The sequence below is a fragment of the Artemia sp. Qi Xiang Cuo genome, chromosome 7 (assembly GCF_049724085.1).
Source record: "Artemia sp. Qi Xiang Cuo chromosome 7, ASM4972408v1, whole genome shotgun sequence".
Taxonomy (NCBI): domain Eukaryota; kingdom Metazoa; phylum Arthropoda; class Branchiopoda; order Anostraca; family Artemiidae; genus Artemia; species Artemia sp. Qi Xiang Cuo.
The window spans coordinates 66403309-66545808 of NC_142800.1; the positions used below are offsets into that span (position 1 = coordinate 66403309).

Below are 142500 nucleotides of genomic sequence, written 5' to 3' on the forward strand. Positions count from 1 at the left end.
CATAATTTGATGTTGACATCCATGAAAAACATCAAATAAATCGATAAACACACATAACCGTCCATGAAAACAGACATAAATGTGAGAAAATTCCTGTTTTTCCAAGTGAGAAAATTCCTTTTTTTTCATTCTCACTGAGAAAACCATAAACCACGTGGTAATGTCAGTATTATACTAAATTGTAGATGGCAGCAGGGGTGGGCAATGGGACCTCCTGATAGGGTTCTACTAGCAACATCAAAATTTCAAAGAACAGAAATGATTCCCAATAACAGGGGTGTTGTCCACTCCTCAATACCCCGCTCTATACGCTAAAGTGTTGACCTTTTGTCCCATTTCTTAAGAATGACTCTTGAAACACAAGGTTCCTTTAATTAGAATCAGAACCTTTCATAAAAGTACTAGTAAACTTTTGCGTGAAGAGAGGGGTATTGAGGAGGGGGAAGCCCCCCTCAAAAACAGAATGACTTCCGTTCGTCTTAAGTTTTAATGCCAATCCTTAGATTCAGCAGAAAGGACTTATTGTATTTAATTAAAACTTAACGCGAATATATATTATCCTAAACTCGAAAGGGGTGTCATTTCTTTAAAGTCCCCACTAAACACGCTAAAGTTAAAGTTATATTTCTACTCAAGGCATGGTCAAGAACCATAATACACCCAAACTCTTGCATAAAGAGAGATGGAATAATGAAAAGTTGGCAGTCTTCTTCATATATAAGGTAATTTGTTCCCTTCAATTTTTAACGTTGCTCTTTACTTTAATTTGAAAAGAGTTCTTTCGTATTTAATATAATTTGTGTACTTGTAATGTTGTGCCTCATAATATCCTAAATATGGGGAGGGTGGCTGTCACTCTCCCTCCCTTTTCATTAAACTAAATTTTAAATTTTCATAATAGTGTTTTAAGTGATAATCATTCCTGAAAAAAAGTGCAGGCTTTCAAATATTTGTCTATGGTAAACTCTTGGTCAAAATATTTTCAAAAAAAATGAAGGGATGTTAGAAAGTATATTGTTCCTCCCCCCCCCCCAACCCTCCCTCCATACTAATCTGAAGGAACTTCCAGTGAAAGTTAGAGAATGTTGAGCCTTGAAATATACTTTTTAAGGCTTGAGATACCTCATAAAAAATATCCACTCACTTCCCCTTAATTGTGAGCGTTTAGTTATACGATGCCGTGTAACCGTTAATATTACTAATAATATGTTTTATAATAATCATTAATTTTGTTTTGACTGTGTACATGCTTGGGGACGAGTGCGTCACCGCACCGTAGGGTGGCCTCTGAAACTAGGAAGCTATGTAAATAATTTTTTGACAGTTCAAAACATATTAGATAACTGAGCATTTTTGTTTGATGAAATTATGGACCTAGATGGGCCAAAATTTTTTTTTTGCGGCACAAAATGACAGAAGTCGTCAATTCTATATGGCAAGAATGTTTTATTGCTTAAATAGGACATTAGGACTTCGAATTATTGCTCTAATGATTCCTTTTCTGATGGTCTAGAATTACTGGTTCGGTACAATCACCCTTCATAGAAAAAAAAGGAATAAACACCCATCGGTGACCAACCTTCTCAGAAACATGTAAAATTTCGTATCTTCGGATATAAATGCTTAGAATCTCAGATGTAGGGTTCTCGGACATGTTAATTTGATCGATGAATTTTCATACGGGAGAAGGAGGGACTCTCTCCTCTTTGCCTTGTAATTGTTCACAAATTGTATGAAGATGGCATTTGATAGTCCGTTAGTTGATAGTAAATATCTTGTTAAATATCGTGTAAATATTGGAGACAACAGGAGGCCGTCTTACTGATTCTCAAGACATATCTGAATTTCTGTATGGTTATTTTGCAAATGAAGGAAAAAGACTTTGCGATCAAGCGTGGGCTAAACTACGCACATCTGCGAGTTTTGGATCTGTCGTTGAAAGGTAGCCTGCAAGTCAGAATTCCTTTGGGTTTGCAAGATATTCAGGAAGTGACACGATTTCTTGCTACGATGAAGTCAAGCTCTAGCGGGATGGATGAGTTTTCACTGAAACTCATAAAAGCCGCAAAAACGAGTGTCTTACCTGTCTTGACGCCCCTCATCAACCTTTGTCTAGATCTTGGAGTCTTCCCGGAAGCACTAAAGATTGCAAAAGTGGTTCCTCTTCATAAGGGAGGGAAAAAAGATTACCCATCGAATCGAAGACCTATATCTATTCTCCTATTTTTCTCTAAGTTGTATGAGAAAGTGGTAAATGCCCAGTTAAGTTATTATATTGAAAAGAATAAAATTCTAATGGAAAATCAATTTGGGTTCAGAAAAGGGCTATCTACGGATATAGCAGTTCTGAAATTGGTTGATTGGATTAGTGATGCATTTGAAGCAAGTCTCATACCCGCAGCTGTGTTTTTGGATATGAAAAAAGTGTTCGATACGGTGGACCACTCAGAGCTTATTCAAGCTCTTGACTCGATTTGTGCGAAGGGTTCAAGCCTGGAGTTGTTTTCATTATATCTACGCAATCTGAATCAGGTATTTCAGAATGGGTCATTTTTATGTTCAAAACAGGAAATAGAGTGCGGGGTCCCGCAGGGGTTAATCCTGGGACCTCTACTTTTCACAATTTTCATTGATCGAGTGATACATTACCTGTCAGAGGCTGGTGTCATCCTGTTTGCAGATGACACTTTGCTCTTTCTGTCAGCGTCTTCACTTGATGTTTTATATAATAAAATTCATAATGCAGTTTCTTAATTTCTAACTTTTTCTCAGCAAAATATGTTAACCCTAAACTTTTCTAAAACTTTTTTCATGATAATTTTAGACTTTCGTCTAGTCCTGGAAATGACCATATCCCGGTTCAAGAAAATGTGATAAAGAGAGCAGCAACAACAAAGTATTTGGGGTATTTAATTGATGAAAACCTGGCGTGGAAAAACCATTCAAGTACAATAGCTGAAAAATTAAGCAAAGGCCTTGGGGTGATGCGAAGAATTAAAAATCTAGTCCCAAAAAAGATCCTGAAAACTATTAATTTTTCTATATTTTACCCATATATTAGCTACGGATGCTCTATATGGGCAAGTAATTTTATAACATGTTTCAAAATAGTACAAAAACTTCAGAATAGAGCCGTAAAATTATTATCTGAATTTGATGATTCTGACGAGGCTCCTGCTCATGAGCATTTTAAAAAGAATAAGTTAATGGATGTATTCCAAATTCGAGATTACCAAGTCGCGATTTTCTCGTATAAATATTTGAATCAGCTGCTCACCCCTGCTTTTGAAAATCTTTTTACTTTTAGTAGATGATCATAAAACAAGAAAAGCTGATAACTTAACTCATGAGTTTAGGAGCTCCACTCGGGCATCTTTTGTGACTCGCCATTATGGTCCCCATGTTTGGAAAATATTCCCCGAGCGTGTGAAAAATGCGCCTAGTCTTCTGGCTTTCAAGTCACGGACAAAGAAGTTTCTTTTATCTCGTGAGTGAATTTGTTGTCAAGCCCACTTCAGGTTGTCATTCTAATTAAGGTATTTCCCCGATTTACTTTGCTGTTATTTTTTTTCTATCTACTTCTTGTCTTTTCCTCTTTCTCTCTTTTTTTCCTTTATTTCTTCATCAGATGAGTTTCTTGTGTGTTGAGTAGCAAGGTATGAATGTTGTTTTAATTAGCTGAGAGTGATAACCTCGCTTGTCCTTTCAACCTTATTGCCTTTCTTGGCAGGCGAAAGGCGAATAGTGTTGTTTTCTGTTTTAATAAATGTATATCTCATATCTCATATATCTCATCTCATCTCATTATCACAATGAAAAGTGGATTCTTTTAATTTACAGTTAATTTACTACCCCCTCAGTCGTTAATACTTATAATGTTATATATTTCAGATTGCTTGCATTATATATGCATATATACGTTATATATGAAAAAAAAGAATGTGGCGTTTCTGCATAAAGGTAATTTGTAATATTTTTTTTATTTTTTGTTGCGTTTCGTGTGCACTTTTCATGCTTCCTTGCTCCTCATTTCTTGTTCTGAGCAAAAAACAGTCCATAGTAACAAACAGTGAGTAGGGAGCGACTCGGGCCAATAGTAACTAAAACTAAAAAGAAATGGATAAACATTATTGCATAAAAAGAATAAGGTATTTATGTTGATTCCAAATATATTGATTAGATTCATCATATCAGAGAACCCTACAGTAGAGGTTTTAAGCTTCTATCTACAAAAGCGTGGAATTTTGCTTCTTCTTTTTCAGAAGAAAAATCCCAGATGCGTGTCTATTTGTTTTCTGTTTCCCAGGGGTGGTCGTACCGAATTAATTGTTTTGGGAGATTGGGAGAGGGCTTATTAGAACGAAAATTCAAAGTTCTTGTCCTTTTTTGGTGACCAAAAAGGTTTTGCTACGGAAAAGTGGTGTTTTCTGTCATTTTGTGTCATCAAATTACAATTTTGCTTCAAAGAAATCCAAGTTACTATCGATTAAAAATTCTGAACCAGCCGTTCAAAAGTATTAAACAACTATATATTGAGCTTCCCAGTCGCAGAGAAAGTAAAACCGCATGGTAGCACATTCGCTCCAGAAAATTCACGTATTTCATACAAGATAAATGGTTAATATGGACTATCTTTATGCTTGATTTAAATTTGATTCACAACACATTTCATGAAATTATGTTCAGGGATGTATAATTGCGTATCAGCGATTATGAAGGACGGGCAGTTGGTTATTGTATGGGTGGTTGGGAGGAAAAGCAGATGCTCAAAAAACAAATTTCAATGTCCAAGTGGTCTAACTCCCATTGATCCGTTAGATAAAAAAAAATCATCAATGCTGCCCCTTACTTTTAGTTGAAAGGATTGTGTTCATCCCTGGAATTTTCCTTCCCTCGTGTAAGATTTTTCGTGGAAAAATGCCCATTTCCCGTAAAAAATCTCACTGCAGAAAAACCCATCCGAAAAATATCCATATATTTCTCAATAACCAATATTATATGTAAACAATGGATTAATTACATAACTTACAGCCCTTTCCACATGAGCTGCTGAAGTTCACGTCATCCCCAGAGGAACATTTATCAGACTTTTCAACAGGGGCAGATCCAAGATTTTTTTTAGGGGGGGGGGGTGCAAAATAGGTTGATCTGAAAAAAAATTAGGGGGAGCGCAAAATAGGTTGATCCGATAAACTTGCGTTAGGAGCAAGTTTAATTACCGCAAATATTTGAGTTAATTAAGTAAATTACACTACTTTAGACTACGCTAGGGGGGGGGGGGCCCTCGCTCACCTGGATCCGACACTGATTTTCAATTATGCTGAGCTAAATGACTATCTCAAAATTTTGATCGGATGTTTTTGAGGAGAAAAGAGTGAAGGGAGGTGAATAGTTACCCTCCAATCTTTTACAAAATCTTTTACTCCAAGCTTTACAAACATCTTTGATACGCCCTTGAACACCATGTAGTTATTTTGTTTAGAAAAAGGGTGCTTCAACTTCATTGCCTATTGAACCCTTTAAAATTGTTTCAGAAGTACAGGACCTTTAAGGGCTGAGCACAAGTAGAATTTTTCAAGCTATAAATGGCTTGCAGGTAAGGGAGTATTTGTATTGGATCAGAAATATCGTTTGAAAACCCTAAAATTCTTTTGACCCAAAAACCTAAAGATCCTTAGTTTAACATTGTGTAACAATGTAAATGGTCTCTATTCTTTTGTATTTTGTTTTCTTTTTTTCTTCTGGCTACCTAGAAATTTTGATACGATATTATCCTTGGCTGTGATGGGCCACAGGCCTGAAAAGGGCTCAAAACTTGGCCTAGTTATCCTCTGATTACTTTAGGATGTAAAAAAGAGTACTACAACGCAGAATTTCCATCCGAACGAGACCTGTCCCTAAATTCTAACAACCGCTGTTCTGAAACAATAATAAAAAAAAAAAAACCTAAAAACAAACAAACAATAACTCACCCGTGATGCTACAAATACGAAGTTGCGCATTTTGCATTCATAAACTTGATAATACCTGGCATATCAGGGCTTCTTTTGTATCCAAAATTTGGAGGTGCAATTCTCATCAGGATTTGATGACTTTTGGAGGTCGTTTTCTAAAAACGACACAAATATACTTATGCTAACAACTTTTGATGTATAAGTTGAAACTTAAGGATTTTTGCATATTTGAAATCACCTTAAACGGAAGTTCTTTCATTGTATATACTATAGGCCCAATACCCCCACGCCCCTCCTCCTCATCTGTTTTCTGAAAATTGTCATTGTTCACTGAAATGTTCGTTTTACTACAACTATAAAATTCTAGGACTAATATGCGAAATAAAAAATTACTGCTAAAATAAATTACTTAATTATTACTATAATTACTATAATTATTATACTTTTACTATAACTATTTTACTATATTATTACTATAATTACTATAAGTAATCGTAATTACTATAATTAGTTAAAATATTTTATAATTCAGTCTTTCAGAATCAAAAATGCCAGAAACAGAACTTTATAAAGTTGACAGAATCTAAAAGTGTTTTCTGAACATGCTGTGCTAAACACACAAATTGAAATACTTGTCACAGGCTTGTTAACAAAACTTGTCAGTAAATTCATATGATTTTATTGATTATGAAATATTTCATCACTGTCTAAGAGAAAAAAACGGGTTGATTTAAAGAATTCATTAACGGAGACACTAAATTAACTCGGTTAAATAACGGAGATACTTCTCCTCACAAAGCAAAACCTATCAAAATTCAGAATGTATTCATTTAATTTAGGTCCTAAGAGATTATTCCGTATATGAAAGGGGCTGTCAAGTTCAATCATTTTATGATTAACATATTATAGGAGGGGGTGTTATTATATAACATCCCCTCCTCAACGCCTCGCTCTGTACGCTAAAGTTTGACTCTCACACAACTTTATTTTTTAAAACAATAAAAAAATTTAGCGTAAAGAGCGAGGCGTTGAGGAGGGGACAGCCCCTTTCATATATAGAATAATTTCTGTTCGTTTTAAGTCTTAATGTCGCTCCTTACTTTCAGTTAAAAAAACTTGTTTTTTTTATTTAATTTCTGAAAGTTTTTGAATTAATACAGATTTTATGTTTGCTCGCCGAAAACGAATAATTACAATCAAATTTCCATATTAATTTTATCATTTTGGCTAAATGGCTTTCTCGAAATCTTATTATGGCGTAACTTACGGATTAACTTACGTAACGACTTTTTATATTTGTATGTTTTTATATTAGGAAATTTTACCCCTTGTTAATGCTACACTCCTTACACTAAAGCTCGAATTTTGTTCGGGTCACAAACCCCTGGGTCACAAAGGCTAGTTAATTATAAGGGCGATAGCTTTTTTGATTACTAAAAAAAACTTTATCGTAAACACTAAGCTAACAACTAGGGAGTAAATCCCCTCACGTACAACGTCATCTCTGTTCGTTTTATGTTTAAATACTGCTCATTACTTTATGTTGAACTTCCCATTACTACCCATTACTTCCCATTTACAAATAATGGGATGAACTTCCCATTACCCATTACTTCCCATTTACAAATACTATGTGTAAACAATGGGCAAAGTTCATAACTTGCAGCCTTTCCCCCGGGAACTGTGGGGGATTAAGTCATCCTCAAAGACATATTTATTAGATTTTCGACTATGCTGAACAAAATGGCTTTCTCAAAATTTCAGTTGGGTGAATTCGGAAAAAAAATGAGCGTGGGAGGGGGCTAAGTTACCCTCCAATTTTTTTGGCCACTTAAAAAAGGGCAATAGAACTTTTAATTTTCGTTCAGATGAGCCCTCTTACGATATTCTAGGACTACTGGATCGCTACGATCACCCCTTGGGAAATAAAAAAAAAAGAAAAAACAAACAAACAAAACACCTATCCATGATCTTTCTTCTGGCAAAAAAAAAATACAAAATTCCACATTTTTGCAGATAGGAGCTTGAAACTTCTATAGTAGGGTTATCTAATACACTGAATCAGATGCTGTGATTTTCATTAAAGTTCTGTGACTTTTTTCCCCCTTTTTTCGAAAATAAGGCAGATTTTCTCAGGCGCGTAACTTTTGATGGATAAGACTAAACTCAAAATTACGGTTTTTAGAGTTTTTGTTACTATCGAGTCGGGTCGCTCCTTACGAACTGTTTGATTTGGCTTCTCTCAGAGTCTAGGTTTATTGTTGAAGCTTTTACAGGACACGAAAACGTGTACGAATTGAAATGAAAACTGGATAAAACTAAGGGAAATAAACGCTTTTAGGAATTTTTCAGGCTGGTGAGGAGTTTTCTAGGGGCAAACTAATTTCCCTATCCTAGCTTACACACATGAAAATATGATCTGCTTTTTTAGACAAACCTTGTTCAAGTTTGAAGTGCCCTTTCGACTCAGAACAGAGGAGTGGCGGTGTTCCTTTCTCTCCACTTTCCACTTTTGTAGACATGTTCATGAATAATCCAAAGTTATATACCCATAAATCGGAGTAGACAAAAAAAGAATAATAGTATTTAGTCCTTTTGGTGACGCTGAACAGGAATATGGTCAATTAAAGAAGAATTTTGCTTTATGCTACTACCCAAAATTTTAGATGGCGTTGATTTTTTTTTTTTTTGCAACCACCGTTTGAATGATTGATAATCTTATAATCATTTTTGCCTATTTGTTTGTTGCTGTTTTTATTGGTGGGGGGGGGACAACAGATTATTTAAATTAACCTCAAATAACAATCAGGTGCAAGTGTGTACTTTTGGGCGAAGGGATTAAAACTTAGTCAAATCATAGATAAATATAAGTGTAGAAAATACTATCTAAGCTGATTTTGTGGATTCTTTGTGACATTTCTTCAAATTCTAGGCCAGTTCCTGCGTTCTTGGCTCCATTTTTGTAATTTTCCGCACAAATTTTTTGATGTGTAAGAATTTATATTACTAAAGACTCGGCTACTTTCCATGCAATCCCGGTTCCGTTTTCTGCATTCTAAATGACATTCCTTGAAATTCTTGGGAAAATCCTGAAATCTCGGCTCCAAGTTATGCAATCCAGGGCACAAAATTTCTGGCCTGAAAAAAAATTTGGTATATCTAGGAAAACTGTTATTATGAGAACCTTGTTCTGGGTGCTTCAAGTCCGCTCTAAACAGTGAAGTCCAGAGTCCGCGAAGAAAAAACCCTGATGACAAAAGCAGTAATTTTGGTTACGTTATATGCTATCTCTGTGACATTTTATTAATTCTGGGCCCTTTTTGTCCAGTTTTAACCCTAAAGGAATGCCACGTATCTACAATGCAGGGAAAAACTAGGATAACTTTCTTACACTTGTTATTTCAGTTTCATAAGAAGATCTATTCACCAACGGCTTACTTACTTTTGCTTATCAAAGGAAGAAATATTTTCCAAATAATATTATCTTGGCGTAATTTTAATTACTTCTACCACAGTATTCAATCTTCAACTAAGATATATTTTATTTATTTGCAAAGGCACATGTTAATAAACAAAGAATTATGGCATAAATAGCGAGAATACTAAGCAAATATTCACTTAATGTAAGGTTCTTCAAAAATTACATTTCAAACAACCCCATGTTGTGCAATAGATTGGAAACTTGTATATGGCGTTATGCAAATGCAAAATAATTGCAAATCAGGAAATTTTGAACAGAAAATATTTCATTTCAAGCCATGAACAACAGAAAGAAATACGCATAATACCTAATTGCATGATATTTACATCCTTTTCCACTAAGATCACAAGATCACACAGATCCTTTTCCAACAAGATCACAGATCATTTTCCACCAAGTTTAGCATATTCACTTTGAATAATATTTTAAAGGTGAAAAGAAAAATGAAATTAAATTTAAGTACCAAACGCTTTAAGCTTAAAATAAACCTAAGCTTATTAAACAAGACTGGATGTTTCTTATGACCAAAATTTGACCCTTGAAATAAAATAAAGCTTGCTCAATTTTTTGTATATTGGGTTAAAAGCCCTGCTTTCATTTTTTTCTCAAGCAATGAAATACGTTCCAATGTAATCATCCTTTAACTTTAATTTACCCAGTAAAGGTAATTTACGAGAAATAAAGAAAGAAATAAAGTAGAAATAAAGAAAAGTATTGGAAATATACAGTAAACTAAAAAATCGCACGAAAAATATAGTGAAATATTCTCCACAACAGCATGTGCACAAATATTAACGTCAATCCTACGTCAACAAAACGTTCAAAGAAACACAAAAGTTTAATTTGATGTGAGATAATATGCAGTTCAGCAGAAGTGTTCGGGAATCTCACAATTCGTCAGCTTTGTTGCTGATTCAACGTTTCGAACAGGAAGAGTATCCATTGCCTGGAAAATAATTAAATTATGAGAAATAAATAGCCTATACAGAATAAGTAAATGAAATAGATACATAAGAAAAAAATAGAAAAGTTTCAGTTTTCGTATAAGTTTAATCTTGAAAAATAATATTAACAAAAATATTTTAAACACACTTCTGACAGTAGGCGCTTTTCTGAAAAAGAAGCTCATTTATTCTGGCAAAAACTTGTGGGATTTGCTCAACATGAGTCTGAAGGTACGGCTAAGCTAGGGTCCAGCTAGTGTAAGCTAGGGTTCACAGTGAGACTATTGACTTAGACCTAAATTCAGTTAACTAATTTTGGGAATAAACATATTCTAAAGAAATTCATAATTAAGTAATTGGAACTGTGTTCCACCCAAGCTTAATTTGCTGGAAAATTTGCAGTGGCTCCCCCAATTAGAAGGCTTCATTGCAAACCTTAATTGAACAAAAAAAGAACAAATTTGAAAAGAAAAATTATGACAGACGTGAATGAAAAATCAATTTAATGCTGGGAAGAACTTTTGAAGCTCAGAAGGGTCAAAGGTATATGATTAAGTACATCCTTGAATAAGATTACTGAGAACTTGAGCTTCGACATTTCATTTTGAAAATTGTTATCGTAACATATCGAATCTTTCTATTCGCCATCATTCTACGAAGTTTGATTAGCAATAGGGCTCAAAATTATAATACAAAAATACAGTATTCACTTTTTGTAATATTCTAGTTTTTTTTTTTAACCGTTAAATCCGATCAAAAGTTATAGATAAATCGATTTTAGCAGTATCTGGATCATGGAATAAATAAATTCTTATTGGAAATTACTCTTTAGCTATTTCTAAGAAACCAACTATTATCCACCCATTTGAAACAATTATAAGTAAATCTCTGCCAGTTTATATGGCGAGAGTAAGTCGTCACAACTTTCTGCAAGTCGACCTATTTCTATAAAACGCACTCAAAGTGGGAATATTTAAATTCATCCAACATTAATTTTCAACATCGCAAAACGATACAAAGCTAAACTCCTTCAAAGGGCATGCAACTATTTTGTTGGAAGAAACTACAAATTTCAATGAAAACTGATATATCACCAAATAGCTGGCTGGGGCGTGAATCCTGACTTCAAAAAACCAAAAAAACAATCCTAGTGGGATTTATTAAAGCGGTTCATCAGGAATGGACAAGGAAAGCAACAGGTTAATAACAGGAAGAAAAAACTACAAACAGAAAGACAAAAAATGTATTGTTAAATACTCAAAAATCCCCTTTTGGCAAAAGATGAATTCAAAAACGGAAAGAACTTCTTCATTTATTGCTACCAAAAGTCAACATAATACCGTCAAAACAGTCAAGGATAGGAAAGATCAGTATAGTGGCCAAGACAAAGATTAGTATTACTAAAACAAGTTTCAAACCCTTGTTTAGATGGTATAGATGGCACTGTCTTAACAACAGGATTTTAATAAAACCATTTAGGACAAGCAAAGCTTGCCAGTCAGTGTTTGCTTTTGTCAACCTAGTATACAGTTTAATAAGATCTATTGAATGTGTTATTTGAATACAAAAGCAATTCAATTATTATTTGAAAAATTGTCAGCTATTTGAGAAAAAACCGTTTATGAGGATGCTCATAAACATCAAGCACTGATTAGTGTTTCTTAGGAATAGAAGGGCATCATAATCAAATATACATAATGTTTTATTAGAAATTAGATCTTAACAGAAGAATTTAGCATCTTGGTTAAAAGGCATAATACACAAACATAATAAGACCTATTTACTTTTCTCTGATTAAAAAAAGGATTAATTGATTTACCCTACGAAGAAGTGTCAGCTGTTTGAAAACAAATTGTTTCGTCGGTATCTCGAGAGAATCAAAACCAGAGAATAGCATGTCTAATGAGCAGAAGGGCCCTAAACATTAATTTCAATAGTATGTTTTTTAACTATTAAATCTTTAAATTTTAACATTCAATCTTTACAGAAATATTTAGGACTAACATAGCAAGTATCTCAGACGCTGTTCGTGACCAATTTAGTGTGCAGCGAAGTACGACTTATTTAATTTCTTTAACTCAAAAAACGAAAGTAATTCAATTACCTTATGGGTCATTTGAGAGCAAGCTGTTTATAGGACGACTCGCAGGGATCAACGATACGAGTTACGATTGATAATCAGCAGAAGGGCATCAAGCCCATTTTAAGATGGCAATGAGTTAGCAAATAGATATTAATCCAAATGTTCTAGACCCGCAAAACTAGCATCTCTGATTTTCTCTTTGGTAAATTTAGTTGACGGTTGAGTTACGGGTGATAATGACTATAAGGCTACCCTGCCCTTGTTAAGATGGCGTTGTATTAGCAATTAGATACTGATTACCGATAGACATACTGATTGATTAGAACCCAATACTAATGTACAATCACTCCTCCTTAGAAGGATACACTACAAAATCCTGAAAACAACTTTATGAAGTTGTAAAACACTTACTTACATCATTCCTAAAAGCACTTTACTTAACCCCATCTCCCCTCATTGTGCAAACATATACCACAAATTATTTATTCTCCGTGTATTTTTCCGTTTCTTGATTTTGTCGACATCGCTTCCTTGCCTTTAATTCTATTTTAAGAAAAGAGTGACGGATGAAAAAATGTATGGAAAATATATAATTTGGGCTATATATTTGCACATTAGGGGTGGTGGTGGGGAGTAAAGTGAGGCGCTTTTAGGAATGACATAAGTATATTACGGCTTTTAAAGTTGTTTTCAGAATTTTATAGTGTTTCCTCTTGAGAAGGATTGCACACTAGAACCCCTAAACCAAAAGCCTAGGACTCGTAACACTAGTATCTCAGCCGTTGTTTTTGGTCCATTGAATAGGCAGGAAAACACGGTGTATTTAATTAATTTAGTTTGAAGAACAAAATTAATTGAATTAACATTTCATGAACTGCGAATGATTTGAAAGCAAATGGTTTGTATGGCAGCTCAGAAAGGCCCAAAGATAAGGATAATCGTTACGAAAAATAGAAAAACATCAAACCCTTTTTATATGGCAATGCATTAGTAATTAGATCTTAACCAAAGAGCTTAGGGCATTGAAAACTGGTATCTCAGTCGTTGTTTTGATCAATCTTGTGTGCAACAATAGGCGGAATATTTAATTTCTTTCACTCCCGAATCAAAACTAATTCTATTACCCTTTGTAGAGCTGTGAGCCATTTAAGAGCTACTTCTTTGTACGGTGGCTCACAAGCACTGAACCTGGTCTCAAGCAAGTAACCATCATCAAAAGTGATTGTCATGGAGCTTGTACCTATAAACAGACAAATACAAATTAATCGAGTAGATTAAGAACATTTTCCTGGAAAACAGCAGCACATTCCTTATTTAGAAGCTTGTTTATTTCCCGTTCCCTCCTAAAATAAAAAAAAGTATTATTTTCAAAATTGTATTTTCAAGATTGATTTCTGTCCCTTTTCACCCTTTTTTTAGGTTAAAAAATCCTTCACGACACTTAATGGGACGTACGTAGAGGTGAAAAGAGGGGGAACAGTTGCCCTCTTCTATTCTGTATTTCCTGAAAATTTTTGCGATATATTTTTATACACCTCTATAGATATTTTCTTTTTTTATAGAATGCAGTGGTTTTGTGTTCAAGCTTTCTTTAATATTTTAAAGTAAGTAGCCATACCATGCGAACGAAATTTTTCGGGATTAGCTCAAATATCAATTTAAAATATTCCTCAAACTTTTATTCACTTTGCATAACCACTTTCTTTAAAACATTTAAGAAGTTGTATCTATATAGCAACTATTTACCATACTGCATAAGTACTTTGCAGTAAGACATGCATAATAAGCCTTAAATAACCTTAAATTTATGTCCCACAGTACCTCAGTAGCATAAGTATGCAGCATTCCATTTTTAGTAATGTGTCTCGGGTGTCCGGCTTTAATTCAACATTTAGCAGCATGTGCACAGCATAAATATTATACAGTATGGAAAGTTCCTATACTCTCCATTAAAGATTTTTGGGACGAATCAGTCACATACTTTTTGTTATGACTCTACCTTCCCGTGTGCGCATTGACAAATTTTTAGCGCCTTGCGATGGGAATATAGGACACCTGTTGAAGCTACTGTTGTGACACTTTGGGAAACTTCCCAAACCAGACACAGTGACGTGTCCCATTTCTAAACCAAGTTTTCCATACTGTATAATATTTTTTTTCGTTTTTTTTTTTAATTATATAATATTCAGTCTGTGAAAACAGTTTGTCTCATTAAATATCTCACTTTTGACTTGACATCCCTATCTTCTGTTACTTTCTCAGGAAATAAGTTGTTTTTGTTTGTTTTTTCTTAACAAAAAGCTCAATCTACTTTAGCTCAACATCAACGAAAAAGTAGACTCAATTAGACTACAAGAAAAAACTCAACATAACAGCACTAGAAGCTACGTATTCGGTTCAATTTTGTTACTCTGGAGATGTTTGAGGAGCACTAATCCATCAACGTGCAAATCAGAATCCACCAACTAATCCGTCAAGATGCAAACATCTACTACATTTATCTGCTACTTCACCAATAATTTTAGATAGGAATTCTTTTTAATATTCATATCGAAAACACTCTCGCACAGAGCTCCTTCATAAGAAATAAAAGACCCCTTTTGACTTATTCGCAGTTTTCCTCTTTTCATTTTCTCCAATCACAGAACCGTGAAATCAAAGGTCTCGGTGAATTCTGTTCCATTTCCTAGCAAGGAACCCAGTTAGGATTATTTTTTTAAATTTTTTTTCTACAACAGTTCTGTGACAATCAAAATAGGTTTGTTACTAACGCAAAAGCGTGTCAAAATAATGGTTCAATATACAAAGCCTTGAAATCTTATTAGCTAAAACTTTGCCAAACTTTGCAAACTAATCACGTATAAAATTGACTGATTTATCATAATCTGACAAATCTATTCATTCTTGTATATATTAATAAATGGGTTATGAATAAGTTAACTTATTAATAAACTATATACTTTATACGACAAATGAATTTGTTTGAAAATTGAATTTAGTATTGTAGCTCTACTACGGCTCATTTTTCATACCTTTTCCTGTAATTTACTGATTTCAAGTACTTTATGCTTACCAAATTTAAGAAGACACTAATCTATTTAAAATTTAAGAGAACTCAATCTATTTCATAAAAGTTCATTTTGTGCTGAGAATCTGTAAAAATACAACAAAAAAGAGAAACTAACTGTTTTTTTTATGCCTTTTACACTCCTCATATTTGCTGAATTCAAGCAATTTAATGTTTACCAAATTTAAGAGAAGGTATGAAATTCAATCTAGTTTGTGAAACTTTATCTTGTGTTGAGAAATACAAATTTGGGAATGCATGAAGTTGACTAACAATTTCCTTCGAGACTCGACTAAAGGCAATGCAAGCTGTTAAAGAGTCCACAAATCAACTCTATTCAACTTGAAAATTTGATCAGGTCTGAAAATCAACCGAGATTTAAGCTCATTGGTTTAAACTAAAATACTAAACCAACCGGGATTTAAACTAAAACACTTAACGTATAAGATGTTAAAGGTAAAAAAAAAAATGTGCCTGGTGTTTGTTTCCTATGTATTCCCCAACTAAAAGACCAACTAAAGGACCAACTAAAGGGCTGAAACAGTTTCGTATAGCCTTCTCTAGGATAAGAAGTTCAAGAGGGGTGAGGGGAATATTTTTGTGAAGGGAGAGGAGCAGATTAATTATTTGTTTTTGATTATTCATTACTGAGTAAAAGAGGTTAACCTAAAAAACATTTAAAAGTTAATAACAAAATAAGAGGTGCATTATGAATGATATAATAGTTTCCACAAGTTATTTTATCGTTAGCTCACAGTATCTTCTCGGATTATTTTAATACTGGCTTGTTTGTTAATGGGTTAATTATAAAAAAAACTGCAAACAAAGAACGATCTGGGCCAATAGTTGTCGAAAATCTGAAGAACCGACGTTAAACAAATTTATATATATATATATATATATATATATATATATATATATATATATATATATATATATATATATATATATATATATATATATATATATATATATATATATATATATATATATATATATATATATATATATATATATATATATATTATATATTATATTTCAAACATGATTTTTACAGTGATTCCAACAACATAAAATCTATTGTATTTTAATTTGCCCATAAAATGATACAACCAAGAGAATTACATAATTTTTGAAAGAGAGTATACATATTCCTTAAAAGAGGATATGGTCGTGATAAAAACTGTACTGCTATAATCAGCAAGTCCAAAACTCTACCAATGAATTTAAAACTCCTATATGAAAAAATATGAAATTTTGTATTTTCCCAAGAAATCTGCTACTAAAACAACTATTTGCTACTAAATCAGAAATTTGCAACTAATCAAAAATTTGCCATTAAATGAGAATTATAGCCTACTAAATGGCAATACTGTTAAAAATAAGTTTTTAAACCGTCCAATGGCAACTAAAGCTCTATATAAGCCATATGTTTTTCCTCTGTATTTATTTTTCAAAGCGCAATTTGATACAACGAGTCTAACGTTGAGGATGATATCTTAAAGGAGATTGAAACCAGTGTTTCTACTCGGCGAAAAAAAATCACTTGGTTCTAATGATTTTTTGGTAGATTTAATGATTTTCTTATTCCCAAGATGCGCGTTTTTCGTTTGCTTGGTTATTCCCAGGGGTAATCACATCGATAATGTGGTTATAGAGTATTGTGAGATGGGTGTTTCGGAAATAACTTTAGAACTTTACTGCTCTTTTTAAGTAGCAATAGACCGTGACTCAGGAAAGTGCCTATTTCTGTCATGTTAGTCGGCATTCAGACACTGGGTTCTGTCTCAGACTCTGTCCAAGTTTCCCGCTCAGAATGGTTGAAAGCTGAAAATAGGAACTATCGCGCCATATTTTTAGAACTGAAAACACCTATTTAGGTGACAATTATGATTGTGAATTTCCTATTTCTGAAAACACCTTGGACTTTCAACCATTCTGAGCAGAAAACTTGGACAGAGTCTGAGACAGAATCCAGCGTCTGGACGCCTACTAATGCCAAAAACAAAAGCTTATGCCCTCAGAGGGATGAAATACTATCGATAGAACATTTTTAATTAACAATAAATTGTATATATATATATATATATATATATATATATATATATATATATATATATATATATATATATATATATATATATATATATATATATATATATATATATATATATATATATATATATATATATATATATTATATATATATATATATATATATATATATATATATATATATATATATATATATATATATATATATATATATATATATATATATATATATATATATATATATATATATATATATATATATATATGTAAGACCTGTTTCAGGTCTTGCAACAGAAAATTATAACTGCCTACCATTTATAGAGTGGAGATTTTGAGATTGTTTATAGCAAATACGCAAGAATAAGTCGTTCCATTCTTGAGGCATTATGAAAAATACTTTTTATTCCATTCCCACTGAACATGTGATGGAGATTTCCTTCTAGAAGTATGGGGGAAAATTCAAACTTAAGTGTAAAGAGCAGGGGTTTAAAGGTAGAGCCCCCTTATATACAGTTAAGGTTCGCCTTAAGTTTAAATATCACTTTTTTACTTTCATTGAAAACGAAAACCTTTTTTTCACTTTTATTTTCAGTTTACTGTCAGTAACCTATTCAATTTTTTTTAATATGATGGGGGAGGGGCATGTTTCAGTAAATTTATCCCCGCTCTTTTTCAGTAAATTTAAATTTTTATTTAACAATTCTTTGAAAGAAAGGGTTCGTTTAGTGTATTTTCTTTTTAAAATAAAATGGAACTAATAAATAAACAATTGTTTCTACAATAAGAAGGAAACTTTCATCCTTTAACTCACATACTGCACATTTCATCCCATATTTCATGTACTCATCTATAGGGAGAGGTTGAACCTATATTCCTATATTCATCTAAAGCCCCTCACACAGAAAGTTTGAAAATATGACTCTATATCGTGAGTTTTAAATATTCCCCTTTCGCATAAAATAATCTGCTGACCATCCTGATAACCTGTAAGGTAACTTCATAGAACTCAATAACTGCTATTTACATTTGATTAATCAAAAAACTTTTCCAAAAAAAGTTTTTCAAAAAAAAGTAAAGAACTCGATTAAACCAAAAATGAACAAAAATTGAATCAAATAATCTACCAACCATGCAACTTCCGCAAATCAGTATCAATAAATAAATGAAACCCAAAAAAAACATAAATTAAAATAAATAACAGAGCCAAACTTAAAATGAGCAGAAATTAATATGAGTAGGGTTCTAAACCCTTATGTTTTCTAAAAGCCAGAATATAATTTGTACTTTACTGAAAAAAAATCTCTTAAGTGTTTTCATTTTCATAACTTTAAGAAATAAAAAATTAATTAGGATTTTAATAAATAAACATCAGCATATGTATATTAAACTGACAATGCACATTTTTTTTCAGTAAATTCATTTGATTTTTTTTCAGCCTTATATGGTCTAATATGGTCTTTGCCTTGACAAAATATTATACGGCTGGTTAAAGATTCAAAAAGTAAGCACAAAGGCCAAACGTGTAAAATTTTTATAGGGAACTTATCTAGGTAACGTGCTAACGGGTATCAAAGGGTGGGGAACGTCCATTAGTATGTCATGTAGTTCTTTTTTGTTTTGCCTTATATGGTCTAATGTATAGTTTTGCATAATCTTTTAACGGGGAGGTGAAACAAAATATTATAGGGCTGGTTAGAGATTCAAAAAGTAGGGACAAAGGCCGAACGTGAAAATTTTTTCTATGGAACTTATCTAGGTTAACGAACTAATGGGCACCAAAGGGTGGGGAACGTCCATTTATTCCATTCCGTTTTTGTTTATGTCATTTAGTTCTTATTCCCTTATGTGGTCTAATATATAGTTTTGTATAATCTTTTGACGGGGAGGTGAAACAAAATATTATAGGACTGGTTAGAGATTCAAAAAGTAGACACAAAGGCCGAACGTGTAAAATGTTTCTAGGAAATTTATCTAGGTTAACGTGCTAACGGGTACCAAAGGGTGGGGAACGTCCATTAATTCCATTCCATTTTTATTTATGTCATGTAGTTCATGATTTATGTCATGTAGTTCTTTTTTGTTTTGCCGTATATGGTCTAATGCATAGTTTTGTATAATCTTTTAACGGGGAGGTGAAACAAAATATTATAGGGCTAGTTAAAGATTCAAAAAGTAGGCACAAAGGCCGAACGTGAAAAATTTTTCTAGGGAATTTATCTAAGTTAACGTGCTAACGGGTACCAAAGGGAGAAAACGTCCATTAATTCCATTCCATTTTTATTTATGTCATGTAGTTCATGATTTATGTCATGTAGTTCTTTTTTGTTTTGCCTTATATGTTCTAATGTATAGTTTTGTATAATGTTTTAACGGGGAAGTGAAACAAAATATTATAGGGATGGTTAAAGATTCAAAAAGTAGGCACAAAGGCCGAACGTGTAAAATTTTTCTAGGGAATTTATCTAGGTTAACGTGCTAACGGGTACCAAAGGGTGAGGAACGTCCATTAATTCCATTCCATTTTTATTTATGTCATGTAGTTCATGATTTATGTCATGTAGCTCTTTTTTGTTTTGCCTTATATGGTCTAACGTATAGTTTTGTATAATCTTTTAACGGGGAGGTGAAACAAAATATTAAAGGGGTGGTTAAAGATTCAAAAAGTAGGCACAAAGGCCGAACGTGTAAAATTTTTCTTGGGAACTTATCTAGGCTAACGTGCTAACGGGCACCAAAGGGTGGGGAACGTCCATTAATTCCTTTCCATTTTTACCATGTTTTATTTCCTGACAGTTTTCTCTTTTTTTCATTTGATTAATCTGGTAATCATTCCAACACAAGGTGCTAGGCGTATCCTCCCGTGAAAACTTTCCACGTGAAACCTCCCACCTGGAAAATTACCCATGCAAATTTAAAAGCCAAAAAGAAAGTATGACACACAAAAATAATGAAGAAAAGAAGGAATTTCGGAATATTCTTTTTAGATTCCAAAATATAGTTAGAATGTATGGTTTAGAATATCCTATAGTATTTATTTTATATTTTTCATTAATGTTAATTTTCGTGTTATGGGGGGGTTGAGTTATCATAGCTGATTATTGTAAATATTAAAGAAAATAATTTGAAAATATGAAATTAGTTGCAACTGTAGAAGATTTGCATTATGATAAAAGTACACAGGGGTAACATGCTGGGACTAAGAAGAACGAGTGATTACTTCCCGTGGAATCGGTCTGGTGCCAACCAGAGGCGTCACTAGCCGAAATGTTTGGGGAGAAAGGGAGGAGATCTTATGGATACTTTTCTCTTTTTCTGACTGATTCTGGTAATATTACTATTAAAATTACTTTATAAAAAAAACAAATAAGCATGCATCCGCGATTTTTTTTTTCTGGATAAAAAACAAAATTCCACATTTTGTGGATATGAACTTTTAACGTTTGCGTTTTTTTTTATTAAGTAATTTTCATAGTAATGTTACCAGAATCAATTAGAAAAATGAGCAGCTTTTCCGTAAGAGGCACTATCTCCCTTCCCCAAATTAAAAACAACAGAAATTATTACGTATATAAAGGGGGTTGCTCCCTCCTCATCACCTCGCTCTTTACGCTAAAGTTTGAATTTTGTCCCTCCTGAAACACAAAGGCCGTTTAATTAGAACAATAAGCCGCTTTTTCAAAATTACAAAAACTTTAGCGTAAAGAGCGAGGTGTTGGTGGAGGGGGCAGCCCCTTTAATATAAGTAATTTCTGTTCGTTTTAAGTTTTAATGTTGTTACTTACTTCCAGTTGAAAAAACTTTTTTTTTTTATACATTAGTGATTTGTGATATGTACAAGAATAACACTGCTGAGATTCAGGTAGGAAATGAGATTAGCAGCTGGTTTCGCATTAAATCAGGAATTCTTGTGTTAAGCAGTTGTTGTGTTCTATCCCCCTTTTATATGGATCGTTTTGATGGATTTCGTCTTAAGAAGCACGGGAAAGGCAATGGGAGACCACGGAATCAAATGAGGAGGAAAAACTTTACTGGAGTTAGATTATGTTGATGATTTAAGCATCCTAGATGAAAGTGTGAGCAAAATGAATGAACTTTTAGAGGTTTTGCAAGTTCAGGGTGCTAGAATAGGTTTGAAAATAAATGTTAAGAAGATTAAGTCACTAAGGCTAGGAATAAGTGAAGATAAAAAGGTGATGCTGGGTAACGAAAAGACTGATCAAGTGCATAGCTTCACTTACCTTGGTAGTATTATTAGTAAAGACTGTGGGAACAGTGAAAATGTTAAAAGTAGAATAGCCAAGGCTCAGGGTGTTTTTCACATTTAAACAAAGTTTGGAAGAATACAAAGATAAGTCAACTAAGATTAGAATATTAGGAGCTACAATTATGACAGTGGTCAAATATGGCCTGAAGCTTGGGCGCTCCGAAAAGCGGATGAAGATTTGCTAGATGTTTTCCAGAAAAATTACCTATGGATTGTACGGGGGCACCCGGCTGACTGACTGTATTTCAAACAATAGGCTGTACGGAAAGCGTGGTTTACTTCCGTTTTCTAGGGCTATAATGAGAGAAAGGTTGAGATGGCTAGGGCCCGTTCGGCGGAAGAAGGTTGACATATTATTAAAGATTGTCTTTTGCGGACAACCACCTGGAGTTAAACAGAAAGCTGGTCGCCCACGGTGGGGGTGAAGAATGTCATAAGCAAATATTCAGAGGAAATGGGAACTTCCTGGGAGGGGGTAAAGAGGGAGGCTTTGAATAAATTGGGCTGGAGGAGGAGCGAGCGTAACTGTGTTGGCCTCAGGGGGCTTTGTGATGCGGTGAGTTGTTAGTAGTAGTAGTAGTATTTAGCTTTTTTGCCAATATTTGAGTCGGGAAAGGCCTGTTGTAATTAATTCGATCCTGGGTACCACCGTTTTAGTTTGGTTTTTAGTAACGAGTTTTAGTAACGAATGGGCAACTACGAGGCATTATGGCCTCCAGAGCTGGCTAGCTGAATAAACAGCTTTTCAATTATTGTAAACGGATTGATAATTCAGAATTCTTAGTAAATAGTATTTCGTTCCTCTTTTGGCCAGACTGGTTTGCATCCCAAAATGACCGAAAACGCAACTTTGATGTTGCGCAATAACTTTTGCATGAAAAGAGCACAAGAACTTTCACGTCGGTCTAAATAAGCCCTCTCCTAATATTTTAGGACAAGTGGTCACACATCCGTGGCCATCCTTCTTGAAAACAAATTAAAATTTGCCATTTTTTGGACAAGGGCATAGAACTCAGCTATTGCACTTCTTAGATATGTTTAATTTGATGGCGTAATTTCCAAAAAGATCGCTTACAACCCTTTTCCTAAAATTATGGATTTTTTTCAGAATCGTAATTTATGATAGGCAGCATTGAAGCTGATCAAATCTTCACATTTGGAACCACTATGAAAATTCAAGGCATTGGAGGAATATATTTAGAAGTGTCCGCTACTACTCGTCCTTACTGTCCGTCCGTACGTGGCACTCTTAGTATAAAATAACCAAATCTTAATAAACTGCCATAAAAAAAATAATCATTAAAGCGAACCAAAAGCAGTGGCAAACATCGCTGTCTATTTTTAATTATTTTTTTTTCTTTGAGATTAATGTGACATTAAGTGTTTCAAGTAAATTCTAAAATATAAGATGTGCAAACAAATGTCAACATACCTGTAAAAGAGTCTCGCACCTGTCCTTCTGTCCAATAAGACTTGATAGCGCTTAATGGTATTTCTGTGAAGTGATAATCGCAAGATCCAGAAGAAATCATTAGAACCCTGTAAATAAAACATGTGTCCTCATACCTCATAAAAGCTTATTTTTTTCGATTTTTTTTTTCTAAATTGAATTAGCGAATATTTAAAAATTTTCCAAAAAAAATATTTTTGGCTTGTTTTGATCAGCAAAATAAAACTATTTCATAATTTTCTTTTCTTAAGATGTTATATTTTGAATCTCAATGTTTTTATTTGTGCCAGTTATCTATATCTATTCCGTTTTTTTTATAGATTATATTATATGTATATCTATTTTATAGACAATACAAGTTATTTGTTACTAGACAGGTTAGAAAATTAGTTATTGTTAGGTACATCCTGTTAAGGAGAATTGCTACTTCTAAATATAAATGTAGTATCGATCCGTCGATACAACTTAATTAAAAGAACGCAAGTAAAGAGCGACATTAAGACTTGAAACGAACAGAAATTACTCCTTGCATGAGGGGGGGGGGGGGTGGCTCTCCTCGATTCAAACCTTTTTACGCATAAGTTTTAAAATGTTTCGGAATACTTCTTGGCCTACTAAAGCGGAACTTGTGTTTAAACAGTCGTTCTTAGAAATTGGGACAAAAAAACTAATTTTAGTGTCAACAATTGGGAATTGAGGAGCGGTAAACCTCCTCATATGTGGAATAATTTTTGTTCGTTTTAAATTTTAATATTCTTTTGAGATAAGATGAGATAACTTTTAGGCACTTACCACATTTGTTAAATAACATGATCAACAAACGTAGAAATGGTAAGAACTATGACGTTTTATTAAGCCACTATTGTGGCTTGAGCAGCGTCACACAATCTTTCATCATAAACCAAACTCATTCCCTATTCCTACTCATTTCATACCATTCAATACAATTTAACTCTCCCGAATAAAAAAAAAAAATAAAAAATAACAAACAACAATCAAAAATATTTAATTCCCACCCAACAAAAACTTTTTTAATCTAATTTTAAACTGAAACTGGTTTTCTGACTCCCTAATGCTCTTCGGGAAACCATTCCACAAATTAACTGTATAATTTCTAATTGCAAAACTAGATCGACTCGTACTCCTTACTTCTGAGACTAAGCTTCCACGACCTCTAATAAATTCCTCTTTCTTTCATTTGAAAAAAACTTATTTTTATTTAATTTCTTTGTTTTGATACCATAGCCAGGGCTACCCTTAATGCAAGAAGAGCTACAGCCCCCTCAAACCCGAATATTCAAGTCAAAGTTTAACTTTTGCGCTACAATGCTTAATTACAAGCATAATTATCCAAGGTAATCTATTATCTCTGAAATAATAGGGGTGCTTTCGCCCCTTCAGCACTCGTACTGCATGCTTCATTCTATACTGTTTCCTATATCACGTCTCTACCTATTCTAGCGGTAAGCATATTAATCTAATCGTTTATATTACATAGAAAAAGAATATTTGCAAATAAAAGCAATGACCCCATAGCACCCATAGCCTACTAATATTTTTAGCCTACTAATATATTTAGTTCCAAAAATATTCCCTGGAGTGAAGGGAGGCTGGACATTAATTTCTACTCCCGCCCCCAAACCTCCTATGCCAGCTATTCCCCTCGACTACCTCTTTTCACCAAATACATCTGATTAAACTTGTAATATAGCCATTTTGTCCTGGAGGATACACTTCTTATTTCAGATCTAATTTCTGGTATTACAGATTCTACTTAATAGACTCTATATAGGCCTCGTTTATGGTCCAAATAAGCATACTACTCGGGTTCTTACCATTGAACATGCCACATCAGGTTTCCGCACTAGCTATGCCAAACTGGCTGCACTGAAGTACAGTTATAGTAATAGTGTAGCCTACTGGCCAAATTATATAGTGCCCGACTTCTGCCTCCCGTGAAGTATATTTTGCCACTTTGGGATTCGCTGTCTAAAACTGAGCAGTTAAAAGTTCGATTGGCACTCTGTCGTTATATAAAAGTTTTATTAAGATTCCCGCTGTATTACAGGAATAGTATTATTTTGCAAATATATTGTGTTCCTGGGCCTTTAGATGTATTGGATTCATTTGAGTGCGATATGTTTAAGAGAAGTTAAAACCGTTTACTTTAATTTCTGCCATTTAGCATTATTTACAAATGTTGTTTGGATTAATTTTGTATTATCTGATTTCCTTGTTTAGAAATTGATTGATTTTTCTTAAATTTTTTTTCTGCTTCTTTTTTGTATGTTTTGAGCGGGCAAATATAGGCTACTTATATGACGGGAACCCTTGCTTTTTATGCTAAAGTTTAACTGGTAATTAATTGAAGCATTTTATAGCACAAAAAGTTTACCCAGTTGCTAATTGCATGTATTTCGGTTCATCTATCATAATATCGTCAACTAATTGCTTGTAGCACGAACCTTCCTTCAGATTATTTTAGATAAAGCTTATCAAATATTCGTATTAATAGCTTAGTTTTGAATTTCCAGCTATCGATCCGGCTATCAAAACCCTTATAAAACATGTTAAGCTCACCACCGAGTGTCATCCAAGTAGCAGACTGCTGAGACTGGATTGCTAGGTGTACGTCTTGATTCTGCAGTGTTTGGTCTGTTTAGCTGCCAGACATTCACATGAGCACCACCTCTCAAAATCTACAACAGAGTAACCAGCATTAAAAGCTGTTCCTGCTTAAGGATGATTAATTTACCAAGATGGCGTTGAAATAATTCTTAATGCATCTTTAGGATTAGTGTTTCTGAAACGTTCCCTGGGGAGCAAGACATTTGAAATATTTCGGGCTTGCCAAGAAGCCCCTCCCAAAAAAGATACCAGGGCCCTGGGAAATTTTCTGATTAATTTTCTGAGCTTTCTGTTGTAAATGAGCTTAAGTTTACTAAGGTCCCATCCAAATTCTAAATTTTTGATAATTGTTGACAATATACAAACTTGAATTTGATTGGATACAAATAACAGTGAATGCAAATATTAATTGGATAGATACCGTTTTTTGTAGGCTACCTTGCATCGAGCGTTGAGTTTGGCTTTCAATTCAATTTAATTCAATTTTAAATTTATTAAATACTACAATAATTACATAAAAACACTTAGGCGCTAAAGGTCTCATGAAGCATAGCTTGTGGAGGACCTCGTATCAGTCAGAAAATCCACACAAAACAAATCAGAGAAGTAAAAAAAAAAAAAATACAACAATTAAATAAAACCACAATACAACAAAAATCAACAATATTAAAAAAAAAAAAAAAACTACTGCTACACAATATCCTTACTTAATTTTCTCCAAACTGAAAATTTCCTTGTAATTTATTTAAATTCCAAACCGTTAATAAAAATATTAAACAACGGGGTTTTAATCTGATCTAATATAATAAGAAAATAAAAAAGAAAAGAAGAAAACTAGATAAAGTAAAGCGGAAAAAAATAGATAAAGCTAAGTAAATCAACAAATAAAGAAGCGAAAATACTTCAAGCCTTAGAGAATATTTTTCTGCAAAGGGAAGAAGAGTTTTTAATAAGAGAAAGAACACTGGGAATAGAGTTCCAAGCGCTAAGAATATAAGCATGTTCCAGCTTCAACAAAAAGTCAATAATATTTAATAAAAATGTAATTTTTCTTCCAGGTGCGAACAAATTAACAGCTGGAACGATCGAAAGTTAACTTTTTATTAAATTTTTTAATTAATTTTTGTAAATACAGTTAACTAGCATCTTCAGTACATTAACTTCTGCAGAGTAATCATCAAATTGGTAAAAACAGAATCATAATTCTGATTCTGATTCAGATTCTGATTCAGTACATTAACTTCTGCAGAGTAATCACCAAATTGGTAAAAACTGGGGTAAATGACCGATTTTATGAGAATTAGTCAGCACTAGGCATTAACACTCATACTTTTCGTATCTTAAATAACTACTCATTAAAATTGTTCATATTTTATTAGTCATTATAATGTTTATTAAGGCATTATTTATTAAATCGTTCCAGGTTCGTAGTTAATCCCTATTAAGTATTAAGTAAATACGCTTTAAAGTAAAATTTTCACCTGGAACGTACCCTATCTAGCAGGGCTTATCGGATAAGTAATCTTGGTATAGTCAATCAAGCTAGGAATAGACAAAACGCTTTGTTTCCCAAAAAATTTTTTCCAAAAAAATCGCAAAATTGTTTCCCAATTTCTCACACTTTGGGATGATCCTACTTATGTGTGAACACTATGTTTTGACATATAAATTCCGAGTTACTCATTTGGCAAGGCATATAGTAACTGCTGGATTATTATGGGATAGTTAACTAAGATAACATAACATTTTAATTTTTTTCTACAAAGCTATAAGATCCTTTAATACACAAGACGATTCTAATTTATTTTTACTTACCCTTATATCTCTTTCAAAGAAATCACGTTCGTTCCTAGCAGTTACAGCACATTTTCTGCAATTTCTGACAGGGTCCACAAAACCCATCCTGGGGATTGAATAATAATAGCTGGAGCATCTGTCGCAAAAAATTCTTCCACATCTTCTGCAGTGATGCTATAATTTAATTGAATAATTTATAGCATGATATATAAATGACATACAATATAGCGGCGTCAATTCGCTAAGGTGTGGGGGGAGGGCAAAATTCGGTTTCAAGATCTATTGGCAAGAAATTTTGTTATATCCTGTTATTTTCAATTTTTTCCATGAAAATACTAAATAAAAAGGTATTTTTAATGAAGGTACCAAAAAAATTTATTTTTAAAAAATAAAAAGGGCCAAAATCACCACTGCCCCTCCCAATAGACACTGCTAACATGACATCAAACTGTTCCTGCTAATTATGGTTGCAGCGAAAGTTGCAACCTAGCAATGGGCGAATTACGGCCAATAGTAACCAAAACTTTAAAATTGTGCTTTGAAAAAAAGTAAGAAACTGTTAAGTTAGAAAAAACTGTGATTTGTAGCTGATTCAAGAATGGTAACTATTATTTTGATTAATCTTAATCGTAAAATATTAACTTCAAAAAAAAATTACCCAAATTTCAAAAAAAGAGCCTGAAACCCCTCAAAACGGCTTTGGATAAAAAAAGAAAATACGACATAGAAATCACCATTGTGAAAACCCCAGTCAGGAAAGGCACAGAGTCCCCCCTTGAACAACAAGGAAATTCAAATTTTTACCTGGAAACACAGTGTCCCTTTTTTCTTATCATAGGCCTAAGTAAAGAACGATGTTGGTACAATGTATAATTTTTTTTTTTTTTTTGGTTCTTGGTCTTAGACCAGGGCACTTCGTTGCGAAGGAGTTGTCGTAGAGACTTCGAAAAGGGTTCATTCGATTGGAAATTGGAGTGGCTTGTGCCCTTTTTAATAGTTGAAAGTGATAGGAAGGCAGCTAACACCCCTTCCACACGCACCATTTCCAAAAAAAAACAGATCCAATTAAAATTTTGAGATAGCCAATTTGTTCAGCGTAGTTGATTTCGAAATTGAAATTATGTTTTTCAGGAGGACACTCCCGCACGGCCGTCAGGGCAAGGGTTGTAAGTTATGCCCTGGGGGCATATAAGATTTTTATAGAAAGTGTTGTCTTAGAAACTTCAAAACAGGCTCGTTCGATGGGAAATTGAACAGGGCTAGTGCCCTTTTTATTAGTCGAAAGTGATTGAAGGGCAACTATCCCCCTCTAACGCTCACCTTTTCCCCAAAACATCCAATCTAAATTTTGAAATAGCCATTTTGTTCAACGTAGTTTAAAGTTCTGGAAATTAGATCTTTGATGATGACTCAGGGCAAGGGTGGTAATTTATGCCTTGGGGGCATATAAGGTTTTTTCTAGGAAGCGTTATCGTAGAAAATTCAAAAAAGGACTCATTTGATGGGAAATTGAAATGGCTAGTGCCCTTTTTAATAGTCGAAAGTGATTGGAAGGCAACTAACACCCCTTCCACGCCCATAATTTTTCCAAACACATTCAATCAAAATCTTGAGATAGCCATTTTATTTAAAGTAGTTGAAAGGTCCGGAAGTTATATTTGAGGATGACACTCCCCCACATCCCTCAGGGTAAGGGTTGTAAGCTATGCCCTGGGGGGCATATAAGATTTTTATTGAAGGCTTTGTCATAGAAACTTGAAAAAGGGCTCATTCGATGGGAATTCAAAGGACTAGTGCCCTTATTAATGGTCGAAAGGGCAACTAACCCCCCTCTCAGCCCACCTTTTCCTCCAACACATCCAATCAAAATATTAAGATAGCCATTTTGTTCAACGTATTTAAAAGTTTTTGAAATTAGGTCTTTGAGGATGATAACCCCCCTTAGAACCGTGGCAAGGGTTGTAAGTTATGCCCTGGGGGCATATAAGCTTTTTATAGATAGTGAGGTTGTAGAAACTTAAAAAAAGGCTAATTCGATTGGAAATTAGAAGGGCTTGTGCCCTTCTAATTGTGTTAAAAAGTCTGGAAATTATGTCTTTGAGGATGACACTCCCCCCAGAGCCCTCAGGGCAAGGGTGGTAAGTTATGCCCTGGGGGCATAGAAGGTTTTTGTTATAGAATGTGTTGTCATAGAAACTTCAAAAAGGAATCATTCAATTGGAAATTGAAACGGCTAGTGCCCTTTTTGATAGTCGAAAGTGATTGGATGGCAATTAACCCCCCCCCCCCCTCAAGCCCATTATTTCCCCAAACATATCCAGTCAAAAGTTTAAAATAGCCATTTTGTCCGGAAATTATGTCTTTAAGGATGACAACCCCCTCATAGCTCTCAGTTCAAGGGTTGTAAATTATGCCCTTGGGCATATAAGGTTTTTTATAGAAAGCGTTTTCGTAGAAACTTCAAAAAAGGCTAATTTATTTGCAAACTGAAATGGCTATTGCCCTTTTTAATAGTCGGAAGTGATTGGAGGGCAACTAACCCTCCTCTCATGCCCACCTTTTCCCCAAACACATCCAATCAAAATTTTGATATAGCAATTTTCTTCAACGTAGTTAAAAGTTCTGTAAATTAGGTCTTTGAGGGTGACAACCCCTCCCCCTGAGCCCTCAGAGCAAGGGTTGTAAATTATGCCCTGGGGGCATATAAGGTTTTTATTGAAAGTGTTTTCGTAGAAAACTTCAAAGGGCTCATTCGAATGGAAATTAAAAGGGCTAGTGCCTTTTTTAATAGTTCAAAGTGATTGGAGAGCAACTAACGCCCCTCACGCACACCATTTCCCCAAGCACATCCTATCAAAATGTTTAGATAGCCGTTTTGTTCAACATAGTTGAAAGTTCTGGAAATTATGTATTTGAGGATGCCAACCCCCTTACAGCCCTCAGGGCAAGGGTTGTAATTTATACCCTTGGGGCATATAAGGTTCTTATAGAAAGGGTTGTCGTAGAATCTCAAAAAGGGCTCAATCGATTGGAAATTGAAAGGCCTAGTGCCCTTTTTAATAGTCGAAAGTTATTGCAAGGCTTTACATTTTTATAGTAACATCGATGTGGGTAAAATTTTTTTTTTTTTTTTTTTTTTTTTTTTTTTGTTTAGAACAGGGCACTTCGTATCGAAATAGTTGTCTTAGGAACTTCGAAAAGGGCTCATTTGATTGAAAATAGCAAAGGCTAAAAATGGGCTAATAGTCGAAAGTGATTGGAGGGCAACTAGTCTCCCTCCCACGCCCACTCCTCCCATTTGCCTATTATGTGGAAAAACTAAATGTTGCCTTAATATTAAATCAAAATGCACTGTATCAATGCTAATTCTCAATAAGGCATCTCAGCAGTATCCCAAGAACGACTGAGGGTATTATGTTCAAACTTTCGGGGCTACTTCTGCACTTAAAATGTAAGCAAATCAAAATAGCGTAAGTGTATCCAAGCTATCAAAGAAATTAAACAGATTTTTTTTTGCAAGCGGTATCAAGTTTTCTATTTAATGTGAACTAGAGGAGGTACGAAACTAAATTAAACACTACTATTTGTGTACAAATTTTTAAAAGGGTGTATGTTGTTAAAAATTGCTGAAAATTTTTTTACAGCATATAAATAGCAGTCCAAACTATAAAGTCTTAAAAAAACAAAAAGATTTAAAGGATTATTTTCTTTTTCCCTGAAAAGACTATGTCAATACAAAACGAAACAAAATTAATTAAAAAGCCTTCTTCCACAAAATAAGTTTTCCAAGTAAAGTAAAGAACCCCATTTAACAAAAAATGAGAAAAATAAAATGAAAAAGTCTACCAAGCGTGAAACTACCACAAATCAGCATCGATAAATAAATGAAACCCAAAACGAAACTCAGAGAAGAGAGAAAGTAACGAAATGAAAAATAAAATCAAAAAGGGTGAAAAAACGAGGATTTTGTCAGCCAGCGAACCATGAAGAAGACAAAATATAAGCAAATATTTCGACAAGGACCTCCGCCAAGTCGTCCTCAGTGCGAAACAAAAACAAAAAAGAGAAGAAAAAAAAACACGAGAATCGAACCTTTTGAAGTTTCCTGTACAAAGACAGAATAGACACTGAATAAAAAACCAGGCAGGAATCAATGAAAATGAAATTTACCAAGATGATTGTGTAAGGATCTTTCGTCTTGCATTAATTTTGGCTGGTCTACAATTTTGGTTTTCATTAGATATGCAAATAGGTTCTTTTAAGTTTTTTCGGGTGAAAATATTGATTGAGTCCTTCAAGATTAAACTGTCGTAAATTGGGCTTAATGAAATATCTCCAGTATCTCTATTTATTGCTAAATTTTGGTTCATATATTTTTTTATCTCAATTACCTACTTAAAAGTTTGTGGTAAGCCATTAACAGTTGATATTAAGGTTGCCTCGTCAAACAGAACTAGATGGTTCGGGTTTACGAAAATATGAGAAGACAATGCCGAATCAAAGTTGTCATTGTTATTTTTTAATCTCAGGGACTTGTCTATTGAAATTTTGTGCTCATGCAAACGTTCACCTAGTTGTTGATGGGTTCTACCAATGTAAAATTTTCCACAAGAACACGGGATTCTGTAGACACTACTACCCAGTACAGGGTCTGTTTTATCCTTTCCTGAGTTAAAAAAATGTTCAACCTTTTGTTCGGTTCTGAAAGAAACAGAGAGATTATGTTTATTTAAAATTTTTCTAAGTCTATCGCCAAGTTTTGGGATATATGGTAAAACGATGAAAGTTTTTTTCTCAATTGCCGGTGTAACTGAATCAATGGGAACAAGCTCCCTATTTTGTTCTTTTATCTTTTTTAATCGTCTATCTATTATATTTTCAATGAGTTTGATTGGGTAACCATTGCAAAAAAGAATATCCTTGACATAATTTAGTTCAGAATTTATAAGATTACGGGAACAAATTTTTAAAACTCTGTCGAATAAAGAGATTATTACCCCTCTTTTTACAGAAGGAGGGTGATGGGAAGAGAAATGTAGATATCGATCATTATGAGTCGGCTTTCTATATATAGAAAATTCAAGACCAGGATTAGTTTTTATAATCAGAACATCTAAGAAAGGCAGCTTACCTGAATCTTCGAGCTCCATTGTGAACTGGAGATTCGAATCAAAAGAATTCAAATGTGCCAACAAATCTCTTAGAGAGTCTTGTCCATGTTCCCAAATAGAAACGATATCATCAACAAAACGAAACCAGATGGAGTGTTTAAAGTGGAAACTATTCAAAGCAAACCGTTCTATGAAATCCAAGTAAAAATTTATCAAAAGAGGAGAAAAGATAGTTCCAATGGATAGGCCAATTATAAGAAGATAAAATTTATTTCGGAATTTAAAATACCATGAATGCTTGTTGAAAAGATGAAAAAGGGTCATTATAGTATCAATTTCCAGAATTTTGTAATCTGACCAAGCTGAATTTTCCTCTAATTTCATTTTTTCAATTTCATTTTCATTGATTCCTGCCTGTTTTTTTATTCAGTGTCTATTCTGTCTTTGTACAGGAAACTTCGAAAGGTTAGATTCTCGTTTTTTTTTCTTCTCTTTTTTGTTTTTGTTTAGCACTGAGGACGACTTGGTGGAGGTCCTTGTCGAAATATTTGCTTATATTTTGTCTTCTTCATGGTTCCCCGGCTGACAAAATCCTCGTTTTTTCACCCTTTTTTATTTTATTTTTCATTTTATTACTTTCTCTCCTCTCTGAGTTTCGTTTGTCATGTATAGCCAGTGTGGTCTAAGAATGTATTTGAAACCCAAAACGAACAGAAATTACAATAAATAACCGAGTCAAACTCAAAACGAGCATAAATTAACATGAGTAGGGCTCAAAATCCCTATGCCATCTCAAGGCCAGAACATGATTTGCACTTTACTGAAGAAATACAAATGAATGTGCATTGTCAGTTTGATATACATATACCGATATTTAGTAATCAGAATGCTAATATTATTTGATTTATTAAAGCTATAAAAGTAAAAACATTTATATTTTTTCAGTATATACTAATTTTAGTACGAAACTAATTTTAAATTAATTTATTCCAATACATATATGAAAATCGGTAATAAGTAGTGCAATGTTATTATTAGATGTTTTTAGGAATTACAAGTAGATTTCGAAGTCTCGAGTTGGTTTCAAAGGCATTTCGAGAAAGTTTTTTCTGCCAAAATAGGTGTTCCAGGCAGTGTTACCAACGCCTCAAAACGAAATATACCACAAAGTGCATGAAAAATGTACAAAAGAAAAAAAAATATACCATATCCCAAATTTTTTTCCGCGTGTTACGCTTCGCGTAACATCGTCGGTGACGTAAAGTAATATCTATGAAAAGTTTGCTTAAGACATTTTCATTCACTTTCTTTCTCTATTGCTTTCTTTTTCTTTCTCTTCTAATACAGTACATTACTCCTGACAGTACTTTAAGAAATTGTTCGGACTAACATATATTACAACAGAAACATTTTATTACAGGCCAAAAAAAGTCGTTTTTTTTTAGGCCATTTACGACCATTTATAAACTTGGCAAACTTTAGCAAATTTTTCAAACTCAAAACAAGCAGAAATTTACAGAGTAGGGCTCAAAAACCCTATGTCTTCCCAAGGCCGGAACATAAATTGCACTCTACTGAAAAAATATTGATGTTTTTACTTTCATAACTTTAATAAATCAAATAATATTAACATTTTGATTACTAAAAATCAGTATATGTATATTAAACTGACAATGCACTTTTATTTGTATTTTTTTCAGTATTAATTTAAAAAACTTTTTCCACAAAATAAGTTTTTCAAAGAAAAGTAAAGAACTACATTAAACAAAAAATTAACAAAAATAAAATCAAATAATCTACAAAGTGTGAAACTACCACAAATCAGCATCGATAAATAAATGAAACCCAAAACGAACAGAAATTACAATAATTAACCGACTCAAACTCAAAACGAGCAGAAATTAACATAAGTTAGGTGCAAATCCCCTATGCCTTCCAGAGGCCAGAACAAAATTTACACTTTACTGGAAAAATATAAATGTTTTTACTTTTATATCTTTAATAAATCAAATAATATAAACATATTGATTACTAAATATCAGTAAATGTATATTAAACTGACAATGCACATTCATTTGTATTTTTTCAGTAAAGTGAAATATAAAATCGATTTTGAATTTCAAATCGAATGAGCCCTTTTTCAAGTTTCTACGACAAATATTTCAATGAAAATCTTATATGCCTCCAGGGCATAACTTATAATCCTTTCTCTGAGGGTTGTGGGCGAGTGTCCTCGTCAAAAACATATTTTCTATCTGGAAATCAACTACGCTGAACAAAATGGCAATATAAGAATTTTTATTAGATGTGTTTGGGGGAATAATGATCGTGGGGGGGGGCTAGTTGCCCTCCAATCACTTATGACTATTAAAAAGGGTACTAGCCCTTCGAATTTCCAATCGGATGAGCCTGTTTTGAAGTTTCTACGACAACACCTTCTATTAAACCTTATATGTCCCCAGGGCATAACTTAAAATCCTAGTTGCCCTCCAATCACTTTCGACGATTAAAAAGGGCACTAGAACTCTCAATTTCCAATCGAATGAGCACATTTTGAAGTCTCTACAACGACCCCTTCCATATGAAGTGCCCTGCTCTAAAGGAAAAAAATAATAAAGAATACATTGTGCCAACATTGTTCTTATATGCCCTCAGGGCATAACTTAAAACCCTTGCCCCGAGGGTTTTGGGGGAGTGTCCTCTTCAAAAAGATATTTTCTATCTGGAAAATCAACTACGCTGAACAAAATGGCTATCTCAAAATTTTGATTGGATGTGTTTGGGGAAATGATGGGGGGGGGAGGCTAGTTGCCCTCCAATCACTTTCGACTAAAAAGGGCACTTGCCACTCCAATTTCCAATCGAAAGAGCCCTTTTCGAGGTTTCTACGACAACTCCTTCGATGCGAAGTGCCCTGGTATGGAGAAAAAAAAACACATTGTGGCCACATCGTTCTTTGCTTAGGCAGCGCGGGCGCTGCCTATGAAAGTGTAAATTATGTTCTGGCCTTGGGAAGACATAGGGGTTTCGAGCCCTACTTATGTTAATTTCTGCTTTTTTTGTGTTTGACTCGGTTATTTATTGTAATTTCTGTTCGTTTTGGGTTTCATTTATTTATGGATGCTGATTTGTGGTAGTTTCACGCTTGGTAGACTTTTTCATTTTATTTTTGCTCATTTTTAGTTTAATGGGGTTCTTTACTTTTCTTTGAAAAACTTATTTTGGAGAAACAGTTTTTTTAATTAACTTCTGTTCGTTTTATATTGACAAAGTCTTTTCAAGGAAAAAGAAAATAACAGTTTAAATCTTTTTTTTTAAGACTTTATAGTTTGGCCTGCTATTTGTATGCCGAAGAAAAATTTTTAACAATTTTTAACAGCATATACCCTTTTAAAAATCTGGACACAAATAGTAGTGTTTAATTTAGTTTCATACCTCCTCTAGTTGACCTGAAATAGAAAACTTGATACTATTCGCAAAAAAAGCTGTTTACTTTGTTTGATAGCTTGGATACACTTACAATATTTTGATTTGGTTAAATTTTAAGAGCACGAGTAGTCCCGAAAGTTAGGACATAATACCCTCGGTCGTTCTTGGGATACTGCTGACATACCTTACTGGGAATTAGCATTACACAGTTCATTTTGATTTAATCTACAGGCAAAATTTAGTTTTTAAACATAATGGGCAAATGAGAGGGGGGCGTGGGAAGGGGATTAGTTTCCCTCCAACCACTTTCCACTATTAAAAAGCCCATTAGCCATTCCAATTTCTAATCAAAAGAGCCCTTTTCCAAGTTCGACAACTCCTTCGATAAGAAGTGCCCTGGTCCAAAGAAAAAAAAAAATAATAATACATTGCCCCAACACCGTTCTTTACTTAGGCAGCGCGATTGCGCTGTCTATGATAATTTCTGTTCCTTTTAAGTTTTAATGTTGCTCCTTATTTTCAGTTGAAAAAACTTGTTTTTTTTTTTATTTCATCACTGATACAGGTACAGCCCAGTTTTTACATGAGTCTGCAATTTGCAGACTCATGTTGTCATTTCAGATTCTGCAACTGAAATAGGACTCCTTTCCTGTTGCAGAATCTGAGTAATCAAATTCAGACTAAAACCATATGTCATCTCATTCAGAAGAGAAGAGGCACTCAAGGTCACAGCATTCGCCTAACACGGTGGTCAGCAGCCATTTTAGTTAAGAGACTCAAATATAAACAATGGGACGATTATTTAATCTCTGACAACAATATGTGTCAGTTCTACCCAGGGATGAAAGGATGATAAATTATCTATCTACAAGTAAAATGAATCATTTTGTGCAATTCTGAAAAAAAACAACTTTCACTGCTATATATATATTATATATATATATAATATATATATAATATATATATATATATATATATATATATATATATATATATATATATATATATATATATATATATATATATATATATATATATATATATATATATATATATATATATATATATATATATATATATATATATATATATATATATATATATATATATATATATATATATATATATATATATCATAATCTTTTATAATCTATTATAATAGATTGGGAATCTATTGGAATCAAAACAAAAGCCAACCATCCAAGGTGATTAGGTGAATCTCCTCAGTTTGAAAATTTTTATTGAGACAAAGGAGCATGCTGAGAGAAATTAAAAGTAAGTAGAAATGTAACATTATATACATATATATATATATATATATATATATATATATATATATATATATATATATATATATATATATATATATATATATATATATATATATATATATATATATATATATATATATATATATATATATATATATATATATATATATATATATATATATATATATATATATATATATATATTTATATATATATATATATATTTATATATATATATATATATATATATATATATATATATATATATATATATATATATATATATATATATATATATATATATATATATATATATATATATATATATATATATATATATATATATATATATATATATATATATATATATATATATATATATATACATATATATATATATATATATATATATATATATATATATATATATATATATATATATATATATATATATATATATATATATATATATATATATATATATATATATATATATATATATATATATATATATATATATATATATATATATATATATATATATATATATATATATATATATATATATATATATATATATATATATATATATATATATATATATATATATATATATATATATATATATATATATATATATATATATATATCATAATCTATTATAATCTATTATAATAGATTGGGAATCTATTGGAATCAAAACAAAAGCCAACCATCCAAGGTGATTAGGTGAATCTCCTCAGTTTGAAAATTTTTATTGAGACAAAAGGAGCATGCTGAGAGAAATTAAAAGTAAGTAGAAATGTAACATTATATATATATATATATATATATATATATATATATATATATATATATATATATATATATATATATATATATATATATATATATATCATAATCTATTATAATCTATTATAATAGATTGGGAATCTATTGGAATCAAAACAAAAGCCAACCATCCAAGGTGATTAGGTGAATCTCCTCAGTTTGAAAATTTTTATTGAGACAAAAGGAGCATGCTGAGAGAAATTAAAAGTAAGTAGAACTGTAACATTATATATATATATATATATATATATATATATATATATATATATATATATATATATATATATATATATATATATATATATATCATAATCTATTATAATCTATTATAATAGATTGGGAATCTATTGGAATCAAAACAAAAGCCAACCATCCAAGGTGATTAGGTGAATCTCCTCAGTTTGAAAATTTTTATTGAGACAAAAGGAGCATGCTGAGAGAAATTAAAAGTAAGTAGAAATGTAACATTATATATATATATATATATATATATATATATATATATATATATATATATATATATATATATATATATATATATATATATATATATATATATATATATATATATCCGAAAAAAGGACTTTTGAACTCGTAGGTTTCCGGAATTTTCAATCATACTATGAAAACGAAAGGAAAAGAGAAAAAAAAGAAGAAAAAAGGAAAAAGATTGTGAAAATCGTATTTATTATCCTCCTATAGTAAAAATCGATGCTTGATGGTGCGCGTGTGGCGTAGCCATTGACAGGGGCAACAGGGGCAGGGAACAGGGACAGGGGCGTAACCCTGTTCCAGGGCAATTGGACCACTGATGGCAGATCAAACGAGAGGAGTTGTTTGTACGCGATAATGAAAGAGTATGTGGGAGGAGCTGTTTGTTCGCACCGGGAATAAAGATACAGTGGTTTTGAGTTTGATTAGAGTATCAATTTTATTTTGGGTACATTCCAAGTTCATTATTGGTTTTATTTTTTCATTAAGTCTAAGATCCGTTTCTTTTAACTGTTTTATCTCTAATACTGTTTTAATTTTCTTATATTAACTGTTTTAAAAAAATTATAATTGAGCAATAAGACAGAGGTCTCCATCGTTCGAGTATTTAGTATTTTTTTACTCTGCTGAAGACATATTTTAGCTCTTTACTTCTGTTAAGAAAAACTAACTTTTCTAATACGGCTATATCTAATTTCATATTTATTTAATATCTGTTTGTTTTGATTCACTTTGATAAAAAAGAGAAAACCCAAAAAATAATAATAATAATTGAAACTTAAATGAAATAAATTGAAACTTATAATGCATTAACGAAAACCGTTGTTTAAATTGTCCTAGAATTTTAAATTAGTTCCTTGATCCGACTTTTTATATCAACAACAAAAAGATCAGAAAAAACTTTGAAAGACAACTCTTTCACACCTAATGAAAAATCATTTTGCTCTGTGATAAAACTTTAATTATTGATCCACAATGAAGGGCGTAAAGGGAGGGGGGGGGGGTGATTCCCCCTCCAAATACTTTTTAATATTAAAAAGGACAATAGCCTTCTCAATCACCGATCGAATGAACCCTTTTTGAAGTTTTTACGACAACACTTCCTATAAGAACCTTATATGCCCCCAGGGCATAACTTACAACCTTAGCAATGATGGCTGTGGGGGGTTATCGTACTCAGACATAATTTCAACTACCTTCAAAAAAATGTAATCCGGACCCTTCAACTACCTTCAAAAAAATGGCTATATAGAAATGTTTTGATCAGAAGTGTTTGGGGAAATGATGGGCCTGTGGGGGGCATTCGCCCTCCGATCGCTTTTGACTATTAGTAAGGGCACTAGCCCTCTCAATATCGAATCGAATGAGCCCTTTTTGAAGTTTCTACCACAACGCTTTCTATAAGAACTTTATATGCCCTCAGAGCATAACTTACAACCCTTGACCTGAGGGTTGTGGGGGGTTTGTCATCGTCAGACCTAATTTCCAGAACTTTCAACTACGTTGAACAAAATGACTATCTCGAAATTTTGATTGGATGCGTTTGGGGAAATGGTGGGCATGACAGGGGAGTTAGTTACCCTCCAATCACTTTCGACTATCAAAATGGCACTAGCCCTTTCAACTTCCAATCGAATAAGCCCTTTCTGAAGTTTCTACGATAACGCTTTCTGTAAAAAACCTTATATGCCCCAGGGAATAATTACAACCCTTGCCCTGAGGGCTGTGGGGGAGTGTCATCCTCAAAGACATAATTTCTGGACCTTTCAACTACATTGAATAAAATGCTATCTAAAAATTTTGATTGGATGTATTTGGGGAAATGGCGGGCGTGATAGAGGGGTTAGTTGACAGTAGTAAGGCATCTATATATTAAAAATATACATGCACTTTCACAAGCCTGAGGCATGGATATGTGTGTGTATTTTCAAGTAATTGGGTTACCAGGGCCAGATAGCTATTACTTGAAAATATACATGCACTTTCACAAGCCTGAGGCATGAATAACTCATTTTTTGGAGGTCAAACTCATGGATACATGTTTATTTTTTATTTTTTTTTAAACTGGTATTTTTTCAATGAAGCCCATAACACTTTGCAGAAACCCGTGAATGTAGGACTGAAAATCCGTTCGTAGTACATCTGAACCCAATTACTAATCGAGTTAGTGTGACCGCCATTTTTTGATCTGGTTAGGTGGGTATAATCTGGTTTGGATCGTTATTGCGAGATGGTTACTCAATTTACATCTTAGTGTTAACTGGGCGATGACTTAGTCTAATTGCGTAGGTACTAAAGGAACATTTGAAGGTGGAGAAAAAAAGGGGTAATTAGTGATTGGATAATTTTAACAAGAAATGACTGAAAAGTGTTTTGAAGGAGACGGAATGAATGTGTACTATATAATACACAAGTGATGATTTGCACAGTGTTGTCAATTTTAAATAGTTTAGAAATAAAAAAAATTAACAAGAAATGGCTGAAAAGTGTTTTGAGGGAGTTGAGTTGCACGAGGGTTGACTTGCATGTGGGTTCAGTTACTTGCGGATTCAGTTACACGGGGATTAGTTAAATGGGGTCGAGTTGCACGAGGATTCAGTAGCACGGAGGTTCAGTTGTACGGGGTTTCGGTTATACAGGGGTTCAGTTACACGGGGGGTTCAGTTATTTTTTCAGATTTTGTGGGTTTTCGCAAGAAAATAACTGATCTTTCAGCAAACTTAGCCATAGCTACTTGAAACTCTGCATAAATATCTTCATTTTTAATCTAATTGCGTAGGTACTAAAGGAACATTGGACATTTTTTCTGATTTTGTGTGACCACCCGGCGCCCCAAAGACTCCTGAGCCTCCATTATAATACTTTTTAAGGCTTTATTATATCTTTTCAGAACAAATTATTATTTTAGGGAATTATTTCGGTGAAACAGTTAGAGACATTTTGAATGATGATTTTAGAAGAGGATGTGAGGATGAAACTCTGTGATCGTTATAATACACAAGTTCCATTTGAAAAGTGTTGTGAGGTCCCTTACCACAACCCCAAAGGGCTCCGATCCCCCTACCCCAACCCCGAAGGAAGCCCCCGATCCACAAAGGTTCTCTGGGCTCCCAAAGGGCCCCCGGCGCCCCAATGGCTCCTGAGTCCTCCATTATAATACTTTTTAAGGCTTTATTACATCTTTTCAGAACAGATTATTATTTTAGGGAATTATTTCGGTGAAACAGTTAGAGACATTTTGAAAGATGATTTTAGAAGAGGATTTGAGGATGAAACTGTGGTCGTTATAATACACAAGTTCCATTTGAACAGTGTTGTGAGGTCCCCTACCACAACCCCAAAGGGCTCCGATCCCCCCCCCCCCACCCCGCACGAAGCCCCCCGGCCTCAAACGTTGGCTGGGCACCCCTAGGGCCCCCGGCGCCCCAAAGACTCCTGAGCCCCCATTATAATACTTTTTAAGCTTTATTATATCTTTTCAGAACAAATTATTATTTTAGGGAATTATTTCGGTGAAACTGTGAGTCATTTTGAAAGATGATTTTAGAAGAGGACTTGAGGGTGAAACTCTTTGATCGTTATAATACATAAGTTCCACTTGAACAGTGTTGTGAGGTCCCCTACCACAGCCCCAAAGGGCTCCGATCCCCCCACCACAACCCCAAAGGAAACTCCCGGTTCTCAAAGGTTCTCTGGGACTCCCAAAGGGCCCCCGGCGCCCCAATGGCTCCTGAGTTCCCCATTATAATACTTTTTAAGGCTTTATTATATCTTTTCAGAACAAATTATTATTTTAGGGAATTATTTCGGTGAAACAGTTAGACATTTTAAAAGATGACTTAAAAGATGATTTTAGAAGAGGATTTGAGGGTGAAACTCTGTGCTCGTTATAATACACAAGTTCCATTTGAACAGTGTTGTGAGGTCCCTTACCACAACCCCAAAGGGCTCCGATCCCCCCCCCCCCACCCCCAACGAAACCCCCCCTCCACAAACGGTCTCTGGGCTCCCAAAGGGCCCCCGGCGCCCCAATGGCTCCTGAGTCCCCCATTATAATACTTTTTAAGGCTTTATTATATCTTTTCAGAACAAATTATTATTTTAGGGAATTATTTCGGTGAAACAGTTAGACATTTTAAAAAATGATTTAATAGATGATTTTAGAAGAGGATTTGAGGGTGAAACTCGGTGGTCGTTATACTACACAAGTTCCATTTGAACAGTGTTGTGAGGTCCCCTACCACAACCCCAAAGGGCTCTAATCCCCCCCTCCCAACCCCGAAGGAAGCCCCCCGGTCCTCAAAGGTTCTCTGGGCTCCCAAAGGGCCCCCGGCGCCCCAATGGCTCCTGAGCCCCCCCATTATAATACTTTTTAAGGCTTTATTATATCTTTTCAGAACAAATTATTATTTTAGGGAATTATTTTGGTGAATCAGTTAGAGACATTTTAATAGATGATTTTAGAAGAGGATTTGAGGGTGAAACTCGGTGGTCGTTATAATACACAACTTCCATTTGAACAGTGTTGAGAGGTCCCCTACCACAACCCCAAAGGCCTCCGATCCCCCCACGCCAACCCATGTATTAGTGAAGTTACTCTGTGGTCGTTATAATACAAAAGTTACACTTGAACAGTGTTTTGAGGTCCCCTACCACAACCCCAAATGCCTCCGATCCCCCCACCCCAAACCCGCACGCAGCCCCCCGACCTCCAAGGGTATCTGGGCTCCCAAAGGGCCCCCCGCGCCCCCAAGGCTCCTGAGTCCCCCCATTATAATACTTTTTAAGGGTTTATTATATCTTTTCAGAACAAATTATTATTTTAGGGAAGTATTTCGGTGAAACAGTTAGAGACATTTTAAAAGATGATTTAAAAGATGATTTTAGAAGTGGATTTGAGGGTGAAACTCTGTGGTCGTTATAATACACAAGTTCCATTTGAAGTGTTGTGAGGTCCCTTACCACAACCCTAAAGGGCTCCGATCCCCCCACCCCAACCCCCAACGCAACCCCCGGGACTCAAAAGTTATCTGGGCTCCCAAAGGGGCCCCCGCGCCCCCCAAGGCTCCCGAGTCCCCCATTATAATACTTTTTAAGGCTTTATTTTATCTTTTCAGAACAAATTATTATTTTAGGGAATTATTTCGGTGAAACAGTTAGAGACATTTTAAAAGATGATTTAATAGATGACTTTAGAAGAGGATTTGAAATCTGAACTAATAATTCAATATTTTTTTTCATAAAAACCAACTATTTTTTTTTAAACTTCGAAATTTTTCAACTTTATTTATTTTTTCTTTTTGTATCTATCTTAAAATGTCAAAGCATGCTTACGGTTCTAACAATTGTGCTCTCTGATTGGTCAGAGACACGATGTGGTTTTCCCACTGGTATTCTATGACCACTTATCGTCATTAGCTAGTCTACTGCATGTATTAAATCATTATTTTTTACACAGTGGAACGATAGACACATAAGTCATATCTTTAAAAAAAGAAAGTGAGGATGGAATATTTTAATAGAGGGTGTTCACATAACAATGCTATTGTAGCATTGAATGCCAACAAGGAGAAGTATTTAAACTATGAAACAAGTACAAGTGGTAGCAATATTGGAAATGTATGAATGCATTGTCATGACAGTAAGGAATTAAATTTCTTTGGGATACCGAAAAAATTCAACTATTATGATGGTGGTTATGCGAGATTGAGATCTCCAGAGATGATTGCACTCAAAGAGAATGCTAACATAAAAATAATTGTCGACGATAGAGGACAACTCCTTGCTACTGCTGCAGGTAACACATTACCTACGGATAAATCCAATCATCAGCTTTCGGGTATTAGCATTCAACGGATGGCTAATAAAAGAAAGGCCTACTCTGCTACTAATATCGTAAACCATATCTTGTTTACGTGCCGAAACTTGTACCTGTGTAAAAATAATGTGTTAATAGACAGTGAAATTGCAAGAAACATAAAAATGGCATTGTCAAAAAATATCACTACTGAATATAAAGATGAAACGATGAAGAACAAAGCACCAGCAAACATTACTGACATTGATCAAATAGACAATGAATCAAATAATAGCAAAGACGAAAAGCATATTGAGCGTGTTCATGAGACACCAGTAAAAATTGTGTATGATTCAAAATGGAATAATGATTATTCTACTGATTACGAACTAAGAGAAGACAATAACTACAATATCAAGAGAGAACATGGTGAACTATTTTATGGAACAGATTCAAAATGTCCAAAGTTAATCGTTGATATTAATAATGTATCATAATATATTTTTGTATTAATATTCTACATAGCATTATTTCATTAAAAATATTACATTGTTACGTGTTCATTATTTTTTAGAGTAAGCTAGCATATCAAGCATTTAGAATGCATATTAAAACATCGGAGATGTAAGAAAAGGAATGTGCGTACATCTATTGTCAGACGCACTATTACTGTAAAATCTGAGCTATTAAGGGTTTTTGACCGTAAACTATAGTTTTTTTGTAAGAAAATTATGAAAATACAATTCTCTGATTCAAATTTGCAACTTAAGTCTATTTTTGGATCGAAAAATAAAACTATTTCCGTAAACAATATTTTCCCGGAAAAGAAAAGTTCAACTTCGATTCTGAATTTTCTCAATGAAAATGAAATAAGTTATTGATCAATTCTATTTACATAAAATAATATAAAATTTTCCACTACAATTCAGATTTTTCTCAAAGAGATGACAAAATTTAAAATATTGTTCCAAATTTTTCGTAGAAGATAGAAAAAGTTATACTTTGATATAATTCTAAATTTTCTTAAATTCAATTCCGACCTTTCTCAAAGAGATGAAAAAATTTAAAGGTTCTGTTCCAAATATTTTCCCGGAAAAGAAAAGTTCAACTTCGATTCTGAATTTTCTCAATGAAAATGAAATAAGTTATTGATCATTTCTATTTCCCTAAAATAATATAAAATTTTCCACTTCAATTCAGATTTTTCTCAAAGAGATGAAAAAATTTAAAGTTCTGTTCCAAATATTGTCCCGGAAGAAGAAAAGTTCAACTTCGATTCTGAATTTTCTTAATGAAAATGAAATAAGTTATTGATCAATTCGATTTTCCCAAAAATAATATCAAAATTTTCCACTTCAGTTCAGATTTTTCTCCGAGATGAAAAAATTTAAAATACTTCCAAATTTTTCATAGAAGATAGAAAAGTTCAAGTTCTCTTCTGAATTTTACCAACGAACACAATTCAATTCTAATTTCTCAGGAGAAAATAAAAAGCTTCCACTTCAGTTTTAAGTTCACCATGACATAAAAAATTTAAAGTTCAGTTCTAAATTTTTACATAGAAGATAGGAAAATTTATACTATGATTTTGATTATTTCCTATGAAGATTAAAAGTTTCACTTCAATTTTTAATTTTTCTCAAAGAAGTGAAGAAAAGTTCAACTTCGATTCTGAATTTTCTCAATGAAAATGAAATAAGTTATTGATCATTTCTATTTTCCCAAAATAGTATAAAAATTTTCCACTTCAGTTCAGACAAAAGTTATACTATGATTGTGATTATTTTCCATGAAGATAAAAAGTTTAATTTTAATTCTAAATTTTCTTAAATTTCAAGTTCTCTTCTGAATTTTACCAACGAACACAATTCAATTCTAATTTCTCAAGAGAAAATAAAAAGCTTCCACTTCAGTTTTAAGTTCACCATGACATAAAAAATTTAAAGTTCAGTTCTAAATTTTTGCTTAGAAGATAGGAAAAGTTACACTATGATTTTGATTATTTCCTATGAAGATTAAAAGTTTCACTTCAATTTTTAATTTTTCTCAAAGAAGTGAAGAAATGTTCAATTTCGATTCTGGATTTTCTCACTGAAAATGAAATAAGTTATTGATCATTTCTATTTTCCCAAACTAATATAAAAGTTTTCCACTTCAGTTCAGACAAAAGATATACTATGATTGTGATTATTTTCCATGAATATAAAAAGTTTAATTTTAATTCTAAATTTTCTTAAATTCAATTCTGACCTTTCTCGCTTGGCCCCTTTCCAAATGAACAGGGAGTCCCCCACCGCTTTCTACACATTGCAAAAAAGTGGGCAGTACGAAAACTCCACGTTTTCAACCAGACTGGTTTATTAGCTAAATCTTTGGAAACAGCCCAGCCTCTATTTCTGACCGTTTAAGTTTTGATGTTAGTGTTGTCAGTCAAAAGCTATGACCTTGAGAAAAGAGCTTGAGAAAATTGCCTGATTATCGAAAAATGGTGGAAACATCCTCCAAAAGTCGACAGGAATGCCCCCCCCCCTCCAGTGCTTTCTCGGTTATGTGTAATAAAATATGCAAAGTCGACATAGCTTTATTTCATTTTTTTAAGGTTAATTTAGAGGATTTTTTAGCTAAATCTTTGGAAACAACCCAGCCTCTATTTCTGACCGTTTAAGTTTTGATGTTAGTGTTGTCGGTCAAAAGCTATGACATTGAGAAAAGAGCTTGAGAAAATTGTCTGATTATCGAAAAATGGGAGAAACATCCTCCAAAAGTAGACAGGAATGCCCCCTCTCCAGCGCTTTCTCGGTTATGATGAATAAAATATGCAAAGTCGACATAGCTTTATTTCATTTTTTTAAGGTTAATTTCATTTTTTTAAGGTTTCATTGAGAAAATTCAGAATCGAAGTTGAACTTTTCTTTTCCGGGAAAATATTGTTTACGGAAATAGTTTTATTTTTCGATCCAAAAATAGACTTAAGTTCCACATTTGAACCAGAGAATTGTATATCCTTAACTTTCTTACAAAAAAACTAGAGTTTACGGTCAAAAACCTTTAATAGCTCAGATTTTACAGAAATAGTGTGTCTGACAATAGATGTACGCAAATTCCTTTTCCTACATCTCCGATGTTTTAATATACATTCTAAATGCTTGATACGCTAGCTTACTCTAAAAAATAATGAACACCTAACAATGTAATATTTTTAATGAAATAATGCTATGTAGAATATTAATACAAAAATATATTATGATACATTATTAATATCAACGATTAACTTTGGACATTTTGAATCTGTTCCATAAAATAGTTTACCAAGTTCTCTCTTGATATTGTAGCTATTGTCTTCTCTTAGTTCGTAATCAGTAGAATAATCATTATTCCATTTTGAATCATACACAATTTTTACTGGTGTCTCATGAACAGGCTCAATATGCTTTTCGTCAATGCTATTATTTGATTCATTGTCTGTTTGATCAATGCCAGTAATGTTTGCTGGTGCTTTGTTCTTCATCGTTTCATCTTTATATTCAGTAGTGATATTTTTTGACAATGCCATTTTTATTTTTCTTGCAATTTCATTGTCTATTAATACATTATTTTTACACAGGTAGCAGTTTCGGCACGTAAACAAGATATGGTTTACGATATTAGTAGCAGAGTAGGCCTTTCTTTTATTAGCCTTCCGTTGAATGCTAATACCCGAAAGCTGATGATTGGATGTATCCGTAGGTTATGTGTTACCTTCAGCAGTAGCAAGGAGTTGTCCTCTATCATCAACAATTATTTTTATGTTAGCATTCTCTTTGAGTGCAATCATCTCTGGAGATCTCAATCTTGCATAACCACCATCATAAGAGTTGAATTTTTTCGGTATCCCAAAGAAATTGAATTCCTTACTGTCATGACAATGCATGCATATATTTCCAATAGTGCTACCACTTGTACTTGTTTCATAGTTTAAATACTTCTCCTTGTTGGCATTCAATGCTACAATAACCTTGTTATGTGAACAAACTCTATTAAAATGTTCCATCTTCACTTTCTTTTTTAAAAGATATGACTTATGTGTTTATCGTTCTACTGTGTAAAAAATACTGATTTAATACATGCAGTAGACTAGGTAGTGACGATAAGCGGTCATAGAATACCAGTGGGAAAGCCACATCGTGTCTCTGACCAATCATTGAGCACAATTGTTAGAACCGTAAGTATACTTTGACATTTTAAGATAGATACAAAAAGAAAAAAATAAATAAAGTTGAAAAATTTCGAAGTTTAAAAAAAAAAATAGTTTGTTTTTATGAAAAAAAATATTGAATTATTAGTTCAGATTTCAAATCCTCTTCTAAAGTCATCTATTAAATCATCTTTTAAAATTTCTCTAACTGTTTCACCGAAATAATTCCCTAAAATAATAATTTGTTCTGAAAAGATAAAATAAAGCCTTAAAAAGTATTATATGGGGGGACGCAGGAGCCATGGGGGGCGCGGGGGGCCCTTTGGGCGCCAAGAGACCCTTGGAGGCCGGGGGTCTTCGTTGGGGTTGGGGGGGGGGGGATCGGAGCCCTTTGGGGTTGTGGTAAGGGACCTCACAACACTCTTCAAATGGAACTTGTGTATTATAATGACCACAGAGTTTCACCCTCAAATCCACTTCTAAAATCATCTTTTAAATCATCTTTTAAAATGTCTCTAACTGTTTCACCGAAATAATTCCCTAAAATAATAATTTGTTCTGAAAAGATATAATAAACCCTTAAAAAGTATTATAATGGGGGGACTCAGGAGCCTTTGGGGCGCGGGGGGCCCTTGGGGAGCCCAGAGACCCTTTGCGGTCGGGGGGCTTCCTGCGGTGTTGGGGTGGGGGGATCGGAGCCCTTTGGGGTTGTGGTAAGGGACCTCACAACACTGTTCAAATGGAACTTGTGTATTATAACGACCACAGAGTAACTTCACTAATACCTGGGTTGGGGTGGGGGGATCGGAGCCCTTTGGGGTTGTGGTAAGGGACCTCACAACACTGTTCAAATGGAAGTTGTGTATTATAACGACCACCGAGTTTCACCCTCAAATCCTCTTCTAAAATCATCTTTTAAATCATCTTTTAAAATGTCTCTAACTGATTCACCGAAATAATTCCCTAAAATAATAATTTGTTCTGAAAAGATATAATAAAGCCTTAAAAAGTATTATAATAAGGGGGCTCAGGAGCCATTGGAGCGCCGGGGGCCCTTTGGGAGTCCAGAGAACCTTTGAGGACCGGGGGGCTTCCTTCGGGGTTGGGGTGGGGGGATCGGAGCCGTTTGGGGTTGTGGTAGGGGACCTCACAACACTGTTCAAATGGAATTTGTGTATTATAACGACCACCGAGTTTCACTCTCAAATCCTCTTCTAAAATCATCTATTAAATCATCTTTTAAAATGTCTCTAACTGTTTCACCGAAATAATTCCCTAAAATAATAATTTGTTATGAAAAGATATACTAAAGCCTTAAAAAGTCTTATAAGGGGGGACTCAGGAGCCATTGGGGCGCCGGGGGCCCTTGGGGAGCCCAGAGAACCTTTGTGGCCCGGGGGTTTCCTTCGGGGTGGGGGTGGGGGGATCGGAGCCCTTTGGGGTTGTGGTAAGGGACCTCACAACACTGTTCAAATGGAACTTGTGTATTATAACGAGCACAGTTTCACCCTCAAATCCTCTTCTAAAATCATCATTTAAGTCATCTTTTAAAATGTCTCTAACTGTTTCACCGAAATAATTCCCTAAAATAATAATTTGTTCTGATAAGATATAATAAAGCCTTAAAAAGTATTATAATGGGGGACTCAGGAGCCATTGGGGCGCCGGGGGCCCTTTGGGAGTCCCAGGTAACCTTTGAGGACCGGGGGTTTCCTTCGGGGTTGGGGTGGGGGGATCGGAGTCCTTTGGGGTTGTGGTAAGGGACCTCACAACACTATTCAAATGGAACTTGTGTATTATAACGAACACAGAGTTTCACCCTCAAATCCTCTTCTAAAATCATCTTTTAAAATGTCTCTAACTGTTTCACCGAAATAATTCCCTAAAATAATAATTTGTTCTGAAAAGATATAATAAAGCCTTAAAAGGTATTATAAAGGGGGACTCAGGAGCCATTGGGGCGCCGAGGGCCCTTTGGGAGCCCAGAGAACCTTTGAGGACCGAGGGCTTCCTTCGGGGTTGGGATGGGGGGGTCGGAGCCCTTTGGGGTTGTGGTAAGGGACCTCACAACACTGTTCAAATGAAACTTGTGTATTATAACGACCACAGAGTTTCACCCTCAAATCCTTTTCTAAAATCATCTTTCAAAATGTCTCTAACTGTTTCACCGAAATAATTCCCTAAAATAATAATTTGTTCTGAAAAGATATAATAAAGCCTTAAAAAGTATTATAATGGAGGCTCAGGAGTCTTTGGGGCGCCGGGGGCCCTTTGGGAGCCCAGAGTAACTTTGAGGACCGGGGGCTTCCTTCGGGGTTGGGCTGGGGGGATCGGAGCCCTTTGGGGTTGTGGTAGGGGACCTCACAACACTGTTCAAATGGAAGTTGTGTATTATAACGACCACAGAGTTTCACCCTCAAATCCTCTTCTGAAATCATCATTCAAAATGTCTCTAACTGTTTCACCGAAATAATTCCCTAAAATAATAATTTGTTCTGAAAAGATATAATAAAGCCTTAAAAAGTATTATAATGGAGGCTCAGGAGTCTTTGGGGCGCCGGGTGGTCACACAAAATCAGAAAAAATGTTCAATGTTCCTTTAGCACCTACGCAATTAGATTAAAAATGAAGATATTTATGCAGAGTTTCAAGTAGCTATGGCTAAGTTTGCTAAAAGACCAGTTATTTTCTTGCGAAAACACACAAAATCAGAAAAAATAACTGAACCCCCCATGTAACTGAACCCCTGTATAACCGAAACCCCGTACAACTGAACCTCCGTGCTACTGAATCCTCGTGCAACTCGACCCCATTTAACTAATCCCCGTGTAACTGAATCCGCATGTAACTGAACCCACGTGCAAGTCAACCCTCGTGCAACTCAACTCCCTCAAAACACTTTTCAGCCATTTCTTGTTAATTTTTTTTATTTCTAAACTATTTAAAATTGACAACACTGTGCAAATCATCACTTGTGTATTATACAGTACACATTCATTCCATCTCCTTCAAAACACTTTTCAGTCATTTCTTGTTAAAATTATCCAATCACTAATTACCCCTTTTTTTCTCCACCTTCAAATGTTCCTTTAGTACCTACGCAATTAGACTAAGTCATCGCCCAGTTAACACTAAGATGTAAATTGAGTAACCATCTCGCAATAACGATCCAAACCAGATTATACCCACCTAACCAGATCAAAAAATGGCGGTCACACTAACTTGATTAGTAATTGGATTCAGATATACTACGAACGGACTTTCAGTCCTACATTCACGGGTTTCTGCAAAGTGTTATGGGCTTCATTGAAAAAATACCAGTTTAAAAAAAATAAAAAATAAACATGTATCCATGAGTTTGACCTCCAAAAAATGAGTTATTCATGCCTCAGGCTTGTGAAAGTGCATGTATATTTTCAAGTAATAGCTATCTGGCCCTGGTAACCCAATTACTTGAAAATACACACACATATCCACGCCTCAGGCTTGTGAAAGTGCATGTATATTTTTAATATATAGATGCCTTACTACTGTTGACCTCCAATTACTTTTGACTATCAGAAAGGGAACTAGCCCTTTTATGTTTCCAATCGGATGAGGTCTCTTTGAAGTTTCTGCGACAACACTTTCTATAAAATGTTTTATGCCCCCAGGGCATAACTTACAACCCTTGCCATGAGGGCTATGGAGGTGTGTCATCCTCAAATGCGAAATTTCCGGACCTTTCAACTACGTTGAACAAAATGGTTATTTTAAAATTTTGAATGGATGTGTTAGGGGAAACAGTGGGCGTGAGAGGGGGGATAGTTGCCCTCCAATTACTTTCGACAATTAAAAAGGGCATTGGCCCTTTCAATTTTCAATCGAATGAGCCCTTTTTGAAGTTTTTACCTCCACGCTTTCTACAGAAACCTTAAACACCCCCAGGGCATAGCTTACAATCCAGCCCAGACGGCTGTGGGTGGAGTTTTATCCTCAAAGGCATAATTTTCTTACCTTTCACTACGTTGAACAAAACGGCTAACTCAAAATTTTGATTGGATGTGTTTGGGGAAATGGTGAGCATGGAAGGGGTGTTAGTTTCCTTCCCATCACTTTCGGCTGTTACAATGGGCACAAGCCCTTCTAATTTCCAATCGAATGAGTTCTTTTCGAAGTTTCGAAGTGCCCTGGTCTAAAAGAAAAAAATACATTGTGCCCACATCGCTCTTTACTTAGGCAGCACTATTGCACTGCTTATGCACAGCAAGCACTTATTGTGGGGAATCACCCAGGGAAATCGTCTATTGTTTTCCTCCCAATGATCGATCTCCCAGCTAGTGCCGACACCTGTATTTACTCCACTTTGCTTTTTATTGTAGACCAGGCCATGAGACGTGGATTTACTCCCGTCGTAACCTTTGACCAGCCCTTGTGGTGGAAAGCCATAAAAATGGTCGAAGCGACTTCACCAGGAAGTGCACTTTCAAAAGTCGTCCCGGAACTTGGCGGATTCCATACCATGATGAGTTTTCTTGGAGCAGTGGGTTACATCATGGATGGGTGAGGACTCAGAGAGGTTCTTGAACACGTGTATGCGCCCAATACTGTTCCCCACCTTCTCAGCGGAAAAGCGATCGCTAGAGCAGTACGTGGACATTTACTTATTGACGCTGCGCTACACGCCATTCTGCTTTCTGAGATTTTTGCCGACAACCAAGCTAGTGTTGATGAGCCAAGACTACAATCCGAAGAAATTGCGGAACTCAGAAACCTATACGAGAAACTGATGAATAAGGAAGTAGTTGCTGAGGTTGCAGAAGGCAATCCTTCCTTAGAAAAAATACAGGAATTCATCAGCAGCAAGAGAAAAGAACTGCTCCAGTGTCGAACATCAAAGCTTTGGTTCCAGTATTTGGACATGGTTGCAATTCGACGAAACTTTTTAAAAGGAGAACGAACTGGGTCATGGGAGCTCCATTTGAAGTCTACATCAGATATGTTACCTTACCTGGCGGCAGCAGGACACAACCACTATACGAAATCATGCCATCTTTACCTCCAGCGAATGGACAAGCTCCAAGATACCCATCCTACAGTCTACCAGGCTTTCCAGAGTGGCATGCATGTATTAAGACGTTCAGATAGATTCTGGGCTGGACTCTCCACAGATCTTGTCATTGAACAGGAGCTTATGCGCTCTCTTAAAACCTCTGGTGGCCTTACCAACGGCAGCGGCATGACAGAGCCTCAGAGGTCCTTATGGGTTTTGTCGCGACCAGTCTGCTCTACAGTAAACCTTCTGATGGAACGTATCTCACAAATTCTGTACGTTAGAAGCGATCAGCACAAGGAGATGTCAGAGCCGATGCAACTGAGAGACTGCAAAGATACGCAGACGATTATCGAGTTTCTGGAAAGGGGTTCACTATTTGAGGGAGATGTTCAGTTAAGAATTATAGCAAATGGTCTAACTGCCTATCCGTCTGCCAAAATTGATTCTGCCAAAGATGTTGGCCTAAAAGTCATTGACGCCATGTCTGGACAGCTGGTCTCTGACTTTGTGTTTCGACTAAAAAAACTGGAAATCAAGATGACCACCAAGCAAAGGCCAAGCGGAGACTGCAAACGACTAGACCCGACTCTTCTTTTTCAGAGGTTTATCATGATCGCGAAAAGGATCAATCTTACGGAAACTGAGTACTTTCAACACGAACTGTGTTCCTACCCAGCGTCACTTTTTGACAGCTCCTGCATGCTCCGGACTGCGAACAAACCAGAACTTGCGAAGGCCATAGCCCAGGCGTGCAACCTTGAGAAGCATTCATTTCCCCTCCCCGAAAGCACTCGATATATCCTAGACGGAGGAGCTCTGCTGCACAGGATACCATGGACAAAAAATGAAAGATACCTGGAGATTCTAGACCATTATGCAACTTACGTGACAGGAAAGTACCCTTTTGTCACTATCGTTTTTGACAGCTACGATGGTGGGGCTTCCATAAAAGATATGGCTCACTCGCAGAGGAGTCGTACAGTTGGCCGTGAGATCTTCTTCACAGCAGATATGCAGCTCAAGGTGAAGAAAGAAGAGTTTTTATCTTGCAAGAAAAACAAAGCCACCTTTATCTGCGCTTTGGCTGATCATCTCCGCGCAAAGGGTGTCTCTGTCTCCCAGGCATCACGTGACGTAGATGTCCCGATTGTGGAAGCTGTTGTTGCCTCTTCACGGTATCACGACACTGCCGTAGTTGGGAACGATACCGATCTATTGGTTCTCTTATGCTACCACTGTGACTTTTCAAGCAAGAAACTATTCTTCGCACCTGAGCCAAAGTCGAATAAAGCTTCCTGAATACGGGGCATACACACCCTGAAAGAGACGCTGGGAGAAGATACTTGTCATCTGATCCTGTTTGCTCACGCCCTGTTCGGCTGTGACTCTCCTTCGCGAATCCACGGTGTGGGAAAAGGTCTTGCACTGAAGAGGCTGATAGAAGACAATGATTTCCGAACATCAGCTGCAGTGTTTATGCAGAAGTCCACTTTGAAGGAGGAATTCAAGACCGCTGGTGAAGACACCCTGCTGATCATATACGGTTCGTCGAAAGGAGGGAACTTGAACAAACTCCGCAGATAAGTTTTTGAAAAGAAAGTGACAACGGGAAACTCTTTTGTTCACCCACAACATCTGCCACCAACTTCTGATGCAGCCAAGTTTCATAGCTATAGAGTTTTTTATCAAGTTCAGGTATGGACTGGGGAGCCTGATCCGGAACTGAAAGTCGAGAATTGGGGATGGAAGAATAAAGGTGACTTCTTGTACCGATTAACAACTGACCTCCCACCAGCCCCGCGTATGCTCCTAAAGATCGTGAACTGCTCCTGTCGTGTACAGTGTAGTTCAGCGAGGTGTAGCTGCTTTAAAAACGGCTTAGTTTGTACTTCAGCATGCAGAACCTGCAAGGGAACAATGTGTTCCAACTCCCCAAAAATTTACAGCAACAATGATGAAGAGAACCTAGAACCCTAGTCGTTAATCCATTCCAAATGAAGAAGTTGTGAAACTAGTCGGAATCTGATTCTCTATTTTGTATTTTTTTATAAGATTGATTCTATTTAATAGACTGTGAAGATTAGACACTATGGGTTGACCCTAAATAGTATACAAACAGTGTTTTAAGTGTGATTTACGATACTGATCACTGAAAACCAGTTCGATTTGTAATTCACTTTCTCTAATTATTTTCTAAAAAAAATGTAGATCATTCATTAAGGATTTCAATTTTTTTTTTCTGGTTCAGTGAACAACCTATTTGATTCTATTTTCGGTCTCAGCTCGTGATTCTACTTCAGAACCACACTTTCATTCAAGAAAATCGGGCTAAAACGAAAATTGTATTTTTTAGGCGAAAAAAGTCGAAAAAATTGAGTTACTTTTTGCATGGTGCTTCTTACGCTGAGTCCGACTTCGTTTTCAGTCTCGCCATGTTATTTTGGGTTAGAATTATACTTCAGTTCAAGAAAAACCGATGTCCACGAAAATTACGATTTTTATTCGAATAACGGAAAAAATAGCATTAAAAGACAAAAAACGGTTACTTTGCGTCGACTCAGAATATGCAAAAAAGGATATGTTGTTCAGTTTTTTTTTCTCTACAAGATGGTGTAAAAATCATTTCTGGTGCAATTTGTTTCGGGTTGACCTCTTTTTGGAGCTCATTTTCCTGTACTATATTCTTTTTTTCGTGCAGGGTTTGCATTTGAAGTATGTCTATTAGTCGCTTTGTGGATACTTTTTAATACTGAAGGTAGTGACGCTCCTTGATGAATCAGGACCTGGTCTTGGATGTCTCCTAAATCAACTATTTCTAATCGGTTTTGTGCTGATAGTGTTGTTCTCTGATGGTAATACTTCTTGTAAGGATGTTCTTCTCTGGAGTGCGAAACCGTCTCAATCACCGGGACTAAACTCAGTGTGTTACAAGGAAAGTTGATTAAATTGAATTAGCAGCAAAAAAGAAAGACGTGGGTATCTTCATCAAGCATCACCGAGATCTTATGGAAGATAAAACTCCTATATTGGGACCTGTCCTATCCCTGGAGGGGACACTTGTCTCTGATGAGGACACTTGTCTTGAGAGGTGGAAGAACCACTTCTGGTCGCTCTTAAATAATACTAGCCCGTCTGTCTCTCGAAATAATAGTCCCAGCCATTCTAGCAGCCAAAGGCCTGAAGCATATGTTCCTCCATATAAGCCTTTCAGCCCCTCAGACATTGGAAACGCAGTTGAGAGGCCCAAGAATAACAAAGCTGCTGGTGTCTGTGGCTTAAGCACTGAACTGCTGATATATGATGGCCCTACAATGCCTCTGTTTCTCCACACTCCGTTTTCCACAACCTGGCAAACTGAGATAATTCCTGAAGATTGCCGGAAAGGTGTCATCATCTCCTTATGAAAAGGAAAGGCTCTGGAAAGGACTGTTCAAATTACCGTGGAATAATTTTGCTTTTAGTCTCAAGAAAACTTTTCTCAATGGTTCTGCTGGTTTGTTGTCGGAATATAGTTCGTGGTATTCGGTGACCTAAAAAAGCTGGTTTTATGTCGGACCGTTCCACCATCGAGCAGATTTTCACGATTAGACACATAATAGAAAATTCACCGAGTTCTGCCTGAACGGCTTTTTTTTCCTTCGTTGACTTCCGTGCTGCGTTCGACTCAGTGGACCGAGAGGCACTTTGGAAGATTTTAGCATTGACTGGCCTCCCCGAGAAATACTGCAGACTCTTCAAAGCTTTACACCATGACACAGAGAGCTGTGTTCAAGTCAATGACCGGCACAGTCCATTCTTCCAAATCACGACAGGGGTGCGTCAAGGATTTGCAGTGGTCCCAGAGCTCTTCAATGTCATCATAAACTACGTTATGACAAAGACGAGTTCACGTCACAACTTTGGACTCAAGTTTGAAGGTCATGTCATCTGAGATGCTGATTTTGCTGACGACCTGGCCATCCTAGCGGACTCCATGGATCAGTTACTCGAAGCGCTTCAAATCCCAAGAGAAAAGGCCGCAATTGTGGGACTGCAGATAAACTGGAAAACGAAAATTATGCCCTTAAGCCTGTCTTCTCCTGCTGTCATTTCTCCAGTCAGCCTGGACGCAACAACTAGCATAGAAGTTGTCCAAAAGTTTTCCTACTTGGGATCCACGATTTCTTCAGATGCCTCCATCCCCCCGAGCTGCAAGTAAGGCTATCCAAGGCTTCTTCTGCCATGGCCGGGTTGAACCGCCACCGTTGGCGAAAACCGAATATCAGTCGTTCAACCAAACTTCGAATTTTCAACGCCCTCGTCAGTTCTGTGATGCTTTAAGGAGCTGAGACTTGGAAAGCATCAGCCGCAACCCTAATGGCTATCGATAGATTCTAGTCGAATAGTCTGAGAAGGATAGAAGGTCTACAGTGGGTCAACTTCGCGACTGACGAGAAGCTGATGCATTTCACGAACCAGTCCTGTTTTTCTACCCAAGCAGCCGAGCGTACCTAACGGTGGTTTGGACATCTACTTCAAATACCACCGCACTTACCTCCAAAGATTAATCTTGGACTTTGACCCTGTCAAAGCCGGTTGGGAGTGACCTCGTGGCCGCCCAAAGAAGCGAGGGTCCGACAGCGTATCCGAGTTTCTAGCGATGGCAAATATCAGACCAAGTGAAGTGCAAACCCTTGCAATGGATCGAAGTGGATGGAGGAAGCAGACGTCACTCTCTACGCCGAGTAACACCTGGCATGAGACCTAAGTCAAGTAAGTCAAGGAATGTACAAGGTCCAGTATCAGAGTCACAGAATACTGTGACTCTGAGCCACAAACAAATCAGTACATCTTCATAATAACAGATATGAAACTAGACTCTCAAATATCTAAATTGAGCTTCGTATATATACAGAAGCTAATCTAGTACACTAGTACGCAATCGACCCCTGGCTTATTACAAGCGTGGGTCAATTGCTCTTATGATATATGAGAACTAAATGGTCATAAAAATATGTAGGTTGAAATCTCTTGAACTTAATAATGGGACAAATATGCATCCTACGTGACATCCGAAAATACAGAAAAATACATTGTTAATGAAGTTCACACGTAGATTAGAATGTTTGGGCGTCATAGATTTACATCTGAAGTGGTTTGAAAGTTTTTTTAAGTGTTAGAGTTATGTTCAATTATATTATTTCTCGTCAGTATTTTATCAAAAGTGGTGTTCTGCAGGATTCTGTTCTAGGTTCACTGCTTTATCTTATTTGTGTTGATACGATGGGATTCTACCTGCCAAGTGCTTGCCTAACTTCGTTTGCAGATGGTATTGCTCTTACTTTTTCCAGTTGTTGTGTTGAATCTCTAATAGAAAAGGTTGATAGTGTAATCGCTCAACTTTATATATTCACTAGTCTTAGCCTTTTATCAGTAAATGTAAGTAAAACTAATTTTATTGTTTATAATAGAGTGGGAACACCAATTGGTCTTGATGGAAAAATTTTATTGAGTGGAGAAGGGCCATTGAATCAGGTAAATTGTCTGATACCTTGGTTTTTATGTTGTTTGTAATTATTTTGGAAACGACACGGCGGTTTAGTTGCTACAAAAGTGACTAGAGGAGTTGGAGCTATTTGTCGATAGAAAAATTTTCTTCCAAATAAAATTTTACTTCTTTTATATCAAACAATAGTTAGTCCTCATATTTTATATGGATGTGTTTTATGAGTTAGTAATTTCTATTCTAATTATAAACGTATCCAAATTTTACAACATGAAGTGGTTAGAATAATCGGAGAATATGTAATAGTTTTTAATGATACGGAGACGTACTATAGAAATTTAAGAGTGATAAATGTTGGACAGTTCTGGAATTATCAGGCTGCAATTTTTGTATATGAATGCCGGGATGATATATGCCCAGACATTTTTTCTCATTTTTATAAGAGTAATAGTTGCTGACATTAGTATAGTACTAGAAAAGTGGATAACCTTGTGATTGAGCTTAGGCAGAGTACTCGGGCAGGATTTACGATTCGCTATTGGGACCGAGACCGAGTGTTTGGAATATGCTTCCGGACGAGTATTAAGGCGGCTGAACATCTACAGCAGTTTAAGAAAAGATTAAAGAAGTATTTATTGGAAGGGGAGAATGAGGAACCATATCTTGTGTAGTCTTTGTTTATTCTTATTTATTTTAATATATATATATATAAATATATATATATATATATATATATATATATATATATATATATATATATATATATATATATATATATATATATATATATATATATATATATATATATATATATATATATATATATATATATATATATATATATATATATATACATATATATATATTTGATGAGAAAGATTGATTTTTATATTTATTTTACGTGTTATTATTATATTTGTATGTGTGCCTGTGTATGTATATGTACACACACATATATATATATATATATATATATATATATATATATATATATATATATATATATATATATATATGATGAGAAAGATTGATTTTTATGTTTATTTTACGTGTTATTATTATATGTGTATGTGTGCATGTGTATGTATATGTACACATATTCAGTTATTCAGTTGAATTTGTTGATATTGGTTGTTGTAGTCGTTCGCCCTCAGAGCTTTGTTTCTTCTTGAATGGCTACTTGTCAAATGATATAATTGTGTTGTCTTTTTTTTTAAATAAAGTTTAATCCAGTCCAATTTTTTCCATGTTCGTAGAATTCTGTAAAACTAGCACTTAAGTGAAAAACAAGCTTCCTTGAGTTTTATTCAGTGAATTAAAATTATATATTAATTATTTTTGTTACTTCATAGCCGGTAAAAGACTATCGAGAGTCTTATAAATTAGTCTTTTATTTCCTGCAAGCTACCTAAGAATTTTTCTGCTCCTAGTCCTATCTTGATGTGTCACTTTTGTGTTTTCAGTAAAGATCTCGTCTTTCAGAACTCTCCGAACATGGGGAAGCATAAAAAGCCGATTTATTTGAAACAGATTTTTGAAAATATGCTGCATAAACTGCGAACGAGTAATTTGTTGTTGTTGTTATTTTCAAATTAGCTCTTTGCCTTCATCAGAAAGTTTTTTTTTTTTCGAGTTTGTAAACTTGACTATTGAGCCTAACTTACCCTTCTATTCATCATGTTGAAAATCATATAGCAATCTTGGCACCGCTCAACCTGAAAGAAATATCAAATTGTACCTAAAATGTAAATTTGAAATTATATTGGATACTTTAAAAGCAATAGCAAACATAATTATTGTAAATATTATACGTTAATTTAAATAATATACATATATGCCTCTTGTTTTTGTCCTAAATGAAAGTAAAGGACAGGCCAACTTCAAACGAAAATATTATTATCATTTAAGGGGGGTGGGGGGTGCCAGCTATCACCCTCTCACTCTTGACGCTAATCTTTAGTGCTTTCTTGAAACCGTTCTTGAAACTAGTGCTTTCTTGAAACCGTTCAATAGCTCAATACATACAGCCAATAGGTACTTATAAGTGTTTTATATACCGAAAATATTTGAGCTGAAAATGTTGTAATCTTTAGAAAAATGAGAATAAATAAACTCTTTAAAGCAGTGTGATAAAATATATCTTTCTTTCAACTGCTCTTGTGTAAGAGCATTCGTTCTTGAAGAACTGAAAAAAAGTCAGTTTGCCGTAAGAGGATGAGGGGCTAGCCGCCTCCTTCATATATAAATACGAAGCCATATATATAATGTCATATATAAATATGACAATTTTTTTTAAGGTATAATGCCACGCTTTACTTTCATTACACTTTTTTCTATTTTTTTCTTTTTGTTCGTTCGTAATATCATATTAATGCGATTATGCAACAAGCCTATGGCTTCCTCCTTTATTCGATAAAATAAAATAAATAAATAATTATAATAAAAATATTGGGGTGACCTCTTTCCGCCCTATAACCTAAGATCGCTATGCTTGACTTCAACGTATGTAAATATATTCCGCCGCTAGAAACACCTTTTTTGCATTAACAGGAGAGCTTTCTTCTCTCTCAGCACCCACTTTACCAGTTTAGTTCAAATATTTAGTTCCAAATGAATGCAGATATTCTAGATCAAGTTTTGAGGCTATGAATACCCTTTTCCATAAAGGACACCTTAGACGGTCAATCGATTTGATCAAAAGCTTCCATCAATCAACTGATTAAAGCCCAATTGACTGTCTAGGAACCAATTGAGTCATTCAAACTTTCTATCAATCACCGTCAACGCTTGACTCACGCGTCAAGCAGGTCCCTAAATGGCCAATCATGCTTTAATAAATTGATTGACGGAACCTTTCGATGAAAATGATTGACCATTTAGTGACCCTACTCTGAAACCAAAGAGGAGCTTTGAAATAATATTGCCGGTGGTATTACTAAATAAACGGTTTGGAATAACCTTTAGGGACTAACCACACAATATAATAATATTGTTGTCAAGATCCTGCTTAATTAACACAATAAGATCTTACTTGTTGTGCCGTTCTTTTGCAAACATCTATCATCATTCTGCTCTGATCAGCGGTCTAAGAACAATGATGAGTATATCATCAAAGTTCTCTCATCATTGTTTTATGTGGCAGAAAAATGGCGTTCTTCACACTTTTTGCTGACACCAGTGAGCTGTAATATCTTAGAACAAAGTTGAACGAAAGAACGAAAATCTTTGCAGAAAGATGTGAGATCTTAGATGTAAGATTTTAGAGCAAAAGAACGGACCTAAAATAAGCTTAGCTTTTTGACATGTCTAAACTGATTAGCTATGTCTGAATTGCCGTTGGATGGCAGTTTGGCCCTATTTGAGCCAAAATTGTTGCTAGTGTCATAAATTGGAATTTTACCGCAGTCATATCTTTTTGAATGCTTGAAATGTATATTAAGAACTGTAAATGTTCGTTAGAACGAGCCTCTTCCAATATTCCACGATCAATACGATACGATGGTTCCTGAGAAAGAAACAATAAATATACACTCCCGGCTATCCTGCACAGGAAAAATACGAAGCTGGGTAGCTCTGTAGATCAGAACCTGAAATCTTGGCTCTGAAGTTCTAAGACAGAAGCATTTCATGGTGTAATTTTATCAATATTGCGCCCCTTTTCCGGGGGGGGGGAGGGAGATATCTCTCCAAAAATGTAACCACAGTTCATGGCTATGAACTATAAGTAAAAAGAGACTCATCCTAACAGTAACCAAGACTCTAAAAACTTTTATTTGAGTAAACAATACAGACATAAAAGAAATGTACTTTTTATGCTATTTTAAAATATGTAAAGTTTACAAAGCTTAAGTTACCCCTAAAAATCTATGAATATGGGTAAATTTTCAGAAATTTAGAAAAAAAGTAAAAATACCCTCGACAAGGGGAGTGATCTTGATCAAAATTTATGCCATCAGAATCAGTATATTAGCAAATCCTACAAAATAAGTTTTAAGCCCCTATTAACAAGAAATTTTGTGTTTTTTTTCGAAAAGGTCATGGATGCGTGTTAGTTTTTATTACTCTTTTCTAGGGGCTATCTCATCAAATCAGTGGTCTCAAAGTATGTAAAAAGGGTTCATTTGAATCAAAATTGAAGGTTCCCAAGCAGCAAAAGAGATCATGTCATAGCAAAGAGGCATTACCTGCCTTTTCAGAGGCAACGCTATAGCGTTGCCTATTGTAAAGGCCACACGGCTCCAATGTTTTATTATTTATTTATTTTTTTCCCCAGAGGCACTTCATATGGAAGGGGTCGTCGTAGAAACTTAAAAGGGGGCTCATTCGATTGAAAATCGAGAGTTCTAGTGCCCTTTTTAATAGTTGAAAATGATTAGAGGGCAACTACCCCCCCCCCCTCGGGCCCATCATTCCCCCAAACACATCCAAATCAAAATTTTGAGATAACCATTTTGTTCAGCGTAGTTGATTTCTAGATAGAAAATATGTTTTTGAGGAGGACACTCCCCCACAACCCTCAGGGCAAGGGTTTTAAGTTATGCCCTGGGGGCATATAAGGTTTTTATAGAAGGCGTTGTCGTAGAAACTTAAAAAAAGGCTAATTTGATTGAAAATTCAAAGGGATAGGGCCCTTTTTAATAGTCGAAAGTGATTGGAGGGCAACTAGCCCCCCCCCCAGCCCATCATTCGTCCAAACATATCTAATCAAAATTTTGAGATAGCCATTTTGTTCAGCGTAGTTGATTTCCACATAGAAAATATGTTTTCGAGGAGGACAATCCCCCACAACCCTCAGGGCAAAGGTTTTGAGTTATGCCCTGGGGACATAGAAGGTTTTTATAGAAGGTGTTGTCGTAGAAACTTCAAAAAAGGCTCATTCGATTAGAAATTCAAAAGGCTAGTGCCCTTTTTAATAGTAAAATGTGATTAGAGGGCAACTACCCCCCCCCACGCCCATCATTCCCTCAACCACATCCAATCAAAATTTTTAAATATCGATTTTGTTCAGCGTAGTTGATTTCCAGATAGAAAATATGTTTTTGAGGAGGACTCTCCCCCATAATCCCTAGGGCAAGGGTTTTAAGTTATACCCTGGGGGTATATAAGGTTTTCATAGAAGGCGTTGTCGTAGAAACTTCAAAAAAGGCTCATTCGATTAGAAATTCAAAGGGCTAGTGCCCTTTTTAGTAGTCGAAAGTGATTGGAGGGCAACTACCCCCCCCCCACGCCTATCATTCCCCCAAACACATCCAATCAAAATTTTGAGATAGCCATTTTGTTCAGCGTAGTTGATTTTCAGATAGAAAATATATTTTTGAGGAGGACACTCCCCCACAACCCTGAAGGCAAGGGTTTTAAGTTATACCCTGGGGGCATATAAGGTTTTTATAGAAGGCGGTGTCGTAGAAACTTCAAAAAAGGCTCATTTGATTAGAAATTCAAAGGGATAGTGCCCTTTTTAATAGTCGAAAGTGATTTGAGGGCAACTAACCCCCCTCTCACGCCACCTTTTCCCCAAACACATCCAATCAAAATTTTGAGACAGCCATTTTATTAAACGTAGTTTTAAGTTCTGGAAATTAGGTCTTTGAGGATGACAACTCCCCCCAACCCTCAGGGCAAGGGTTGTAATTTAAGGATTCTCCGAATCCTTCCCATTATTTCTTATGGAAGGGATGTTCGTATAACTTTAGAGAGGGCTCATTTGATTGGAAATTGAAAGTTCTTGTTCACTTTTTAAGAGTCAAAAGAGATTAGAGGGCAACTACCCCACCCCCCTCCTCCAAGCCCTAAATGCATCAGATACAAATTTTGAGATATACATTTTTTTTAAAATAATTCTAAGTTCTGATAACAAAACACTCCGGTGTCGACACAGCCCACCAGGGCCCCGGGGTAGGCAATGTAAGTTATGTCCTGGGGCCATATAAATAATCAAACAATCATTAAATAAACAATCAATGCAAACAAACATACAATAGATATTAATGTAAATTAATAAATAAATTTAGTGCTGATATTAATGTAAATTATTAAATAAATTTCTGCGGGGCGGAATTTAACGCGGGGGAATTCAGCAGGAAAAGAAAATGTTCTTTGAGGGGGGATGAATTTCCCAGGGGGGGGGGGTTCCAAATGTGAATTATTCACGGAGGGGACGACTAAACCCATTCGATAATATTCTAAATTTTACATCTGAAAGTAACGGGAATAAAGAATCAACGGAAATGTCAGAGATAGCACTTCAGGTTCCTTTAGACGATTTTGTTCGTTTCTTTTGAAAAAGTAAAAACATTTTGAAAAGACAGATGATTTCCATTTGTATTACTTTCGCTGTGGCTGCTCAATTATGCATATGAGGGGGGAGACTTCCCCCACCACTGTCTACGCTAAGGTTTCAGTTTTTATCTCAAGGCATAAGAATTAACGCAATGCGATAAAAGTATAACTCAAAATAACACATATAAAATAATATATGCACATAACAAGGAACAATTAATCAAAATTGCATATTATGAGTTGAGGCTCACCCAAATGATGGCCCAGGGGGCTCACCATTCCACAATCTATGAAATCAATCCTGCAATAACTGAAAATATAAAGTATTTTTGAGTAGTTTAACGTCTTCCACAACTGAAATGGTCCAACATTCTACAGCCCAATGAGTCTGTCTAATCTCCTAAGTCGGGAACGGAGAAGATAAGTGAAGTTCCACCCCTTATTGAATGAGTCTCCAACTTCACCCTTCCCCTCTCCTATTGTCTACGCTAAAGTATTCTTCTTTATGCCAAGTACGCCACCCCCACCCAAAAGACTTTAATAAGGTAAAGTTTTGTATGGGAAGAACACATAGTAAACCTATTATAATTATCCAATTATAAGGTTAAAATACATACTCTGTGATAGATGCAAAATTGCTTTGGCACACAAAATCCTATTAAGGTCAATTCCAAACAATCGTGATCCCTTTGTGTCAGCAAGTGAAATAGTCTAAACCCCCTTATTGGAGCTATTTTTTCAATCCATTCTTTGTTGTCAATCGCTGTCCACAAGTTCTGCAAGCTGTCTAGTGTTCATATATAAGGTTTTTATAAAAGAGGTAATCGTATAGACTTTGAAAAAAGCCTCATTCGATTTAAATTGAAAGTTCTAGATCCGTTTTTTTAAGTCAAGAATAATCGGAAAATAAGCACCCCCCTATGACATAAAAACTTGAAAATTCTTTCAATTAAACAAGAACAAAAATTAATTAAAAAACTTTCTGAAAAAAAAGTTTTTCAAAGAAATGTAAAGGTCATTTTAAAATTAAGATCATGAGATACAAATACCTGTTAAAATTCAAACTCAAAACGACCAGAAATTACTATTAAAGAATAAATGGAACCCAAAACGAACAGAAATTAAATAAACAATCATAGCCAAAAAAAAATACAACAAGTAATAATATAAATGAATAAATAGATTTTAAAGCGAGTAATGCATAGATTGAATATGAAAATCAAGCTTAAAACGAAAAAAAATATTTGCTATTAAAGTATAAATGAAACTTAAAACGAACAGAAATTAAATAAACAATCAATGCGAACAAACATACAATATATATTAATTTAAATGAATAAATAAGTCTTAAAACGAGTAAAACTTTAATTGAATATGCAGATCAAGTTTGAATCGAATAAAAATAACTACAAACAAGAGTTTGGGTATCGTCTCACTGCAGAAACCTACAACCTACTGCTTCATTAGTACTTTACTGAAAATGACTTGCACTACAAATGTTTTCTTTTGTGCTGAATATTGAAAATAAATATTTAAATTACAGTGAAATTTTGAACTGATTAGCTTTCAGTGATTAATATTATTATACATAAAATATTCAGTTTATTTTATTAGTTCTTTCCAAGATTGGTCAAGAAAAATATAGTTTCACTACAAAAAAAATTTGGATACTGCCCCCTTCTTTAAATGTAAAAACCTAAAGCCTTCTGCGTCATTGGTGCTTCACTGAAAACGAATTACTCGTATATTAGAAATTTATTTTTTTCCAGTTCTTACAGCATTGAAAATGAAAATAAAAATTACAGGAAAAAAAATCTTGGACTGATGGATCTTTCAACAATTAATGTCATTATGTACCTAATATTCAATTTGATTTTGTTTATACCTTCCCACAGACGTTCAAGGTTCGTATAGTTTCTAATACGGTGCGAATGAATCAGTGCGTTTCTGATTTCTACATTAATCTAAAACCCAAACACTTACGAGTAGTTATTTTTAGCCAATTCAGGTCCGATCTCATATTCAGTTTTAGATTCCCTTGTTTTCGGATACGTGTTCTCATTGACATTAACAGATATAGTATGTTTGTTCGCATTGATTGTTTATTCAATTTCTGTTCGTTTTAAGTTTCATTTATACTTTAATAGCAAAATATTTTTTTTCGTTTTGAGCTTGAATTTCATATTCAATCGAAGCATTACTTGCTTTAAGATCGATTTATTCATTTATATTATTACTTGTTGTATGTTTTTTGCTATGATTGTTTATTTAATTTCTGTTCGTTTCGGGTTTCATTTATTCTTTAATAGTAATTTCTGGTCGTTTTGAGTTTTAATTTTAAAATGTATTTTTATATACTGAGCTTAAGTTTAAAATGGGCTTTACTTTTCTTTGAAAAACTTATTTTTCGGAAAGTTTTTTTTTTTTAATTAATGTTGCATTAAACAACAATTTGACACGGAGAGGACTAAAAAGCTTTAAATTGAAAATACTGAGACAGCCGATCAATTTAGAATTATCCAGAAGTTTATTTATTCGGCTTCCCACTTTCAGAGGCCATAATACCATGTGGTGGCACACTTGTTCCTAAAGACATGTGCAGTATATTTAAATAAACGGCTGGTACGGGTGCATTATGCGGGCACTGCTATATACTGTATGTGGAATTTCAAACGGGAAATGCTACAGTCAAACGCTAGAGACAGATACCCGGTACTAAAACAGTTGTTAGAGTGGAATCGATCTAATATGAATATTAAAATTACAATTTGCAATGCTAATGAAATATAATAAAATAGAATGAATATATAATAGTTTAAAAACAAATTTCGGCGATATGTTTGCACATTAGGGGGGAGGGGGGGGGGGGGGGTAAAGCAAAGCATATAATAAAATACGTAACCTTACCTAGGTACCTCCCCCCCCCCTAAATCCCAAAATACAACAGTTTAAATATTGTAAACGGAATGAAAACCACGCATTGCATTCCATTTCTCTATTACCGCAATTCGTTTCATTTATTTCTAGACCTAAGAATGGTCGTCTATTGTCATGTATTAAGAAGAACTAGGAATTTCTAGACAACGGTAGTCGATTGGAATAACTATCTCTGTGAAGTGTGCGTGTTTGACATTCCACATAAAGTATATAGCGGTGCCCGCATAATGCACCAGTACCAAACGGTCAATATAGATTAATTTAAGATTACTAATAATTAAAATTTTAAAGGTGCATTTAATTCCATATTGGAGAGGATGATCGGTGGATATTTTGTTGGTTGCGGAAGGGAGGTCCCTCAAGCTTAAAAAGTTTATTTGTAGGTATAAATCTGATAACTTCCCGTGATCTTTCAGAGAATATAAAAGAAGAAAGAAAGAATTCTCTTACTAATTGCCCTTCATTATGTTGTATATTTTAAGATTAAGCTTAGTAGCAAGCTAGCTAGAGGTGACAGTTTTCCTGTTATTGTCAAACTAGTTTTAGAGTAAAATAAATAATTACATTCATATTTCTGCTTGTACAGAAGGCAGTAGTGTGGACATAGCATTCTCTGTATAAAAAAAAAAAAAAAAAAAAAAAAAAAAAAAAAAAAAACTGAAGATTTCCTCTTAAAACCCCGTGGTCATCATATATTTCAGACCCTCCCCCCGAGAAATCTTATGGACTTTAGGTACTTGTGCATTATATGGGCCTTTCTAAAAAGTCAAGTTTGGTTAATGCTAATGAAACAAAATAAAATAGGATGGATATATAATAGTTTATAAACAAATTTGGGCTATATATTTGCACATTAGGGGATGGGGGGTGGGGGGGGGGGGGGGTAAAGCATGGCATATATTAAATACTTAACCTACCTAGGTACTTTTTTCCCCCTAAACCCACCCCCCCTCCACAAAAAAAGTTTAAATATCGTAACGCAATGAAATCTCTCATACTAATTGCCCTTCATTATGTTGTATATTTTAAGATTAAGCTTAGTAGCAAGCTAGCTAGAGGTGACAGTTTCCCTGTTATTGTCAAAAAGCATAGCATATATTAAATACGTAACCTACCTAGGTACCTTCCCCCCCCCTTAACCCCCCCCCCCCAACCCCCAAAAAACAACAGTTTAAATATCGTAATGCGATGAAAACCATGCTATGCATTGCATTACTGTATAGCGGTCTCTTGAATTAATCCGTCAAAAACGGGTTTTTCGTGACTAGTTTCCTTGTAAAGGCCCATATAGTGCCCAAGTACCGGACTCTATAAATTTTCAGTGATGATTATCATCAAAGCAATGCTATATAAATACTAAACCAGAATTTTAAAAATAGGGGTTTAAGGGAGTGGTAGACTCCCCACATTCAGGAGAGCCTCAGATCAAGTATTTCGTTGAAAGTAGCTGTAATTAAATACAAAAGTTTGAAAAGCAAAGTTGAATTATAATAGCCTATGTGTATCAATAGACTAACATTTATGCTGATTCTAAAAATGCAAAATTCATTAATTTAAAATGGGGTCACAGAAGGTATTGTTATTAGCATAGGAAAATTTGTACAATTTGATAAAAATTACGCAATGAACTCCTCCAAACCTCAAAGATTAAAAAACAACAACCAAATTTAGAATGTGGGGAAATTTCTGTTGACAGTGTTTGGCCTAGAACCCAACCAGGAGTAAATCTGTTGACCCTATCACTGGCCCGCCAAAGCATAAGGTACTTCTACAATAAAACAAAAGTTTATGAAATGGAGCACAAGACTGTTTGCTAATAACAAGGATTTCATTGCTATTAAAAATCTGATAGTTTTAAACAATTAACTGTTCTTACATCTCTGTCAGAAACCCAATTGGGCTCTTTCAACTCAAATGGGGACTTTCTTGCAGGATTAACATCAACCACTTTCACACCAGATTGTGTCTTAATCCATTTCTTTCCATTTTGTGAAGCTATTTCCATCTTATCCCTATGTAATAATAAAATTTGTAAAAATTGTTGTCACTCTACAAGTTCAAATTTCTGTATCAGGTTCGAAAAGGGTTATTTGGGTGTTTGCCATGAATTCTACGTATTCGCGTGGGGTAAATATTGTTTCCTCAGAGGCAATAGGCGTTGTCTACTTCTTAAGATGGTGTAGTGTCAGAAAAATCAGAGACATATTCTGCGTTCAATACAGCAAATGGCTATTGATTGTGGCAACTCATTCAATACTACTACTACTACTAACAACTAGCTGCAGCACCAATCTGTCTGAGACCATTGTAGCCTCACACGCTCCTTCTCCATCCCAATATGTTCAAAGCTTCCCTCTTCACAACCTCCCAAGAAGTCCAAATTTCCTTTATTCTTCTTTGTGACCTACTTGCCTCATTTTTCTTGAGAATGATGCTTAAAAGGAAATAATCTGCAAATGAACGAGTATTACTCAATTATACAGTCAAATATAAAGGTGTCAAATATATAGTTTTTGGTATTCAAAATTAAATTAAAATTATTGAACTAAAATTTTTTATTTGATATTCGTAGTTTTAAGGTTTTACCTTGAACAAACTACTTTGGTTAATTGAGCCTAAATGCATTAAATATTTTGGTATTTGATAACCAAGTTCAGAACGTCAAACTCTTTGGCATTCCGTCAAACTCTTTGGCATTGCTCAACAGAACTGAAGGCTGGAAATTTATATCTTAGTTTTTGTAAGTAGGCTATTGTTTTGTGTGATTTTTAAATTACTGATGTTTTCGATTTTTATATACTTTTACTTTAACCGGCATACTTTTTTCATTTCCTTTAGAAAAATGATTGTAAGCTTCATTAAATAAAAAAAGGCTTTCGACTGAAAACAAGGAGCAACATTAAAACTTAAAACGAGCAGAAATTTTTCCATAGGCCTATATGAGGGGGTTGCACCTTGTCGATACTTCGCAATTTATACTACATTTTTTTAGCACTTTTAAAATAAAGTTACGTATTGTTCTAATGATACTTTCCTTGAGTTTTCAAATTTGTTTTTAAAGAATTAGGACAAAATTTAAACTTTATCGCAAAAAACGAGGGGTTGAGGAGGAGGTAACCTCCCTCATATATGTAATAATTTCTGTTCTTTTTAAGTTTTAGTGTTGCTCCTTACTTTCAGTTGAAAAAAACTTTATTTAATTCCTGATCGTCTTTTTAATAACGCCAGGATACCTGGCCCCACCACCACGGAAAAATCCCTCTCCGCACAGAAATATCCTCTGGGCACTTCAATCCAGGCAAAAACTTACCCCGGAAAGTTACCCTTAACATCTCCACTCCTAAAATTTAATCGGTAAAGAAAAAGCAATACATAAAGAAATTTCGTATAGGAATTCTGGCAAATTCACCAAGCGTAAAATTTCACACCCTGGAAACTTCCCTCTCCGTGGAAAATTCTCTCCTCGTAAAATCCTCACAGCAGAAAACTCTTCCCTCCCCACCCGAAAAATGTATGCATATTCCCAATAACAAATAAAACAATGCATAAATTTTATAACTTAAAAACCTTTCCCCAGGGGCTGTAGGGGGTCATTTTATCTCTAAAGACATAGTTATTGGACCTTTCAACTATGCTGAAGAAAAAGCTATCTCAAAAGTTTTATCAGACGATTTTGAGAAAAAAGTGGAGTGGGAGGGGGCCTAGTTGCCCTCCAATTATTTTGATCACTTAAAAAGGGCACTAGAACTTCTCATTTCCAATAGAATGAGCCCTCTCTCGACTGTCTAGGCCCACTGGGTCGATACGATCACCCCTGGGAAAAAGAATAAATAAACACGTATCCATGATCTTTCTTCTGGCAAAAATTAAAAATTCCACATTTTTGTAGAAAGGAGCTTGAAACCTCTACAGTAGGATACTTTGATGCGCTGAATCTGATGGTGTAATTTTTATTAAAATTATATGACTTTGAGGGGGCCTTTCCCCCTTCTGTAGAAAATCTGACAAATTTTCTCAGGCTCGTAGCTTTTGATGAGTAAAACCAAACTTAATGAAGCTTATATATTTGGAATCAGCATAATAAGCTAATTCTTTTGATATATCAATTGGTATCAAAATTCAATTTTTTAGGGTTTCGGTTACTATTGAGCCGTACTTACAGTTCATTACCACGAACTGTTTGATTACCCATCAAAATCCAAACAGAGACTATTGAAATATTGATCGTTTTTTCTGCGTTAACAAAAATACTGCAATCATAAAACTTTACAGTTTCATGAAAAGTAATTTAACAAATAGAAAAGGTTTAACTAAAGTAAGGAGCAATATCAAAACTTAAAAACAAATATATATTACTCTCCATATAAGGGGGCCTGCCCCCTTATCAACACCTTGCTCATTAAACAAAAGTATTTTTAGTGCTTAGAAAAATCTTATCTTTCCAATTGCAAATTTTCTGAATTTTTTTTTTTTTTTTAAAGCCAAACTTCACAGTAAAGAGTAAGGAGCTAAGGAGGAGATAGTCACCTTCATATAAAAAATACTCGGTTCAAATAGTTTTCAAATCTGTGCCTTGCTTTCAGTTGAAAAGCTCTTTTTTTTATTTAATTTCTGATTGTTCTCCAAAACATTCCCAGGCCTAACCAAGATCTAATTTGAGGTACCTGTCGCTTAAACCGCTGGTTAATTGCTTTTAAAATGTGTAAATCAGTAATTGTACGTGCGTTAGTACCGTCCTACGTTTAAATTTTCACTTTAAAATGTGGATAAAATTTGCGTATACTTAGAAAATTGGCGATGCATAGTAATTCTTGTGAAAAGCCCTTGTTAATGTTACAACAAAAGAATTTCGATTGGATAAAAAGGATTATTATTGTTTGTATGGATGGAAATTCTGTGATACTTTTGATCTTCTACATAACTGAAACCATCACAACTTTTGCAGTAGTATTTTCTAATCGGCAAATACATTGCAAACATTTGTTTAAATACATTGAAATATTTCATATAAATAGGGTAAGAAAATCACATTATTTAAAATTGCTGAAAACTAATTTCCTTGCAGTATTTGCCATCCCAAAGAAATTTCCTGGCGGGGCTGATGATGACCTGTCTTGCCTTTTCCACCTCTGTGCTGGTAGAAATCGTAATGTAACATTTTAGCTTTATAGAGAAACAATTTAATTAATTCCTACTCCCTCTACCTCTTTATACATTTATCGGAAGCCTCGTGAAGAGTAAGTAGTTTGTCCATTAAAATGCATTTTTTAGGAATCTACCCTACCCCCACCTAAACAATGACTCATCCCTCACTCATTATAGCTGATACACAATAACACATCGCCAAACATAGCCTAATTTTATTACAAACAAAGTGAATCAACTAGGGTGAAACCAGTGCTGCCACCCTGTGGCAGCACTTCTTTTACAACTGGACAGCCTAAAATATAGTTATTCATACTTTTAAATCAATTAGCTTTTCAGAATTTTCAATTGATTGAAAATTCGGTGTAAAGTCGTAGTTTTGTGCCCTAAAATAGCAAGAAAACAAGATTTTTCCCTGGTCCAATCTGTATGGTCACTTAAAAAAGAGCTTTAAATTTACGCTTGAACGAGCTCCCTCCCAATTATTTTAAACTTTCAGTCTGATAAAATCATCCTTGGGAAACAACAAAACAAATCAAAATGCAAAGACCATGTTTCTTCTGAAAAAAAAGCGAAATTCCACATTTGGAAGATTGGAGCTTGAAACCTCTCCGGTAGGGTTCTCTTACATGATGTATCTACTAAAGAGATTTCCAATAAGATCGCTTGTTTTTGGGGGAGGGGGGTGTATTTTGTTTCATTTTGCATGCAACTTAATTGCTGTTTTTATTTGAGAGTTTTTTCCTAAAAATGTTTAAAAATAAACTTATTCCTACGAAAAAAAATCCTGAAATATATTCCTGTCACCCAACCACCACTTATATTTTTTCAATTACCCCCCCCCCCCTGGAAGATTTTCTGATGGCACCCTTGGTGGTTTCTGCTTTTTATAGCGTCGTCGCGATAAGGATTGGCTGAAAAATGTAAAAGAGACTGTATCTAACAGATCATGTTAGACAACGTCAATCATCCATGGCACTAATGCCGGGTAGGATCTCCTCTGGTTCCCGCCGAAAGTCAATAAGCAGCTACTGCACATGAATTCAGAATTCATAGTCAATCCAGACAACGCTCAAGTAATGCTAAATGGTACAAAAATGAAGCAAACGATTAAAAAAAATTACACATATTGCTCTTTAGTGAATTTACGATGTCTAAAGGACATTGAAAAGAATATTCAATTGAGCAAAGGAACAAAAGGTTATATTCAGTGAATGTCTTTCAAGTAGTACATGAAACACAAGATCCCTCACAATGAAAATTAACTGTATCTTAGAAAATGAGAATTGGTCGACATATATTTTGGGTAATTCATGATAGGGCTTACCATCTCGAAAACTGTGGGCCTAGAATCGTGACAATGTTTCATGATTTTTTTGAACTTCACATTTCAAAATAAATACTTCCAAGCTTTAAGATGATCTTGTATTATAGACAGAGAAAAAAGAATAGCGGCAAGATTCTAAAAATAATTGCGGGCAGATTTTGCCGTAATTAAAAGGCGCCTAAAATTACTTTTGTTAAATATCTATATCTAAAGTAAACTTACTTCCCGTAAACTTGTAGTTATAAGATTTATGTTACGTAGTTTATGAGTCCAATAATTGAAATGTTTAGAATCTTTGATAGCGTTGTTAGACCATGCCGAATGTGCAACAAGCAGCTTGGGGCATTGTAATGGACTCACGTTATTGACTAATTTAAAAAAGGTTTTCCACAAGACAAGTTTTTCAAATAAAAGTAAAGAGCTCCATTAAGTCAAGAACGAACAAAAATAAAGTCAAATAATCTTTCAAGCGTAAAACTATCACAAATCACTATCAATAAATAAATGAAACCCAAAACGAACAGAAATTACAATAAATAGCCGAGGCAAGCTAAAAACGAGCAAAATATAACATGAGTATTGCTGATAACCCCAATGCTTTCTGAAGGGTTCTAGGCGAATACCCCCCCCGGCGAATACCCCCCCCCCCGGAAAATACCCCCGGGAAAATACCCCCGCAGAAAATACCCCCAGCAGAACTTACCCGCCCGGGAAATACCCCCGGAAAATACTCCCCCACGGAAAATAACCCCCCAGAAATACCCCCGGAAAATAACCCCCGGAAAATACCCCCCGTAAAATACCCCCCCCCCTCCAAAAAAATACCCCCGTGGCAAACAAGGCTTTCCAAATCTGAGAATTTTATTTGAGTTTTATTTTTTGAAATTTCCCTAGGGGGATGGAATTTTGGTACTTCTGTATTATGCGCCACTCACTCAAGTTTACGCTGTGTAAAATTCGAGAGCACACCGGTTTTTTGTTAGTTTCTTCGTTACTTTAGAAATAAATTTGTGCTATTGATTTGCACATTAGGAGGGGGGGGAGTAAGCATAACGGGTCTGCATGCAAAATGTGTTTGGTACAATTATTTTGCATATTAGATAGATTGACAAATAAGTGTATTTTAAAGCCAAATATACGGCCATGAACACAGTAAAATAACACAAATGAATATAGTGAATGGGGGGGGATGTTTGACCCCCCAAAAATGCCCTCCCTTTTTTTTAATTTCCGTACGGGGGTGGAATTTTGGTACTCGTGTATTATGCGCCACTCACTCAAGTTTACGCTGTGTAAAATTCGCCAACACACCGTTTTTTTTGTTAGTTGCTTCGTTACTTTAGAAATAAATTTGCGCTATAGATTTGCACATTAGGGGGGGGGGGGTAAGCATAGCGGGTCTGCATGCAAAATGTGTTTGGCAAAATTATTCTGCATATTAGATAGATAGACAAATAAATGTATTTTAAAGCCAAATATACGGCCATGAACCCAGTAAAATAACATAAATGAATATAGTGAATGGGGGTGTTTAACCCCCCCCCAAATTCCCGCCCCCCCGAAAAATGCCCCACCCCATAGAAATATCCTCTGGACAATTCAATCCTGGCGAATATTTACCCCGGACAATTACCCTTAACATCCCCACACGTAAAATTAAATCGGCAAAGAGAAAGCAAGACGTAAAGAAATTACGTACATGAATTCTTGCAAATTCACCCAGCATAAAATTTCTTCTTAAAATTTCATCTCCTGGAAACTATTTAAAATTCTCCCAGCCACTATATTCATTTATGTTAGGCTATTTTACTGTGTTCAGGGCCGTATATTTGGCTTTAAAATACACTTATTTGTCTATCTATCTAATATGCAGAATAATTGTACCAAACACATTTTGCATGCATGCCCGTTATGCTTATACCCCCCCTCCCAATGTGCAAATCTATAGCGCAAATTTATTTCTAAAGTAACGAAGAAACTAACAAAAAAACGGTGTAAGTAGTAAGAGAGGTGCTGATTTGAACTATACGCCTGAGGCATAGATATGTTTGTAGGTTTTCAAGTAATTGGGTTACCAGGGTCATTTGCCTATTACAATGACCTTCCGGTTTTTCTGGTAGGTAATTCTAATCTAGAGGTCAATACATCTTCCAAAGAGGAACGAGTACGTAATACCGGTCCTAGTGTGATTGATTTTTTGGACAATTGCCTTTAGTCAAGAATAGTTTGTTAGGAGTGTGTCGTTGCTAAAGCTAACTCTCATTGGAAAAAAGGGGTATAAAGCTTTTTGTTTTTGATAAGAATTGCACAATGAATGTATCGTTTGACGTGGGCATTTTTTATGAGCCAATCAGAGGTTGTTCAATATACGATAACTTGATTTGTGGTTGGGATTTGAATAAAAGAAATGGTTATGTTATTTGCTTACGTGTATAGGAATTCCCATGTTATTCGCTTGCATGTATAGGTATTCCCTTGTTATTTGCTTGCATGTATAGGAATTCCCATGTTATTTGCTTGCGTGTATAGGAATTCCCATGTTATTTGCTTGCATTTATAGGAATTCCCATGTTATTTGCTTGCGTGTATAGGAAGTCCCATGTTATTTGCTTGCATGAATAGGAATTCCCTTGTTATTTGCTTGCCTGTATAGGAATTCCCATGTTATTTGCTTGCATGTATAGTAATTCCGATGTTATTTGCTTGCGTGTATAGGAATTCCCATGTTATTTGCTTGCATGCATAGGAATTCCCATGTTATTTGCTTGCATGTATAGGAATTCCCATGTTATTTTCTTGCGTGTATAGGAATTCCCATGTTATTTGATTGCATGTATATGAATTACCAAGTTATTTTCTTGCGTGTATAGGAATTCCCATGTTATTTGCTTGCATCTATAGGAATTCACATGTTATTTGTTTGCGTGTATAGGAATTACAATGTTATTTGCTTGCATGTATAGGAACTCCCATGTTATTTGCTTGCATGTATAGGAATTCCCATGTTATTTGCTTGCGTGTATAGGAATTCCCATGTTATTTGCTTGCATGTATAGGAATTCCCATGTTATTTGCTTGCATGTATAGGAATTCCCATGTTATTTGCTTGCATGAATAGGAATTCCCTTGTTATTTGCTTGCGTGTATAGGAATTCCCATGTTATTTGCTTGCATGTATAGGAATTCCTATGTTATTTGCTTGCGTGTATAGGAATTCCCATGTTATTTGCTTGCATGTATAGGAATTCCCATGTTATTTGCTTGGGTGTATAGGAATTCCCAAGTTATTTGCATGCTTGTATAGGAAGTCCCTGGTTAGTGGCGTTCTTGTATAGGAATTCCCAAGTTATTTGCTTGCTTGTATAGGAATTCCCATGTTATTTGCTTGCCTTTATAGTAACTCCCCTTGTATTTGCTTGCATGTATATGAATTCCCATGTTATTTTGCGTGCGTGTATAGGAAGTCTCTTGTTATGTGTGTGCATGCACAGGAAGTCCCAAGTTATGTGCGTGTGGGAATAGGTATACCCATGTTATTTGCTTGAAGTTCTAGGAACCCCCATGCTATTTGCTTTCATGTACAGGAATTCCCTTGATATGTGCTTGCATGTCTAGGAATTCCCTTGGTATTTGCTTTCTTGTAGATGATTTCCCTTTCGATTTGCGTGCTTTGATATTTATTCCGCTTTTTTTTGATTTATTTTATAGTTATTCCCTTGTTTTTTGCTTGCTTGTTTTGTTATTCCTTTGTTATTTGCTTGCTTGTATAGGAATTCCCATGTTATTTGCTTGCGTGTATAGGAATTCCCTTGTTATTTGCTTACATGTATAGGAATTCCAATGTTATTTGCTTGCTTGTATAGTAATTCGAATTTTAGTTGATTGATTGTTTATTAATTCCGTTTTTAGTTGCTTGCTTGTATAGGAAATCCCATGTTATTTGCGTGATTGTATAGCAATTGCTTTGTTATTTGGTTGGGTGTGTAGGAATTCCCATCTTATTTGCTTGCGTGTATAGGAACTCCCATGTTATTTACTTGGATGTTTAGGAATTTCCACGTTATTTTGCTTGCGTGTATAGGAATTCCCATGTTATTTGCTTGCGTGTCTAGGAATTCCCATGTTATTTGCTTGCATGTTTGTGTGAGCCTCTTTTGGCTGTTTGTGTCTTTTCGGGCATTGTGTCTCTCTGTTGGATGTGTGCGGCTCTTGTCTCTTTGGGCTGTGTGTCTCTTTGAGCTGTTTGAGTCTTTTTGGTCTGTTTGTGTGTCTCTTTGAGCTGTTTGAGTCTTTTTGATCTGTTTGTGTCTCTTTGGGCTGTTTGAGTCTTTTTTGGGCTGTGTTTGTCTCTTTTGTCTTCTGTCTCTTTGGGCTGTTTGTGTTTTTGTGTTCGCTGTTGTTACCGTTGGGCCTATTTAGTCATTATGGTCTGTTTGTCTTAATTTAGGCAAAGGGGGTCTTTTAGGGGGTCGTGTATGCCTATTTTGGATCTGTATGTCTATTTGTGACGTTTGAATCTATTGATCTGTATGTTTATTTATGGGAGGTTTTTTTTTTTTTTGGCTGTGTGTGTTTCGTTTGGGGTTTTTCGTATCGTTTGGGGGTTTGTCTCGTTGGAGGGTTTGTGTCTTTTTTATTTGTTTGTGTCTCTTTGAGATGTTTGAGTATTTTTTGGGCTGTGTTTGTCTCTTGGGGCTTCTGTCTCTTTGGGCTGTGTGTGTTTCTTTGGTCTACGTGTGTCTCTTTGGGCTGTTTGAGTCATTTTGGTCTGTGTGTGTGTCTCTTTAGGCTGTATGTCTCTTTGGGCAGTTTGAATCTTTTTGGTCTGTGTGTGTTTCTTTTGGCTGTTTGTGTCTCTTAGAGGCCATGTGTGTCTCTTTGGGCAATGTGTGTCTCTTTGGAGGGTTTGAATCTTTTTGGTATGTATGTCTCTGTATGGGTATTTTTGTCTCTTTGAGCTGTGTGTGTGTCTCTTTGGGCTTTGTGTGTCTCTTCGGAATGTGTCTATGTCTCTTTAGCCTGTGTGTGTCTCTTTGGGCAGTGTGTGTCTCTTTAGGCTGTATATCTCTTTGGGCACTTTGAATCTTTATGGTCTGTGTGTGCCTCTTTTGGCTGTTTGTGTCGTTTTGGGCTTTGTGTCTCTCTTTGAGCTGTGGGTGTCTCTTTGTGATGTGTGTTTCTCTTTAGGCTGTGTGTGTCTCGTTGGACTGTGTGTCTTTTTGGGGTGTCTGAGTCTTTTTGGTCTATGTTTGTCTCTTTGGGCTGTTTGTGTCTCTTTGGGCTGTGTATGTTTCTTTGGGCCTTGTGTGTCTCTTTGAGCTATGTGTCAATACGTTTAAGCAATAAATATCCTTAAGCTTAACCCGTCTTTATTCTTTAGAATACTTCTATTGTAAGCATGTAACAAACTCGTTCCTGAAGTCACCTCTTGGATAAACAATGCAGAAACTTCATTTAAGAAACTATGAAAAAATTGTAAGTAAGTAACAAATTCTTTCTTGAGGTCACCTCTTGGATACACAATACAAAAATTTCATTAAATAAATTATGAAAAAATTGTAAGTAAGTAGCAAATTGTTTACTGAATTCACCAGCTGGATAAACAAAAAGAAATTTCGTTCAAGAAATTATGACAAAATTCTAAGTAAGTAACAAACTCTCTCTTGAAGGTACCTCATGGATACAAAATGCAGAAACTTCAGTTAAGAAATCATGAAAAATTTTTAAGCAAGTAACAAACTCTCTCATGAAGTCACCTCGTGGATATGAAAAAACTGTTAGTAAGTAGCAAATTCTTTTTTGAATTCACCTGCTGGATAAACAAAAAAAGACATTTCGTTCAAGAAACTATGACAAAATTCAAAGTAAGTAACAAACTCTTTATTGTTTTCATGACTTAGATACACGATGTAGAAATTAAATTCAAGAAATTATGAAAAAATTCTCAGTCTAAGTAGCAAATTCTTTCTTGAATTCACCTGTTGGATAAACAAAACGACATTTCGTTCAAGAAATTATGACAAAATTGTAAGTAAGTAACAAACTCTTTATTGTTTTTGCGAGTTAGATAAACGATTTAGAGATTAATTTCAAGAAATTATGAAAAAATTCTCAGTAAGAAACTATTTCTTTCTTGAAGTAAACTCGTAAGTAACAATATCATTCTTGAAGTCAACTCTTGGATACACAATACGGGAATTTCATTCAAGAAATTATTAAAAAACTATAACTAAGTAGGAAATTCTTTCTTTAATTGACCTGTTGAATAAACAAAAAGACATTTCATTCAAGAAATTATGACAAAATTCTAAGTAAGTAACAAACTCTTTATTGTTTTCACGAGTTAGATATACGATGTAGAAATTAAATTCAAGAAATTATGAAAAAATTCTCAGTCTAGGTAGCAAATTCTTTCTTGAATTCACCTGTTGGATAAACAAAAAAGACATTTCGTTCAAGAAATTATGACAAAATTCTAAGTAAGTAACAAACTCTTTATTGTTTTCACGAGTTAGAAAAACGATGTAGAAATTAATTTCAAGAAATTATGAAAAATTCTCAGTAAGTAACCATTTCTTTCTTGAAGTCAACTCTTGGATACACAGTACGGAAATTTAATTCTAGAGATTATTAAAATATTTGTTAGTAAGTAACAAACTCTTTATTGATTCCACCTCTTGGATATACAGTACAGATACTTCATTCATGAAATTATGAAAAAATCGCAAGTAAGTAACTTTTTTTCTCTTTATCACAAACAATTTTCACATAGCTACATGATGCAGAAATTTAATTCAAAAAATTATGAAAAAATTCTCAGTAAGTAACAATTTCCTTCTTGAAGTCAACTCTTAGATACACAATACGGGAATTTCATTCAAGAAATTTTGAAAAAATTGTAACTAAGTAGCAAATTCTTTCTTGAATTCACTTGTTTAATAAACAAAAAGACATTCCATTCAAGAAATTATGATAAAATTCTAAGTAAGTAACAAACTCTTTGTTGTTTTCACGAGTTAGATATACGATGTAGAAATTAAATTCAAGAAATTATGAAAACAGTCTCAGTCTAAATAGCAAATTCTTTCTGAAATTTACCTGTTGTATAAACAAAAAGACATTTCGTTCAGGAGATTATGACAAAATTCTAAGTAAGTAACAAACTCTTTATGGTTTTCACGAGTTAGATAAACGTTGTAGAAATTAATTTCAATAAATTATGAAAAAATTCTCAGTAAGTAACCATTTCTTTCTTGAAGTCAACTCTTGGATACACAGTACGGAAATTTCATTCAAGAAATTATGAAAATATTTGTAAGTAAGTAACAAACTGTTTATTGATTCCACCTCTTGGATATACAGTACAGATACTTCATTCAAGAAATTATGAAAAAATCCAAGTAAGTCACTTTTTTTCTCTTTATCACAAACAATTTTCACTTAGCTACATGATGCAGAAATTTAATTCAAGAAATTATAAAAAAATTCTCAGTAAGTAACAATTTCATTCTTGAAGTCAACTCTTAGATACACAATACGGGAATTTCATTCAAGAAATTAAGAAAAAATTGTAACTAAGTAGCAAATTCTTTCTTGAATTCACTTTTTGAATAAACAAAAAGACATTCCATTCAGGAAATTATGACAAAATTCTAAGTAAGTAACAAACTCTTTATTGTTTTCACGAGTTAGATATACGATGTAGAAATTAAATTCAAGAAATTATTAAAAAATTCTCAGTCTCAGAAGAAAATTCTTTCTTGAATTCACCTGTTGGATAAACAAAAAGATATTTCGTTCAAGAAATTATGACAAAATTCTAAGTAAGTAACAAACTCTTTATTGTTTTAACGAGTTAGATAAACGATGTAGAAATTAATTTCAAGAAATTAAGAAAAAATTCTCAGTAAGTAACCATTTCTTTCTTGAAGTCAACTCTTGGAGACACAGTACGGAAATTTCATTCAAGAAATTATGAAAATATTTGTAAGTAATAAACTCTTTATTGATTCCACCTCTTGGATATACAGTACAGATACTTCATTCAAGAAATTATGAAAAAATCGCAAGTAACTAACTTTTTTTTTCTCTTTATCACAAACAATTTTCACTTAGCTACATGATGTAGAAATTTAATTCAAGAAATTATGAAAAAATTCTCAGTAAGTAACAATTTCTTTCTTGAAGTCAACTCTTAGATAGACAATACAGAAATTTCATTCAAGAAATTATGAAAGTATTTGTAAGTAAGTAAGTAACAATCTCTTTATTGATTTCACCTCTTGAATATACAGTACAGATACTTCATTCAAGAAACGTGAATAAACACGTTTTGAAACTACATGCTATTTGCATGCCTTTCCTTGGCACCTTTCCAAATGATCGGGGATTCCCCACTGCTTCCTACACACTGCAAAAAGTGAGCAGTACGAAAACTCCACGTTTTCAACCAGACTGGTTTTTAGACAACACACCCACAGAGATGACACACACACATAGAGACGAGACACGCACAGACACGACACACAAACAGAGTCATAGTGAGAGAGATATCCAAAAAGTTGGGTTGATCTAGGTTCACTTAGAGTGGCGCGCCACTCTAAATGAACCTAGATCAACCCAACTTTTTGGATATCTCTCTCACTATGACTCTGTTTGTGTTTCGTGTCTGTGCGTGTCTCGTCTCTATGTGTGTGTGTCATCTCTGTGGGTGTGTTGTCTAAAAAACCAGTCTGGTTGAAAACGTGGAGTTTTCGTACTGCTCACTTTTTGCAGTGTGTAGGAAGCAGTGGGGAATCCCCGCCCATTTGGAACGGTGCCAAGGAAAGGCATGCAAATAGCATGTAGTTTCAAAACGTGTTTAATCACGTTTCTTGAATGAAGTATCTGTACTGTATATTCAAGAGGTGAAATCAATAAAGAGATTGTTACTTACTTACTTACAAATACTTTCATAATTTCTTGAATGAAATTTCCGTATTGTCTATCTAAGATTTGACTTCAAGAAAGAAATTGTTACTTACTGATAATTTTTTCATAATTTCTTGAATTAAATTTCTACATCATGTAGCTAAGTGAAAATTGTTTGTGATGAAGCGCAAAAAAAAGTTACTTACTTGCGATTTTTTAATAATTTCTTGAATGAAGTATCTGTACTGTATATCCAAGAGGTTGAATCAATAAAGAGTTTGTTACTTACAAATATTTTCATAATTTCTTGAATGAAATTTCCGTACTGTGTATCCGAGAGTTGACTTCAAGAAATAAATGGTTACTTACTGAGAATTTTTTCATAATTTCTTGAAATTAATTTCTACATCGTCTATCTAACTCGTGAAAACAATAAAGAGTTTGTTACTTGCTTAGAATTTTGTCATAATTTCTTGAACGAAATGTCTTTTTGTTTATCCAACAGGTTAGTTCAAAAAAGAATTTGCTACTTAGACTAAGAATATTTTCATAATTTCTTGAAATTAAGTTCTACATCGTATATCTAACTCGTGAAAACAATAAAGAGTTTGTTACTTACTTAGAATTTTGTCATAATTTCTTGAATGGAATGTCTTTTTGTTTATTCATCAAGTGAATTCAAGAAAGAATTTGCTACTTAGTTACAATTTTTTCATAATTTCTTGAATGAAATTCCCGTATTGTGTATCTAAAAGTTGACTTCAAGAAAGAAATTGTTACTTACTGAGAATTTTCTCATAATTTCTTGAATGAAATTTCTGCATCATGTAGCTAAATGAAAATTGTTTGTGATAAAGAGAAAAAAAGTTACTTACTTGCGATTTTTTCATAATTTCTTGAATGAAGTATCTATACTGTATATCCAAGAGGTGGAATCAATAAAGAGTTTGTTTCTTACTTACAAATATTTTCATAATTTCTTGAATGAAATTTCCGTATTTTATATCCAAGAGTTGACTTCAAGAAAGAAATGGTTACTTAATGAGAATTTTTCATAATTTCTTGAAATTAATTTCTACATCGTTTATCTAACTCGTGAAAACAATAAAGAGTTTGTTACTTACTTAGAATTTTGTCATAATTTCTTGAACGAAATGTCTTTTTTGATGATCCAACAGGTGAATTCAAGAAAGAATTTGCTACTTAGACTGAGAATTTTTTCAGAATTTCTTGAATTTAATTTCTACATCGTATATCTAACTCGTGAAAACAATAAAGAGTTTGTTACTTACTTAGAATTTTGTCATAATTTCTTGAATGAAATGTCTTTTCGTTTATTCAACAAGTGAATTCAAGAAAAAATTTGCTACTTAGTTATAATTTTTCCATAATTTCTGGAATGAAATTCCCGTATTTTGTATCCAAGAGTTGACTTCAAGAATGAAATTGTTACTTACGAGTTGACTTCAAGAAAGAAATAGTTACTTACTGAGAATTTTTTCATAATTTCTTGAAATTAATTTCTACATCGTTTATTTAACTCGCGAAAACAATAAAGAGTTTGTTACTTACTTAGAATTTTGTCATAATTTCTTGAACGAAATGTCTTTTTGTTTATCCAACAGGTGAATTCAAGAAAGAATTTGCTACTTAGACTGAGAATTTTTTCATAATTTCTTGAATTTAATTTCTACATCGTGTATCTAAGTCATGAAAACATTAAAGAGTTTGTTACTTACTTTGAATTTTGTCATAGTTTCTTGAACGAAATGTCTTTTTTGTTTATCCAGTAGGTGAATTCAAAAAAGAATTTGCTACTTACTAACAATTTTTTCATATCCACGAGGTGACTTCATGAAAGAGTTTGTTACTTACTTAAAATTTTTTCATAATTTCTTAAATGAATTTTCTGCATTGTGTATCCATGAGGTAACTTCAAAAAAGAGTTTGTTACTTACTTAGAATTTTGTCATAATTTCTTGAACGAAATGTCTTTTTGTTTATCCAGCTGGTGAATTCGAGAAAGAATTTGCTATTTACTTACAATTTTTTCATAATTTCTTTAATGAAATTTCTGTATTGTGTATCCAAGAGGTGACCTCAAGAAAGAATTTGTTACTTACTTAGAATTTTTTCATAGTTTCTTAAATGAAGTTTCTGCATTGTGTATCCAAGAGGTGACTTTAGGAACGAGTTTGTTACATGCTTACAATAGAACTATTCTAAAGAATAAAGACGGGTTAAGCTTAAAGATATTTATTGCTTAAACGTATTGACACATAGCTCAAAGAGACACACAAGGCCCAAAGAAACATACACAGCCCAAAGAGACACAAACATCCCAAAGAGACCAACATAGACCAAAAAGACTCAGACACCCCAAAAAGACACACAGTCCAACGAGACACACACAGCCTAAAGAGACACACACATCACAAAGAGACACCCACAGCTCAAAGAGAGACACAAAGCCCAAAACGACACAAACAGCCAAAAGAGGCACACACAGACCATAAAGATTCAAAGTGCCCAAAGAGATATACAGCCTAAAGAGACACACACTGCCCAAAGAGACACACACAGGCTAAAGAGACATAGACACATTCCGAAGATACACAAAAAGCCCAAAGACACACACACACAGCACAAAGATAAAAAAATACGCCCATACAGACACAGACATACCAAAAAGAGTCAAACCCTCCAAATAGACACACATTGCCCAAAGATACACAAATGGCCTCTAAGAGACACAAACATCCAAAAGAAACACACACAGACCAAAAAGATTCAAACTGGCCAAAGAGACATACAGCCTAAAGATACACACACACACACACTAAAATGACTCAAACACAGCAAAGAGAAAAACATAGCCCAAAGAAACACAAACAGCCCAAAGAGACAGAAGCCCAAAGAGACAAACACAGCCCAAAAAAGACTCAAACAGCTCAAACAGACACAAACATATCAAAAAGAATCAAACAGTCAAACGAGACACACAGCCCAAAGAGACACACAAAGCACAAATAACAACAAACACACCAAAAAAAAAAACCGCCCAAACAGACAAAAAAAGATCAAAAGATTCAAAACCCCCCAAAGAGACACACATAGCCCAAAGATGCATACACTACCCCAAAGAGACCCAAACACCCAAAAGACACACCCCCCGACCAAAATGACTCAAACAGCCCAAAGAGATACACATAGCCCAAAGAATTACAAACAGCCCGAAGAGACAGAAGCCCAAAGAGACAAACACACCCCAAAACAGAATCAAACAGCCCAAAGAGACACAAACAGATCAAAAAGACTCAAACAGCTCAAAGAGACACACAAACAGACCAAAAAGACTCAAACAGCTCACAGAGACACACAGCCCAAAGAGACAAGAGACGCACACATCCAACAAAGAGACACATTGCCCAAAAACACACAAACAGCCAAAAGAGGCTCACACAAACATGCAAGCAAATAACATGGGAATTCCGAGACACGAAAGCAAATAACATGGGAATTCCTATACACGCAAGCAAAAAAGCGTGGCAATACATATACATGAAACTAAATAACATGGGATTACCTATACAAGCAAGCAAATAACATGGGAATTCCTATGCACGCAAGCAAATAACAAGAGAATACATATACAAGCAAGCAAATAACATGGGAATTCCTATACACTCAAGCATATAACATGGGAATTCCTATACACGCAAGCATATAACATGGGACTTCCTATACACGCAAGCAAATAACTTGGGAATTCCTATACATGTAAGCAAATAACAAGGGAATTCCTATACACGCAAGCAAATAACATAGGAACTCCTATATACGCAAGCAAATAACATAGGAATTCATATAAATGCAAGCAAAAAAAATGGGAAATACTATACATTCAAGCAAATAACATGGGAATTACTATACAAGCAAGCAAATAACATGGGAATTCCTATACAAGCAAGCAAATAACATGGGAATTCCTATACATGCAAGCAAATAACATGGGAATTCCTATACACGCAAGCAAATAACATGGGAATTCCTATACATGCAAGCAAAGAACAAGGGAATTCCTATACATGCAAGCAAATAACATGGGAATTCCTATACACGCAAGCAAATAACATGGGAATTCCTATACACGCAAGCAAAAAAACTTGGAAATTCCTATAAATGCAAGCAAATAACATGGGAGTTCCTATACATGCAAGCAAATAACATGGGAATTCCTATACACGCAAACAAATAACATGGGAATTCCTATACATGCAAGCAAATAACATGGAAATACCTATACACGCAAGCAAATAACATGGTAATTCCTATACATGCAAGCAAATAACAAAGGTATTCCTATACACGCAAGCAAATAACATGGGAATTCCTATACATGCAAGCAAAGAACAAGGGAATTCCTATACACGCAATCAAATAACATGGGAATTCCTATACACGCAAGCACATAACATCGGAATTCCTATACACTCATACAAATAAGCTTGGAATTCCTATACAGGCAAGCACATAACATGGGAATTCCTATACAAGCAAGCAAATAACATGGGAATTCCTATACATGCAAGCAAATAACTTGGGAATTCCTATACATGCAAGCAAATAACCTGGGAATTCCTATACATGCCAGCAACTAGCATAGGAATTTCTATACACTCAAGCAAAAAACTTGGGAGTTAAAATACATTCAATCAAATAACAAGGGAATTCCTATACACGCAAACAAATAACATAGGAATTCCTATACACGCAAGCAAATAAAATGGGAATTCCTATACATGCAAGCAAATAACATGGGAATTCCTATATATGCAAGCAAATAACAAGGGAATTCCTATACACAAGTAGAGGAGGGGGTGTTACTCCGGACAGGAGTCCTTATCTGGGCATAGAAGACGGACGGGAGTCCATATAAGGGAATAGAGTCATTAGGGAGAACACGTGGTTAATGGGGTCAATGACCTCTTTTTCCAAGGTCGATTTATTTGATGTTTCTATGTGTAATAACTCCGGGGCGAAGGTTGCACATGCGCATTGAATTCTAACGGGAACAATGTTATTGATCTAGGACTCGAGGGGGAAGTGAATTTCCGAGAAATTGATTTGCGTAATCAAAGTGTGTCAACAACAACAACATCGACCTTGACATTCACTGAGAGCGTGCACTTACAACACCGGTACGAACCACGTGGTTTATGGTCCATATATGGGCATAGAATACTGACGGGGCACCAAATGTGGGCATGGACTCATTAGGGAGAACACGTGGTTAATGGGATCAATGACCTAAATTTCACAACAACAACATCGACCTTGACATTCGCTGAGAGCGTGCACTTACAACAACAAAAACCCGGAATTTGGAACACCTGTGCTGTCGACCTCAATTCACCTATCGTGAATCAATAATTCCCCTTAGAAACAACAAATTTAATTTTCCCTTTCTTGACAGATCAATCAATCAATGACATCATCTGTCAGACTTTAAAAATTTCCGCCTAGAAACATTTCTCCAGGAATAGATCCAAGTCATTAATGTCTTTGCCTCGGGAACAACTCTTTTGGTCGAACTCCAAAGGATATTAATAACCCCAGGCCATGGAAACAATTAGGCAAGAAACATCTTAGCGATGAATTGTTTTAGCGCGCGAGAAGGTTTCATATTAATTTGAAATGTGTTAGCACAGAGATGCCAATAACAAAGGAACACGCTGAATTTACGTTTAGTGATTATTTGTGCGAAACCGTTTTAGAAAGGTTATGGAACTATTTCGGCGAAACAGATAGAGACATTTTAAAAGAAGATTTTGAAGAGATTTTGGAAGAGGTTTTGAGTGTGGTCGTTATAATACACAAGTTTCATTTGAACAGTGTTGTGAGGTCCTCTAACCCAACCCCAAAGGGTTCCAATCCTCCTACCCCAACCCCGAAGGAAGCCCCCGGTCCTCAAAGCCCCCCCAAGCTCCCAAAGGGACACCGGCGCCCCCAACGGCCCACCCAGACCCCCAACTGTCCCCCCGGACCCTCAAAGGCCCTCCCTGTGCCCCAAAGGTCCTCCTCCGGTCCCCAAAGGCCCATCGAGCTCCCAAAGGACCAAAGGGGTCCCAAAGGCCCACTACCGGTCCCCCAAAGTCCCCCAGGCAACCAAAGGCCCTCCCTGTGCCCCAAGAGCCCTCCCTGTGCCTCACAGGCCCTCCACTGGTCCTCGAAGCCCCCCCAGCTCCCCCAAGGGCCACCGGCGCCCCCAAAGGCCCACCCAGACCCCCAAAGGCCATCCCCAGGCCCCAAATGTCCCCCAGACCCCTAACTGTCCCCCCGGACCCCCAAAGGCCTTCCCTGTGCCCCAAAGGCCCTCCCCCGGCCCCCAAAGGACCCCCGGGCTCCCAAAGGACCAACGGGGTCCCAAAGACCCTCCACCGGTCCCCAAATGTCCCCCAGGCACCCAAAGGCCCTCCAAGTGCCCCAAAGGACCTCCCGGTGCCCCAAAGGTCCACCACCGGTCCCAAAAGGCCCATCGAGCTCCCAAAGGACCAACGGGGTCCCAAAGGCCCTCCACCGGTCCCCAAATGTCCCCCAGGCACCCAAAGGCCCTCCCTGTGCCCCAAAGGGCCTCCTCCGGTCCCCAAAGGCCCATCGAGCTCCCAAAGGCCCAACGGGGTCCCCAAGGCCCGCCCCCGGGCCCCACAGGCCCCGCGAGCTCCCCACGGCCCAACGGGGTCCCAAAGGCCCTCCACCGGGCCCCAAAAGTCCCCCAGGCCCCCCAAGGCCCTCCACCGGCCCCCAACTGCCCCCCAAGCTCCCAAAGGATCACCGGAGCCCCCAAAGGCCCACCCAGACCCCCAAAGGCCATCCCCGGGCCCCACAAAGGAATTATTTACTGACCTTCAGTTGTTGTGATTTTAAAAGTTCTGCTTTTGTTTTCTAAAATCATCGCCTAAAATGCCTCAAACTGTTTCACCCAAAGAGACACATACACAGAGACACACACACAGAGACACAAACAGAGACAAATACACAGAGACACACACACAGAGTTGAAGTTACACACAGAGACACACGCACAGAGACACACACACAGAGACACACACACAGAGACACACACACAGAGACACACACAGGTTGTGGTTTACCTTGTCACAGTTACATTTTCTTGATTTTTCAAAGTTCATTTTGAATTTCTGTCGTTGAAATTCAAGAGTTGAAATATTTCAGCAGTGTTAGGTTGTGGTTTAACTTGTCACAGTTACATTTTCTTCATTTTTAAAAGTTCATTTTGAATTTCTTTTGTTGAAATGCAAGAGTTGTAATATTTCAGTAGAGTTCGGTTGTGGTTTAACTTGTCACAGTTACATTTTCTTGATTTTTCAAAGTTCATTTTGAATTTCTTTCGTTGAAATGCAAGAGTTGGAATATTTCAGTAGTGTTTGGTTGTGGTTTACCTTGTCACAGTTAAATTTTCTTGATTTTTCAAAGTTCATTTTGAATTTATTTCTTTTAAATGCACGAGTTGTACTATTTAAAAATTGTTTGATTGTGGTTTACCTTGTCACAGTTAAATTTTCTTGATTTTTCAAAGTTCATTTGAATTTCTTACGTTGAAATGCAATAGTTGGCATATTTCAGTAGTGTTTGGTCATGGTTTACATTGTCAAAGTTACATTTTCTTGATTTTTCAAAGTTCATTTGAATTTCTTTCGTTGAAATGCAAGAGTTGGACTATTTCAGTGGTGTTTGGTTATGGTTTACCTTGTCACAGTTAAATTTTCTTGATTTTTCAAAGTTCATTTTGAATTTCTTTCGTTGAATTGCAAGAGTTGGAATATTTCAATAGTGTTTGGTTGTGGTATAACTTGTCACAGTTACATTTTCTTGATTTTTCAAAGTTCATTTTGAATTTCTTTCGTTGAAATGCAAGAGTTGAACTATTTCAGTGGTGTTTGGTTGTGGTTTACCTTGTCACAGTTACATTTTCTTTATTTTTCAAAGTTCATTTCGAATATCTTTCGTTGAAATGCAAGAGTTGGAATATTTCAGTGGTGTTTGGTTATGGTTTACCTTATCACAGTTACATTTCCTTGATTTTTAAAAGTTCATTTCGAATTTTTTTCGTTGAATTGAAAGAGTTGGAATATTTCAGTAGTGTTTGGTTGTGGATTACCTTGTCACAGTTACATTTTCTTGATTATTCAAAGTTCATTTTGAATTTCATTCGTTGAAATGCAAGATTTGGAATATTTCAGTAGAGTTCGGTTGTGGTTTAACTTGTCAGAGTTACATTTTCTTGATTTTTCAAAGTTCATTTTGAATTTCTACCGTTGAAATGCAAGAGTTGGAATATTTCAGTAGGGTTTGGTTGTGGTTTACCTTGTCACAGTTACATTTTCTTGATTTGTCAAAGTTCATTTTGAATTTCTTTAGTTGAAATGCAAGAGTTGGAATATTTCAGTAGTGTTTGGTCGTGCATTACCTTGTCACAGTTACATTTTTTTGATTTTTCAAAGTTCATTTTGAATTTCCTTTGTTGAAATGCATGAGTTGGAATATTTCAGTAGCGTTCGGTTTTGGTTTAACTTGTCACAGTTAAATTTTCTTGATTTTTAAAAGTTCATTTTGAATTTCTCTTGTTGAAATGCAAGAGTTGGATTATTTCAGTAGTGTTTGGTTGTGGTTTACCTTGGCACAGTTACATTTTCTTGATTTTTCAAAGTTCATTTTTAATTTCTTTAGTTGAAATGCAAGAGTTGGAATATTACAGTAGTGTTTGGATGTTGTTTAACTTGTCACAGTTACATTTTCTTGATTATTCAAAGTTCATTTTGAATTTCATTCTTTGAAATGCAATAGTTGGAATATTTCTGTAGTGTTTGGTTATGGTTTACCTTGTCAAATTTACATTTTAATGATTTTTCAAAGTTCATTTTGAATTTCTTTCGTTGAAATGCAAGAGTTGGACTATTTCAGTAGTGTTTGGTTGTGGTTTACCTTGTCACAGTTACATTTTCATGATTTTTCAAAGATCATTTTGAATTTCTTTCTTTGAAAAGCTAGAGTTGGAATATTTGAGTAGTGTTTGCTTATGGTTTACCTTTTCACAGTTACATTTTCTTGATTTTTCAAAGTTCATTTTGAATTTCTTTCCATGAAAAGCAAGAGTTGGAATATTTCAGTAGTGTTTGGTTGTGGTTTACCATGTCACAGTTACATTTTCCTGATTTTTCACAGCTCATTTTGAATTTCTTTCGTTGAAATGCAAGAGTTGGAATATTTCAGTGGTGTTTGGTTATGGTTTACCTTGTCATAGTTACATTTTCCTGATTTTTCAAAGTTTATTTTGAATTTCTTTAGTTGAAGTGCAAGAGTTGGACTATTTCAGTAGTGTATGGTCGTGGTTTACCATGTCACAGTTACATTTTCTTGATTTTTCAAAGTTCATTTTGAATTTATTTCATTGAAATGCAAGAGTTGGAATATTTAAGTAGTGTTTGGTTGTGGTTTACCATGTCACAGTTACATTTTCTTGATTTTTCAAAGTTCATTTTGAATTGCCTTCGTTGAAATGCAAGAGTTGGAATATTTCAGTAGTGTTTGGTTTTGGTTTACCTTGTCACAGTTACATTTTCTTGATTTTTCAAAGTTCATTTTGAATTTCTTTCGTTGAAATGCAAGAGATGGAATATTTCAGTAGTGTTTGGTCGTGGTGTACCTTGTCACAGTTACATTTTCTTGATTTTTCAAAGTTCATTTTGAATTTCTTTCGTTGAAATGCAAGAGTTGGACTATTTCAGTAGTGTTTTGTTGTGTTTTAAATTTTCAAATTTACATTCTAATTATTTTTAAAAGTTCATTTTAATTTCATTCGTTGTAATTCTATTTTAGTATTAATTAAGTATTTGCTTTTTATTGTTTACATTTTCACAGTTACATTTTCTTGATTTTTCAAAGTTCATTTTGAATTTCTTTCTTTGAAATGCAAGATTTGGAATATTTCAGTGGTGTTTGGTTGTGGTTTACCTTGTCACAGTTACATTTTCTCGATTTTTCTAAGTTCATTTTTGAATTTATTTCGTTGAAAAGCAAGAGTTGGAATATTTCAGTAGTGTTTGATTGTGGTTTATCTTGTCACAGTTACATTTATTGATTTTTAAAAGTTAATTTTAATTTCTTTAGTTGAAATGCAAGAGTTTGAATATTTAAGCAATGTTTGGTTGTGGTTTAACTTTTCAAAGTTACAATTTATTGAATTTGAATTGTTATTTTTTATTTTCTTTCTTTGATTTGAATGTGTTGTTATTTTTCATTTGTGTTTGGTTTTGGTTTAACTTGTCACAGTTACATTTTCTTGATTTTTCATAGTTCATTTGAATTTCATTCGTTGAAAATTAAGTGTTGGAATTTTTCAGGAGTGTTCGATTGTTATATTCCTTGTCACTGTTAAATTGCCTTGATTCTTTAAATTTTATTTGGAATTTCAATCATCTTATATAAAGTTGTGTAATATATAAATAGTGTTTGGTTGTGGTTTACCTTGTCACAGTTACATTTTCTTGATTTTTCAAAGTTCATTTTGAATTTCTTTCTTTGAAATGCAAGAGTTGGAATATTTCAGTAGTGTTTGGTAATGGTTTACCTTGTCAAAGTTACATTTTCTTGATTTTTCAAAGTTCATTTTTATTTATTTAATTTGAAATGCAATTGGTGGAATATTTAAGTAGTGTTTTGTTGTGGTTTACCTTGTCACAGTTAAATTTTCTTGATTTTTCAAAGATCATTTTGAATTTCTTTCGTTTAAATGCAATAGTTGGAATATTTAAGTAGTGTTTGGTAGTTGTTTAACTAGTAACAGTTACAATTTCTTGATTTTTAAAATTTAATTTTTATTTTCTTTAATTTAAATGCAAGAGTTGGAATATTTCAGTAGTGTTTGGTTGTTGTTTACCTTGTCAAAGTTACATTTTCATGATTTTTCAAAGCACATTTTGAATTTCTTTCGTTGAAATGCAAGAGTTGGACTATTTCAGTAGTGTTTGCTTATGGTTTACCTTGTCACAGTTACATTTTCATGATTTTTCAAAGTTCATTTTGAATTTCTTTCGTTGAAATGCAAGAGTTGGAATATTTCAGTAGTGTTTGGTTATGGTTTACATTGTCACAGTTACATTTTCTTGATTTTTCAAAGTTCATTTAGAATTTCTTTCTTTGAAATGCAAGAGTTGGACTATTTCAGTGGTGTTTGGTTATGGTTTACCATATCACAGTTACATTTTATTGATTTTTCAATGCTCATTTTGAATTTCTTTCGTTGAAATGCAAGAGTTTGACTATTTCAGTATTGTTTGCTTATGGTTTACCTTGTAACAGTTGCATTTTCTTTATTTTTCAAAGTTAATTTGTATTTATTTATTTTTAATTAAATAGTTTTAATATTTAAGTATTTTTTTGTTATTGTTTACCTTGTCACAGTTAAATTTTATTGATTTTTAAAAGTTAATTTAGAATTTCTTTCGTTGAAATGCAAGAGTTGGAATATTTCAGTTGTGTTTGGTTATGGTTTACCTTATCACAGTTACATTTTATTTCTTTTCAAATTCTTTTCTAATTTATTTAGTGTAAAAGCAAGTGTCTGAATATTTAACTAGTGTTTCTTTCATTCGTTGAATGCCACATTTGCACGAATTTATATACTTGTCTACACACACACACACACATACCCGCATACACATAAACACACACACATACACACACACACACACACACACACACACATACACACAAATACATACACACACACATACTCAAACACACACACATACACACACACAAATACACACACACACATACACACACACACGTTAGGTTAAGTTAGGTTAGGTTAGCCAATGTACGCTTCACTTAGGTTAGCTTAGGTTAGGTTAGAGACAGGCAAAAACTTAGGTGTATGATTAGGTTAGGTTAGGTTAGATTAAGTTAGGTTAAGTTAAGTTAGGATAGGTTAGCCTACGTACGCGCACGTATAGGTTAGGTTAGGTTGGATTAAGTTAGGTTAGGTTAAGTTAGGTTAGTTTAAGTTAGGTTAGGTTAAGTTAGGATAGGTTAGATTAAGTTAGGTTAGGCTAAGTTAGGTTAGGCTAGGTTAGCCTACGTACGCGCGCGTACGTAGGCTAACCTAGCCTAACCTAACTTAGCCTAACCTAACTTAACCTAACCTAACTTAATCTAACCTAACCTAACTTAACCTAACCTAACTTAATACTTAACCTAACGTAAACCATAACCAAACACCACTGAAATATTCCAACTCTTGCATTTCAACGAAAGAAATTCAAAATGAATTTTGAAAAATCAAGAAAATGTAACTGTGACAAGGTAAACCACAACCAAAGACTACTGAAATATTCCAACTCTTGCATTTCAACGAAAGAAATTCAAAATGAACTTTGAAAAATCAAGAAAATGTAACTGTGACAAGTTATACCAGAACCAAACACTATTGAAATATTCGAACTCTTGCACTTCAACGAAAGAAATTCAAATGAACTTTGAAAAATCAAGAAAATTTAACTGTGACAAGGTAAACCAGAACCAAACACCACTGAAATAGTCCAACTCTTGCATTTCAACGAAAGAAATTCAAAATGAACTTTGAAAAATCAAGAAAATGTAACTGTGACAAGGTAAACCACGACCAAACACTACTGAAATATTCCAACTATTGCATTTCAACGTAAGAAATTCAAATGAACTTTGAAAAATCAAGAAAATTTAACTGTGACAAGGTAAACCACAACCAAACACTTCTGAAATATTCCAACTCTTGCTTTTCAACGAAAGAAATTCAAATGAACTTTTAAAAATCAAGAAAATTTAACTGTGACAAGGTAAACCACAACCAAACACTACTGAAATATTCAAACTCTTGAATTTCAACAAAATAAATTAAAAATTAAATTTTAAAAATAATGAAAATTTAAATGTGACAATTTAAAAAAAAACAGAAATCTACTTAAATATTCAAAATCTTTAATTTCAAAAAAATAAATAAAAAATGAACTATGAAAAATCAAGAAAATGTAACTGTGACAAGTTAAACCACAACCAAACACTGCTGAAATATTCCAACTCTTGCATTTCAACAAAAGAAATTCAAAATGAACTTTGAAAAATCAAGAAAATGTAACTGTGACAAGGTAAACCACAACCTGTGTGTGTCTCTGTGTGTGTGTCTCTGTGTGTGTGTCTCTGTGTGTGTGTCTCTGTGTGTGTGTCTCTGTGCGTGTGTCTCTGTGTGTGTGTCTCTGTGTGTGTGTCTCTGTGTGTTTGTCTCTGTTTGTGTCTCTGTGTGTGTGTCTCTGTGTATGTGTCTCTTTGGGTGAAACAGTTTGAGGCATTTTAGGCGATGATTTTAGAAGACAAAAGCAGAACTTTTAAAATCACAACAACTGAAGGTCAGTAAATAATTCCTTTGTGGGGCCCGGGGATGGCCTTTGGGGGTCTGGGTGGGCCGTTGGGGGTGCCGGTGATCCTTTGGGAGCTTGGGGGGCCGTTGGGGGCCGGGGGCGGGCCGTGGGGTGCCGGGGGGCCTTTTGGGGACCCGTGGAGGGCCTTTGGGACCCCGTTGGTCCTTTGGGAGCTCGATGGGCCTTTGGGGACCGGTGGAGGGCCTGTGGGACCCCGTTGGTCCTTTGGGAGCTCGCTGGGCCTTTGGGGACCGGAGGAAGACCGTTGGGGCACAGGGAGGGTCTTTGGGTGCCAGAGGGACCTTTGGGGACCGGTGGAGGGCCTTTGGGACCCCGTTGGTCCTTTGGGCGCTCGATGGGCCTTTGGGGACCGGAGGAGGACCTTTGGGGCACAGGGAGGGCCTTTGGGGCACATGGTGGGCCTTTGGGTGCCTGGGGGACATTGGGGGCCCGGGGGTGGGTCTTTGGGACCCCGTTGGTCCTTTGGGCGCCCGGGGGCCCTTTGGGGGCCGGGGGAGGGCCTTTGGGGCACAGGGAGGGCCTTTGGGGGTCCGGGGGGACAGTTGGGGGTCTGGGGGACATTTGGGGCCTGGGGATGGCCTTTGGGGGTCTGGGTGGGCCTTTGGGGGCTCCGGTGGCCCTTTGAGGAGCTTGGGGGCTTTGAGGACCGGGGGGGCCTTTGAGGCACAGGGAGGGCCCTTGGGGCATAGGGAGGGCATTTGGAGGCCTGGGGGACATTTGGTGACCGGTAGAGGGCCTTTGGGACCCCATAGGTCCTTTGGGAGCTCGATGGGCCGTTGGGGACCGGAGGCGGACCTGGGGGGCACCGGGAGGGCCTGGGGGGGTCGGGGGGGACAGGTGGGGGTCTGCGTGGGCCTTTGGGGGCGCCGGTGTCCCTTTGGGAGCTGGGGGGGGCTGGGCGGACCGGGGGCGTCCGTCGGGGTTGGGGGAGGAGGATTGGAACCCTTTGGGGTTGGGTTAGAGTACCTCACAACACTGTTCAAATGAAACTTGTGTATTATAATGACCACACTCAAAACCTCTTCCAAAATCTCTTCAAAATCTTCTTTTAAAATGTCTCTATCTGTTTCGCCGAAATAGTTCCATAACCTTTCTAAAACGGTTTCGCCCAAATAATCACTAAACGTAAATTCAGCGTGTTCCTTTGTTATTGGCATCTCTGTGCTAACACATTTCAAATTAATATGAAACCTTCTCGCGCGCTAAAACAATTCATCGCTAAGATGTTTCTTGCCTAATTGTTTCCATGGCCTGTGGTTATTAATAACCTTTGGAGTTCGACCAAAAGAGTTTTTCCCGAGGCAAAGACATTAATGACTTGGATCTATTCCTGGAGAAATGTTTCTAGGCGGAAATTTTTAAAGTCTGACAGATGATGTCATTGATTGATTGATCTGTCAAGAAAGGGAAAATTAAATTTGTTGTTTCTAAGGGGAATTATTGATTCACGATAGGTGAATTGAGGTCGACAGCACAGGTGTTCCAAAGTCCGGGTTTTTGTTGTTGTAAGTCCACGCTCTCAGCGAATGTCAAGGTCGATGTTGTTGTTGTGAAATTTAGGTCATTGATCCCATTAACCACGTGTTCTCCCTAATGAGTCCATGCCCATATTTGGTGCCCCGTCAGTATTCTATGCCCATATATGGACCATAAACCACGTGGTTCGTACCGGTGTTGTAAGTGCACGCTCTCAGTGAATGTCAAGGTCGATGTTGTTGTTGTTGACACGCTTTGATTACGCAAATCAATTTCTCGGAAATTCACTTCCCCCTCGAGTCCTAGATCAATAACATTGTTCCCGTTAGAATTCAATGCGCATGTGCAACCTTCGCCCCGGAGCTATTACACATAGAAACATCAAATAAATCGACCTTGGAAAAAGAGGTCATTGACCCCATTAACCACGTGTTCTCCCTAATGACTCTATGCCCTTATTTGGAGTCCCGTCCGTATTCTATGCCCATATAAGGACTCCTGTCCGGAGTAACACCCCCTCCTCTACTTACACGCAAGCAAATAACTTGGGAATTCCTATACATGCAAGCAAATAACATGGGAATTCCTATGCACCCAAGCAAATAACATGGGAATTACTATAAATGCAAGCAAATAACATGTTTATTCCTATGAATTAAAACAAATAACAATGTAATTAATATAAAGGCAAGCAAATAACCAGGGACATACTGTGCATTTTATCATATAACATGGGAAGAGACATGCACACAATACACTAGCTAGGGAATTACCTTAACAGCACGCAAAAAACAAGTTACTCCCCAGAAACGCAAGCACATACCATTGGAATTCCTATACACCAACAAATAACAATGGAATATATATATCTGCAAGCAAATAACATGGGAATTCCTGTACACGCAAGCAAATAACATAACCATTTCTTTTATTCAAATCCCAACCACAAATCAAGTTATCGTATATTGAACAACCTCTGATTGGCTCATAAAAAATGCCCACGTCAAACGATACGTTCATTGTTCAATTCTTATCAAAAACAAAAAGCTTTATACCCCTTTTTTCCAATGAGAGTTAGCTTTAGCAACGACACGCTCCTAACAAACTATTCTTGACTAAAGGCAATTGTCCAAAAAATCAATCACACTAGGACCGGTATTGCGTACTCGTTCCTCTTTGAAAGATGTATTGACCTCTAGATTAGAATTACCTACCAGAAAAACCGGAAGGTCATTGTAAAAGGCAAATGACCCTGGTAACCCAATTACTTGAAAACCTACACACATATCTATGCCTCAGGCGTATGGTTCAAATCAGCACCTCTCTTACTACTGGTGTATTCTCGAATTTCACGCAGCGTAAACTTGAGTGAGTGGCGCATAATACACAAGTGCTAAAATTCCGTCCCACTACGGAAATTAAAAAAATAAAACTCAAATGAAATTCTCAAACTTGGAAAGCCTTATTTTCCACGGGGGGTATTTTTTTTGGGGGGGGGTATTTTTCGTGGGGGGTGCTTTCCGGGAGGGTATTTCCCGGGGGGAGGTATTTTGAATTTTCCGCGGGGGGAGGGTATTTTCCGGGGGGGGGTATTTTCCGCGGGGGTATTTTCAGGGGGGGGGTATTTTCCAAGGGGTGTCATCCGCGGGGGGGGGGGGGGTATTTTCTACGGGAGGGTATTTCTTTGGAAGAGGGGGGGGGGTATTCGGGGGGGGGGGGTAAACACCGTCCACCTTTCTAAAGACCAGAACACAATTTGCGCTTTACTGGGGAAAAAAAGAATAAACAAATGACCGTGGATTTTCATTTAAATTAACATAAGATTGTCAGTTGACTGACATTTGTTCGTTAAGGTTTTGATAATTTTTCATTTATGAAAGTAAGAAAGGTGAAAACATTTCAAACGTATTTTGTTTTCAGCAAAGCGCAAACTGTGCTGATTTTGAGAAGGTATAGGGCCAGTGCCCTATTTTATAGTCGAAAGTGACTGGAGGGCAACTAACCCCCCTCCCTCGCCCACCATTTCCCCAAACACATCCAATAAAACTTTTTAGATAGCGATTTTTTTCAACGTAATTGAAAGGTCCGGAAATTATGTCTTTGAGGGTGACAACCCCCACAGCCCTCAGGGCAAGAGATGTAAGTTATGCCCTGGTGGCATATAATGTATATATGGAAAGGATGATCTCATAAGCTTCGGAGGTGGCTCATTGGATTTGTAATCAGAAGTTATAGTGCTCTTTTTAAGACTCAGAGTCATCGGAGGGTGGATACCCCCCCCCCCCACCCCCACCACATTTCGTATTTTCCCGAAATGCATCAGATAGTAATTTTGATTTGGCCATTTGTTGTCGTAGAAACTTTGAAAACAGCTGATTCGATTGGAAATTGAAAGGGCCAGTGCACTTTTTATTAGTCGAAAGTGATTGGAGGGCACATTCAAATGAGTAGTATATACATATTGAATTTGCTCACAGGTATAGCAATTCCCATGTTATTTGCTCACAGGTATAGGACCATGCTGTTTGCGTACGGCCATAGGACCATGTTATTTGCTCGGAGGTATAGCAATTTCTACGTTATTCTATTGAAGCTCTACACCTTTTCAAAGAGAGTGGCTATCCCCATGTATATAGGTAATACTTCTACAAGACATTACACCTTTTCACAGAGAGCGAGTATAACTTGATAGGTGTTTAGGATTTAAACAAAATGAATAGTTTTCTTTGCAATTCACATTAGTAAGAGAATTTAATTCACAGAGAATAGTTTATTTTCGAGGATATTACTAGGGAAAAATTTGTGGTGCATTTATATTATTGGAGATAAGTGATGGAGCCGACAACAGCAGCAATGATATACGAGTACCCAATGTGGCTGTGGAAATAACCGCTGGTTGTAGACTATGTCTTGAATGGGACACTATGTATGCAAGATGCATTATATCATTTAGCAAATTTAAACAGGAGGAGCAGCTATGTTTTACTGGAAAAGTGAATATTCTCCATTTAAGTAAACTTCGTTCAGCATTTGATGACCCTTAGAAATATATTGATGAGAACAAAATGCATCAGTCATTATTATTGTGATTATGTTGAATAAAATTGTTTCTAAATCAATGGTATTTTTTCTTTCTATAGTACACTAGCGTATATTTTTTAGAGTAGAAAAAGTTCTGGTTATTCTGAAGTTGATTGCGAGAGAGTTAGGACTCTAAAAAATGGACAGATTCGAGAAAGAGCGAATCATGAGGAATCTAGTTCTTATGGAAAAACGTTTGGTTCTAGATGACGATTTTCTAGAGCTATCTATTCAAAGGAAGATGTTTTCTCGGGTAATGCTTATCGACATAATGAAAACTGATTCTCCGTCAATATACTATTGTATGAAGCTTCTACCCCATGACCAAATAGTGTTTGCCAAATGCATGGATGTATCTGTCACGATACAGCAAAATTATACCGTGCATATGCTTTCGAACACTATTTTTGAATTACGGGACTTTTTTTCCCAGCGAATGATGTGCTCAAGGATAATTAACTCCTCTCTCTCTCTCTCTCAGAAAATTTTTGTTGTTGCTAGCCCAGTTTTATTGTGGCAGTGAGCGTGACAACACATGAAAAAATGTTCCTGACATATCCGTTATATATGTCCACACTGGGTAGCGGGTCATCATGTGAGAATTGCACAATGATTGATGTGTATGATGAAAAGTGTAGATTATGCAACCCGTGTAAATTGCATAGAGGATATGCTGTACAAATTAAAGGTTGTAATTCCTGTCTTGAAGAGGTGTGTAACTCTCATCCTAGAGGCCACCTATGCTCCAATTGTCATTATGATAAATGTAAGCAGTGGGAGAGTACATATCCCGGTATGATCGGAAAGAATCCTAACCGTGATTTTAGTTTATTGCTACGAGATTGGTATCGTCGTGGTTTTAGATTGTTCTGGGAGGAGGAACCGGGTCAACGATTCAACTGTTGGAACAACAAAAGAATATAGTTTCTAAGTCATTGTTGTGAAGACAATGGGTGTTATGATTATAAACCCACTGATTTTTATATGGCTGTGACGGACAGTGATTCAAAATTCGAGAAAACTGTTAATAAGATTGCTGCAAATACTCGAATATAATCATTTGAATTCTATAGTATGATTAGCGAGAGTAGCATTAACTATACAATGAGATATGAAAAGATGGAAGTTAAGATGAACTGTTAAAATTGTGAACTTGAAATTACAGTATATCAGGATCAGTACACTGTGAATTCAGATGATCTACCTGCACTAGTTGTTTTCGACAAATACCTAGTAGTAGATGAAATCTAAAGAGTAGAAAAGTCGTTTTATCATGTATATAAATTTTTTTTTATTAATAAACAATTTCACATACATTTTTAGAACATTTTATTCTTAGGGTACTAAAATCAATATTAAATACACTTGTAAGTATATTCTCCAGTAGAAAGTCGTTCAATCGAGGTAAGTCAACGTAGATGTTGAGAAACTGCTTGTAGGTGTAGCCACGACATCTGAACATGAAAAAGAGTAGTGCATGAAAGCCCCATGTCTTAGTCATTAAATCCTGTACTCTTCGTTGATTTTGAATAATGGTTTTCCCACTGCTTTCGATAAAGTTGCTGATGTATGGAGCGTAGAATTTATACAATAGGCCAAGAGGATCAAAAAAATCAATATTCTTCGCTGTTTGAAAGATGCATAACCAATAGCCTGTTTTTAAATTTGATGGGCTGCTAATGCCACGATTAAGAGCATTACTAACACTCGAAATTTTTTCTGCGAGTGCTTATGGTGGGCAGCAGGACTTGTACTGGGACATGTATGAATCCTTACTAAATACATCGAGACTTTTGGGTGTGTTGCGGACGATAGGTCTAGTTGAACACTACCGTTGTGCGCTATTTACAAATATTTTTCAAATTGGATCGGGGAAAAGGGCATGCTATTTTTCTCTAAAACATTGGAATTTGCAAACTATACATGAGCATTCTTAGCGATTGCAGAGACCCTGTCCCTTTTGCTTGGAAGATACGTAGCCCAAGACCCATTATTTTTTGAATACATCGAATTGGTTCTATAATTCTCAAATAGTTGGGAATCGTGATCTAGGGATAGCATAGTCGACTCGTACAGAATTTTATAGGATTTTTTGTCAAATGATAAAGTGTACAGTAGAATACCATTCACTTTGCACACAAGGCTAGATAGACCGAAAATATTAAAATCATGAGGGGATTCAGTCCAGGATCCAACGACACTGCCACTCTTCACAAAGGCCAAAGCCAATTTTGATGGGATTTCTCCATTGATAAATGATGAATCGCTATAGCTACAAGAGCCGGTGGGAATGTGACGTTAAGTGGTGATTGTATGGGAGACAAGAAGTTTAATGTTCTTACCATTGGGTCTTAGCTTTTCCACTGCCAATACAACAGAGCTCATAATCTGTTGTTTTCGGACGTGGAGAATTGCCGACTTGATAATGAGATTTGCATCGGGTGCTGCAGGAAGTGTTTTTCTCAAAATAAAATTCGATGGGGCCATCTGTGACTTTATGTCAATCTTAACATTGGGGGGTAACCATTGGGATATATTGAATATCTCATGATTTAATTTTCCAACCAGATGATACTCTTGGGTTACTGCAGTAGTCAACTCACCGTCAGTATCAACACCTGATTGATATTCATAGCCCAATGATTGTCCTCCCAACTCCTTGTTTGCCTTTGGTGTCATCATCATAAATTGTATGTAGCTTGCATAGTTGTATAAATTATTGCCAGTGCTCACCCATGCTCCATAATAGATACATTAATTTGTTTGAATAGGTTGTGTAGAATACAGTTTTCGTAGGAGAGACCATCGCCGGCATTTGGAGTTGTACTATCTAACTTTTTCTTCACCGCAAGATTTAAATCAATAAATGTTGATGACAAATCAATGAAATAGTCTTCATTGGAAAATATTTGAAAGTGTATATTTTCCGAGAGGGGTTGTTGGGGATGAAATTGTTCATAGTAGCCATACTTGTCACTGACATCAACATTTTCGACATTGAACAGATTCAATGAGAAACTGATTGATGGATATGATTCCTTGTGGGGGAGATAAGTCATCTTAAGAGAAGAAATCCTTCTTTGATCTAACAATCTTTTTCTTTTTCTTCTTCTGCTTATTGGTCTTCGTTGTTTTATTCCTCAAAGTCCTTTTTGATGTCCTTTGCTTCCTGCCTGGGTGGAGACTGATGAGTGAATGACGCAAACGCATCCTTTTCAATCCCTCCCCATTTTGTCGAGATTTTATTTGCTCACCAACGGCTCTTGCTGAATATCTAATATTTTCCTTAATACTCTCCGTGAAATTCTTTCCCGGATCCCAATCGTGTAGTATGGAGACTACGAATATCGATGAACCTGGCACAAGTCAATATTTATCAAGGGGTAGTTTTGAGCGAAATAAAATTGTGAACTAGCTCCCATGATCCCAGCCATACAACTTAGTGTGACCCTTTCCACAGTTCCCTCAAATACTGGATTGATGTAGACTCAAAGCACCAATATAACAATCAATATAGGGACAGACAAATGAAATTCTTCTATTGTTCATTTTAGGTGATTGTGCTGTCGTTGACAATGGGTCGAAAAAGACCTGTAATCACTGCTAAGCCTTTTTTCATTGCTAGAGGATCGCCCAAATCACTTCTTAGTGTTAACTAACAGAGTTCCAAATACAAAGTATTTACAGGAACATACTGAAGATGCTTTATAATGTGGTGATGAGAATTTTAGTGAGATGTTATTTGTTCCAGAAATCGGAAAAGAGGAACAGTCTAATTAATAAACCACGACGTTTCCAAGAAATATGCATGGAAAAAGAAGAAGGAGTCCAATGAGATCAAGGGTGGGTATTCAGAAAAAATAACTTGATCCATCCCGTAAACGGTGCCAGCATTTTTCCCATTGATCATATTCTGTTTAAAGCCAAGAACATCTCTCAGAGTATCATTGAGAATAATTGTTTCAGTGTCAACAGGTGTGCTAATGTAAATCCTATCATGTTCCAATGAATAATTAAAATGGAATGTACCATTCCTACGATATGAGATTTTTCTATTGATTGTACGACACAAATCTCCCATATTATCATATTCAATATATTTCAATTTGGCATGTGGATAGTCACTAGGTTTAAGTGCTTCAACCCATTCATAGTCAACATAGCCCAACCCATTCATAGCCCAATTGAATGGTATAACTTTTATATCATACACTCGATCCTTTCTCAGGATGTCATAGGTATTTTTGAGAATAGAGTCGACAAGAGCCACTTCATACGAGCCGTCAAATTTGACGGTGAGGGAGAGTTTTGTCCAAATATCACTCGTCTTCTTTATGTCCTCGTAAAGAGAACTGGAAACGTTGAAAATTAATGTTACACAGAAATCATGGGGCATTGTTAATATCTTCAGCACCGATCCAAGAATCAAAATCAGGGTTGTATCCTAACCACCGAACAAGTAACTTTTTCTTATCCCTGTGAGTACGTGTCTTTAATATTTTTTCAATTTGATAGATTTCACTAGCATTTTTAACTTTTTGCAGTTCATAGTCATAAAAGCCGCCGAGAATCTATTCATCTTTGGTATCACGCAGGCGATAAGTTATGGGTTTAATGTCTAAGATTTTTGCAACTTTAAAAAGTTCGGTGGATAATAAATAATTCTTCTTTTCGAAAATATTAGTTGTTCTGTTAATTCGAACAGTATCACCGAAATTGAATTTATTTTCCTTCTTGACAATCCTTTCATTGGAATATTGTTTAAGAAAGGTGTCAATTGTATCACGATCAGAATGATGAACTTGTGTTGGCGTAGAGTTGGACAATGATCGATGAGGTCGTTGATTATTAATCAACATGATTTTATCTAGATCATGAATAAAAGTCGATGTATTTTTCAATGTACAATATCTTGAAATTAAAAGTCGAATAGTTCTTATCAATCGTTCGGCCAATGCAGCCTTTATAGGACTATGACTGTGATAGAGCAGTTTACTATATTTCACTAGTACTTTTGCAACATGGGGATTAACAAACTCACTACCGCGATCCGTTTGAATTTTTTTATATGAATCCTGTTCGAGAATACTTTCAATGGCCTGAGCAAGTTCAACGCCTCTCTTTGATTGCAATGGAATTGCATATGCATAGCGACTAAAAACACTGATTGCAAGTACAATATACTTGTACGGTGTATTGTGACGTCTTTGAAGCTCATCTAGAGTCAGGAGATCTGCTTGTATTATATGCAATGGGTAAAAGGCTTTAGTTTTTCGATATTGATTGGCACGAAGTCTATAATTTCTGTACAGAGTGTAACTTGATTCATTTTGTAGATAGTCTTGTACACTTTTAGTGTGAACACCAGTGACTTTGGAAAGAGTGGTGGGGGAACTTAAACTCCCCGCCTCACCAATATTTTCATAAACACCTTTCAGAACTTCAACCATTTTGAACGTAAACACGTTGTGTAATGTCTGCTACCCTTTTGTATACTGGTTGTTGGTGGTGATGGTGACGTTGACTTGATACGTCTTCGCTTTTGTTTAGCTATCAGTGGTGTGCTAGTATTTTCCAAAATTGATTTAAAATCTTCTTCTTCTTCAAGTTCATATTTTAATGGTGTCAATTGTTGATGATGATGCATGTTCATTTAATTTTTTTAGAATTTGTCTATTGCTAATAAGACTTTTGGAGAAGTTTAATGTGTTTAAAAAGTTGTATAGATGAGTGTCAAATGATAATAATCCTTTACGATTTGTAACCATGTCCTAGATTAAATCAAGTAGATTATAGCTCTTGTCCTGAATTATAACCCCTTTCCCATTACTCTCTATTTGAATATGATCTTGACCACTTTCCAAGAGATAGGTTAGGAGTCGTTTAATTGGTTCACGATGAGCGGGGTAATAGATCTAAAAATTTCAATACAATTGAATCCGATTACTATTTCTTTAATAGTGTTCCAGCAGCAGCAGCAGACTCTGGAAGTAACTATAATTTTTTGTGTTAATTACCAGCAGTGGACTTCGACCAATAGGACCTGTGTTTGTCCACTCGGCAAAATGCATCTTGAAGTAAAGGCAGTTTTTTATCATCCTCAATATTTTCATTGTCAAGGAATTTACCCGGATTGTTCTTAAAGTTTTCCACTGGTGAGAGAGCGATTTCTATTGGAGTGAATTTACAGGGTTTTGCCATCTAGAGAAAACTGTTCACAAGTCCTGCAATTATTGGCAGTAAAAGTGTGAAAAAGCTACCGCCTGCCTGAAGAAGTCGTTTCCTTTTAAAATTCTTTCCTTTCTTTTTAGAGGCCACTGTACGTACAATGGAACGATGTTGCTTTGCCTGTGGCTTAACTACTTCTGGCAGTGGAACATTACCCTCGGTCAAATTTAAACAAAGTTCAGATATTAGATTAATGAAATCACTGTCAATACCGTGTTTGAGCATTGCTTTCCTAAGCGGAGGTTTTGAAGTGTTTAGAACTGAAAACAAATGTCTATTTTCATGTAGTTTCTTCAGTGTCATGATAGTGACTAATAGGTGTTTTTAGGGTTCACGAGGAGATATACTGTAATTTCATTGTCGAAAATATCTTTGACTACACGCAAATCATCGGCTTCATTTTGATTAAGATCCAATAGGATATAGCCGTCGGGTTTATTAGTTGCCTGATTGTATGCCGAGAGCAGAAATTTAGGGGCACCTGGATAGGTCTCTTTATTGAGGGTTATTAGCGAGCTAGAATCACGAACAACTCTGTAGATGATATAGTAGGTGCAGTTCAAAGCAAGTGTTCGCATACATTTGCTCTGATGAAAGAGATTGTGTAGCACCAGAGTAACGGAAATCTGTTCATGATGAGAGCAAACAGTGAACAATTGCAGCATTTCCTGGGACCATTGTTCAATAGATTTAGCCAAATTTTCAATGATCAGCCAAGAGTTTGCTTCAATAATGTAAAAAACGTCAAGTCCCTGCATGAATCGTATCTTAACTAAACCGGTGATGGTAGCAATTGCTTTGATTTTATCATAAGACCCCTGCCAAATAATGCAACAATACTAGATTTTTCTCACTTTTTCCAAAAACATTTTATAGCAATTTTTAATTATTTTAGTTAAGAGTGTTGTTTTGCCTGATATTGACGGTCCACACAGAACCGATCTGAATGGTGTTTTAAATTGATACATGTTCCCTTCAACAGTTCACCTGGGCAACTAACTGTAGACTATAGTCGTCTAATGAATAAATAATTTTCATACTACTCCGTTCAAAAATAATAAGAAGAAGACGAATAAAGAATCATATTTTCTTTTATTATATGCATAAAAAAAAGGTAAAAATACATTGAAAAAAGAAAATTAAAAATGAAAAAATACACTTCTTTTTAAATTTATTTATAATAAAAATCAAACATTTACATAGGCACACTGAGAAAAAACACATAAATAAATTCACTTTTTTTTTTATTTATAGACAAAAAATACAACATTAGACTAAAGCACTTAAAAAAAATATCACTTTTTTTTAATGAAATATTTACAAAAAAAAATCTGCTCTAAGTAAAAAAAAAAGATAACTTTGCTAGTGGCAGATAACCCCCGCTGGCGGCCACCCCCCCCCCCCGGGCCTCGAGCCCCCCCCCCCCCCCCCAAAGACCACGAGGCCCCCCCACCCAAAGATTTTAGGAAAAAATTTACAAGACTATTCAAACCGAGACTTTCCCTATGGATAACACATTCGGCCCGGTCTGAAGTTAAATAGTGTCCAAGGGGGAGGGTAGTCACACCATCTTAACAAACATAGACTTTGTCGGAAATGGTACTCATGGCAATTTTTTATACATTTACAGTAAAGTTCCTGTATTTGAGAGAACGAATTGCCAGCAATTTGTCTCGTGGAATTGTATTTTGAACAATACAATTCCTATAAATGTCCATGTCGAAATTCTTATCCACATAGCGCGTTTTTACTCTGTTGCATATTGTCTTGATTTCCTCCTCGTGTGGCTGTATAAAGTAAACCTTCGGAATTAAAAACATACCACGGGAGATCACTTCGCTTCCCATTTATGATTTAAAAAATAAAATCTGATTTGTTGCCCGACGTTTAACTAGCTCTGGGTAAAGACCACCCCAACTTTTGTAGTCCATCCGTGAGCTAATAATTTCACCGTGCGAAAAATCATCAATTAGATTTGGGGTTTTTACTTTTAACAGTAGAGAATCCGTGTCCCCGTAGCAGACCTCTACTTGCCCCTTTTCCGGCCACTGTACCCTAGCCACATTGTAGTAGAATTCCAACATGAGCTTTTTTAGAGATCTCCAAGATAGCACTGCCTGCAGCAATATTTTTATTCAAGACAATGCTTCTTTTTTTCCTATTCAATAGTACCATGTCCGGGCCAATGATTGTGAAGGAATTGTAATTTGGATCGACAATAATTCAAGAACATTGTTTAGGATCGGTCACGACGTCACAACAAGTCTTCATGCGAATACTCACATATTTTATCGAAAGCAAAATTCAAACTAAGCTTATAAATTTCTTTTTCGGCCTCTGTCTCCGCTGCTGAAAGTTTGCTGACAAAACTGTCTAAAAACATTTTTAAGTATGTTTTTTGACTAAAGTCGAGCGCTCTGTGAGCCTTTGTGACGTTGAAACCGTTGTTGCGCATCCATTTTAAAGCCACATGATGTACAACTATGTTTTGTTTCGGCAGATGATCAGTAATAAGTTTTTGTTTTGAAGGTGTCCAATGCAATCCGTCCACCTCGACTAAACGCCTATTGCGAGGGCTCAAAGAGTCCTTTGTCACAGTTCTATTGATGCACGGGAAAACAAAATCCTTTACTGAATCGTGAAGCTCGACTGGTATCTCCCCATCAATTTCAAAAAACCCTCCAACCAGCCCATTCACCTCAACACGGTCAAGGCTGGGGAAGCGGAGAGCTTGAAGATCATTGATCTATATATAGTCACCGTAAGGCAGCGCATAATGGGACATGGTCGAGCGGTAGAAAGAATTCATATCAAGGAAAACAACTGCTGATTTTTTCCCCGTCCTCTCTCCTGTTGGATCAGTTTCCAAGATACGATCCCCGTGAAAAACAAAACCACCCCTCATTGATCTTTCGATGAAAAGATGCTGATCAATGTCTGTGATTAGCCCAATTTTTTCCCCACTAATTTTTAAGGATGAGGTCCATCACTAGATGAGGAGATGAAAAATAATAGCCCAAATCAAGATTAAATTCCTCATAGATTTTGTTCGTATTTTTACACAGAATGTCTAACAGAGTTAACACGTCAGTCGACAAATACAGCTTGCAGTAGTCAAACCCATTTTTACACCCTCCCTCTGCCCACACTTTCTTAGCAAAACTGTATTCATCGGGGGTGCACCTATGATCATAAAGACTATAGTAAAACGAGTCGATCGGATAAGTAGTGTGCTTGTTAAATCTCGACATAGAACAGTAGTAGACCTAAGGATAGGCACTCTTGACCGTCAACAAATCAGATAAGCCAATTGGAACGTTTCGCCTGAGAAAGGGAAAAGCGTTGCAGCCGTCATCGTTTTTCTGCACTTGAATTAATTCACTCAATGATTTGGGGAAAAAACTGTAGGAATCTAAAAAACGAATTTTATTCGTGTACTCAACGTCGGGTTCAACAAATTTCCACATAAATTCCAAAACAAGCAACTTTTCCGATGATTTAGGTATGATTTTGTAGGTAAAGCTGTCTATCACCCATGGATCATCCACTGTTCCATTTCTTTGAAGATGTGCCAATGCTGGTAGCACATACTTCAGATCGTAGTTAGAGTTATGTATAAAAGCCGGAAGAAAAAGTTGCTGTTTAATTTTTAAATTACATGAATTGTGAGCCCACCCCCGAAAGTTACTTTTCCCCGTTGAATTGGGATCAATAAGGTGGTCGTGATCCTGGATCGCGTCTTTTGGGGCAAAAGCATCCCTACAAACCCAGCAAATCGTTCCCTTTTCTAATGCCAGTTGCTCTTTATCTGACAATGCCATTGGGTAGTTGGTGTGACGCAATCATGAAATTGCGCCATTTGCTGTTTTTATTAAAGATACCAATAACTTTTCCATGCTGCCCTCCTCATCCATAGCCAAAAAAACTCTTCCAACTGCATTTTATTGTTGGAATCACGACGGGAGTTTGCGTAGGAACACGCAACTAGTTTGTGTTCCTTGACTATATTTGGCCTTGATGGGTCTGATACCTCAGCCAGTCTTGATTCACAGTCTAAAGACACTTTCTCAACTAGTACCAGGGAATTTTGGAAATTTTTAAATTGTAAAGTGTCTTTACCTTCTGCCGGCATTTCAATTCGTTGATTCCCATGAATTTTGCAATGGTTCATGTGGTCTGAGAATGTTCGCTCAGATGTGAATGGGGAAAGGCACATGGGGCAATAGAGACATTCTCCTTTGGTCTTGCCTTGGGATAGGAGTCGACTTATTGCTGTAACGGGGAAAAAATGACCATAGGAATTTACATCTTTGGGAGGCTCGTAAATAACTCAAACCCAATTTTTAACATTTTCCACCATCGGTGTCCTAACTGAATACAAAACTCCTTTTTTATTTGGTTTCTTTCCCCCATCTACAAATTCCGTGTCATACTGGAGAACAACCACCCCCACCCCAACATTTTCATTTGGTTTTTAAAATAAGGTTATTTATTTAAAGGAAACCGGATACATACCCTCTAAACAATAAAAATTTAAGTTAGGGAAATGTTTTACACCGTTACGTGCAAGTCCATCGAGATTTTTCATTGACGATTCTTTTTTTAATGTTTTATGGGCTGCTGCTAAAAATGCATATTTAAAGCATTGCAATCCCGTTTCAAACTTGAAACCCTGAACCCCTCCCGTAGCCGACAAATCTGGGTGGCAATTTATTCGTCGACTACTACCTACCCCCCTTAAAATAAAGTTTTTTTTTAAATCTACTGAGATTCAGATCCATATGTTCAATGTATAAAATGGTGGACCCACTTCCCCTCTCATTAAACATGTCCAAAGTTGATATTAGTTTATTTATCCCAGTTGAAAAAGTTGTCCTAAAATTCATTTAGACCTGGGTAAAAAGTCTGGTTGCCAGTTGAAAAATAAAAATATAAAATATCCCCAGATGTTCCCTTTTGTAAATAAACTTTTTGTTTTACTGATGCTTTAATCCTCCCTTGACCCCCCCCCCCCATTTCTGAATCTGAATCTCAATTTGCGCTCGAATTCTGTCGATGTAGCTATGGAAAACATTTACAGGGTCTGTTAAAATAATGCCCCCGTCAACCACGTTTTCCTCGGGAGGGTTAAAATCTACCCTATATGTTTGTATGTGACTTAGAGTAGACTCTAACAAATAAAATTCACGTAATTCCGAGGACATAGCACTATTTTCATGTCCTGCACCTATTTGTACAGGATCCAATTCACTAATAATAAAGTTGTCATCAAAAATGTCCCCGGAAGAATTAGGCCCAACAATTTGCATAAGACTGTCCATTTCTTCAGCTGTAAATTGAAAATCCAGGGGAATATCAAATAACATACCTTCACTAATATCATCCAGCGAGAGGGGACAATTACCCATGATACTTTGAAGTCCCGGACCAGGGAAGGCAGAAGTTTTCAAAGCTTCCCCCTGAAACTATAAAATTAATGGATTAAGTTTTTTTTCTTTGACGAAAGTTTTATCACAATTATAACACAATTTCTTTTTCCTTTTTTTTATTAAACAATTTTTTTTTTCTTAATTGCATTATAATTTATAAAACAAATGAGTAATAAATTACAAATTTTTGCTTATAGCCTTATTTACAAAACAATTCATAATAAATTACAAATTTTGTTAATAACACACGCGCAAACGCATGCACGCACACACACACGCACACACACACACACACACAAACACAAACACACTCACACACCCGAGAGCTTCCTTTGGGGTTGGGGTAGGAGTATCAGAGCCCTTTCGAGTTGGTGTAGAGGACTTCACAACATTTTTCAACTATAACATGTGCATTATAATGAACCTAGAGTTACAGCCTCAAATCCTTTTCTGAAACAAATTCTAAAATCATACTTTAGAATGTCTCTTACTGTTATACTAAAATGTCCAAATTGGCTTCGCCCAATTACTGTTTTTGATAACACTGCGTTGTCATATTTTAAATTATTAAGAATTCCTTTTCCTGTGTAAATATCTCTTTATCTAAGATAAAAACATCCGGTTATTTGAAACCCACTTTGTAACGAGCGATTAACATTCAAATTATACCTGTCGGATTAATATTCAACCTTTCCGCTGGCTTATTTTGACAAAGGATTAAATACGCGCAAAGTTAACTGCAAAAAAATATCCTAGTTTAAGAACGGTTGTTTAATTGTCAACTGTGAAATAGCGATTGTTTATGTATAGAGTTTGTTTAATGAAAGAATGAATTCTTGTATTAGAAAATATCTTGCTCAAAAGAGAAAATAGATGAAAGGTTTTATAAATCTATAGAAAAGTATGATAAGCTATTTGTTACTTCTGTGTTATAACAAATCTTTTATATACTGCTAATTTGGTTAATGGTAATGAAAGAAAATGAAATAGGATTATTATAGAATAGTTTAGAAACAAATTTAACTTTTACTCATCAAAAGTTACGCGTTTGAGAAAATTTGCCTTATTTTTGATAATGCGGAAAGAAAAAAAATAGATAAGTTTAAAAATTCTGACTGCACTTGTACATCTGAAGTTCCTGGCAAAGCATGAAGAGGAGTATCTTCTCAATCTTGACCAGTTGAGGCTGATGCATTGTATGAAAGCATCCATTCCCTCTTGAATTTTCTACCAGGTTGCATAGAGGTTTGTATAGAGCTGGCACTTGGCTTGATTGAATTTAATGGTTCGATTACTCCTGTCTCAACGTTGTCGTGGGCTTCATTCAATTTTGCACGTTTTTACTGCGATGATTGATCAACGGTATTCTAAAATAAAAATCATTTTCAGTTTTCAAACTATTTAGCTTACGGGAGGGTACTACCCCTTTAATATCAAACCCCCAAAAGTTGAAAAAATGACGCAATTTAATTAGCTAGCTCAATTCTTACTCATTCAGAATATTAACAGAGGGCATTGGGTCTTCAATTCCATAGTATCAAACACAAAAAGTTGAAAATTATATATTTTTCTATGCAAAGCTTTTAAAACTTATATACCTAAATTACGAATATCATTGTTCTAAACCCCCAAAAGTTGAAAAAATGACACAAGCAGTTAGCCTGGACTAAATAAATCATTTTAAGTAAAGAACTTTTTTCTCCTTTCATATCAACAATTAAAGTGTCCCAGTTATTAACAATTAAAGTGCCCAATTCAAGCATAGTTCGTAAGTTAATTCAAAACTCAATTTTTAAAAAGCCACTAAATGACGAGACAAAAATAGATTTCTTTTTTTTTATTATAGAGAAACGGATCGATCCTGTTTTGAATATTTAGCGAAATACTTTTTAAAGGAACCAATAGAACCTTGAAAAAAAAAGCTTAAGTAAGGAAGGAAATTGTTCCCTAAATTAATGACGAGACAAAAAAAGAATAGATTTCTTTTTATTATAGCGAAACTGACTGACCCCTGTTTTGAATATTTAGCGAAATACTTTTTAAAAGAGCTAAGAACACAGTGAAAAAAAAGCGTAAGTAAGGAAATTCTTCCTTAACTTAATGACGAGACAAAAATAGATTTCTTTTTATTATAGCGAAACTGACTGACCCTGTTTTAAATATTTAGCGAAATGCTTTTTAAAAGAGCTAACAACACAGTGAAAAAAAAAGCGTAAGAAAGGAAGGAAATTCTTCCCTAACTTAATGACGAGACAAAAAAAAAATAGATTTCTTTTTATTATAACGAAACTGACTGACCCTGTTTTGAATATTTAACGAAATGCTTTTTAAAAGAGCTAACAACACGGTGAAAAAAAAAGCGTAAGAAAGGAAGGAAATTCTTCCCTAACTTAATGACGAGACAAAAAAAATAGATTTTTTTTTATTATAGCGAAACTGACTGATCCTTTTTTGAATATTTACTTAAATGCTTTTTAAAATAGATAACAACACGGTTAAAAAAAAGTTTAATTTGTGACCTAAATTCTTCACAGACTTTAAGGCGAGACAAAAAAAAATAGATTTCTTTTTATTATAGCGAAACATAATGATCCTTTTTTGAATTTTCAGAGAAGTGATATTTGAAATATATAACATCACAGTGAAAAAAAAAGCGTAAGAAAGTACGGAAATTCTTCCCTAAATAAATGACGAGACAAAAAAAAAATAGATTTATTTTTATTATAACGAAAATTACTGATCCTGTTTTGAATATTTAGCGAAATGCTTTTTAAAAGAGATAGCAACCCAGTGAAAAAAAAAGCTTAACAAGGGAATTAAATTCTTCCATAACTTAATGACCAGACAAAAAAAATTGTTTTCTTTTTATTATAATGAAACTGACTGACCTTTTTTTGAATATATAGATAAATGCTTTTAAAAATAGATAACACCACAGTGAAAAAAAAAGAGTAAGAAAGGAAGGAAATTCTTCCCTAACTTAATGACGAGACAAAAAAAATAGATTTCTTTTTATTATAATAATTAGAAAATTTTACTCACCAGAAGTCGCTTAGAATATTCCATATCTCTATCTATGTAAATGATTGCAAAAATATTGATACTAGTAGATTGAATGAACTATTCAAACTATAGAAAATTCTAATCTGAAACTTGAATATATACAAAAAATAATTGAATATATTGGCAGCTAAACAAGACACGCTGGTTTTCTGATACGGGTTTACCACTGGTCTAAAAAAAATGGGTGTTGTCTAAAAAGCCAGTCTGGTTGAAAACGTGTAGTTTTGTATACATCTCGTAGAAATATTTACCTATAGGACCGGTAGAAATGTCTTGCTATAGGACCGGTAGAAGTATTAGGCCTTGTGAGAGGATACTCACTCTCTTTGAAAAGGTGAAGAGCTTTTGTAGAATAACGTAGAGATTGCTATATGTCTCCGCAAATAACATAGTCCTATGGCCGTACGCAAATAGCATGGTCCTATACCTGTGAGCAAATAACATGGGAATTGCTATACCTGTGAGCAAATTCAATATGTACATACTACTCAAATGAATGTACTTTGTCAGTTTAATATACATATGATGATATTTATTCCTTAAAATCTTGATTAATTTTTGATTTCATACAGTTATAAAAGTGAAAACATTTAAAAGAACTTTTTCAGTAAAGTGCAAATCATATTATGGCTTTTAGAAAGCATTGGGGTTTTGAACCCTACTCATCTTAATATCTGCACGTTTTGAGTTTGACTTGCTTATTTATGGTAATTTCTGTTCGTTTTGGGTTTCATTTATTTATTGATGGTGATTTTTGGTAGTTGTATGCTTGGCAGGTCATCTAACTCTTTTTTTGTTCAGTTTTAATTTAATAGAGTTCTTTACTTTTTTTTGAAAAACTTATTCTGTGGGAAAAGTATTTTTTGATTAATTTATGTACGTTTTATATTGACATAGTCTTTTTCGGGGAAAAATAAATAACAGTTTGAATCTTTCTGGTTTTTCTTTAAGAATTTATAGCTTGACGTGCTATTTGCATGCTGACGAAACTTTCTCAGCAATTTTTAACAACATAAACCCTTTTGAAAATCATGACACAAATAGCTGTGTCTAATTTAGTCATATAAATCCTCTAGTTGACCTGATAAATAAAACTTAATACCATCCCCAAAAAATTATATCTATGCTCTTTCACAGCCTGGAGACACTCCTCTTGATTCTGTAAAATATTAAGAGCGGAAGTAGTAACAGAAGTAGCCCCGAAAGTTTGAGCTTAATACCCTCAGTCGTTCCTGTTACATTGCCGAGATGTGTTATTGGAAAATACCATACAAACGGTGCGTTTTGATTTAATTTTAAAGCAACATCTAGTTTTTAAGCATATTGGGCAAGTTACAAAACTGTGGGAGGTTGACCTACCCAATAACTTTAGAGATATAGTTACTAGACTGTTCACTATGCTGTACAAAATGGTTGTCTTAAAATTTTGATTGGAAGTTTCTGGAAAATTATAAGCTAAAGAGGAGGGCTAATTGCCAACCAATCATTTTTTACTGTTAAGAGGGCCATAGAACTTTTAGTTTCAATCAAATTAGCTCTTTTAAAATATCAATGATATTACTAGCTATGATAGAGCATCCATGTCTTTAAAAGCCCCATATTACTTATTTGCCCTAATACCTGCATGGATATAGTTTTTTCCTTTAAATAAAACTCCCCCTAAACGTTCCTAGCAGCATTAAATGTATACACATAGTGTCTTCTGGCTAGTTCAAAATCTGCCACCTATGAAGGTATGAAGGTGAAATTTTCAGAGAATATTTCTTTTTTACAGATGACAACCAACCATCCGTATGCAGGTTGTCAAAAGGGCATATCAGCAATATCTTAGAAACAGTTGCGTGTGTGAAATTAAAAATTACAACGCTTATTGTTGGGGATGTTGTACTAACCAAAAGACAATATTCTCATCATAATAGGCTACTACTGCTTCTATTACTACAACTAATTAAAAAAAACTTTCCGAAATATAAGTTTTTAAAAGAAAAGTAAAGACAATTTTAAACTTAAGCTCAGCAGATACAAATACCTGTAAATATTCAAACTCAAGACGGCCAAAAATTACTATTAAAGAATAAATAAAACCCAAAAGCGAACAGAAATTAAATAAACAATCTTAGCAAAAAACACACAACAAGTAATAATATGAATGAATAAATAAATCTTAAAGCGAGTAATGTTTAGATTGAACATGAAAATCAAGCTAAAAACAAAAAAAATATATTTTGTTATTGAAGTACAAATGAAACTTAAAACAAAAAGAAATTAAATAAACAATCAATGAAAACAAACATACAATAGATATTAATGTAAATGAATAAATAAATCCTAAAAACGAGTGAAACTTAAACTGAATATGCAAATCAAGCTTGAAACGAACAAAAAACACTACAAACAAGAGTTTGGGTATCGCCTCCTTCTCTCACTGTAAAAGTCTAAAACCTATTGCGTCACTGGCGCTTTACTGAAAACCAATTTTATTACAAATATTTTCTTTTGTACTTAATATTGAAAATAAAAATTAAAATTAAAGTAAAATTTTGAACTGATGAGCTTTCAGCAATTAATATCATTATACATCAAATATTCAGTTTAATTTACTAGTTTTTTCTAAAGTTGTTCAAGACGAATATAGTTTCACTACAATCAACAGTTTGGATACTGGTGCTTAACTGAAAAAAAATTATATTACAATTATTTTCTTTTCCAGTTCTTACAGCATGGAAAATAAAAATAAAATTACAGTGAAATAAATTCTTGAACTGGTGGATCTTTCAACAATAAAGATCATTATACATCAAATATTCAATTTGATTTTGTTTATACTTTCCAAGACTGTTCATGACGCATATAGTTTTCAGTAAAGCGCCAATGACGCAGCAGGTTTTAGACTTTTACAGTGAGAGAAGAAGGCGATACCCAAACTCTTGTTTGTAGAGATTTTTGTTCGTTTCAAGCTTGATTTGCATATTCAATTTAAGTTTCACTCGTTTTTAGATTTATTTATTCATTTACATTAATATCTATTGTATGTTTGTTTATCTAATTTCTGTTCTTTTTAAGTTTCATTTATACTTCAATAGCAAAATATTTTTTTCCGTTTTAAGCTTGATTTTCATATTCAATCAAAGCATTATTCGCTTTAAGTTCTATTTATTCATTTATATAATTACTTTTTGTGTGTTTTTTGCTAGGATTGTTTATTTGATTTCTGTTCGTTTTGGGTTTCATTTATTCTTTAATAGTAATTTCTGGTCATTTTAAGTTTGAATTTTAACAGGTATTTGTATCTGCTGAGCTTAAGTTTAAAATGGCCTTTACTTTTATTTGAAAAATTTTATTTTTCGGAAAGTTTATTTAATTGATTTTTGTTCGTTTTTGATTGCAATTAAATAAAAAAAAACAAGTTTTTTCAACTGAAAGTAAGGAGCGACATTAAAACTTAAAATGAACAGAAGTTATTCCGTATATAAAAGGGGTTGTCCCCTCCTCAACGCCTCGCTCTTTACGCTAAAGTTTTTTATTCTTTTAAAAAATAAAGTCGTGAGACAAAGTCAAACTTAAGCGTAAAGAGCGAGGCGTTGAGGAGGGAACAGCCCCTTTCATATACGGAATAATTTCTGTTCGTTTTAATTTTTAATGTCGTTCCTTACTTTCTGTTAAAAAAAATTGTTTTTTTTATTTAATTTCTGATCGTTTTTTAGTTAATGCAGCTTTTATTTTGGCTCACCGTCATTGAATAAGTAAACAAAATTTGCTTAAAAATTTACTTTTCTTTTGCTAAATAGCTGTCTCTAAATTTGGTTCTGACGTAATTTACAAATTAACTTACGTAACGAACATTCTATATTCGTATATTTTCTTCTGGCCAAAAATACAAAGTTGCAGATTTTTGCAGATATGAGCTTGAAACCTATGCAATAGGGTTTACTGATACGCTAAATCTGACGGTGTGATTTTCATTAAAATTCTTTCATTTTTAGGGGATGTTTCCCCCCTCTTTAAAAAATCAGGTAAATTTTCTCAGGCTCGTAGCCTTTGATGAGTAATACTAAACTTAATAAAATTCATATATTTAGAATCAGCATTATAAGCCCATTCTTCTGATACATTTATTGACATAAAAATTCCGTTTTTAAAAGTTTCGATTACTATTGAGCCGTATCGTTTGTTTTAGTTTATTTTATTATTATTACGTATATGTTATTACGTATATGAGGGGGTTCTCCCCTTAGTCAATACCACGCTCTTCACGTTAAAAGTTAATAATTTTTTTGATTCACAAACCCCTGAATCACAAAGGCCGTTTAATTAGAATAGATAGCTCTTTTGAAAGCACTAAAAAAAAAACTGTAGCGTAAAGAGCGAGGTATTGACTTGGGGAAGATCTCCCTCATATACGTAATAATTTATGTTTGTTTTAAGTTCTAATGTTGCTTCTTACTTTCAGTTGAAAAAACTTGTTTTTTTTAATTTAATTTCTGATCGTTTTTTAAATAATGCTTGGAAATTCGGCGCCCCCTTCGTAGAAATGTCCCTCAACCCAAAGAAACATCCTCCACGGAAAGATTCTCCCGATTAACCCCCTCCTCTAGCCCCCCCCACCAGAAAAAAATCCTTCCTGAAAATGTATACTTCCCAATAACCAATGCAATATGTAAGCAATGGGCAAAGTTCATAACTTGCAGCCCTTCCCCTGGGAACTGTGGGGGATTAAGTCATCCTAAAAGACATATTTGGTATATTTTCGACTATGTTGAACAAAATGGCCATCAAAATTTTAATTGGGTGACTTTGAGAAAAAAATGAGCGTGGGAGGGGGCCTAGTTGCCCTCCATATTTTTTGGTTACTTAAAAAGGGCACTAGAACTATTAATTTCCGTTCCAATAAGCCCTTCTAAGATATTTTAGGACCACTGGGTCAATACGATTACCCCTGGGAAAAAAAAACAAAAAAAAACAAACAAACACGCATCCGTGATCTTTCTTCTGGCAAAAAATGGAAAATTCCACATTTTTGTAGATAGAAGCTTGAAACCTCTACAGTAGGGTTCTCTGATACGCTGAATACGATGGTGTGAATTTCATTAAGGTTTTATAGCTTTTAGGGGGTCTTACCCCCTTTTTTCGAAAATCAGCCAAATTTTCTCAGTCGCGTAACTTTTGATGGGTAAGATTAGACTTGATGAAACTTATATATTTGAAATCAGAATTAAAATCTGAAAAATCTTTTGATGTATCTATTGGTATCAAAATTCCGTTTTTTAGAGTTTCGGTTACCATTGAGCCGGGTCGCTCCTTACTTACAGTTCGCTACCACGAACTGTTTGAAAAGTTTCAAGTTTCTAGAAAGTCCTTATTTCAAAATCAAACTTTAAAAAAAAAAATCAAATGTCCATCGAAGTATCAAAATTGGTATCAAAGTAAGAATATCAAAGTGAAAAAATGGGTTTGTGTCAACCTCGGAGTTCTTACTATCTGATGCTTGAACTATTAAAGTAGATTGGCCTATTAATGGCCTATTAAAGATGATGTTCGAAAAATTTTATCTGATGTAATGGCTGCCTAAAATTTTCCATTAGATATATTTGTGGAAGAAGGGCTGGGGGAGCTAGTTACCCTCCAATCACCCTTGACTCTTAAAAAGGGCACAATAACTCTCGATTTCTAATCGAATGAACCCCCTTCGAAGTTTATACGACGATCCCTTCAATATGAAGTCCCTCTGGGAAAAAAATCAATGGAGTGTGGGGGGAGGCTAGCTGCCCTCTTATCACTTTTTACTATTAAAAAGTGAATTACAACTTACAATTTCCAATCAAATGAGCCCTCTATGAAGTTTATACGAGCATCCCTTCCATAACAACCATATATGCCCCCAAGGCATAACTTACAACACCTGCCCCCGGTCCCTGGGGGGTTGTGTCTACATTGGACACAGCCCCCCACCGGATAAAAAAGGGTGTGTGGAGAGGGGGCTAGTTGCCCTAGGATATCTTTTGACTCTTAAAAAGTGAACTAGAACTTTCAATTTCGAATCAAATGAGCCCTCTTTGAATCGTCATTTGCCCTTAAATCTCTTGAATCTTAAAAAGTGAACTAGAACGTTCAATTTCCAATCAAATGAGCCCTCAATGAAGTTTATATGAGCATCCCTTTCATAAGAGCCATACCTGCCTTTAGGACATAACTTAGAACGCCTTCCCCCGGTCCCTGGGGGGGGGGGGGTTGTATTGACAACTGAGGTTTTCTTATCCGACCTTTGAACTATTTTTTTTAGCAAAAGGCCTACCTCAAAATTTTCATCATATGGGTTTACAAAATGAAGCGGGGGGGGGGGGGGGGCTTAAAATTTTCATCATATGGGTTTACAAAAAGAAGCGGGGGGGGGGGCTAGTTGCCCTCGGATCTCTTTATACTATTGAATAGCGAACTCGAACTTTCAATTTCCAATCAAATGAGCCCTCTCTGAAGTTTTTACGAACATCCCTTTCAAAAGAGCCATATATGCCCCAGGGCACAGCTTACAACGCCTGCCCCCCAGGCCCTGGGGGTTGTGTCGACACCTGAGTTTTTTTTATATGACTTTTGAACAATTTTTAAGTTAATGGCTATTTCAAAATTTTTATCGGACGTATTTTGGAAAAAATGGCGTGGGGGTGGGCCTAGGTGCCCTCCAATCTCTTTTGACTCTCAAAAACTGAACTAGAACTTTCAATGAGCCCTCTCTGAAGTTTTTACGAGCATCCCTTCCATAAGAACCATGTATTCCCCCAGGGCATAAATTACAACGCCTACCCTCGGGCCCTGGGGGGCTGTCTCGACCCTGGAGTTTTCATTATATGGTCTTTGAACTCTTTTTAAAAAATGGCTATCTCAAAGTTCTTATCAGATGGGTTTGAGACAAAAAGGGCGTGGAAGGGGGGGAGGCTAGATGCCCTCCAATATCTTTTGACTCTTAAAAAGTTAACTAAAACTTCAATTTCCAATCAAATGAGCCATCTTTGAAGTTTATACGAGCAACCCTTCCATAAGAGCTATATATGCCCTCGGGGCATAAATTACAACGCCTGCACCCGGACCCTGGGGGGTTGTGTCGACACTGAAAGTTTTTTTTGTATGATCTTTGAAATATTTTTAACAAAATAGGTATCTCAAAGTTTTTATCGGATACATGTGGGAATAAAGGGCGTGGGCGGGGGCTGGTTACCCTCCGATATCTTTTGACTCTTAAAAATTGAACTAGAACTTTCAAATCAGCCCTCTCTGAATTTTATACAAGCATTCCTTCCATAAGAACCATATATGTCCCCATGGCATAACTTACAACCCTTGCCTTGAAGACTGTGGGGGAAGTGTCGTGCTCAAAGATATAATTTCCAGAACTTTTAACTACATTGAACAAAATGGCTATCTCAAAATTTTGATTGGATGTATTTGGGGAGATGGTGGGCGTGGAAGGGATGTTAGTGGCCTTCCAATCACTTTCGACTATGAAAAAGGGCGCTAGCAATTTAAATTTTCAATCAAATGAGCCCTTTTTGAAGTTTCTACGACAACGCTTTCTATGAAAACCTTACATGCTCTAAGGGCATAACTTACAACCCTTATCCTGACGGCTGTTGGGGGACTGTCATCCTCAAAGACCTAATTTCCAAAATTTTCAACTACGTCGAACAAAATGGCTATCTCAAAATTTCGATTGGATGTGTTTGGGGAAATAGTGGGCGTGAAAGGGGTGTTAGTTGTCTTCTAATCACTTTTGATCCTTAACAAGGGCAATAGAACTCTCGATTTCCAATCGAATGAGCCCTTTTTGAAGTTTCTACGACAACATTTTCTATAAAAACCTTATAGGCCTATGTCCAAGGGCATAAGTTACAACCCTTACCCTGTGAGCTGCGGGGGGAATGTCTTCCTCAAAACATAATTTCTATCTGGATATCAACTACGTAGAACAAAATGGCTATCTCAAAATTTTGATTGGATGTGTTTGGGGAAATGGTGGGGGTGGAAGGGTTTGTTTGTTACCTTCCAACCACTTTTTACCCTTAAAAAGGGCACTAGGACTCTCGATTTCCGATCGAATGAGCCCCCTTTGAAGTTTATACGACGACGCCTTCCATAAAAAGTGCCTCTGAGAAAAAAATAAAACATTGGAGCCGTATTTGCTTTACTATAGGCAACGCTATAGCGTTACTTCTGACTACTACTACTGCTACTTTTATTATTACTGCGACTGCTACTACTGCTAATAAACCTAAGACTAGTACTATTAATTGTGTTCCTACTGCTACTACTATAACTACTGGTGCTACTGATACTAGTAATAAACCTAAAGGTATTAAGGTAAAATTTTTGGGCAATATTGTAACTGTATTGGAATAAATCGAAACACACTATGCCCATATAGGTTGTCAAAAAGTAGTATCAGCAATGCTTCATGACCAGTTGATGGTATTAAGTTAAAAATCTCATCGTGTGTTGAAGGGGATGTTGAAAAAAAAGGGGCTGTTTGCTTACTGCTGCTAATGCTACTACTGATACTACAAACTATAGCTAGGCATAGTTACTGAGCCTTTCAATAATGCTGAAAAAAATTGATCTTTCAAAACTTTGTTTGGATGTTTGTTATGGGAAATGATGGGCATGGAGAGAGGGATCTCTCAAATCACCTTGACTCTTAAAAAGGCCAATATAACTTCCAATTTAAAATCAAATGAGACTTATCTGAATTTAATACGACCACCCTTTCCATAAAAAACTTATATGCCCCTAGGGCATAGCTTTAAGCCCTTGCACCAGGGCTCGGGGGAAGGGGGGGATGTTCCAACACAGGAGGCATCGTTTTGTGTTCTTTGGACTATTTTAAGCAAAATTGCAGTCGCACATTTTCAATCATATACATTTGGTCAAAAGAGGGATGGTTGGGGGGGAGTTACTTGCCCTCAATCGCTATCGACTCGTAAAAGAGAACTGGAACTTCCAATTTCAACAAATTGAGTCACCTCTAGAATTTATACAACAATCCCTTCGATAAGAACCTTAAATACCCCAGGTGCATAACAGTAGTATCCCCTCAATTACTTTAAACGCACAGATAGCCGGTATTTTAAACGCACAGATAGTCGGTATTTTAAACACACAAATAGCTGGTATTTTAAACGCACCGATCACGGGTGCTCATAAGGGGGTGATGGGGGGGCAGCCCCCTGACTGAATGACGGTGTCATGTATTTGTACTAATTTAAAAAACTTTTTCCACCGAGTAAGTTTTCAAAGAAAAGTAAAGAGCCCTATTAAGCCAAAAATGGGTAGAAATATAGTCAAATAATCTTCCAAGCGTAAAACTACTACAAATAACTATGAACAAATACATAAAACCCAAAGCGAACACAAATTAAAATAAATTATCGAGTCAAACTCAAAACGAGCAAAAATAAACATCACTAGGACTGACAACCCCCGTGCCTTCTCAAGACCAGAACATAACTTAGGCTTTATTGAAAAAAAAATGCAAATGACCATAGATTGTCAGTTTAATAGCTATACTGATATTTATTCCTTAAAATAAAAAAGGGGTAAGCAAAAGTGATTAAAAATTTTTTTTGTTACCTATTTAAGTTAAAAAAGTGAAATTTTTTTTTAATATTTTGTTTTCAGTAAAGCGCAAATTATATTCTGGTCTTAAGAAGGCATGGGGGTTATCAATCCTACTAATGTTAGTTTTTGCTTGTTTCGAGTTTGACTCTGCTATTTATTCTAATTTCTGTTCATTTTGAGTTTCATTTATTTATTGATAGGGATTTGCGGTAGTTTTACGCTTGGATAATTACTTCACTTCATTTTTGCCCATTTTTGGCTTAATGGAGCTCTTTAGATTTCTTTGAAAACTTGTTTTGTGGAAAAAGGTTTTTTTAGATGAATTTCTGTTCGTTTTTAATTGACAAAGTCATTTTCATGAAAAAAAAATCTTTCCTATCTTTTCGGGCTTTTTTTTTATAAGAATCTTATGCATGATTGTAAGGGTTTACACGCCCAATATCCCTAAAGACATAGGTGTTGGACCGTTCTAATATGCTGAACAAAATAATTGTCTCAAAATTTTGACTATATGTGTTTGGGAAATAAATCGGCTTGAGAGACGGGCTGATTGCCCTCCGATCTCTTTTTAATCTTAGAAAGGACCCTAGAACTTTTAATTTTGAATCGAATTAGCTTCTTTAAATGTTTCAATGATATTTCTAGCTATTATAGAGTGGTGCTGCCTATGATATTGATTGTATGTCTTTTTGAAAACCTACATTTATACAGTTTTTTCTTTTAATTGGAACGCCCCCATAACACTTCCTAGAAGTTTCAACTTAATACTCTTGGTGTCATTAATTACAGTAACTGTAGTTCTCGTACTAAGAGGGGGAGGGGTGGGGGAGAGGTATATAGTTTGAGAATATAATCCCGATTTAGAAGGGTGTTATGGCATCCAACGAATTTGCTTCGAAACAGGCCAAAAGTGTTTCATGTAAGCATTTCTTATAGCGGCTTTCCGACCACTACTAAATAAAGCTACTAAGAAAAATTTCGACCTGTGGGCAGTGCATGAGAAACAGGGATCTTATTTCCCCCGAGTAGATTTTACTTGTTTAACAGATAAATTTCCTGTAATACTCAAAGAAATAGATAGTTTTGAACGGGAAAACGCACATTTAAAGATTGGTGTTACAGTGCTACAGTACGAAACGGAATTTGAATGGGTAGTGCGTTCTCATAAAAAGGGAGTAATATTTCCAGTAAGAGCGCCGTTGATAGAATAAGTGAAGCACTGGGTTTGGCTGTTGTATACACCCTCTAGTGAACCTGATTCAATTGGATATTTTAATCCAATTAAGGATATTAGTAGAGTTCTGGGGGAGGGTAAAAGGGGTGTGGGGTACGCTACTATTGTCCAATGTGTTTGTCTAGATTTTGCACTGAATTAAAGCTAGAGAATCACATTAAACGGCTATCAATCTGTGGAGACAGTTGCTGGTGACCCGTCAATTTTATGATTTAGAAATTTCCAAAATACTATTATGCAAAGTGATAAAATCAGTTAAGATTGTGAGGCTAAACTCACAGATGTGAACGACCCCAAAATACAAAACTTATCAAAGAAGATAAAGCTATTGCAGTCTCACATGCCCACCCCCAAAAAAAATCCAGTAACATTATGCGCCTGTTAGATATAGTTCTATAGTCCTATTAGAAATAGTCCTGTTAGAAAAAGATATTGGAGGAGGAGGATTGTATGGTCACAGCATTGACTAAATTAATCGTCACAGCGAATAAAGCAATCTCCTGGTTGCGACATACACATTATCCGATGATTCTATTACCCGAGGATCGCCTGGCAATTAAAATAAGACAATATGCTGGGTATGTAAGGTGGAATTTGAAGAGGTGACTAAGGAGAAATGGATCAGGGGAAAAAAGACAAAGGGGGAAAGGGGAAACTCTGCAACCATGCTCAATTATGGCAGGAAATATCACCAGCGGGTAGTAATTTTCGTGGCTTAACACATCAATCGTGCAATATAAATGTAAGTCAGCAGTACTTTATACCAGTTTTCATTCACAATTCAAATTATGATTTGAAATTTATTTTACCGGCTTTGGCACGTATGCATAGGGAGGGAGTTGCAGATAGCCTATGGGTAGATAACTCATTTACCTATAAAATTATACCTAAATCAGCTGTGAAGTTGTTGCTTTTAGAATTCAAGTGGCAAACAGTTTATAATGGGCATACTTGTTGAAATAAAATCCGTTTTTTAGATTCATATAGTTTTTCCTCAAAATATCTCGGTCAATTCATTCAAGTGCAGAAAAGTGATAATTTTGATAGTTTCCCTCTGCTTAAACAACGCTTTCCCGACAATGAAATATATGATTTACTAACCTGTAAAGGCATATATGCGTATAATTATGACTACTCTAGCTCGAGGTAAAGTGAGGAGAAACTTCCCCGCATTGAAGCATTTTATAATTCACTTACCGATAGTCAGTGAACTGCCGAAAACTATGAATTTGCAAAGAGGGTTTGGGATACGGGGGACTGTAAAAACGGTTGGATTATTGTAGAATGTACTTGGCAGGTGATGTGTTAACTCTTTTATAAATTGTCTGCAAGAACACTGACCAAATCTATTCAGAATTCGGGTTAGACATTGGGTATTATTTTTCAACACCACACCTGGTGATGGATTTAATTCTAAAAATCAGTAGGAAGAAATATGTTTAATCACCGATGTGGATCAACACTTATTTGTAGAAATATATATGAGGGGGGGGGGGATATGTTTTTCACCGAGATCGTGTCATGACAACTGATCCAACTGGATAGAACTAAGTCGACGGTGTAAAGTCCAATGCTGTTTTTCTAGACATGAATTGTCTCTATCCCTCTGCAATGTCTCACTACAGTTTACCTTGTGGCAGTTACAAATGTCTTGAAAATCCTTGTGCCATTGATTTCCCAGACATTCACACTTTCGAGGAAAATGGACAGCAAGGATGGTTTTTTAAAATTAACGGTGACATGCCAATGGAGCTCCACGACTCAGTAAAAGATTTGTTTTTTCGTGTGTAAATAGACCTGTGACCAAGGACTCTTTGAGTCCATACAATTTGTCTTTGGTCGAGGATATGGGCATGCATTGGACCCCCTCCATGCTGAAACTAATTGCAGATCTGGAACCGAAACAGAATATTGTTGTTCATCATGTACTATTCAGTAGATGGTGACCAACGGTTTTAGGGTTACAAAGATGCACAGAGCCCTGCAATTCGATCAGAAACCCTATTTAAAAACGTTTATTGACATGTTTGTCAGTAAACGTTTACAGGGAAAAAGTAAAGTTGAAAAAGAAATCTATAAACTTATTTTCAATTCAGCCTTTGAGAAAATGTGTGAAAGCGTCTGAAACAAATCTCGTTGTGACGTCTTAACCTGCCCCCAAGAATGCGGTCGAATTGTTGCCAACCATAACTTCACAACATTCACTGTCATAGACTCGAATATGGTTCTTCTACACAGAAAAAAGAGAAATGTCGTTCTGAATAAGAATATCGCGGGGGAAGTTCGATACTAGAAATTTCCAAGAAACTCATTTTGTCATTCTTTTACAATGTGTGTAAGGTACACTGGCCAAGGGAGGGGAAGTTCAAGTGAATTTTGGAGACACTGATTCACTCCTATTAAAAGTTAAAACAGAAAATTTATTGGAAGATTTAGAAAATGGTGCACACATCAGCTCTCGTATGGATTTTAGGAATTGGAATGAGAGCATTGGAATGAGAGAATCCCGGCGTTTCACCTGAGTTGGTGAAACGCCACGCCCCCAATCAAATGTTAATGTTAAAATCTGAGACGGGGAGCGATTTAATTTCCAATGGAGTGTTACCCGGTCCGAAAATATACTGTTTGGAAACACACAATAAGGATATAAAACAAGAGTGCAAAGGGGTGCCTACACACTTTTTAAAAAATGATTTCGACATGAATGTCCACAGAAACTGTGTGGAAGTAGTTTAGTGCCAAGAGCAAAAGTAATGGTAATTCGCTCTCTACAATTTAAAATTTATACTGTTAGAGTGGGAAAAATGTCATGTCTTGCATATTGGACAAGGTCTATGCACGTAAGGATGGTATGAAAGTACTCCCCCATGGCCACTACCGTATTTTAGATCGAGTTGAATGAATGGAGCATAGAAAACAACTCGGTCTGCATAAATTACCTGAAATTCAAAAATACTACTACTACTTGCTGGATGTGTAGGTGGGTGGGCTGGTGGACAACAATTTCCCTATAATATACATTCCACTTTGCTAATATCACCGTCATCATCATCAAAATCATCATCATTTAATTTTTGCTATTGTATACAGAGTTGTTGTTTTTTTTGGCTCCGCAGCGGGCCGCCCCCACGATTTCTGACCCGGCCCCCGGGGGGTGGTGGGTTCGACCCTAGTCCAGCCCAGCTTTGGCCCCGGGGGATTCTCATCTTTTAAATGATGTAAATAGTGTTTTTTATTTTCTTAGCCTACAAATGTTCAACTGTGCTGTTGCTGTAGTGATATTAAGTGTATGCATTATTTAAAATACTTGTTGTTGTTGTTGTCGTTGTTGTAAAATTTTTGCAAATAAAAGATAAATATGATTTTTAAATTGTTGTTGTTGTTGTTGCTCTGTTCTGTTCTCTTGCTATTGTCTTTATTGATTGTTGTACAAAAATTGTTGCTAATAAAAGAAAAAATTGTTCTTTTTGTTGTTGTTGTTGTTGCTATTGAATTTCTTACTAGGTAGACTGCTATAGTCTAGGGGGAAATTATTATTGTTTATTAATTAGACAAGTATGGTTTACAGTTAGTTGTAGTCTAACTGCATCAACAGTAGTATGTATCAATTTAAAACACCATTCAGATCGTTTCTCTGTGGTCGGTCAATGTCGGGGAAAACGACACTTATAGCTAAAATAATTAAAATTGTAAAAAAAAAAATTGGAAAAACCAAAAAAAAAATTATTTTTGCTATTGTATTTGGCAGGAGTCCTATGACCTAATAAAAGCTATTGCTGCTGCTTCATCTATGCCAATACAATTCCTACGAGGACTTGATGCTTTCTATAGTATTGAGCAAAACTCGTGGGTTATTATTGATGATTTAGCTGAATCCATTGAACAATTGTAACAGGAAATGCTACAACTGTTTACCTTCACTCACATCATGAACACATTTCCATTACCCTAGTTCTATACAATCTGTTTCATTAGAGCAAGTGTAAGAGAACCCTTACTTTGAGCTGCACCTACTATATCATGTATCGAGTTGTCTATAATTCAAGCTCTCTAATAACTCTCAATAAACACATATATCCCGGTGCTTCCAATTTTCTACTTTCAGCGTAGTGTCAGGCAACAAATAAACCCTACGGGTGTATTCTGTTGGATCTTAATCAGAATACACCCGAGGACTTGCGTGTAGTCACAGACATTTTCGACCAAGAAATTATCGTATATCTTCCGGTGAACAGTAGAAAGGGTTATTAGTTGCCATCAGAACACTGAAGAAACTACACGAAAATAGACACTTAATTTCCGTTCTAAGCCCTTCAAAACCCCCACTCAGGAAGGCAATACTCAACCCCCACTCAGGAGGATTTGCGTGTAGTCACAGACATTTTCGACACAGAAATTACCGTATATCTTCCGGTGAACAGTAGAAAAGGCTATTAGTTACCATCATGACACTGAAGGAACTGCACGAAAATAGACGCTTATTTTCCGCTTTAAGCACTTCAAAACCACCACTTAGGAAGGCCATACTAAAACATGGTGTTGACAAAGAATTTATTAATCTAATATCTGAACTTTGTTTAAATTTAACGGAGGGCAATGTACAGTTGCCAGAAGGTGTTAGACAACAGACAAAGCAACATCGTTCCACTGTGCGTGCCTTGGCTTGCAAAAACAAAGGAAAATATTTAAGAAAAAACGTCTCCTTCAAGCGGGCGGTAGCTTCTGTACACTTTTACTGCCAATAATCGCAGGACTTGTAAACAGTTTTCTCCAGATGGCTAAACCCTACAAATTAACTCCAATAGAACTTGTTTCTTTCACCAATTGAACACTTTGAGGGCAATCTAAGCAAATTCATTAGTGATGAAAATATTGCCGATGATAAAAAGCTAGTTTTACTTCAAGATGTACTTCGTTGCGTGGACAAACATAAATCGTATCGTGCGAAACCCGTCAATGTAATTCTCATTGACCCCCACACAAAAAAGGAAACATCTCTTCAAGATTCTGCTGCTGCAGCAGCAGCAACAAAAACATAATCAAAGGAGAAGGAATTGAATTCAATAGTGACAACTATTGAAAACCTACTGCCACACACACATCGGGAACAAAGTAAAAGAATATTAACATATCTCATGTTGGAAAGTGACGATCGTCAAGTTCAAGTCGATAGCACAGGGAAACGAATTATAATTCAGGGAAAAAGTTATAATCTACTTGATTTCATTTGTGATATGGTAACAAATCGCAAAGGACTTTTATCACTTGACAATAATCTATACAGCTTTCTAAATACAACAAACTTCTCCAAAAGTCTTATTGGCTTAAGCAAATTCTAAAGAAATTAAAGGATTGTAGTAAAGCTTTCAGTCCTCTAACAGCAACACCGCCAACAACAACAACACCATTTCAAAAAGAAGAAAAGAAGAAGGAGATTTTTAATCAATCTTAGAAAATACTAGCACTCCTAGCAGTAGCAGTAGCAGCAATTTGATAACACCGATGGTGTTTACTACACAAAAGCGAAGACGTATTGATATCAAATCACCGTCACAAGCACCACCCTCCAGTATCCAAAAGGGGAGTGGGCATTACACTACGTGTTTGCGTTCAAAATGGATGAAATTTTAAAACATTTCTATGAAAATATTGGTGAAGTGGGAAGTCTAACTTCCCCCAAAACACTTTCTAAAGTCGCCGTTGTCAGTGGCGGTGTCAACGCTCTAAAAAATGCAAAAGAAAATCTAGAAAATGAACCGAGTTACACTCTACATCGAAATCACAGGATTCGTGGCAAACAATATCGACAAATTAAAGCATCTTTTTCCCCACTGCATGTAAGGAAAGCAGATCTTTTAACTCTAGATGAGATTCAAAGACGCCATAATACACCCTACAAATATATTCTAGTGGCAATCAGTATCTTTAGTAGCTATGCATTTTCTATTCCTTTGCGATCAAAGAGAGGTGTTGAAGTTGCTCAGGCTTTAGAAGGTATTCTTTAACAAGATAGCTATAGAAAAAGTCATAGTGATCGTGGTAGCGAATTTGTTAATCCACATGTGGAAAGGGTTATATCGAGATATTGTACACTGAAAAATACTGCTTCTTTTATTCATGATTTAGATAAAATCATGCAAATATATAACCATCAACCCCATCGATCTCTGTCCAATATTAGCCGTCAGGAAGTTCATTGCAGTGAAAATACATTTGACACTTTTCTTAAACAATATTCCAGTGAAAAAAAATTTGAAGAAAAAAATCAATGTTGGTGATACTGTTCGAATTAATAGAACTGCTAATATTTTTGAAAAGGGTAATTATTTATGGTCCAATGAAATTTTTAAAGTGTCAAAAATCCTAGACACGGAAACCATAACATATCGTCTGCGAGACACCAAAGATGATGAGATTCTCGGCGTTTTTTATGATTATGAACTACAAAAAGTTAGAAATAATAGAGCAATTTAACAAATTGAAAAGATATTAAAGAGTCGTACTCGCAGGGGCAAGAGACAATTGCTTGTTCGCTGGCTAGGATACGACTCTGATTTTGATTCTTTGGTTGCATTTGAAGACACTAACACTGCCCAATGATTTCAATGTGACATTCATGTCCAATGTATCTGATCCACTCTACAATGAGTTAAATAAAAGAAGTGATGTTTGGACGAAACTCTCGCCCACCATCAAATTTGATGGTGAGTATGAAGTGACTCTTCTCGACAGTATTCTCAAAAATATATATGATACCCTGAGAAAAGATCACATATATGATATAAAAATTAGACCCTATGATTGGCCACCACGTGTTAGCGATAGACATAAAATTCAAAAGATCAATTGGTTGGATTATCCATATGTTGAATTACCATACGAGGAACTCAGTTGTATGAATGATTTGTGTCGTTCTATCAAAAAAAGAATTTCCGCTCGTAAGAATGGAGCCTTTCATTTCAAATATTCAAAGGAAGAGGACAAGATCTATATTAGTTCACCCATTGCCAATGAAAAGGTCATTCTCAAGGATAATCTAAAAGATGTTCTTGGCTTTAAACTCAATATAAGCAATGGTAAAAGTGCCGGAAACACTATTGTTATTTTTGCCGACTACCTACCTGTCTTTTCCTCGGACACTTGTATATTTCTCTATGCTTCATTTGTTGCTACATCCAGAGTTGGCAATAGCAATTTCCCCTCCTACGAGTTCTTGAACGACAAACCAGTCAAGATCATATTCATCATTACAATATAAAGCATCTTCACTATATCCCCGTAAACACTTCCTATTTGAAACTCTGTCAGTTAACACTAAGAACTGAATTAGGTGATCCTCTAGCAATATCGATGTAGATTGGTGCAGTGTAGCAAGTGTATTGGTACAAGTGTAGATTGGTGCAGTCAAGACAGAAGACCCCATCGTTTTCGGTAGGTCAGCAACGAAAGACATAACTCCTCTCAAAGAAAAGAAGGAAAAAAACAACTACAATAGGCAGTAGAAGAAGAAGAAGCCAAAGGAAGAGAATTGTTAGATCGAAACAGGATTTCTTTTCATAAACTGTACAATGGCATATCTAACACACAAGGATTCCCAATCTTCAACCTCTTCATCATTAATTCTCTTCCATGCAGAAAATGTCGGTGTGAGTGTAAAACAGGGTTACTATGAACAATTCTGTCCACAACAAGCGCGCTCTGATAACATCCCCTTTCAAATTTATTCCAATGAAGACTACTTTATGGACATGTCTTCGACATTTATAGATTTACATATGATAGTAAAGAAATCTGACAATGGAGTGCCAATTTTTGCTGATGGAATATCATATGAAAACGGTATATTAAATAATTTATTTCTACAAATCGGTATCTACATAAATGGAATACTGGTGAGTACTAGCAACAACCTCTCAAACTATACAAGCCATATAAAATTCCTGTTGATGACACCAAATTCATACAAGGTTTTGTGAGGCTCCTCCAATGGATATGAATATATTACAGATACTGTTAGTACAGATGCACTTAAAATGCAACAAATAGTGAATTACATCTATTCGGTAAAATATGTCATGAGATATTTAAAATACCCCAATGGCTACCACCAAATATTAAAGTGGATATAAAATTGCGCTTACTCCATCCAATTTCATTTTACGAAAGGAATTTCCTGCCAATTCTGATGTAACTCTCTCTCTCATCCCAGCAATATACTACATGTACGAAAGCAGCATGTTATGAGTTCTGTTGCTTTGGCAGTTGAAAAACTGAGAGCCAGTTGAAATAATATTAAACTACTTGTTCCTCATACAGTCACCAATCAACGTCATATTGCCACAAGCTTATACACATTCATCGACTCATCCTATATCAATGGCGAAATTCTATCAAAATTAGCATTGGTATTTTTGAGAAATGCTAGTGCAATCGGTTTGTGGACTGGTTACCCACTTAGATTTGAGATGTCTGTGGTTTCATCTCTTGTATGTAAAGTAAATGGAATCCCACTCTACAATCTATCTTTTAACAAATCATATATGAGATTGTATGAGTTGACAATGCAAACCCTAGATCATGATTCACAACTATTTGAAAATGGTATAACCGAAGAAATGTTCGCTAAAACACATGGTATCATTGTACTAAACTTGTCTGGCACTCAAGATATGAGTATAGTACGAACGGGGAGTGTGCGTTGAGAGTGCAAATTTGCCGACCCATTACCTGAGAGTATCCCACTAATCTCGTTAAATCAATTTGTAACCTATTGGTAAATCACTCCCGAAGGCAGTGATCGACTAGACCTTGCACCATGAACACTAGTCAAATAATCAGTGTATCTAATATGGACCCCTACATGTCCAAATATAGATCCTTTTGTTTACGATCGGACTTTCTTGGAAAAACTCAAAGTGCAAACGATACCCTAATTATTGTTAATAGCAGTCCGTCGATCGTGAATACCAGGCATTGGTTGTGCATCTTTCAAACAATGAAGAGGATTGAATTTTTTTATCCTCTCGGCCTACCCTATACATTCTACACTCCACACATCAACAACTATATTGAAAGCAGCGGGAAAACTACTATTCAAAACCAGAAGAGAGTGCAGGATCTAACGACTAAAAGTTGCTGTTTTCATACGCTATTATATTTCGTCTTCAGATGTCGTGGTTATACTTACAAGCAGTTCCTCAACATTTACGTAGACATTCCATGTCTGAACGACTTTTTGATGGAAAATATGCTCTCAGACCTGTATAATATTGATTTTAATGCCCTACGAGTAAATTATTTTAAACATGTATGTTATTTTGTGCAGTAATAAAAAAATGTATACAACAATGTCTTTATTTTTCACTTTAGATTTCTTCTTCGGTGTATAGGCAACTGTCAAGAACCATTAATGCCGGCAGATTATTTGAATTCACTGTATATTGATCTTGATTGGCTGCAAAGTCAGGGTCACGTTTTGTACAGTACAATGTAACTTCACTCTTATCATATCTCTTTGTATAGTCAATGATACTATTTGCACTCATATTGTGAAATTCACATGTTTAAATTTGCCTATTGGACGCAATATCACATACAGCGTTTTCAAATGGTGAATCACATTCTGTAACAGCCAAATAAAAATCACTAGCTTTATAGTCATAATAGGCAGTGTCGTAACAACGATGACGTAGAAACCAAATTGTCTTGTTATTCCAATAGTTGAATCATAGAACTTATTCTTCCTCCCAAAATAATTTAAAACCACGACGATACCAATCTCGTAGAAATAAACTAAAATCTCGTTTAGAGTTCATTCAGATCATACCAGGATAATTATTCTCCCACTGATCATGTTTAACATAGTGACAATTGGAGCATAGTTGCCATCTAGGGTAAGAGTCACAAATCTCTTCATGACATGAATTACATCCTTTAATTTGTACTACATATTCTCTATGTAAATTACATGGATTGCATAATTTGCCCTTTTCATTATACTGATGAATAATTGTACAATTCTCACATGATGACCAACTGCCAAGAGTATACATACATAGTGGACATGTATAGAACTTTTTTTTTTGTTTTTGGTTTTTAGGGTCAACTCTCTTACTGGTAAAATTAAACTGATCTAAGTTTTATCAATTCAGAGGGGGAAAGAGTGGGACAGGGAGAGAGGAGTAATTATGTGACATTACATAGTCAGTTTTGAAGGGAGTATCCTCTACATATAACCAATGGCAATAAATTCAAAAGTAAATCCACGACATTATTTTGCTTTGTTCAATTAATATGTCAATGAATTGAGTAAAAGCGTTTGAGTTACGTCAAAAAAGCTGCATATAATAGTCCAACAACGGAGAATCATTCCTCATTATATTGTCAAGTGTTCTTTGAGAAAATATTTTCCGCTCAAGAGTTAACTCGAGAAAATCGTCATCTAGAATCAAACGTTTTTCCATAATCACAAGATTCGATATAATTCTCTCTTTCTCAAATTCATTGATTTTTCAATGCTAACACGCTCACTGCTGACTCTAGAATAACTACGATTCATTCTACTTCAAAAATATTCGATAACCTACTTAAAAAAAAATCTAACAGAAAGAGAACATTTTCAATTCCGAAACAATTTTATGTGTTTGAACATAATTGCAACAATAATATACTACATATACAATTACTGATATAACGTATTGTCCTCAATATGCTTCAGTATTGCATTTAAAGCACTTTGAAGTCTATGTATATGTACTATATCGACTTTCGTAGCGAAGCATAATTGGTTCTCGAATTTAAATTTACTCAGAGATATCACGTATCTTGTATACACTTCATCCCATTCAAGACAAAGTCGAAATCCATTTTTGATTTTTACTGCAATGTTTAGTACTCTTGTATCTTTGCTGCTGTTACCAGCTCTACTATCAACTTCTAATAGCGTAAACATACCACTCATTATTGCAAATATATATCTTGACAAATAAATAAACGAGTAAAGTCAAACTTTTCTCTCTCCTTGAATTCTATTCTCACACTAATAACAACTATACTAAAAATCCTTCCTTATATTAGTTGTGGTGGCTATGAGCGGTTGCTAAGACCTCTTGGGCCTATTACGCAATTCCATGCTAAAATTCCTAGAATCCAGGTCTGAAGTCACTTAGCTTAGTATTCTAGCTCTCTGATTGGCCCAGAAAAAGGTGCGTTATCTTGCATTATTTGTGTTAGTTTCGTAATTAGAGAGGCCTTCCTACTCACATAGTATTTGTTATTGCGAAGTATTCAGACATTTTCGGGAGGGGGGGTGTATTTGTGATTAGGGTGCTTCTCCATAAGGAGAATTTTTCTTGGGGAGATAGATATCCGGGGGGGGCGAATTTTCTAGGTGACATTTTACCCCGGAGAGATTTGACAGAATCCCTATACGAAATTCTTGTTAACTGTTTTACATTATCTTTTCCAAATCAATTTTGCATGTGGAGATGTTCCAGGGGAATTATCCGGGTATCCGGGTGTTATTTTCTGTGTGTTTCGGTTTCCAGGAAAAATTGCAATGGAAGGGGGCATTTCCAGAGTGATCGATAAACCTATTAGAAATTGAAGTCTTTTTCAAATGTAAGCATGCCAAGGAGAATTTTTCACGCTGAATTGTCTGAAAAAAAATTTAGGGAGGGGGGGGGGGATTTTTCTCCCACGCCAATTCTTTCACCGAAGTCTTTCGACACAAGAATTGAGATAACCAATTTTGGTTTAAAATAGTCGAAAGATTTAATAGATACGTTTTTTAAGATGACTTGACCCCACGACACCCATGGGGAAACGGCTACAAGCTTTGAAGTTTTCCTACTGTTTATATATTTTTTGGGTATTGGGAATTATCCAGATATTTTTTTGAAGGGAGTATTTTCGATAGGGGAGCGGTTATTTTATACGGGGAGAATTTCACACTGGGAAGCTAGTTTCTGGAGATGAACTTTTCAGAGTAAATTTTACACGAAATGGTTACAAGCTTTGAAATTTTCTTATTCATTACATATTTTATTGGTTATTGGGAAGTATCCAGATATTTTTTCGAGGGAAGTATTTTCGGTAGGGGAGCGGTTATTTTATGCGGGGATATTTTCACATTGTGAAGGTAGGTTCAGTTGCTCTGGTGTTCTCACTGAAGTAAATCTAATAGCTTTTTTTCCCTACGTGAATTAGTTACGTCAATTGTATTTTATTGGTGGTGGTTAGTAGAAATGACTATAAAGGTCCGAACAGCACACCATATATGGGCATAGAGTCATTAGGGAGAACACGTTGTTAATGGGGTCAATGACCTAAATTTCCAAGGTCGATGTTGTTGTTGTTGTAAGTGCACGCTCTCAGCGAAAGTCAAGGTCGATTTTGTTGTTGTTGTAAGTGCACGCTCTCAGCGAATGTCAAACACCTGTGCTGTCGACCTCAATTCAAATATCGTGAATCAATAATTCCCCTTATAAACAACACATTAATTTCCGCTTTCTTGACAGATCAATCAACCAATGACATCATCTGTCAGACTTTAAAAATTTTCGCATAGAAACGATTCTCCAGGAATAGATCCAAGTCATTAATGTCTTTGCCTCGGAAACAACTCTTTTGGTCGAACTCCAAAGGATATTAATAGCCAAAGGCCATGGAAACAATTCTCCAAGAAACATCTTAGCGATGAATTGTTTTAGCGCGGGAATCAGGTTTCTTATTAATTTGAAATGCATTAGCGCAGAGATGCCAAAAACAAAAGGAACACACTGAATTCCGTTTAGGGATTATTTGGGCGAAACTGTTTTAGACAGGTTATGGAACTATTTTGGTGAAACAGTTAGAGACATTTTAAAAGATGATTTTTGAAGAGATTTTAGAAGAGAATTTAATGGTGAAACTCTGTGGTCGTTATAATACACAAGTTTCATTTGAACAATGTTTTGAGGTCCTCTAACCCAACCCCAAAGGGTTCCAATCCTCCTACCCCAACCCCGAAGGAAGCCCCCGGTCCTCAAAGGCCCCCAAGCTCCCAAAGGGCCACCGGCGCCCCCAAAGGCCCACCCAGACCCCCAAAGGCCCACCCAGACCTCCAAAGGCCATCCCCGGGCCCCCCCCCCCAAAGGCCCATCGAGCCAAATCCAAAGGACCATCCCAAAGGCCCAAATCCCAAAGAATCCAAAGGCCCATCCCAAAGGACCAACGGGGTCCCAAAGGCCCTCCACCGGTCCCTAAATGTCCCCCAGGCTCCCAACTGTCCCCCCGGACCCCCAAACGCCCACCCAGTGCCCCCAAGGCCCACCCCGTGCCCCCAAAGGCCCGCCCCCGGCCCCCAAAGGTCCCCCGGACCAGAGACGCGCCGCCGGGATGCGCCGTGGGCCAGGAAAGCGCCGCAGGATGTGCCGCAGGGATGAGCCGTGGGTCAGAAAAGTGCCACAGAGGGTGCTCCACAGGGAGGCACCTCAGGAAAGCACCGCAGGATGCGCCGCAGGGATGCGCCGCAAAAAAAAGTAAACCACAAAGTAAAAATTTCGAAATGTTATCCCCCAAACGCCCTCCTCAGACCCCCAAAGGCCCTCCCCTGGTCCTCAAAGGTCCCCCGGGCTCCCAAAGGGCCAACCGGCCCCCAAGGGTCCCCGGACCCCCAAAGGTCCTCCCCCGGTCCCCAAAGGTCCACTGGGCTCCCAAAGGCCCTCCCCCGGTCCCCAAAGGTCCCCCGGGCCCCCCAAAAGACCACTCAATCCTCAAGGGCCCCCCGGATCCCCAAACGCCCTCCCTGGGCCCCAAAGGTCCTCCCCCGGTCCCCATACATGCACACAAAAACTTACACACACACAAAAACTTACACACACACACAAAAACTTACACACACTCACGAAAACTTACCCACACACATGAAAACTTACACACACGCGCAAAAACTTACACACACACACACACAAAAACTTACACACACACACACACACAAAAACTTACACAAGCACACGAAAACTTACATGCAGACAAAAACTTACATGCACACAAAAACTTACACACACACACACACAAAAATTAAAAACACACAAAAGAAAAAAAACACACACACACACAAAAACTTACACACACACTCCAAAACTTACACACACACAAAAATTACACACACACACACACACACAAAAAATAACACATGAACACAAAAAAAATCACACACACACACACACAAAAACTAACACACACACACACACACACACAAAACTAACAAACACACACACTAAAACTAAAATACACACGCCAAAACTAACACACACAGAAACTAACACACACAAACACACACACACACACACACAAACAAAAACACACATACAAAAAAAAAAATAGCACACACAAAAACTTACACACACACACAAACTTACACACACACACACAAAAAACTTACATCCACACACAAAAGCTTAGACACACAAAAACTTACACACAAACACACAAAAACTTAGACCAACACGCAAAAACTTACATGCACACAAAAACTTACATGCACACAAAAACTTACACACACACAAAAACTTACACACACGCACAAAAACTTACACACACACACAAAAACTTACACACACACACACATGAAAACTTACATCCACACACCAAAACTTACACACACACGCCAAAACTTACACACACACACACAAAACTTACACACACACACACACACACAAAAACTTACACATGCACACGAAAACTTACATGCACACAAAAACTTACATGCACACAAAAACTTACACACACACACACACACAACATACACACACACACACACTAAAACTCACACACACACTCCAAAACTTACACACACACACACACACACACAAAAACTTACACATGAACACAAAAAAACTCACACACACACGCACAAAAAATAGCACACACGCACACACACACAAAAAACTTACACATA

The 142500-nt window shown here is 35.5% G+C and overlaps 1 protein-coding gene across 1 annotated transcript; it reads right to left on the reverse strand.

The window, feature by feature from the left end:
* Positions 1-10132: 10132 nt before the first annotated feature.
* On the reverse strand, positions 10133-70627 carry LOC148950618 (zinc finger FYVE domain-containing protein 21-like). The gene is made up of 7 exons (XM_089091674.1): positions 70441-70627; positions 61013-61063; positions 27742-27897; positions 25879-25997; positions 23281-23387; positions 13587-13702; positions 10133-10381 (listed from the first exon to the last, which is right to left on the reverse strand). The coding sequence occupies exons 1-7, from the start codon at positions 70567-70569 to the stop codon at positions 10301-10303; spliced, it is 759 nt and encodes a 252-aa protein (XP_088947800.1). The 5' UTR covers positions 70570-70627; the 3' UTR covers positions 10133-10300.
* Between the last annotated feature and the right edge of the window lie 71873 nt (positions 70628-142500).

Excerpts from the sequence above, each read along its gene's own strand:
- LOC148950618 (XM_089091674.1), bottom strand. The coding sequence starts at position 70,569 with ATGGAAATAGCTTCACAAAATGGAAAGAAATGGATTAAGACACAATCT. Across the intron at positions 61,064-70,440 it reads ATTGGGTTTCTGACAGAGAT|GTTGAGCGGTGCCAAGATTG; the intron begins GTAAGAACAGTT and ends TATTTCTTTCAG. Across the intron at positions 27,898-61,012 it reads TCAACATGATGAATAGAAGG|CATCACTGCAGAAGATGTGG; the intron begins GTAAGTTAGGCT and ends ATTAAATTATAG.